We start from the raw sequence: 121896 nt of genomic DNA on the forward strand, positions 1-121896 counted from the left end.
TTGGTATCAAGCAAATAACATCCTTATTTTAAGGTATCGAGTAGTTTTGGAGGTTGCCTATACCAGTCAGTGATACTTACGGACTATCTGGGGGAAAAAAGTGGTATAAAGCATGCCTATAATATTTTATACATGTGTTGTCAGAGGGTATTTTTAAACAAAACATAACACTTTGTTTGTTGAACTTGGCTATTTAAAAATGTCATCAAGAGTGAATTTGAAATATGGCCCTACTGATGCTGGATGCTGATGCTAAAGGGGTTCGCAATTGATTGTCTGATGGTGTCAAAGCACTACTTATGTCTTAATAAGATATATTGCTGTGTGAAAAAAAAAGAAGAAGTGTGTTTGGTACCGTCAGGATTAATGAAGCAATTCTCAAAAAAGGAAAAAAATACAGTAAAACTTGTTTTGATTATTGTAATTGACATTTGAGTTCAAAATCTAATTTTGGTGTTAAAAGTCTGATAATGGCCAAATCCCAACCTGACGTTTGTGTCGCAGGTCGGGCGTGGTGCTCAGACGACGAGACGCGTCTGGTCAATCGCCTGTTCAACGGCTACAACAAGGTGGTGCGTCCAGTCAACCATTTCAGCGAAGCGGTGGTGGTCACTGTCGGACTGCAGCTCATCCAGCTCATCGAAGTGGTAAGCAAGACGCCCCAAAACTTCCGAAAATTATACTTTTTAAGATGTCGGCTTTGAAATTAGCAAATCAGATCTTTTTCTTTTTTGTCCTTCAGGATGAAGTCAACCAGATTGTGACCAGTAACGTTCGTCTCAGACAAGTAAGCAAGCACATTCTTCGAAAAATGGTTGACTTTTGACCCTAATCCAGGGGTGTCAAAGATACGGCACATTTACATTTGTATTATTTTTTGGAACCATATATTTACAGTTGAACCCTGCAGGCTATTTAGGGCTGACCTGCAAGTAGCAAATATCTATGTATAACTGACGGCAATTATTTTTAAGTTATATACCATGATTTTACCGGTCCAGCCCACCTGGTAACATATTTTCCTCCATGTGGCCCCTGAGCTAATATGAGTTTAACACCCCTGCCCTAATCACTTTATGGTATCAATTGTTTAATTTGTATTTTTATTTTATGATGACAGTCATCATTTAACTTGCAAAAATATTTGACCGAAACTATAAATTAAGAATTCATCCATATAGCCATGAACAAAGAATCCTGTCCTGTCCGACTTGTTACTCATAAAGCTTTTGTGTCACTTTATGACCAAAATTTTTTCACTTTGACGCGCAGCAATGGACGGATGTCAACCTGAAATGGAACCCTGATGACTACGGTGGAATCAGGAAGATCCGAATCCCTTCCATGGACATTTGGAAGCCTGACTTGGTGCTTTACAACAAGTAAATGCATTTTAAATAGTCAATCCTCACCCAGTCACTGATCACTATTTACATTTTTATTGTGAAACCTATTTCCTAGTGCCGATGGCGATTTTGCCATCATCCACGAGACCAAAGTGCTGCTGGAGCACAACGGCGACATCACGTGGAACCCGCCCGCCATCTTCAAGAGCTACTGCGAGATCATCGTCCTCCATTTCCCCTTCGACCTGCAGAATTGCAGCATGAAGCTTGGCACGTGGACGTACGACGGTCTGCTGGTCGTCATCAACCCGGTGAGTTGGAAACTTTCCATGAGAATTAATTAACCAGTGTTTCTCATAACAAAGCAAACCTTTCAAAAAACAAACGTTGGCTTGATAGAGAATTTAAGTATAGTTGGGTGAAATATACAGTACATTAGCATAATCCTGACTATAGCAAAGACATCACAACTCCTTAGTTAGCCATTCTTCGCTGAGGATAAGGAATATATGCCCAGTAGTTTTGTTATTTACATAAGTTAAAAATTCCATTGTTAGAGGGTCATAAGACTGCTACATAGAATAGATGCTATTATTAGCATGTCTAAGGCGTTTACAATTATTTGTTAGCATTAGCATTACACAAGCGGACTTAATGGCTAAATTATGTAGTGGTTTTAAGTGTGTGTAATTGTCTTTGCTTTGTTTAGTTTAACAGTAAACGTCAAGTGGGAGTGACAATAAGCTTAAATTTAAGCCTCACTAATTCTATCTACCAAACTTAACTCACTGACTCTATGATCTCAAGGAACCATTGAACCTAGTTTTGGCCTAACTTTAAACGTGAAAGTATTCTTATACTATTCAAGCATAGGCTATTTGATTTGGTTCGTACAGTGAATACATTAAAAAGTAAACAAGAGCTGATCTACAGTTGAAAATGTGCCTAAAACTTGAATAAAGTGTATTTTTGCGCATTTGTAGGACAATGATCGTCCAGACCTGAGTAACTTCATGGAGTCCGGAGAGTGGGTCCTGAAGGACTACCGGAGCTGGAAACATTGGGTCTACTACACATGCTGTCCTGACACGCCCTACCTGGACATCACCTACCACTTCCTAATGCTGCGACTACCGCTCTACTATATCGTCAATGTCATCATCCCATGCATGCTCTTCTCATTCCTCACCGGCCTCGTCTTCTATCTGCCCACCGACTCTGGTACGTGCAAATGTGACAATATTTTGGGAAAATCTGGGTTTTAATCAAGGAAGTCTTGCTTTGTACGATTTTATTTAATTTACTAGTCTTTCAGCACTTATGTTGCCATTTTTGGTTACATCAAGATTTTGTTGTTGTTTTGACTACCATTTTGTCAATAAATAATCCATTCAATGTACTTTTTCACCCTTGAAATTCCAGTCAGTTTGGACAATGTGCAAGTTGGAAAACCACCACCATATTTTCAGTACCACTTTTTTCTTGTATGCTAATAGTACAGTACAGTCTTTCTCCGGGAAATGCAGTTATGAAAACCTATACATATTTTTTAACCATCAGTAACAAAATAAAAACAATTAACACAATGTAAACGTAGCATAGCAAGCTAACGCCTCAGCTTTTTTTTTTTTTTACTCAACAAAACAGCAGCAGCTAATAAGGAATTTTAACAGTCTCTGTGGTCACTCCGCAATGTGGTGCATGTCCATGGTTGAATTCTGAACACTTACTAAGTAACTTATTAATTTGGCCATTTTGTCAATTTAGTTACGTACTCCAATTTAAATTTACATAAAATTGTAATTGTAAAGCACCCTCTATCTCATTATTTGTGATTTTTTTTCCTCCTCCAATTTGTCATTCATTCCGTTTAGTTTGGGTATATTTCCACTGTTGGCCGCTAGATGGCAGCACACTATTTTGTTTGACATTGTAAATTTAAAAAGAGAAGAGTGAAAACAGCAAGTGCAGTATTTCACCCCACCCTAGTTTTTGCTGAAGATAATTGAATGAATTAAATCCTGTTTAATTCTGCTTTTTACACCTACAGAAAGTTAATAATGTACATCATTGGACATGATTATTGATACATACCGTGATATAAGTTTGTTATTTTGGACAAAAAGTGATCAGTACTGTGTTACACTGCACAATATTTGTCTTATTCATTGCTCTTGCTCTCTCTATATTTAAATGTGTTTTTATTATTTTAAATGTGCATAAAATAAGTGCTGTAAATGCTAGAAAAATATGCCAAGGGAGTATTTCAACAGGCTATTTCTAGATCGTGGATTTCACTAATTGCGGGGAAAGTTAGCAATGTAACCCCTGCAAAAGATGAGTGATTATGTAAAATTGTGGTATATTATTTCAAAATGTTTCGGAAAGGCTCACCCCATCTGCTGTGAAGTAAAGGAACGTGGGCGTTTTTCTCTCCAGGAGAGAAGATGACGCTGTCCATCTCTGTCCTGCTGTCTCTCACCGTCTTCTTGCTGGTCATCGTGGAGCTGATCCCGTCCACGTCCAGCGCGGTGCCGCTCATCGGGAAGTACATGCTGTTCACCATGGTGTTCGTCATCGCCTCCATCATCATCACCGTCATTGTCATCAACACGCACCACCGCTCGCCCAGCACGCACACAATGCCCGCCTGGATACGCAAGGTGCGGGCGATGATCGTGGTCATGTGATGTGACCGGATTTCCTCAAATGCTGAGGCCACTATTCGTGTGACTAGGATTGGAAAGTAGGGTTATGAAACAGTGTTAGTTTTAAATTACTAATTGTGTTACTAGGGTTTCAAAGTGGGTTTCCACTCAAGAGTTATGGTTTAAAATTGAGGTTTCAAGTCAAATATCAGATTTCAGACTAAATTTTATGGGTTCGAAATAGGGTTTCATGCCTTAATTAGGGTTCCAAAATACACTTAGAAAATAGGGCAAGGGTTTGAAGCCAGAGTAAGGGTCCCAAATTACAGTTCCAGACTACTGTAGGGTTAAGGTTTCAAATCAGGTTCCCAATTAAGGGTTAGTGTTTCAAGGAAGATTTTATAGCTAGGATTCCGCTTCCAAAGTAGGGTTTCAAATCAGTTAGGGCTTCAAAATCAGCGTTCATGCCAAACTTTAGGTTTTCCAACCATAGACAGGGGTCCAGACTGGGTTTTAAGCCCAAGTTAGGGTGTCAAATGTGAGTTTCAAGGCTTGGTTGGGGTTTGAAGTCAGGGTCAGGATTGTAAAGTAGGGTTTGAAGTTGGGGTTAGGGCTTCAAATTTGGCGTTGGGAGCCAAGGACAATGTTTCAACGTAGGTTTTTAAAGCAAACGTTGGGGTTTCAAATTAGGGTTTGAAGCCAGAGTTATGATTTTAAGCAAGTCTCAAGAATTTCAAACCCGGGTTTGATGTCAGGGTTAGGATTTTAAAGTAGGGTTTCAAACAAGGGTTATGGTCTCAAAATAGAAGGTAGGTGAACAAAAGAGGGTTTTACGTTAGGGTTCAAAATTAGGGATAGGTCAGGGTTAGGGTTCGAAGTTAAGGGTGCAATCTGGCAAAGTTGAACAAGTCCTGATTGACTGCTGTGCTGCTTTTCTTACAGGTATTCATCGAAACAATCCCTAATATGATGTTTTTCTCCACAATGAAACGTCCAAGCCAAGAGATTCGGCAGAAGCGACTGTTTTCCACCGACATTGACATCTCCGACATCTCGGGTAAGAACACGGTTGTGTAATGGACTCTCTTCAAACGCTTGTGGTGGAAAAAGCGCTTTGACGCGAAACTTGTGTGGCTCAGGTAACCCCATGCCCACCAGTGTGCCCTACCAGTCGCCCATCATCAATAACCCCGACGTCCGCAGCGCCATCGAAGGCGTCAAATACATCGCCGAGACCATGAAGTCGGACGAGGAATCCAACAATGTAAGAACGGAAGATCTCCATCAAGGTCTGACAGTTTGTGGTACAGTATTGTAGGTGCAGCGCCATCTGATGTTTATGGAGGATCACACCCCCCATGTGGCTCCTAATGCAAATGGATGGTAACGTAATGGATTTTTGCACAACCTTTCAAAGTTTTCCTGGAAAAGTTTTGTACTTGGTGGAGGTCATGAAAAGACACCAACAATGTAATAAACAAAAAAAAAATCTTAATTTGTGTTTTTCATGAAATGTGACTATCTTTGTAATCGCTGCAGGCAGCCGAGGAATGGAAGTTTGTGGCCATGGTCCTGGATCACATCCTGCTGTGCATCTTCATGGCCGTGTGCATCATCGGCACGCTCGCCGTATTCGCCGGCCGACTCATAGAGCTCAACACGTTGTGAACGAGCACATGCTTAGGGCACGTCTTCTTCCATGTCTCACATCAAAGTGAACATTTTGAGTTGATTTGGAGGTTGTATGTTTGCGGTGCCAATGTAGGGGTGTCTACACATTTTACACCGCACACAAAAAAACAAAGATAACACTTGGATTGTTTTTCATCTTTTTATCAAACATGTTAAAATTGGTGCTGTGTGGGCCAATTTTTGTATTTTTTTTAATTTGAATTTTTTTTACCACAGTCAGCAAACTGGCTGCCGGTTTAAAGTTTGGACACCCCAGCACTAAAGGCTAACGGCTAATGTCGCGTCTTGCGATATATGCTGGTCATACTTGAAACTGTTCTTGGGAAAAAAAATTCCGATTGTTGTAGTTTTTATTCCTGTCATGTCAAACATAAAATAGCAATCATGTTTTTTTTTTTTTTTGAGGGGTTGAGTTATTTTGTTTGTTTTTCCAAACTGTGACTTTGTAATTCACATCAGGAAGTCACATTTACATTTGGAGCGAGGGCATGACAGATTTTTCCTGTCTTGAAGTTTTATTGATTTGTTTTGATCATTGACATTCATGAAGGACGTAAACTTATGAATATTTTATTCATGTGCTACAGAGGTTTAGAAATATTCAAAATGATAATTCATTTTCGTATGTTCTGAGTAACAACAACATAACAATCAGTGTCATACTGTAACAACAAAGAATAAATATATATGGAGTGTCAATAAGTCAATTGTGGCTGTGTTGTTGCTGAATGTTTTTTTAGCAACGTGATTGATTGTGCTGCCACAATTGATTTAACTCAGTTTGTCCGTGAAGTTCATATTGAGCTCACACATTATTGTTTTTTATATACAAAATTCCAGTTGTGTGTACATGACCAAGTTGAAAATAAATTTGTAATTACAGTACGGTTTTGTTTTTTTTATTTCCAATGTTTCAAATAATTACATAAGCACTCATGTTATAGCTGAAAAACTTTTATTTTAGCAGCCACAGTGTCTTGAAAACCAGCCTGGGAGTGACATAAATGTACCTTTTAAGTCTAGAAGAGCAACAAACAAGTTTTAAATTTATAACCACTGCAGTAATTACACATAAAGTTGTTCAAGTGAACTTGGCCAAAACACTCCTAAAATTACATACAGTGCTGCTCAAAAGTTTGTGAACCTCTTGAGCAATTTGGACTTTCCAATTGTTTCAACCTGATTTTGTTGTTCAATCTGAACCATTACATTTTATATGAAATAACAGGTGTAGGTTTATCAATTCAATGCATTGTTCTTTTTTCTTTTTTTTATTAATTGTGTAGTCAAAACTTAATTAAAAAGAGTTTTAGTCAATTCATGTAGGTGCAAAAGTAAGTGAACCCTGAGCTGCATTTCTTAAAACAAGCAGTCATGTAGGATCTCAGGTAGGACAAAATAGCAGCTGAACTAACCACTGAAATGGACCAATGTAATGAGAGGTTTAGCAAATAAATTGTGCATCACTGACTAAAAAAGAGACAAAACCACATCACTTTAGTCTTAGCCAGGTGAACCCATACAGGTCAGTCATGCTGAGAGGAAGAGAAATCTCAGGGGACCTCAGGAAGCGGATAGTGACAGCACATCTGTCTGGGGAAAGCTATAAAGTCATCTAAAAAAAAGTTTAGCTTCATCATTCCACTGTGAAGCAGATCATCTGCAACTAGAGAACACTGACAGTTACTACAATTCTACAAGTGGATGACCTTCTAAAATATCAGCAAGAACCACAAGAAAAATGATAATTCAGGTAAAAAGCCAACTCGAATCAAGGGATTTGCAGACCTCTTTTGCTGCATCTGGGAAACATGTGCATGCTTCAACAATCAGAAGAAAAGTTAATCGACAAGGCTTTCATGGAAGGCTTGCTAAGTAGAAGCCTCTGCTCACAAAAAAGAACAAAGCTACCCATCTCAACTTTGCCAGCGAGTACCTGGACAACACTGAAGCTTTTTGGAAGTCCATTCTGTGGACAGATGAGTCCAAAATTGAACTGTTTGGTCACAACTAAAACAGTCATGTTTGGTGAAAAGTCAACACACTGCATACCAGCAAAAGAAACTTCACCCTTGGGTGAAGCATGGGAGTGAGAATGTTAAATTCTGGGCTGGCTTTTCATCCTCAGGACCTGGACAACTCCACATAATCCAGGGAATCAAGAATTCAGAGGAATATTGTGAAATCCTGGAACATGACCTGGACCCGTCCTTTGTGAAGTTACAGCCTGGTAGAGGATGGATCATGCAACATGACACAAATCCAAAGCATTCCAGCAATACAACCAAGGAATGGCTGAAGAACAACAAGATTCATGTTCTGGATATACTGTGGCGGGACCTGAAGGAGGCAGTTTATGTCAGACGCCCATCCAACCTCTCTAACTGGCTGCATTTTGCAAGAAAGAGTGGCAAAAATTCCCCCAAAGTAGATGTGAAAGACTGATAAATCACTAAAGAAAGTGTTTGGACGAAGTTCTCATTGCAAAAGGAGGTGCAATGTCCGATTAAGTGAGAGGTTCATATACTTTTGCACCAATGAAATCTGAGTTTTTCTTAAATCAACAACTTTTGTTAAAAAATGAATGACAATTGTCATTCTTTTTGTTCAAGTCCATTATTTTCAATGTCAGCATTGTAGATTTGGGTATGATTAAACATTTATTAAGGTTATTTTAATATTTTATACAAAAATATGACCATGCCTGCAGGGTTCACAAACTTTTGAGCAGCACTGTAGTTGATTTAAAGCGGTGATTCCCAACTACTGAGCCACAGTACATTCATGTGCACTGGAGATAATCATTTTCACTTAATTGTATTACAAAAAATACATTTCTATTCATCTATTAAAGCCAGAGATGTATATTGTAGGGGCTGCATGATTTCCTATTACACTGATGTGATAAAAGTCAGGTCCACATCATTAATAGTTTTCTGTACTGTAATTAAAGACTAAATAAATTGCAAAAATGCCAATGGATAGTTCATACACACTGGAACACAAGTGCATTGTAGAGTTATAAAATTGACTAGTCTGTACAGCTTCTTGTGTAAACTTGTGAAATTTTTGTTTGGTGATGTGCCGTGACATTTTTCAAAATATTTGGTTCGGCTCAAGAAAAGTGGGGAAACACTAATTTAAAGAAAAGTTTAAAAAATAAAATAAAATAAAATAAAACAAGTATTTATTTATCACAATTGAATACATCCAAAACAGTGGGACAATCTTTCTCAGGTATGATTATGGATGCAAACATGGCAATAGAATCACTTTAAAGTTCAAATAAAAGTGGTTGTGAAAAATAGCAATAGTGTAAACAAAAAACAAAAATGAAGTACTAAAATAAAATAAATAAAATACTGTACAAGTTAAAGGACATGTCAGTTCATTACACTGCTACATGGACGCCAGACAACCTAAAACTAAGAGTACCTCATCTTCTGCCATTATCAAATAAAGTCCAGCCAACGTTTAAAGGGCAACTAAATACTAGGAAAGTCAGTGCCAATGCAGTCAAGAAGACATTTGGCAAATACGTTTAAATGGGGGCAAGTGGCAGGTAACGTGGCAGTGAACTCTTGTGAAGTCCAGGTTAGAGTAATTTATTATAAAATGCTACTTTGTATGTTTTAACTGGATAATTGAAAATTCTCCCTGCGATTGGCTGGCAACCAGTTTAGTTTTACCCCGCCTACTGCCCGAAGCCAGCTGTGATAGGCTCCACCGCCCACCGCGTCCCTTGTGAGGACAAGCAGTTAAGAAAATGGATGGATGGATTGGAAATTCTGCCTAGTAACAATCAACCCGAAAACGTAGAAATTGAATTCTTCCTATAGCAACGAAAGGGCCATGCAAACATGACCAGGACCAAAGCAACAGAGAAAAAATTTAAACTATTTGTTGCCTGTGTGGTTTATCACATTTGTGTTTGTGTTTAAGAGGAAACAAATAGAAGCAAGACATTTTCCCACTAGTTTAATGAAGTGGTTGCTGCCCCTCCACTTGGTATTTCAGGTAAAACTTCCACTAGTTGGCTGTCAAATGCTAAAAGTCTTAAGTGTTTAAAGGAAGTTTACGTTTAAAATAAGAGCTGTACAAACTTTTGTGTTCAAGCGCCACATTTGATTTTTATCAGTCAGATCATCCAGCACATTTATAGAATAGTAAAATGTGTATGTAAACAGGCAAAATTATATTTTTTAACAATGAATTAATTCACTCTCATTTTTACCCATGTTATTTCATATCATGATTTCATAAATTAACTTATTATTTAATTTGATAAAATTTAAATGGCAAATTGTTTATTTGACTATGCTTTATTATTTGTATTACATAAAATAGTCATCCAATTATTTAATGAGATAAAGGACTAAATCTTATAAATGCAAAAATAATGCAACAAATATAATCACTGATATATTAACATAGCCATACTTTTGCGTATTCCTGGTTTTTGTTTGCCATCAAACAGCAGCTCACTCATGAAAGACTTAATATAATAAATACGGGCACATAAATAATCGTCCATGTGCCGATTAGCATTTAACTTCTACAGTCTGTGGCGGCGAGTGCAAACACCTTTTTTTCCTGCAGCAGCTACGACAGATGAGATGCATGAGTAGGGGTGTCTTCAACTTTCTCTTCCCTGTCCTCTTCCTCCTTTTCCTCTTCCTGTTCCTGGATCAGCTCTTCACACTCCTCCTTTTCCTCATTTTCCTCCCTCTCCTCGGCACGACTCTCACCCGCCGCGATTTCTGCCTGACTTTGGCCGCCTTCGCCTTGCTCTCGCTCGTCTGAGGAAAACGCCACAGAGAGGTTAGTGAACTGACAGGAAGTGTGAGGGGAAGATAGTGCAGCATGCCAAATTTAAAAAGGGTTATCGTTGACAGGAATAAAACAGAGAATGATTTGCTGAAAAGTAAAGTGCTGGATTAAAGGCAGATTAATACATAATTAGACACATTAGGAATATTGTATTTCTATAAATAGTGGCCTACGATCACTACACTTAAAAAAAAAAAATCTAAAAAGAGAGGTAGGGGTTTAATATTTAAGGTGGTTAATTGGGGCAGTGCATCTTTCTATTAAATGGATGGGCCACTATTTGAGGAAAAACAGTATTTCAATCAAAGAGAATCGTAAAACACTGACTTTCTATACCTAGATTTGACACCATTTCAGAAAATTCTCATTCCAGGAGGAGGCATCAAATGTTTTTCCAACTGCTAATTTTGACTAATTGGGTACAATCACTGGTGAGTCATTGTTTTAATAGAAAAAAAGTCTAAAACAGTAAAGATAATGCTTATTGTTGAAGTTGAGTAGCTACATAAACCCAAAAATGTCATGTGTAATCAAATGTAATCTTGTAATGGATATTGTTAGATGGTAGGGGTGTAACTAATAAAGTGGATTTTTGTATAGTTGTCAAAAGAAAGCTCTTCCTGAGAATAAAATATTTTCTGAATGGGAAACAAACAAGTACAAGAATTTATCATATGAACTGATCCAGTTGTGTAATTAGAATGTGTTTTATGATTCAACATAATTGATGCACTCAGTGAGCTGTGTTATTAGCGCCACCATCTTGTTCCATCACAGATCAAATCAGTTGAAGTGATGTCAGAAAAGGGAGGGGTGGGGAGGACGGAAGGAAGAAAGGAAGGAAGGAAGGAACAAGTGGGGACTGGGAAGGTGGGACCTGGACTCTGCCGAGCTCGATTCTGAGGGTTCTGCCGGACGGGGAAACTGTGGACCAAACTCCATGGCACCGGCGCCTTGGCTAGAGGCAAGATCACAGCGTTAAAACGCAGAGCTCGGAGACGAAGGTCATACGCTTTTGTTATTAAAGCATGCACGATAAGAAGCAAATGGAGGTTAAAGGAGGGAGGGGAACACAATGCAGCAGAAGAGTGTGGCAACTTACAAAAATCCTACTTTTTTTCTAAAGGTTTGAGTGACTAAAGATGCACTTCCATACATTCAACAGGAGCAAACTGCTCCATTAAAGTGTAAGTAGTAGTCTTAACTGGATCCACACCGATCCATTTTCTGATTGTTTTTTTTCTGTGTGTGTAAAATAGTATTTACCTCCAGAAGGGGGTGCGCTCTCCTCTGTGTCAGTGCCGGAACGCGGCGTTGTTCTCGGGGACAGCGACTCAGTGCGCAGCTTCCTCTCGTAGCTGAACTCCGGCAGCCTGGGAGCCTGCGGACGCGTCTTCCGGGCGGGATTCAGGAAGTAGCAATACGCGCAGCGGAAAGCTGACGAGACCAACAAGAAAAACAGCAAAAGGCTGAGGTGTCAAGTTATATACTATCGTTTTCCATTATTTCAAATTGATTATTAAAAGCTACATTTTCCATTTTGATATTGTTGTTCATACCGAGGTACTGAAACTCTTCTTTTAGGGCCATGCCATTGTGAGAGAAGCACTGTTGACAGATTAAGGCATATCTGAGGGAGCGGGAAAGAAGAGTTGAAGTGAGCTGACAACGACTAAACGGCACCACCATGTGGTGTAGATCTCTGTAGAGAAACTTCATTCATGCATACCTGTTCTGCGGCCCGTCTCCTACCAGGTACTCAACCACTCGATCCAAAGCCCCCCTGTCTCTGGGCAGAACGGGTCTCGCCAGTGGAGGACCAGGAGGATGCAGGCCTGGGCATCAATATTGACATCAAAGACTTGATATCTTATTTCTTGGTGTTAGCAGTTATTTCATCTTACCTACACCTGGTATAGGGGAGATTGGGGTCCTGACTACTCCCCCCTGGTGGATAGCAGCAGACAGGACGGCTCTCTCGGGTGGTCCGCCTGGACCTGAGAGAAGGACACGTTCTGGAGGGAGAGCAACACCGGATAAAGGCACTACCATGCCTAAGTTAAGTGTCTGTGGACTCCCAGTTGCCTGTGACATCACCATTAACAATCTTTCTTTTGACTAGTCAGAATTGAGAGGAAGCTCTTTTAAATTAATTTAGTCAATGTTAAAATAAGGCTGTATCCTGTAACATAGCAAAATATGAAAAAGTGTTCTCAACACTTTGCGCATGTTTTACGCCACTCGACACAACAATTATCTTAATATAAAAACGCTATAGCTGCTTGCTGTTCACTCACCCACAGGTGTGGCCCCGGGGCCCGGCGAGGGTCGACCTCCAGGTGGGGGAGTCATCATCACGGCAGCAGGGGTACCAGGGGGTCTAATGGCCATGCCACGCTGTCGAATGTCTGGCAATTATATGGGGTGATGCATTTGTATGAAAAACTTATCTTTTTTCTTACAAGCTTAATTCGTCAACAACATTTTTGTTGAAGTTTTTATTTTTTTTATTTTATTCTATAAAAACATACAGTAGTCAGGTTCTTGAAACATCTGCATGTACAATCAACAAAGCTAATGTTTTTTCAAATTTTCTTTGAGGGAGTTACGAGATTTCCACTGTGATAAACGTGCTATTATAGGACTAGCTTATTGCTATAAAACCCTATAATTACCCTAACATGTCAAATGTGATGCTTCATATGTGTGCAACACACGAGGCGTACCTTGTCCAGGCCTGGGAGTCATTTGTGGTCGGACTGGGGTTGGCTCCAGCTCCTACAGAATAAAAATCAGAAGACAAATAAGAACACAATCAAAGGTAAAGAAAGATAAAGGAGAAGAAAAACACCCACGGCTTTCTTCTTGGCTTCTGGGTCAAAGCGTTCCAGGATGAGTTTGGCATTTTTGTACGTCTCTGTTTCCATCACTTCTTCTAACTGCAACCACAAAGCAAGAAACCATTCCGAACAGGGAAACAATTGAGCAAAACTTTTGGAAGCAGGGTAGGCATAGGAAAACTAGGCGGTCGCCTATGGCGCCATCTAGTGGAGGGTGCGCCAAATTGCAGGGCAAAAAGACAAAAAAAGATAAAAAATATTTTTCCCCCTCAGGTTTTCTAAAATAAAATATGTAAATGACCCTGCTATTATTTTTGTTTTTGCATTTTGTATAGCAGAATTGTGTTATTTTATTGTGCTATTATAATATAGTTGAGTTTTATTTTGAAGGATACAGAAAAAGGTCTCATAAACCGTTAGGAACTGACGTAAGTAACCGACAAACTGCCATTAGTAGCGCCGTCTTCCAAGTGCAGAGAAGACGTGTGCGCGCCACAGGAAATCAGAGAAAACTGAAGTTTACAACTAATTCAGTGAACGATTCTTTAGCACCTAGCTGAGAAGAAAACGAGGTTTGTATTGGAGCAATGTTTCATTGTTTAACTAATGTTGCTATATTTCATGTTCAATGTGTAATTTACTGCATAGTAAAACGTTACCGTTTTCGTCCACTGGAGTGTGCTAACGCTCCTTGGTAAATATTTAGCAATGCTATTGCTCAAGATTCTGTTTTATTGACTAAGAATCTGTATTTCTGTATGGTTTCTTTGTTTTAAGGTATTTATAAAAAGCAACAGGCAAAGTTGAAATGTGTATTTACAATATAAATTGTACTCAAGGTTTAAAAGGAAATAATTTAAGGCAATTAATTTATAGTATATGGTAGAGTGACCAAATGTGTCTTCTTTTGGGAGGACAGACCATTTTCTTCCGTCCTGTTGGGGCATCCAGGGGTTTTATAAATTCATGAAAATGTCCAGTTGGCATCGCGTGACTAATGGGAGATGAAGTACACTGTGTAACTGCAAATGGTACCACAATTTCAAGGGGCAAGTGTCATTATTTTTAGAAATAGGAATATGGTCACCCTAGTATATGGCTTAAATACGGTAAAAGGATACACAAAACATACCGTTTGAGTTATTAATGGCAATTTTTGTTTATTTGTATTGTAGCACTTACAGCGTGTTCACACAAAGGAAGGTTTAATAAAAGTTGTGAACCTTCAGTTGGAGAGACCACCTTTATTTCAACCGAGGATGCTACAAAATGTTATAGAGCATATATATTTTATTTATTTTACATTATTACATTACATTATTTATACATGTTACATTATACCACATATATATTTTATATAATATTTTTTTATGACTTCTAGTCCAAATAAATATGAGATCATGACCTGGCACCCTGAATCTGACCTGCTGCTGCTGTTTACATCTCAGCATAATCTCAAGAGTGTTAGTGCTATTGATAGATGGACGGCTCGCTTATGTTGTTGTCTATACATCAAAAACCTTTACAATGAAAAGGTCCAAGCCCTCAAGCACTGCATTAAGAAAGCGGCGAAAGGAGGAGGAAAAACGGGCCCAGGGTAGAAGCATGAATGTCAAACAGAATTGTCTATAAAAATAAACATCAAAATAACGTTAAGTTTCCCGTCAATTGTTAACAGAATGGGCGTCCGTCATTGACCTCATTATTTTTATTACTTTTTATATGTATCATATTGTACATAGTTTGAAAACATTTTGTAGTTAATAATGTCAACACAAATTGCACTTAACAGTTGTATTGCACTGTACTTATGCTATTTATTTGCATTACTTGTAGTTGTCTGGGGGGCTACAATCTACACTTTCGCCTAGGGCACAAAATCACCTAGATGTTTGGAAGGAAATATTTATGGAAGATACTTCAAAAAGTCATCTAGATAAACACAGAAAGGACAAACAAACTGCAAATCTGAATTGCTGACAAAAACTTACTATCTTTTTCTTGGTAACTTTTAATTCTTCCAGGATGTCACCTAAAAAACAATAAAAGGACGAAATGTCTTAGAGTTATGCCATGGAAAATTGACTTTTTAATGGTTTCCTTACTGTTCCTCTCAGTACGTTTTGAAAAAAGTAAAATCAGCAACTTCCGGATGAACCATACCCTAGAGGAGAGACAGATGCTCATTACAGAGGACAAAACGGGTGACATGACGTTTGTCTTCGCGTTTACTTACAGCACTGGGTACACAAAAAAAGGCAGGGCCATGGCTAATCTATGAAGCCATTGGTCAGGCATGTAGAGGCAGTAGACCACAAAGCAGGTCAGTAGGTAGAAGACTGACGAGTAGATTAGAAGCCGGCCGACCCACAACTGCACATGCAAACACACCGATTTGGTTAAAAAAATGAACACATCCCTAGTTAAGACTGTAAGAGTGTAGTGAACCTTTTGGAGTCGCTGGTTTTTGGCTCGAAACTCCTCCAGGTCCTTAATCTCCTACAAGGAGGAACAGATTAATGTTCATTTTATGAAACCTACAGCATAGTGTAGTGGTTCTCGAAGTTCCGTACACGGAATCTCTTTTTCATCTATGAAAAATCGGGGCGCCTTCTGGTGATCCGTCAGGCTTCCCATTCATCTCCCTGTGTTGGTGATTGCTTTTTATGTCTCTTGGACTGATTTTAACCATCAAGTGAGTTTTGTTACTCGATACTTGTGACATGTGCAAAGACAATAAATTAAATTCCATTCCATTCAAGGTACAACCATTATGTGCAACACATTTAAACTGAATCATTAGGTATGAAATGTATTTTAATGTACAAACCCAATTCCCCAAAAGTTGGGACACCATACAAATTGTGAAAAAAACTGAATGCAATTATGTGGAAGTGCCACATTTTAATATTTTATTCAGAATAGAACATTGTAAACAAGTCAAAAGTTTAAACTGAGAAAATGTATCATTTTAAGGGAAAACTATGTTGATTTTAAATTCCATGGTGTCACCAAATCTCAAAAAGTTGGGACAAGGCCATTTACCACTGTGAGGCATCCCCTCTTTTTCTTACAACAGTCTGCAAACGTCTGGGGATCGAGGAGACAAGTTTCTCAAGTTTAGAAATAGGAATGCTGTCCCATTCTTGTCTAACACACATCTCGCTAGCTGTTCAAATGTCTTGGGCTTTCTTTGTTGCACCTTCCCCTTTATGATGCGCTTTTTTTTCTTCTCTACTTTAATCATGTTGCCAATGGACCTCATTAGCGGTAACTGATCTTTCGGCTATTTTTATTATAAGTGCAATTGACTTTTCCAGCCTCTTATTGCTACCTGTCCCAACTTTTTTGAGATTTGTTGCCACCAGGAAAGTTAAAATCAACATATTTTTCCCTTAAAATGATACATTTTCTCAGTTTAAACTTTTGACCTGTGATCTATGTTCTATTCTGAACAAAATATTGAAATTTGGCACTTCCACATAATTGCATTCAGTTTTTATTCACAATTTGTATAGTGTCCCAACTTTTTTGTAATTGGGTTTGTACGTCATTATGGGGGCACTTTGAGAGCCAAGTATATTTTAGGTGATATTTGGAGTAAAGAACCAAGCCCATAGTGTGTCTGCATCAACACGAGGGGCTTTAATACTAAACTTAATATTTAATTGTTTGTCTTGACAAGTCTCAGGTGTTCATAGTAAGAATGTGAGATGAAAAGCAATATTGAGCAATCACCTTGTCCAGGTTCTCCAGCTGCTCCACTGTGGTTAGTTTGGCCTGCAGGAAATAAAGAAACATATCATGCAGATAATAAACCATCAAAAAAGCTCACAATTTTTTCGATGTTTTACTTCTTACAGCAGCTCCTTGGCCACTCTCCCACTTTTTGACACTTCTACTATGTCTAAACATAAAAGTCCTTCCAGAGAATTGTAACTTAAAATAGTGTTGCTGCATGACAACATGGAACAGAAATAGCTTTTTTTTAATCACTATTTAAGGCTTATAAGGGGGAACACAGAAGACCGCCCACACAGAAGTTGTGCGATTATGATCTCGGACACAATTTTCTGGAAAATATGACCCTCAAGTCTTTCTGTCAAAAAAGTATGTCTGTGCCATTAATCAGAGCAACATAAAAGTCAATTAATTAGCCCATCCCTCACCGATCATGTTAACCAAGTCTGAAATTCCACCACGTCTATATTTTTAATTAACACTCCAGTAGAAATGTAAATTACGGCCATCTTCCTTCCAATTACTTTACCTAACTAGCACTTCATGCATTCAAACTACAGTGGTAGAGAAAAAGGCTAAGCTTCACTAAAAAACGTACCTTCCATCGTGAGATCACGGCCCCCATGGTGCCTCTTCGCTGATTCTTTTGGCTCACTGTGGAACAGAAGAAGCAGTGTTTAAGCAACTCGTTTAGATTAATTTCAGCATATAATCCTCCTAAAACGAGGCGATGTGTACTGCTTAGGTATTTAACCACCACCAAATGCCTACGACATCATTGAAGAAAAGGGCTGAGCACAATGGGCTCTTTTGTTAAGGGTTTAAGGACAGTAAATTCTGAAATACTAGTACAAAACTATGCACATATGTAATATGCAACACCTAACTACGTGTTAATTACATCAAAGCACATGCATCTTGATCAGTGATCAACGTAATATGCAGATAAAGAGGTTTTCTTAACCACTCACTCAGCACCTCATTGTATGCCAACAGCCAGGCTAGTTAAATCACAGACTCGTGCCCACTTAGCACTATCCTATTGTCTGGTTACACGCCAGGATTATGTTATGCATTAAAAACAACCACGAAAACATACACTAGTTGGCTTTAAAAACGTATATAGGTAGAAAGATATATATTTATATGCGTCAAACTGTCGCGAGCGAACCAAACTGTAAAGCAGACCTTGGATCAAAACTCTGTTTTGATCATTTAGCTGCTTAGCTTGTTTCACAACAATTGTCGAGTAGGCGCAACAAAGGCGGAATTTAAAATATATCTTGCTTTTAATCAAATTACTTACATTCGGTGATGTTTCGAGTCTTCAATTATCCAGTCATTCCACCAAAGACAGTTCGAAAGCAAATAGGATACTTTCTACGTTTCGTTTTTTTGTGACAGAGCGAATTGACAGAAGCGGGGTTGGCTGCGCGGAGTGATGACGAAACCGGAAGTGGCAGGGAGATACTACAAAGACTCCTCTGATTTGTAGTTTTTCTTCCCAAACACGCTTTCAATGGCCAATCACCCGCATTTTTCGTCGAGATTATTTCCTTAGTTGTTTATTTGAATGATCAACTCTGATTCTAAACATGACATAGATATCAGATTTCGATTTTAAGTGACAGAACGAAGCAATACGAAGTGATGACGACATCAACAAGTGGGAGTGTGTTGAGTCTCTACCCAAGATCCTTTGCGCTGTAGTTTTTCTTCTCAAACACAATTTTCAACTCCCTGCAATAGTCGTTTTCGTCAAATGAGAAGCATTCGATGCTTATTTTGCTAATACATTATACGTAACGTGATGAGTCAAGTGTTTTACATTGAAGTTGTCCATGTTTGGACAACGCCAAGTTGTATTTATTTATTTATTTATTTATTTATTAACTCATCTGTGTTTTCAAAATCAATGAATTGATGGGGAGTGCGACTGCACAAACCTAATTTACTGTATTTCCGAAGATAAAAACGTCCACCGCTAGCTGGTGCTATTTGACTGTTTCATTGGACCTGCACCAGCACATGGGCCACATTAAAAGGAATACGCTGCATTCGAGATTCGTCGTAATTTAACCGACTGCGCGCCATTTCATACTGTATGTCCATAAGCGTATTTCACACAGTAATGGAGACGTTATAACACACGTTTCATTGTCTTTGGGTATTAAAATTCATGGCAGATCCACCTTCTTCCATAAAACCCTATAATGGCACGTCCTCTCGGTTGTTTTTTTGTGTTAAAGTGACGCCGGTTTGCCAGTAAATCGTCCACAAAAGACATTAATTGATGCTACGCAGACGCGCTATGGCCCATACGAGCACTGCATGTCGTGCATAGAGTACGGAATAGGATTATGAATGAATGTATCAAGTTGCATATCAGCTTTTTTAATGGCGGCGTGCATGCTTCCTCTGCACAGTGAAGCGTTATGGACGCCATAAAACAAAAAGCCTCAAACACTCACGCGCGTTTGTGTTGCATCAAATTCACCTAAGATAACCCAAACTTTTTTTTTTCTTTCTTTTGCCCACCACTTCTAATACCCAAACATAGACACACTTGCTTCACTGAGCTGTAATAAAGCAGCAGACCTCAGCCAAGGCTATTTAGTTCTGATGCAAATCAGCATATATTTCCAGCTAACTATTACGCATGTTAAAATATGCGCATGGATCCTCATTATTTCAGACATTAAGGTGCACGCCTCTGTAGCTCCCTTTTATAGCCCTTGTAGTGAATTAAGAGCAGCCCACCGTGAAGACATATTTTACATATTTTACACCCGGCAACATGCACGGCCACTTTCAACCTCATTTGCATAAACAAGACTGCCTGATGAAAGGCAAAATATGCAGAAATATGTTTGGAATATTAAATGCACAGAGCCATCCAGATCTGAACATAAATCAATACTTATTAAAAAAAGAAAAAAAAGAAAGAAAAGGGTTTTATGTTTCATATAATATGTCACCTTCAAGGGCATTTTTGTTTAAAAAAAAACAAAACAATAACATTGTATGATTAACTATGTTGCAATTTAACAATAAAAACATATGAAATTAAATAGGCTTAATCACAAAAACAAGGTTTCATACAACCACTCTACCGTAATATATTTTTCAATTAGAATCTAATTATTTTAGAGTATAAAATAAAGCACAAAAAAGTCACAAACAGCCTATATGTTCTGGTAGAATATTTTTCCCGAAATTTTAAAATAATATTATTACCAATATCCATGTTTGTACAGAAAAATCATAATTTCATTGTGTCTGGTTGATAATTAAAATATATATATTATGTGGCCATGTTTCATATTCCTCTAACACCTCCAGAATATTTTTTTCCAATTTTAAAATTTCATATACCGTCTTATACAAGTAATTTATTATTATTATTATTATTATTATTATTATTATTATTATTATTATTATTATTATTATTATTATTATTATTATTATTATTTTATTTATTTATTTATTTATTTTTAAAACACGGTTTGGGGAAATAACACAAACACAAAACATTTCTGCAGCTGAATAAAAATGTATTCATCCAAACAAATTTGCCTTTTCAATACGGAATAATAGACATCTTAATAGTAGTGCTATTTATTACAATGATTTTATCGCAACAACAAAAATATAAGAAAAAGAGGTTATCAGAAATGGTTTAACAATCATATTATAACAATTTTAAAGACTATGGTAAATTTGAATTAATGCATGTTGAATGGCAGCGTTTTTATTGGAAGATTGTAAACGTTCAGTCGTTGTTTTAAATGTAGCATAATTTCAATTGGAATTCTTATATAATACTTAAACGTGGTAACTCACATAATTTCCCTCTCTTTGTTAAAAAAAAATCTAATGATAACACAATTGGCTTGACCAACCGATTTTTGAAATCCAAAGGATTTGCATTTTTCAATGTGTGATACGCTCGCACATGCTGCGTCGAAAAATAGTTACGCTCGTTTTTATAGAAAGACATAATTCGTGTGCATGTTTATGCGTTCGTGTCCGTGTGTCCAACTGTCCATTGAGGAGACGTTTTACAGTCCACCATTTGTTTGCATGCATGCGTGCATCCCTTGTAAAGTATCGGCTGCACAGTTTGTGGCACTTTGGTTCAAAGTCACTTTAGTGAGGGCGACGGGAGGGATGGGGGGAGGCGACGCCGTTTATTGGACTTGGCGGTCTGACTGTGTCAAAAAAAAAGAAAAAAGAAAGACGACAACAGACGCCGCTGTAAGGAGGACAGATGTCCATGCACACACATACACAAACAAACACACAAACGCAGGCAGGCTTCTGCTGATGGAACACCAAAGTGCACGGTGAGCGCAAAAAAATACACAAAATACTGTAAATGGAAAAAGAAAGCCAAATGTGCACAGCATATGAAAAAAATGCATTTATTTCCTCGTGAGGTGTAGCTAACTTTGGGGTAAAAAAATTAAGGATAAAAAAAACATTGGACTGTTATATTGACAATTTTTACGGGTACAAATGCTGTAAATGACAGCATCTGAATTTCATGTCAACATTTTAAAGAAGAAAACATTTTTTTTTCATTCAGACGAGATTTTTGCAATCTAGTCTTTTAATATTTTACAAAATTGTTGTGCAACAGTGCCCGTTATTATAGATAAGAAAGAATATCACATAATGAATAATAATAATAATAATAATAATAATAATAATAATAATAATAATAATAATAATAATAATAATAATAATAATAATAATAATAATAAGTGCGATTTAACAAGCAATTTTGATGTTCAAAATAATCAAAAAATTGTTTGCAGAGAATCAACAATAAAACAATAAAATTTAGACAACATGCACATTACATTATTTAAACTTTATCTTGAACATGGAAATTGTGCTGAACGACGATGTAGTTCTTTTTTTTTTTTTTTTTTTTACTTTTTATAATATTCTTCTGTAACGTTTATTTCTCACACTCAATCAATCCAATAAATCAATAACATGCTATAAAAAAAGATGCATAACACACCCGCTACTGGAAAAAAATAGGCTTTTACGAAATGTTGCATTGTCAGTTACTTAATGTGCAGTATAACGGAAGAATTTTTAGGCGGCCATATCTTAAATTAAGCTGATATTTTTCGTTTCGTTTGGTCGTCACAGTTGCAGCGAAAACATTTTTTTTATATTACTTGTTTTTTCCTCGCTTCCTTTTAATTTTTTCGACATTAAACAAAATGTCAAGTCTTTTCTGTCCTGCGTTGCAAAAAATTCGGACCAAGGCCTTACAAATGTTGATTTTTCATATTTGCCGTGCAGGTCACGTGGACAATAAGCATTTTAACAGTAAAGCCCAGATAAGCTTTTGCATCGATTTGGGCCACGTTGCGCTGCAGGGAAGCTAGCAAGAATGCACGCAAAACTATCAACATTAAAACTATTCTCAGATTTTCTCCATGAAAAAAGACGAGAGAAATTGTTGGTGTTGTTATTCTTGTGCACTTTTCCCAGGCATAGGACATTTCATTAGGAACACCATCCAATACGAGAAAATCTAAAAAGGCAAACATAGGACAACGCTCACTTTTGATTGACGCTGTCAGATAAATGTAATTTTGTGTCTGTAGCTGCACTGCATCACAGTGAGACATCGACCACTGTTGGCTTAGCCTAAAGTCTCGTTTTTTTTTGTAGTTAAACACATTTTAACAGTGGCACAAAGCAAACAGCTTAGTGAGGCTTCCATAAGCGTGTGTGTGCACGCGCGCGCCAGAATGTTGTTAAAGTTTAACAACAATGTTACATGCCTAGGTAATGGGCCGTTTTAGTACTGTTGCATGTGTAATGACATCAAAAACAGGTGAAGTTGTTAAACTAGTTGACCCTAGCCAGGATGTTATACACTTGTGGCATTACCTCTCTCTGCACACAAATATGACGTAATTTGATTGATATAGCAAGCTTGATCTTTCGGAAGGAAGTCATAAATGTGCAAAATAAACCAATATGGAATTTTTTTTTGCTAATTGTTTGATATTGTTGTGCTGTTATTTAACATTTTAACATTCATAACACAAAAGAAAACAAACTTTATGACCATGGTCACAGCCACGTGTCATGTATCTTACACGTGTAAAAGGAAGCTTACCACTGTTTAATAATGTCAACACAATAAAACAGTCAGTCGTCACTTAAAGTCCTTGTAAAGTGAAAATTAAAAAACCTTGTAAATTTGGCACACCACAGAGAAGAGGGTTGTTTACAGCCCTGAAAAATGTGAATGATAAAAAAAATGTAAGTATATAAAAGGAGGACTTAGAATCTTTAAAAATAGAGCAGCTGTCCCCACTCCCAAATGCTGTGGGCGTGTCCACTGAATCTGTTAAACCATGCCCTGCTTAAAAAAAAAAGAATGCCACTTCATGTAGCATCTTTCTTTTGTCTACACATGCCTACATGCTTTAGCCACAAAAAAATATATCCGTCCATGCCACGAAGAAAAGCGTTAGCCATCAGAACGTGATTTGCGGGATTGAATTTTATATTATTGTGGTTGTATCACACTATACAAAAAAAAAAAAAACTATGGGAACAACAGTCATAATTTTGATAACAAGTGAAGACATATATGGTAAATGCTGTGCTCACGTGTTTATTTGTCTTCTCTAAAGAGCCCTTCATTCTATTTACTGAAAAAGCCAAATTAAAAGCAAAACACAGCTGATCCTTTGAACTGAGCTCTTAATAGGCAACCATCCAAAACTAACTCAGAACACACATTGGACGGTCAGTTAAAAAAATAAATAACCAAACATCTTTTTTTATCCAGGTTTCCTGAAAGTCTCAAGGTCCCATGTCTGAATTGAACAGTAAATCGGCCATTTTGGCTTGAAGCAGCCATTTTGGGCAAATTCTCAAGGACCCATGACTGAAATTTGAACGGGAAGTTGACTGTCACTTTTCCCTAATACGGATCCATAACTGGAAAATTGTGCACATTACGCATTGTGGGTGCCATAAAACCTGTAAAAGAGAAAAAAAAGAAGAAAAAATGGGTATTTAGTAGCAGCTGGCGAGTTTTCCAACAGGGCGACATGCTTTCAAGCCAGGACGGCGTGTGATGTGAAAAATCCTCCTCAGGCTCATGCAACTAATACGTGCCATAAACCATCGAGAAAAGACAAAGACGTACCTTTTCCCGCTGTCAAATGACCAGGTCAACTAAACCCGAGATTTATTGCTGGATTTGCATCTCAGCTGCTTTATTAAAGGACTGACCCCTTGTATGTAAGGCAGCACTACTGTTAGCAATTTAACAAGAGACCACATGCCGCTAGCTGCTGTTAACCACATGCTAATCAGTCAACACTACAGCAGTGTAAATGTAATCAATGCTAAGATAACAGTTTTTGGCTTTTACCTTTCGTGTTGCACGTTTATGTCTATGTTTTATGCCGTGTGGTCTTTTTATGTACTTAGGACCACAATGGAATAGACCCTCGGGCTTCATTGTGTTTTTATCCTCTGTGATACTTGACAGTAAGTCGGGAAGTGCTAAAGTGCTCTTTTAGGTCTTATCACCTAATAAAATCAATCAATTATTTGTTATTATTCAACCACCCCATGAGGTAAAAAAAATATTGGGAACATCTCTCATAAGATGCAGTACAATAAAATCAGCCGCCATTAGCAATAGCTAAAACTTTATCATTTGCTGGAAAACAGACAGGCGGCAGATGAGATGGTAAACATGTCAAGATGATACAAAGAAAAGCCTGCATCGCTATTGGCAAAGGTGGAAGTTTACAGCTGATCAGCTGCTAAGGGCTAGCTGCTCAAAGTGAACCCCTGCTACATTACATTTTTTTTTACATTTCAAGTCTTTTTGTTGTATGCTACCGTCATCTCTCCCGATATCGGTGTTCACTTTGTGTTTTTTTTTAAATTGCACTTGTTTTGCAAATGATTATGCTATATAACCACAATATTGCAAAGTACTACTGGCTTAAGATACACAACTGCACGGCTATTGTACACTAAACACAGCTAGCAAATTTAGCATAGCCCACCACCGCTAGTTAGAACAAATCGTAATCTCTCCACAGGTGGTTCTGAAAACTGAGGATAAATCCAATCGCTTTATTAAACAAACAGTGACAAAATACACAAACATCACTCAACAAAAGTTTGGCTCACAATTTAGCCATTTAACGGCCAGCTAATCTATATTCTCATTTGCTGACTCCCATGTCACTCATGACGCCAGACCCACCTTTTAAAGGCTCACACGCATTCGACATCATAGATTAGACCACAGTGCAGCCGCCCCAGTTTAAATCCGGGTCATGGCACCAATGGAAAATTTGAAAGCAAACTTTTACCAGCCCTTTTATCTTTAATGTTCACAATATTATAGGAACAGTAATTAACAGAAGACTGTATATTCTCAGTTGAACTATTTAATGAATGCTAGAAAGATTGAGACACAGCCGGTGCCTTTTTCTGCCTGATGTCAAAGAACAGAAGGTCTTTACTCAAAAACGATCATGTCAAAAAAGGGTTAGGGTTAGGGTTAGGGTCATCACTTTCACAAGACTGACTCTTACATTGTTTTACATCCAAACATGAACAGTGGTTAACTTATGTTTGGGGTAGCAATTTTGAATTTGTTTCACAATGGCAACAGTCCAACTGGAAGACTAGAAATTATTTACATTTTCTTTATTTCCTGAAGGGAGAATTATATATATATATATATATATATATATATATATATATAACCAAAACATTATAAACATGATTAAATCAACATTGAAAATTGAGCTTTATTATCATGTGCAAAGGATGAATTTTGAAATCCTAACATCGTATCCATGTAATTGCATATAAATCAACCCAGAGCCAACCGCCGCAGACGTTTGGCTGCAGCCGCGATAAGGAAATCTTCCCTTTCGCCCATAAAAAGCATGAGCAGAAGCAGAACCGGGACGTCTCTCAGATTTACTGGACTTGAGTGAGGCGATTGCCAAGCGAGCTCAGATTGGACGCTTTCTTTCAGGGCCCAAGCTGCTGTTAGACTCATTGGGTGAAATTCAAAAGTAGATCTGCTTTGGATATTAGCAATACTGTCCGTCAAAGATTTAGGAAGTTGTGTTCATTCCTACAACCCAAAGGACGCAAAAGGCTCAAGGGTGGGTCACACCAGATGTCATCAGCCTCATTAATTCTAAGTCGATGTAGTTATCAAGTACATCATCATAAAGGTGTGATTTTAGCAAGCAGAACGCATTGGGGGATGTTTGTTTTCCTATGTCAGGATGAAATGATTGGTCCAGATTCAGTGAGACGCACTGTGACTTATGGAGCAACAGGATCCTGAGGAATGTTTTTCCTTCTTTTTGCACCAAATCTAAATAAAGTTCACATGCTTGGAGGGAGACAGTCCACGCAAGCCAGTCATGATCCTAACAGTAAAAACACTCGGTGCCTTTGTTTAATTGTACCCTGCAGACCAAAAAATGTGGGCAGGCTCAAGGTCAAAGTCTTATTATGATTTTTCCAAACGTTTCCCCAATCTCCTGCAGTTTGCCATGTGCAGCTGCACTTTTATATCCTTTTTATATCCTATACTTTTATGTACGAGAACCTTTTCAACTGGAAATAAAAAATGTATTTACCAAGCTATAATCATCCGCCGTCCGATTCGGGCTCGGTCGGTGCGGGTCTGTGGGAACACAGCGCGGCGGCTGCGGCGGCTCGGTCCGCGGGGTACCGGGGCCTCTGCTTCCCGGACCCACGCACGCAAGAGCATCCTCCCCCGGAAAGGTGGGCTCTGTATCAAGCGGGGTGTCCTCCCTTAACACCGCCACATTTTTACCACACCGTTCCGGAGACCTGCACAGCGGTGGACCCGAGTCAGGGTTGTTTTCTGGTAGGAGGAACCCAGGAACAGAATCTCCTGCCTCGGCAAGGAGGAATCGAGGAAAGCCGGTCGACGGTGTTGGATGTCGGGGGAGGCGGAGCTGCGGAGTCGAGCGGGGACGGGAACGAGGTCAGACCAGGGTGCGAATCGCCCGACACTGGGAGAAAGGTGGAGCTGGATCCACTTGACTGCGACGCTGGGTTTGGTCAAGGCCCGAGTGAGTGGACGTTAACGCACTTATTATTGACTTAAAAAAAAATAATAATCAAAGTGCATTTTAGCTCTCAGTGATAAATCCACCACTTTTGCCTTTCATTAAAAATAATGACATAACTCGTAAATAAGGCACAAGGGCCACCAGCGCAATTAATAAAGCCTTTAATTAATGTCTAGGTTTATAGTTTGTAAGGTTTAAGCTTTATGGGTTACTTTGTTGGGTGAAGTGTAAAAAGAAAAAAACGAGTTCATAACAGGATTTTAGTATTTCGAAGAAAGACCATCTTTTAAATAATGAACATTAAAGAAGTGTAAATACGATTCGAGTAAATTATAAGGTCAACATTAAAGTTTAAATAATACAAATTATTCTAAAATGTATTAAAGACCAAATGTGTGAATAAATGATTGTATATTTTAATATTATTTATGAATGATGTAAAATTTTAGTAAGCTACAAGGTCATTAATGAGTAATAGGATGTAGGCCTACTTTGTTTCATAAAATGCGTTAATGAAGAAGTTTCGTATTGTAAAAAAAATAATACAAATTATATTGATAATTTATTATGTATAGCTACGAAAACAATTGATGAAAACGTAATTACCTTGGAACGGTCAAATATTCCAGTTTATGACACAAAGAATATTAAATGCCAAAAGAGAGTTTCTTTATATATATATATATATATATAATTATAAACTTTTTTTAAAATAAGGTCCTAATTTCATTTATAGTAATAACAATTCAAGAACAGAAATTCATATTCAATAAAAATATTGAAGTGAATTGTTACCGGATAGGAGCTAAATTGTATTTTCTGAATTATAGAATAGAAATATTTAAGACCAAAATCCTATTTTATATAGCCTATACCCGCCCCCACACACACACACACATCCATGCACAGTATTGCAGTTTGGTTTCAAGTTAAGGGTGTATTCTTATCATAAATGCAAAAGAAAAAAAGCCCATTTTGCGTTTCCTTTCTAAATTAAATTCACCATTTGACCAAGAAGACTTCTATTCTCTTGTCTATGTGTCATAAATGTGTGATTGTGTCACGTCAGCTGCAGCGAGGAGGAGTAAGAAGCGCTGTCCTTACTCCAAGCAGCAGATCAGAGAGCTGGAGAAGGAATTCCTCTTCAACGTCTACGTCAACAAGCAGCGACGTGCTCAGCTCTCTCGTCTCCTGCACCTTACTGACCAGTACGTGTATGTCACCTTGTGCAATGCGTGCTTAAAAAACACGTGAGTGCGTGACGTACGTGCTCACGTGTCTCATCTCCTGCAGCGTTGAAGCTTCTTCGATGACATAGCAAGTTTCCATGCAGGCTGCTTCTTGCAAGGGGGTGAACGTTTTACGTTTATTTATATGCAAAGCAGTTACATAGCAACAGTGGCTTCAACTATTTGGCCTGCACTCTTAAAAAAAAAAAATGGAATTACGTTTTTGATAAGCATATAACTTTTTGTTATGTCTAGACTGAAATTGAGCCATTAAGGTCAACCCCAAACAAAAAAGAATCAAAAAGTGTTGTAAGAACATTCTTGTACTTGTAGTAATGGTATAATAATAATATTACATGATTGTAATGGTTTTTGTTTTGAATCGAACACGTTTGGATCATTAAACATGCCCTGAGTCAATTTGACCCATGGCAGGAGCATTATTGTTGTTCATGAAAGGAACGGAAAAGGAGTGCTAGGTGTGTCAAAAGATGCATTCTGTTTTTTGAATATGATAACCCTTTAATCAAAAGCCAAAACTACATACAAACAACAGCAACAAAAATTTAATTAATTCCATATTTACCACATCTGTTAATATTACGTAAGTTTTATGTTAAGATCTCAATTTGGACCGCTGCTTTTGTGTAAATTTGTTGTCATATTTGTCCACCAGATGGCACTACGTTTTCCCATTCAAAGCATGCGGCACAATTTATTTTCCTGTTTGTGCATAAGTGCCTTGCTACTGAAATGAAAAGCCTCATATTTCACCTGTGATGATGGATAATAGCATAAAATTTTCACGCCATTTTGGCTTAGTTGAATAAATATTGATTTTTTTTTTTTAAAAGTCCTGTTTTGTTGCTGTACTGTTTTGTTAAAATATCTGGTGCTTAATAGATTATAACACTGCTACTATTAATGCTATCTGTTAGTCCGTCTATGGCATTTTACATTGTGTGTTAGCATTAAATTGCAGACATTCCAAAGGCAAAGTTGGGTGTTTAGTTTTCGTTATACATGACATTAAGTGTAATTTGAGTTGAGTTGGGTCTGCTGCCACAAATTAGCATTCATCTCTGAAAGTTGTGCTAGCATGTTTAAACAACAAAGTAAAAAGAAAAACACTAGCTTATACTTTATAAAACTTGTAACATAGGTCACTCGTAAGTCAAGGCACCACTGTACTGTATTTCAATATGGAATACAGTCGATTTTAAAGTTAAAAAATTCCATAATGGTCCACCAGATGGCGCTACTTTTTCCATTCAAAGCATGCAGCAAAATGGAAAAGCAATATAATTATGGATAATAGCTTGAGACATCCTACTTCCTACATTTTGTGCTAATAGGTTGCTTTGGTAGTTACCATTTGTTTTGTTTTGTTTTTAAATGTTGGGATTGTCATCTGTTAAATTAGTCACAAAAAAAGAGCAAAGCTATACAAAAATAATAAAAACTGACCCATTGAAAATGCCCTTTTTGTTCAACCACAATTTATATTAATAACATAATGCAATCTTTCACTTTAGGATTTTTTTCCCCCTCTAATTCAAGTTAATGTGTTTAGTAATAGTCCACCAGATGTCGCTAGTATTCCTCATTCAAAGCATGCAGGATGTCGTGTTGGGTAAGGTTGTGTGTGACGTCTAATTTCATAATAGAGGGTTTAAAAAAAGATCCAAAAACGTGGGGGAAAAGTGACAGTTTTTGAAGACTCTCATAAGGGTTCAAATATTGGCACATGAATACTTTACATACTAACGTTAATAATATATCCCTATTATTCCCACTGCGATGTTTACGATGATACCAAATGACATCATGGCTCTAAATCCGACCACATGCTGTCAGTTGTTTGGCCAGCGAAAAGGCTGACACCCGATATCCTCATTAAATCAGATGCCTTGTTCTCAGCCTTCATATTTATTTTTATTTATGATCTTTTTATAAATCATCTGAGTGTGTCTTGATGTTGTTTTTGTGCAGGCAGGTGAAGATCTGGTTCCAGAATAGAAGGATGAAGGAGAAGAAACTGGGCAGAATGCAGTTCTACTGTAATGGACTTCAACCTCTCATGAATGTGTGAATTAGAGACCTTTAGACGGAGATTCTTGGATTGAATTCTTATGGGGATTATTCATAATATTAAAGCCTTCCATTAAAACAGCAATTCCTAAAGTGTGGCATGCAAAAGAATCACTCAATTCAATAAATAAACATACTGCATATTTAAAAAAAAAAACCAGCATGAAATGTAATTAGAATGAATTAAAGTGTCTTATCAATGGATGTCCTGGGGAAATCCTAATAAGGACCCTAATTGTTACATGATTAAAAAAAATCTAAAAAAGGAGGCTTCAAAATCATAAAAAAAAAAAAAAGTAGCTCTCTCTACTCTCAAACGCATCAAATGTGCTTAAGCCACTCCACTCAGCTGTCAATCAAATACCACTTCTAAAAACATAAAAACGGATGCTACTTTGTCTAGCATCTTTCTTCTGCCTACACATAACTCGATTTTTGAAAATCTTTATGGAATATATCCCACCGGGTCGTGGTAGGACTTTTCCCACACTGCAACAACGAGGCACTCTAAAGCAGCCACGTCTGCACGAAGCCCATACACTGACATTCATGTCAGACTCTTTTTTTTTTTAATCCCCACCCTTCACTGTTCCGCCTTTCCATGGCGTATGCACTCACAGCCAACAACAAGGCACTCTAAAGAGGCCAAGTCAATGGACTATTCTAATGGAAGACATATTTTCAGGGTGTAGGCATAGCTACCTAACAAAGGCACTCTTCTATACCGACTCAGAAGTGTGTGATGTGAGACGAGCAATATATGCCCAAAAAAATCAGAAGTGAAACGTTGAAAAACAGTTTACCTCTATTTAGTTTCTCCACAAATCAGAATTTCATAGTTCTCAGTCTTTGCATGTTTCACACAATTAGATTCAAACTCTGAATTCTCTTTGCAGGATATTTACTGTAGGACTTGGATAACAAGGAATATTTTAGGTGGTATTTAGTGAAAAAAATACAGAGACACATTTATAAAGCACAAAACTCCTCCATTTACCAAAACAATTGGGAGAAATATGCCTCTGTACCAGCTTGACAGAATATACCTCACCAGACATCAAGACAGCAACCATCAAACAATCAACATTCTTTTCCTTTGACCTTTTTTTTCATAGAGAAGTTGATGGATATATACAAGAATTTTCTTTTTTTTTAAATAGTTTTTACGTCATATTAACACTTCCTTTTACACTTCTACGAGGAGTGGTAAAATGTTACTTTAAACAACATGAGCAAGTTAATTAAAAAAAATATGACCAGAAAAGTTAAACACTTGGCTTTCTGTTCTTTTATCCCTATTTTGTCACTTTGAAGTACTTTATGGAAATTTTATTCATATAAAAGTGACTTGTGATGTGAGATTGAGTTGTCATTACTTTACAAGGTGGATGAAGCACCTCTGGGATAAAATCTAAGTATACAAATGATGCCAATTATAAACCTTTTTTCCCTCTCTTATTTTTTTAACATTCTGAATAAAGACAGGCAACACTGCTGCAGTGTATGTAAACGTTGGGCCCGATTAGCTTCACCACTACAGTACATATGCGCACATGAGGTAAATTAAGGACACATTACCTTTATATAATAGACAACATAAATTTAAGTTAAAAGACTTCCTCATGCTTCAAACAGTCAAATATGTGAACTTGCTGACAGGGTGGACAATTTTGGCTAATGATAGCATTTTATGAGCACATGGTGGACCTTCACTGAGCAAAATGATTCAGTGAACAAACCGAAGGTGTCCCGTTTCGCAAATATGTTTTGAATTTCTGAAAGGTCAATTGATATTTTACTATGACAGAGAGGACATTTTAAGCTTGACAACACCCAACTGTGCACATAATATAATGTACATCACAAAATAAGGGTAAACATATATTTATTATGCAGAGTTTTGTTTTAAGTCATTCACTGCCAGCCCAGTTAAAATAATCGACTAATGACATCTACAGCCACAATTGTGAGTGAATAAGTTTTATGACAGGGTGGAAAATTTTGGCTAATGATAGCATTTTATGAGCACATGGTGGACCATCATCTAACGATGTGATTTAGTGAGCAAGCTGAAGGTGGACTTTTTCACAAATATGTTTTGAATTTCTGAAAGGTCAATCAGTATTTGAATATGACACTGTGGACATGATAAACTTGAGAACATCCAGCTGTACACATAATACAATGAAAACGACAAAATAAGTGTACATAATTATGCAGAGGTTTTTTATTATTAGTATTTGTTTTTAATAATTCACTGCCAACCCTGGTAAAATAATGGACCAATGACTTCTACAGCCACCAATGGCAGTCAATAAGTTGATGACAGGGTGGATTCAGTGAACGGTTGAATGATTGTGAATGATTCAGTGAACAAGACGATGGTTGACTTTATCACAAATATGTTTTGAAATTCTGAAAGGTCAATCGATATTTGTCTATGACAGAGTGGACGTGTTAAGCCCGGCAACATCAAGCTGTGTACATAATATGATGAAAATTGCACAATAAGAGTAAATATTTATTCTGCAGAAGGTTTTGTTTACGCATTTACTGTCAGCCCAGGTAAAAATAATGAACCTTTGACTTCTATAGCTGCCAATGGCAGTGCGTTATGGTTGTGCTTTCATTGCGTTGTGTTTTTTTTAGTGTCTGAGTAGAGGGGCGTGTTCTCCTGCGCCGCACCTGTTTCTCCTTCACAAATCAACACTTTAGAAGGACCGGAACTGCCGACACTCCTCGTCGGAGTATTGATCTTGCTACGTCCTCGCCCAAGAGCTTTATTCTGACTTTGTGTTCCAAATTCCTATCTCTAGTTTCGTTTCTTGACTCCAGTTTCTCACGTGAGTCTTTTGACACATACTTTTATGTTGTTGTTAACCACGCGTTGAGCCTTTTTTTGCTCCTTAGTTTTGTGTTTCCTTAGCTTTACATTTGAGTCATTGGTATCCACGTGTCATTTTTCCCACGTTGCTTTTAGTTTATCCACTTTGTATAGCTCGTTTTGTATTTTGTTTTTTTCTTATTTGCGTTGTGCGATTCTACAGCCCTCGGGTGTATTTTTGTTTTTGTTTTTTCCCTTGCATACTTTGCAAGCGACTTTTGTTAACTGTTTTTTTCCTGGCTTCGTACAGCGCTGTAGAATTCCGTTGTGTACAATTAAATTTGTCCATCCACACCCTTTGGGTCTCTTGCGTTTGTGGGATCCATTATCCGGTTATTCCAGAAATATAACTACAGAATACTCTGACCATGGATCCCGCAGAACACAAAGAGGTCCGACACGCCCTGGCTCGTCAGTAACGCCTGGTGAGCCAACAGGAGACAACCATCACCGGATTTCAGGGGTTTGTCACCATGTTGGGTCGTCGACTAAAGAAGTTGGTTGCTTGGATGAAGCGAATGCCGGTAGGCAGCAGTTCCGAGCCGGGTGTGTCCGCAGCGCACGTACTTCCGGTCCCGTCCGCTCCATTCAGAGAACCGGTCCTCTCACTCCCTTCATGCTATGGTGGTGAGCCCGGTAATTGTGGCCCCTTTTTACACCACTGCTCTATTATTTTTGACCAACAACCTCAGACATACCCTACCGATAATGCTAAGGTTGCTTTTATTATGAGTCTCCTGACTGGCCGGGCAGCTACTTGGGCGATTGCGATTGGCAAGTCCTAGCCGGATCTCCGGTCATCTGGCAGGGTTTTGTTTTTGAGTTACGCCGCGTTTTCGACCACCCTATTAAGGGATGGGAGGCAGGGAGTCGGCTGGTGGACTGTGTGCAAGGGAATGGCACCGTGGCCGATTATTCCATTTCTTTCCGTACGCTGGTAACGGAAATTTGCTTTAACGAGCCATCTCTCTGTTGCTTTTTTCGCCGAGGACTCAGGTCTAAAGTTAAGGATGAACTTTCTCTTTACGATGACACGAAGGTGGAACTCATTACACTTGCTATTAGCCTGGACATCCGTCTTTGAGAGACATTGTCTCTACTGTGGCCGCCTGTCCTTTGCTGACACCCCAACACGTCAACCGTAGGACCAGAATGGGCCATCGCCTAATCCAAGAGACTCTGCCCACCCCTGCTTCCAGCCCTAATGAACCACGTGAGTACTGTGATAGTTTTACCGGAAGTCTCGGATGATGATTCCGGCATTAGAAGGCTTGAGTTGGCTGGGGAGGTTTCTTGGGGAACTGCGTGGAACAGGGTGGTGGCTTTGGTCGACTCAGGGGCTGACGAAAATTTTGTTGACCCTGGTGTGCTCAAAGCTTTAGGATATGAGCCTATTCCGTTACCCAAGGAACAAAGTGTGTATAGTTTGGACGGACGCCTTCTGGGGGTTGTTACTCATTCTACTGTTCCGCTTACTCTTCGCCTTTTGGATAATCACGTAGAGTCTCTGAGTCTTTTGGTTATGCCATTGAGTTCGGCACCGCTTGTTTTGGGGTTGCCCTGGCTTAAAATGCACAACCCAGACATTAATTGGACTGTGCCGATTTTGGAGAATTGGAGTGTTTTCTGTCACGGACAAGGGGGGCCTCCTCCCGCATCCTGCTACTCAGGTGGAGGAGATTTGTCTGGATAATGTTCCACAAGAGTATCATGACCTCCGTAAGGATAGAGCCCAATCCTTGCCCTCATACGATTGCGCTATGATTTAATTCCTAACGCACCCCTTCCTAGTTCCCAACTTTTTCCTCTGACTCAGGCTGAGCAGGCTGCTCTCCGGGAGTATATCTCGGACGCACTTGCCGCTGGGCAGATTCGAACTTCTTCTTCCCACATGAGTGCGGGCTTCCTCTTTGTAGATAGAAAAGATAAGACTCTTCGTCCCTGTGCGGATTATCGGGGGCTTAACGATATTACTGTAAAGAATAAATACCCGTTGCCTCTGCTTGATTCTGCTTTCGCACCTCTGCAAAAGGCTAAGATTTTTTCTAAACTCTATCTTCGCAGCGCCTACCACCTGGTGCGTATCCGTGACGGGGATGAGTGGAAGACAGCCTTTAAGACTCCATTGGGGCACTTTGAATATTTAGTTATGCCGTTTGGGTTAACTAACGCACCTGCCGTCTTCCAAAACCTGGTTAACGATGTCCTTCGAATCATGCTGAATGTGTTTTGTTTTGTCTACTTGGATGATATCCTAATCTTCTTCCGTGATGTCAAAGAATACTGTATGCACGTGAGGAAGGTACTACAGCGGTTACTTGCTAACCGACTTTATGTGAAAGTGGAAAAATGCGAGTGTCACTCTTCCTCTTTTAGGTTTTTGGGGTACGTGGTGGAGGATGGACAAATTAGGGCGGATGACGATAAGATCCGCACTATCTTCGAATGGCCTCGTCCCTCCACTCGCAAACAGATTTTTAGGGTTTGCTAACTTTTACCGCCGCTTTATTAGGAATTATAGCCAGCTTGTAAGACTGCTTAACAGGCTAACCTCCGCTAAGCTTAGTTTCCTTTGATCTGACGAGGCCGAATTCACGTTTTTGGCTCTTAAGCGGGCATTTACGTGTCCTCCTGTTTTACGTTACCCTGACCCTCTTCTTCCTTTTGTGGTTGAGGTGGACGCATCTGATTCAGGAGTGGGAGCCGTGCTGTCTCAGCGCTCGCCGGTCGACCGGATACTCCACCCCTGTGCCTTCTACTCCTGTCGTCTCTCCCCAGCTGAGGCCAACTATGACGTCGAGAACAGAACTCCTGGCTATCGTCACTGCTCTACAGGAATGGAGGCACTGGCTGGAGGGCACTCCGGAACCGGAACCGGAATTTCCCGTTCTACAGACTTTATTGCGCAGCAGTTTTGGTGGCCAGAGCTGCGTAAAGATGTGGCGGACTTCGTCCGCGTTTGCGCTGCCTGTGCCTGTGGGAAGGCCTCCCGCCGGCCTACTTCACCCCCTGCCGTTGTCTGCTCGTCCCTCGTTCCACATTACACTAGACTTTGTTACTGGTCTTCCTGTTTCTCGTGGCTCCTCGGTTATCCTGACTGTTGGGGACCACTTTTCCAAGTCGGCCCATTTCGTTGCCCTGCCCAAGCTCCCCTCTGCCCTGGAGACTGCTCAGTTGCTGGTTCGACATGTTGTTCGATATAACGGCATCCTGCAAGATATCGTGTCTGACCGTGGCCCCCAATTAATCTCGCAAGTCTGTAAAAGGTTCTGCAAGGCATTGGGATCAACCTCCAGTCTTTCCTCGGGTTATCACCCGCAATCTAATGGCCTGACTGAAAGAACAAACCAAGACCTCAAGGCTGCTTTACGTTGTGTGTGCCAATTCCAGCCCAACACGTAGCTACTTGCCTCGGATCGAATATGCACACAAGACCCTGGCCTCCTCGGCCACCGGTCAGTCACTGTTCTTTGTGGCCAATGGGTTCCAGTCGCCTTTATTCAAGTCCCAGGAGGGCCAAGTGGACGTTCCCTTGGTCCAGCATCACCTGAAGAGTGCCCATTGTGTGTGGTGTGAGGCCAGGGCCGCTCTATCACGGACTGCGGAACAAAATCGCCAGGTGGCGGATCGCCGCCGTTGTCCCGCTCCCATCTACTAACCGGGGGACAAAGTCTGGCTGTCCTCCAGGGACCTCCGTCTGGCGGGTGGATCCAGAAAGCTGGGGCCTCGTTTCTTGGGGCCCGGTCGAGGTGGGGGCAATAATCACTCCTGTCACCGTGCGGCTGCGCCTGCCTCCACCACTCAAGGTACATCCCGTGTTCTACGTCCCCCTCTTTAAGCCAGTGTCTTCCAGCTCTGTAGGGCTCCACGCATCGTCGACGAAGATCCTGTCTACACCGCCCAAAGCATCTTGGATTCGAGAAAGCGGGACAGGGGTGTGCAGTATCCCGTCGACTGGGAGGGTTATGGGCCTGAGGAGCGGCAATGACAGCAATTTCAACCATGTCATCATGTGCTAAATATTAAATAGGATTACAAAAGACATGAGCAAAATGACTCATTTGATTAAATAACTTTTTGTGAACAATAAAAACAATTTTTTAAATATAATTTAACCACTTTATCACACACATATATGAGACATACCAGCATCAAAGACATGGTGCTGATTAATAACAATGGAAAAATGTTAACTTTTTCTGATTCTACTGTTTTCTCAGTGGGTTTTCGGTGCTTATATTGTGAGAAAAATATTCTGTGGATCTATAAGGAACGGTCAAAATGATGGAGAACAGTTGGCAATATGGGGAACTCTGCTTTGAAAACGGCTGTTAGTGAATGAGGTCATAAATAAATGACATGAGATTGTTTACTGTTAGGTGCAGATCATGGTCCAAAAAGTCACTATGCCCACTAGAATACTAAAGTCCAAATACACTTCAGTTTTTTTTTTTTCATGTTTTAAACAGCTTAATGCTTAAACATGAAATAAAGTTTTCGAAATAACAAATACTCCAGCTCAGTTGTTTCAAATACAACTACAAGTGCTATTAAAACTATTTAGTTGCTAGGTTGTTTGTGTGTGTGTGTGTGTGTGTGTGTGTGTGTGTGTGTGTGTGTGTGTGTGTGTGTGTGTGTGTGTGTGTGTGTGTGTGTGTGTGTGTGTGTGTGTGTGTCTCAGACGAGTCCAAGTCTGAAACTTGAACCGCACACATCAACACCTCCCAGCCCCGCAATTTCCTCCAGCTCGGCCGGCCACTTTTATTGGGGGCAATACACTCTATTCACATTCACTCCACAGCCTGTCTGCCTATGTGCGTGTGTGTATTTTGTGTTCATTTGTGTGTGTGTTTGTGACGTGAACACACACACGGACAGACACAGACAGGCACATGAAAGGGGAGATTGTGTTTTAAATGAGCGGCTATAAAGTGCAGCGGCAGCAGCCTGTTCAGCTGTGTGGGCCAACACTGATGCACTTCCACTTTATTGTGCATTAAAACCTCATTGTCATTTCATCAACCTTTAAAGTCAAATGGAAAAAAATGGAGCGTGCTTTGCCACCTGAAGTGTATGAAAATACCTTTTTTTAAGCATTTATTCGGTCTCCTTGAAATCCATCTTGAGGTCTATGTAGTATGTCCTCACTTGCAAGACAATGTAGCAAACACTGTTTAACTTTTTGTTTTGTTTTTCATGACTAGTACCTCTGGAAAGCCATTTTTTTATGTCTTTCATATCCTGCTTCAGGTCCATGTACTAGTTCGCGCTTTGTCCTCAGTAGTAAAGACAATACTAGAAATTATTTTGAGCGTTTATTCAATCGTATAGATGAGACAGCTACAGAAAGAAAAAGCAACGCTGAGATCCTACGAATGTGCTGACAAATGTGCTGAATTGTCTTACTAGTGAGGTCAAAGAGTTTACTAGTACATGGATTTGAGCAATATGGAATACATTCTCAAAGGGCTCGCCACAGAAATGGAACCCATACACTTTCCATGTGAGATAACGCTGCCATTTACATATGCGATAGCAGCATATGTGATAAAAAACACAACATAATGGATTCAGATTGATTTCTCTGTGTCATTTTGACGACCAGAGTCAATGCATACTGGAGATACAATTAACATCTCGCTGGAAATGCAATTATGCAAATCAGGTTGGTGGCATGTATGAGCTATTTTATGTGTGAAATGTGCACTATGGTGATATGACCAATATCATGATATGTGAGCTTTTATGTAAAAATGTCAACGATAGCAACGGAATGAAAGAATTACTGGAAGGAGATGAATACAATAGTCTTAAATGAACAGCCAGCATGCTACTACGATCGTACTACTGGTAATACAGAAAATTTGTTGACAGTTAAAATTTTCCCCCCCATGGGAAATACCTACAACTGTGTCAATTATAAAACCTTATTCCTTAAGTCTCATTATAAGAATATTAGGTAGTGTTGTTCCGATACCGCTTTTTGGCCCCCGATACCGATTCCAATACCCAGTTTTGCAGTATTGGCCGATGCCGATACCGTTACGATACCCTGCCATTGGTTCAGTGCATTCAAGGGCCAATAGGATATCCTAGCTTGGCATGCAGTAAACACGTCACACATCAGTGAATGTTGTGCACAAGTAAAACACAAGATGCTGCATCCAAAGTCCTATGTTAGCGTCGGAAATAATAGTATTATTAAGTACTAACAAGTAACATGCCGATGCCAATACCACTGTTTTTATGCAGTATCGGGGCCTCTGCCGATACCGGTATCGGAACAACACTAATATTAAGTAGCCTATTGAACTAAATTAAGTTTAACACAGCTAATATTAACACAACTTCACAATTGAACAATGTTGAATGACAAATTGAGTGAGTGGCGAGTCTCTCACATTAGCAACCACTTTCTTTCTTTACTGCTTTTCATTATTACCGGTTAGGGGACTTTATTCTTGAGAACAGCCTTGGGAAAATTTAAGTGCTCACGTTTTATTTTTGTAAATGGAAAAAGGGAACAATATGTAAAAAAAAAAAAAAAAAAAGTTTAAATAATGGACATTAATATCCATCCATCCATTTTCTTAACCGCTTGTCCTCACAAGGGTCGCGGGGGGTGCTGGAGCCTATTCCAGATGGCTTCCGGCAGTAGGCAGGGTACACCCTGAACTGGTCGCAGGACACACAGAGACGAACAACCATCCGCATTCACAATCACACCTATGGACAACTTGGAGTGTTCAATTAACTTGACATGCATGTCTTTGGAATGTGGGAGGGAAACGGAGTACCCGAGAAAACCCACGCAAGCACGGGGAGAACATGCAAACTCCACCCAGGAAGGCCGAAACCCGGACTCGATCTCACGTCCTCTGCACTGCTAACCAGTCAGCCACCTTGCCACCTGGACATTAATATGAAAATATATATTTTTCAAAAGCTTTATATAATAACTTTAATTAAATGTAATTACTTATTATTGATCGAATAAGTTTTTAATATTGTGCCTTGGCTTACACGTCGTTCACGTTCTGTTTTTCTGTATTGGCGCAATCCATCATGGTAAAATGTATTTGTAATTGTAATTTAAATGAATAATTCTTTCACATACTACTAGAAGGAGCCCACCAAACTTTAGGGCATGCTTACCAAACATATGGCCCGTGGGCCAGAACCGGCCCATCAGGCAGTCCAATCTGACCCAAGGGTAAAGAAGACAAACTGCAGCTTTTCACTAAAATGAACTGTTGTTGCAAATATTGTCCACAAGAGGGCACACTGACAACCATACTGTAACCATACTGTAATTTGGCTGATGCTCAGTGTTTGATGCAACAATTTTGCGTTCATTTTTGTTAGGAAATGTCAATAATAAATGGGAATATTTTAAGAATGTATACAGTGATCCCTCATTTTTCGCTGGGGTTAGGTTCCAAAAAATACCCACAATAAATGAAATCCGCGAAGTAGTTAGCTTTATGTTTTACATTTATTATAAACGTTTTTCACCTCACAGTTTGTTCACTTTTCTCATAGAGACATTTACATTTTCTCACATTTCTCTGTTGTTTAAACATTCTCAATGTTCAAACCTTCATAAATTTGATCAAATAGATACATTACTGCAGAAAAATGCATGCAAAATTGCACAAAAAAAAAAATCTGCAAAACAGCGAGGCCTCAAAAAGTGAATCGCGTTATAGCAAGAGAACACTGTAATTACTTGCACCAAAAAATACAGGAAATATTATGCCTGTCGTTATTCATAGCTTAGGCTATTAGGCCCACCTGAGATCGAATTTGGGTGTAAGTGGTCCCTGAATTCAAATCAGTTTGACACCCCTGCTCTAGTGGTACGAGTACCACAATTTGGGAATCACTGCAAACAGATCCGAAGGGATATCCAGCACAACTTTTAACACTTCGTCTGCGATTATGTGGGAGTGAGCTTCAGGCTCTATAAGAGACAGCGACCCCTGGAGGCCTGCACCATGCAGCCACTATCTGAGCTAAAACCTAATGACATTTTAGGAGCTGATTCATGCCTTTCTCTCTTTAATCCCAGACCTGCTGCCGGGGGTTTATTCTAGGCCGATAAAGCAGCGAAGACATTTTAGGAGGTGAAATATGGCCACTCTCAAGTGTTGGCTGCATGCAAGCTGCTCACTGTTTTTATTTTCCTCCTCCCAAGTCTGCAGATGAAAACTTCATGTGGTAGCCTGATTGGTGAAAAGTAGCTGCAGTAGTGCTCAATTCCAGGGGGATGGCTCACATTGAAATGTTTGTTTAAAGTGCTAATACACAATAAATACGCTTATTGAATGAATTCATGGAGGGAAATGTTACCTGAGGGCAAATGAAAGTCTCATTCAACAAGTTGAGGAGTGTTTTTAATTTTTAATTCATCCAGCCAATAGATGGCGCTATTACAGAAATCAAAATTATATATACATATTGTTTTAGAATATTTACTTTTTAAGCTATCTAATAGCAATAATTCCTTTATTTTGAGTTGAGTGTGCAAAAATGTGGTAGTTAGGAGCAAGTTATAGTCAATTATTATAATTGATACGTTTGTAAAACTTTTGTAGAAATTCAAAGTGCATGACTATTTTTACATGCAACAATATGGAATCTATTTTATATAACTATGGAACATGAATATTTATTGTAAATTAAAACAATGGATACAATCTTACATTTACTCTTCAAGCTGTTGGGCCAAAAATACATTTTGGTCCAAAATTGGACCAAAATGCTTCTTGGGTCAATCTGGCCCAAGTTTTTTTACCCAATTTTTTTACACAAAAGAACCCCAAAATTTGGGTCAAAAGGCGCGTCAGTCCAGTTTATTTATTTTAACCAAAATGTGTCTTTTTTTTAGCCTAGCATTTTTAAGGGTGGATAGTTTGTGTGTTTATTTAAATGTAATTTATGGAAATGTTTTTTCAATTCCATACAAATGCGAATGTATTTGTAAATTATGAAAATTTATCACTGAAGGCATCCAAACTATGACGACAGCTATGACAAATATCGAACACATTTGGAGTTATGTACTTTACAAAAAAAGGTGGAAATAATAAAATAAATACATGAATAAAAAGCCACCCTTTTTTCTGATTACTTTTTGCACATTCTTGGCATTCTCTCGATGAGCTTCAAAAGGTACTCACCTGAAAAGGTTTTTCAACAATCTTTAAGGAGTTCCCAGACGCAAGAATGCCAAGAGTATGCAACAAAAAAAAGTAACCTGAGCAAAAGATGGCTATTTTGAAGAATCTATAATGTAAAACGTGTTTTCAATTATTTCCCTGTTTGTTAGGTTTTTTTTTGCTAAGCACATAACTCCACATCAGTTCATACATAGTTCTGATGCCTTCAGTGAGAATCTACAAAGTAACCAGCCATGAAAATAAAGCAAATGCATTGAATAAGTAAGTGTGTCCAAAATGTTGGCCTGTACTGTATTTTTTATTTTTTTTATTTTTAAGGTATAACTCTTTCAAATGTTATGGTCTGTATCCTTGGTGAATATGTTGAATTTATTGCATTTTTATATTCTATTTTTAGAAGAGAAAAATTTGCTTTGCAAAGACAAGACAAAAATTATTTTTGTTTTGTTTTTTTCCTTCACGTTGCATTTGCAAATCTCAATAATGTAAAAGTGGTCACTCATAATAGTGGTGTTCGCTCATTCATATTTAACTTCATAAATAGAGAAAATGAAAACAGAAGCAACATACACACACACACACACACACACACACACACGCACGCAGATCCTCGTTACCGTGCTTGTAAAGGTCTCTGCTATTTCATTCAGCCTGTAAAAGTAGTTTTTGTGTGCGTCTGCGTGCGAGTGTGCGTGTAGCACACATGCACGTCCATCTGGCATAGCACAGGCCTCCTATCACATTTGCGAGCACAAAAGAATGATTTGATTTATTTGCTCTGCTGGGTAAATACAGTGCGACCATGTGATCTGCGCCATAACCAATAAGCGGCTGAGGAGAAGGTAAGGGCAGGAAAAAAATTACTACCATTTTAGGGGAGGATGGAAGCCACTATACTGACCCATCTAAGGTTTTACAGTCGCCTTTAAGTGTCTTTTTTATTGAAATAATAAAATAAACATGTCGCTAACAAATTATTATTCCATGATGGGGCTGCAGACTGAGGAGCCGTACGGTGCACATTTCCTCCCGGCAGGCTTGCAGGCGTCGACTGCCGGCTGCGCAAAGCCAACCCGCGGCGCGGAGGAGGAGGAGGGGACCCCCGGCTCCCACATTTCGGATTTTGCCCACTTCCCCAACAAGCAAAGCGGCTTGAATGGCTTCTCCCCGTGGACGAACCCCCCTTCTGCCTCGTCACCCTCGTCCCCGCCGATGCAGGCCGCCCCGGGCGCGTCCATCACGGGGCTTTTCCACCCGCACCACCTCCTCGGCCACCACCACCAACAGCCGCCGCCGCCGCCGCCGCACCTCCAGCCCCAGCAGTCCCCTTACTACGCCGAGCACCTCGCCCCAGCCACAGAGGGCCGCTTCGTCCGCTGCTGGGAGGGCCCCGGCCCCAATGCCGAGGGCAGCTTCGCCGCCTGCTTGCCCCAGGCACAGGGCTGCCCCTCCAACCCGAGCCCGAGGTTCGAGGCGGTGAAGTCCGACAGCTCGCCGCCTCGGTCGCGTGGCAGCCCCGGGGACTCCAGCTTTGCCAGCCCGGGAGAGGTGGTGCTCGAGCGGCTGGGGACGGCGGAGGAGCTCTGCCGAAAGCAGGAGCCCAAGAAGGAGAACGACGACGAGGACGAGGATGACACGAGGAAATGCCAACCGGTGCAGCCTGACCCAGGTAAAGGCACACGTCCAGAACCATATGCTCGAGTGAGTGGGCCCCAATAGTCTGTATGTGTGTGTGCAGGAATGTGGCCATATGTAAGGAAGTGTGTGTGAGAGGCTTTTATTGGCCTATAAACGTCCTCCGGGCCTCAACGACAATGTATAAAACTTTATTGTCCATTAAAATAATTAAAGCGACTTTTGCTGTTATTTAGCACGTTTGGCGCCATGCACGCCGCACAGGTGTGTTTATACGCTGCAGCTGCTGCTGCACTCGACGGACAATACATTAGGGACACCTGCACTATACCACAGCTGCATGCAGAATTGGACAAGTTGGAGTTTTTAATTGAGTTAAACTGCTGTGAGAGCTGTTACTTATCTTGTGATTACCTTATTTAACCACATGAGAGTGACAGAAAATTAGAAACAGCCCCTATACTGCACAATATACGAATAATAAAAGGCGTGATTTGTGTGTACCTATAATGAAGTGTCTCGTGAGGATATACATTACGTTTATAGGTACAGGAAATGTGTGGTAAATCAAATAATTAAATACAACATCCGCCGTGAACGATGGTACATTAACAATAAATTACATACTAAAAATAGTTTTGAGGGAGAAAAAAAAGAATGTCTGCTAAAACATCCCTATCCCCGAAAAAAAGTCTTACAAAAAAACGAGTAAAACGAGTGAAAATTTAAGTTGCATGATCAGTGAATAATACTACCAAAAATACACACACACAAAAAAAATCTGAATAAAAGAAAATGAGTGAGAATTTTCTATAATCTAGGTCATACGAGTATAAGGGGAAACTACAAGAGTCTGTTTGATGTCCTTTTTTTTAAGTATGGACATTGGTTAAACACATTGAAATCATGTTTTACCAACATGACTATTTAATTTTGTGCATTATTCAGGTTTTGATTATTTGATTTCAATGCTGGCAACCAATGTGCTCACTTAAACTATTTTTTTCCCAATATAAACAATAAAGTTACGATGAAAAATTCATTTGAGGCATTTACATCTAGTGTGTGAGTGTGTGTGAGTGCGTGTGTGTGTGTGTGTGTGTGTCAGTTATTCTGCTCAGTGAGGATTTTCCATCCTATTAAGACAATTTTAAACAATGAATTAATGCAATTTAGTTGTCATTTAGCTATTAACAATGTATATCTCAGTACTTCAACACCATCACTATCCTATATTCCAATGCATATAATGCTACTTTAAGTATGTGCATGCGAAAATAGTTTAGTTATTCAGTAATAAATAAATGAATAAATAAATACATGCATGAACTAGATGTTATATTGTTTATCATAGAGTATTGCAGTGCATGAAAAAATGTTTGAAACGAGTAAAAAGTAAGTCCGAATTTCCGGGTCATCTAAGTGCTTTATTTCAAAAGATGATTTTAAAAAAATGTGAATTTAAAATATGTATACATTATGATGGTGTTAAGTAAGCTGTGCAAAAAGTGTGAAAATTCAAGTTGGTCAGTGCGAGTTTTCTGTTATCATCCTGTAGTGCTCAATAAGTGTATAAATGAAAACTATGCTTAAGTAGATTCCATAAGCCATGATGCTTTAGTATTAAGTATGCCTGTGCATACAAGGTTGTAAAAAAGAGTGAAAGGTCAAGTCATTGAGTATTTTCTAGATCATCCCAATGTTGCATAAATGAATGGGTAAGAGTGACGACCAAAACAAACTGAATGAAAGCTGTTACAGAATCTATTATGACAATGCTATTCAAACAGATTGAAAAGCCAGACAGGCCAGGGTGAATTTTCCAGGTCATCTTGATGCTAAATTAGGAAAAAAAATCAAGAGGCTTTAAAAATAGCTGCAAGCGAGTGTGAAACACGAGCCTCATATATACTTGTTGCTCTGATGTGATCCTGGAGGTCCAACACCAGCCGTAATTTTTAACCCCAGCTTCTCAGAGAAGGGAGGCACATAAAACACACAGCTCGGGATATCTCGATTTTTTTTTTCTTAACAACCAAGGCCTGAGTGCTGCCAGAATCCGACTAGTTGGGATTTATAAGTGCATTTCTTACAAAACCTGACAAGATGTTTTGGATTGTGGAAGCAGGGAGGGTGAACGGGAACATAAAAAGAAATAGATAAAAACATAATTGTGGCCTGATCTCCAATGAGCCAGCGGGTCATAAAACCTCCTTCCGGGTATTGTTTTGGGAAGAACGTCATTTTAGGATTGTCAATGAATAGGATGGGATGGGATGGGATTGGGGAGGGGAGGGTGGAACACAAGTTCTCAAAATTCTTTGGGCGCCTGTCATCAAACCTCCATTTGCAAGCTGGAAAGATTTGTATTAACAATATTACACCCCAAACACATTGAATTTTTCGCCCTGTGCTTGTTGTAGCACTTATGTCTATTTACTAACAAACATTTTTACACTGTTACTCTTCATCAGTTTGCGCTATGAGACTCCTTCTGATGTACACACATTGCCACAAGAGGACAGTCTCATATTTACATGCATATTTAAATGAAGATAGTCACAACTGCTCAGTAAGTTGCAGTAATACTATATTAGTTGATTTTAACTATTGTTATGTTGTCGGAGGTATAAGATGACATTGATGCTAGATTCGGTAGCCTGTCCATCACATTTCACATTGCTTGTTAGCATTGAGAAAGTGTACTTCTGTAAATCAGTTGGTTTGGTTAAACAAGCAACAAGATTCTTCAAGATACATTAACATACATAAACATTACATAAATCTTTAATATATGGTCAGTTTTAAAGTAACTTCAATAAATATTGTGAAGCTCGTAAATTGGGTCATTCATAAATAAAGGTGTTTTTCCAATTAGTCTTGCTAAATATGCTCAAGTTGCTCTGAAAATGTGGCCGTCATTTTGTTCTGAATGTATCGCAGTAGGCCATACACTATTTAAAAATGGGTAGAACATTCTATGTAAAATATAGGTAAATATAAAAAAGGTGTAATTTCAGGTTTTTGTGGCATCATTTGCCTGTGTAGCTTGTCGGCCATTTTTGTGGAATGCATCATGGCAGACCTTTCCATTTTCATTATTGTTATGCTCATTACAATTATACTCAGGTCCATTTGCTAAAACACTTTTTGTAAGATTTCAACCCAGATTTTTATATTAATAAACCCAAAGTGCTTGGAGAACATGCTAATTTCTCAAATTTTTGTGTAAAAATTGGTGCACGCCAACCATTTATTCTGGACTGCGTGGTGGCAGGCCATGATCTATTTGTAAACTGATAGCATATTTTATGCCTAAAGTACTTCAAAATACTATAAAATTAGATTTTTAAGTATAAACATTACAAACTAAGTTAATCTATGTAGTAAACCTCTTTAACGCAAACTATATTTTTTACTTCGTCATCCTGTTGCAGGATACGCTTTGGCTTGGTCTTTTTGTGAATTCAGTAGTTTTTTGGTTTTGGTTTTGTTTTTTACACAAAAAAATACACTAAATGACATTTTTGAAGAGTTACCTTGAGACGAATGTTATGCAAATACCATTCCCTAACCGTTTAAAAATCATGGTTAAGTATTGCCGCACAGTATGTCAAAATTTTAGTGATACAGACACTCCCCAACTTACGAACGAGTTACGTTCCGAGCGATCGTTCGTAAGGTGAATTTGTTCGTAAGTTGCTACAGTGCTATATTTTGTATTATAATTTATGTTTAAAGAGAATACGTACAGTACTGTACTCTACGTATGTTAGAGAGAGAGAGCGAGAGACACACACAGTATGTACATGTACGTAATAAGATAAATAAAATTAAGTTTAACTTACTTTTGGAAGATGTACTCGATGCTTAAGGATTAGATGGAGGAGGAGGAGGAGGAAGAGGAGGATTTTATATCATGAGAGGTTCTTCGTCGTCGCTGGAATGGGCTTCAAAAGTTACTTCCTCCTCCGTAACTTCAATGTAGGAAGAAGTTGAGGGTCGCGGAGAAGAAGATGAGGGTTGATGAGTATCTTCCTTGGAGGATTTACTAGAAACTGGCCGAAAGAAGCGATCTAACTACGATTGCACAGTTTTCTTCTTTTTTCATCATAAATGATGCGGTAGCACTGTATGGCATCATTCAATTGATTTGCAACCTTTGTGCAACGTTCAATATTTGGGTCTTGCTGCTCGAAGAGTGCGATGGCTTTATCTATGAGCGACAGGCGTTTCTTCTTCTTCCTCCTCCTCGACACGTTACTGAGCCTCCAATGCTGGGTGAGCTCTCACAGCGCGAAGCGTCGGTATTAGCGGCGGAAAGAAGCACTATAGTACTCGGAAAAAGGTGCGCAATAAAAAATCTAACTTACAGCATCTCTTTCCGAACATTTTTTGACATGCGCGCATTCGCACAGACATGTTCGTATGTACCGTTGTTCGTAACTCGAATGTTCGTAAGTAGGGGAGCGTCTGTATATATATGTCAGGCATCACTTTTGTTTTGAGGTGAAGTTCATACTTTGACTATTTTATCTTCTTTTTCTCCACCCCGCCGCAGAGAACCCGTCGGCCAGCTGGATCCACGCCAAGTCCACCCGCAAGAAGCGTTGCCCCTACACCAAACACCAGACCCTGGAGCTGGAGAAGGAGTTCCTGTACAACATGTACCTGACCCGGGACCGGCGCTTGGAGGTGGCCAGACTCTTGAATCTGACCGAGCGTCAGGTGAAAATCTGGTTCCAGAACCGACGCATGAAGATGAAGAAGCTGATGATCAGGGAAAGGAGGAGTATCAATGAATAGGATGAGGGGATAAGGGTGTAACATAAGCTTGTGGACATCTTCTCGACAAACACAAACAAAAACAGACATTTTTGGAAGCTTCCCCTCGAACAACCAAGTGCAACCTGAATGGACGTCACGGGATTTTGAAGTAACAAAAACATTGCAAAGACGTCCACACTGTGACACACTTAATCACCATGTGAATGCATACGATATGTTTTGCTTCCCTCCCACTTGTCGGCATGTTCTTGTGAGAATTTAGTAGGATTTTGTACAAAAAAATTATTAAAGTAGTAGCAATGTGTAAATTTTTGGAGGGGTAATTTGAAAATGTGTATTAACGGATGTCTTGAAATTAATATACCCTAATTACTTTGAAATTGTGGTCAAATATTTCTGCGCATAATGTCACTTTTATGGAATGTTAGCGCTTAGCTTAACTTACACTTTTTGTACTAGATTCTTGCAACAATGTGCCCAAAGTTCTATGAAAAAAATAGCAAATAAAATTTCACATTTTTGTGTGAGAACCAATTTGAAAAGTATTGTTGTAAATGTAAGCTACCAAATTATGGCAGAGTGAGGATAAGCGGTTCAGATGAAAGTTATTTCAGCATTCTTTATGCAGAATTTCAGCGATATTTGTGGAAAGTGACGAAAACATCACAGACTAAAATGGCCCTGTTGGCATGTTGCAAGAATTTAGTAGCATTTTGTACCCCCAAAAAATGTGCTAACCACAGAATGTGGTGTACTCAGAAACTGTGCTGAGATTTGTAGACAATTTGTAGAAAATACCAGTGAAATTGTAGGGAATTACCTGCCATAAGTACTGAAACCATGGCAAAATATTGTCAAATATATGAGTCTGACTTTTAAGCAAATCCATAACAAAGTGAGACAATGACGCACTAAAATGTGCATTCTGTAACCAAAGGTCCAAGTCTTTATTTTTTTTATTTATTTTTTTATTCTCTGTCAGCATGTTCTTGTGAGAATTTAGTTGGATTTTGTACCCCAAAAAAATGCTATTTTATTGAGTGGAGTAGCGATGTACATAATTTCCGTGGTTAACTTTGTGTATTATTTATTACTAAATTATCTTCAGAATGGTAGTGAATTATCTTTGTAAAATGTAATGTAAAATGCTTTACAATTTGTAGAAGACCCGTAAATGTTCTGGAAAAGTACCGGTAATAATTTAGTATCAAACTTAAATTTTTTGGTGGGGTAACCGAAAAATGAAAATAACTGAACTACTTAGAAATAGTGGTAAAATATTGTCATAAAATATTCCCAGTCAACACATTGGCCATTTATGCAGATTTTGGATGATTTTGCCATTTTTGTTGAGCGAAATTGCAATGGTTAGCTGCTTTCCATTTACTAACAAACTTTTTGTAAGATTTCCAATGAAATTCTTGTGCAAATACAAAAAACAATTTATAAATTGCAAATTTGGAAATTAGCAAAAATAAGTCAGATCGAGTCCGGGCTTCGGCCTTCCTGGGTGGAGTTTGCATGTTCTCCCCGTGCTTGTGTGGGTTTTCTCCGGGTACTCCGGTTTCCTCCCACATTCCAAAAACATGCATGGCAGGCTAATTGAACACTCCAAATTGTCCATAGGTGTGATTGTGAGTATGGTTGTTCGTCTCTGTGTGCCCTGCGATTGGCTGGAAACCAGTTCAGGGTGTACCCCGCCTACTGCCCGAAGCCAGCTGGGATAGGCTCCAGCGCCCCCCGTGACCCTTGTGAGGAAAAAGCGGTTAAGAAAATGGATGGATGGATGGAAGTCCAAAGTTCTCAGAAAATTGCGGAAAATTTCTGTATTCTGGTGAGATTTGTAATTTACCACCTAGCATGTCGGCTATTTTTGTGGAAAACCATTTTCATTAGTTAGCTCATTACAGTAGCACAAACTTTTTGTACACGTTCCAACTAAATTATTTTGATGTGTTGCCAAAGTTTTGTGATGCGTTATAACAACTTTACAAAACGTCTTATGGCGACAATATGCACAAAGTGTTCTGAAAATCTGGCAAAATTTGAACGTTTTGTGGCAAAATGTCAGACATTTTTTGTGGAATGTATCTGGTTTTATGCGCATTAAGTAATTCTCATGTCCATTTATAAATGGTGTTCAATTTTTTTGTACGATTTACAAATAAACGTGTAGTTATATATAATAGGAAATGCACCCAAAGTGCATAAAAATTCGGAGGGGTGGGGGGATGATTTGCACATATTGCTGGAAAAAAATATTCCTTACATAATTTAGTGGTTACCTTTTTGTCAGATTTATGAATACATTCTGAAATTAAATCTTGTACGTAAGTGATACATTGTAATTAGGAGATGTGAGGAAATATGATTTCAAGTTATGATAAAACATTAGAATTCTGGTGCAGCATGTCAGCCAAATTTATGGAATGTATTTTGCTATTTTTTTGCAGGAAGGAGAGGTTCGGGGGGGAAAAAAATCTCATGTCCTACTAAATTTTCATCATGACATGCAAACACCCATGTTTTTTTTATGTCAAGTATTGTAATCAGTAGAAAACTGAATGTAAAATGTTAGGAAATGATAGAGCACCATGTTGGACATCATTGCTTCTTGCACAAAATACTCGTCTAGGGTTTCAATTTTCATACAATTTCCTACTAAAATTCCCATTATGACATGTCACCCCCCAGTGATTTTGTAGAATTGTATTTAGTAGAAAACTTTGATGTGTTATATAAAATGTTAGCAAATAACAATTCAATCGTGTTTACACAGGCATAGTGACGCTCGTGTAACTCATCTCTGACATTTTCGTATAATTTTCTACTAAATTGCCCTCCGACGCGCCCTACGAATGATCTCATGACTTGTCATGACCTGACATGTACAGTAAAGATGATTTATGTAAACATATAAAACCTCGCAGAAGGAGCAACCAAAACACACTTAGACCTCACAAAAACAAGCCTGAAAAGATGCAAAATTGTGTCAAATTGAAATGGTGGCTTATTAAATTGTGAAATCTGTAAATATTGACCATTTTAAGTTAAATTAGATGACATTTGCATCGGTGGTAACTTTTTGGTTTAGAGATCAGAAAGCACATTGTTTCCATTTGCGTATCATTTATTCCTAAAAATGTTGCTTCAGCAGCCATCTTTGTTTTCATTGTCTGTTAAACTCTGCATTTAATATGACAAATAGTTATTACGAGGGACAGTAGCATCACTTTTAATATGCCGCTTTTCGACAACATGAGTTTTACCATAAGTGACTGGCAGTCAAGCGACATGCGTACATAATGAGTCAGCAGTTAGCATGTGACTCTAGCATATATAACGAGGCAACGTTTTTGTGTTTGTCATGCTAGCTAACCGCTGCTGTGTTGTTTTTGTAAACACGAAAGGTACAATTTTTTAAACGTGCCCAAAAAGACACAATTCAATCAGACGTCGACACAAATGCAAATAGGCAACCGAGATGGAAACCACTTCACTGCGTTTGATTAGCATTAGCATGCAGCGTCAGTTGCCGTGTTGTTTTTGTAAACACAAACGGTGCGATTTTATAAATGAGGCCAAACAGATGTAATTTAATAGGACATCGACACAAATGTGAAGAGGCAACCGAGACGGAAAAGCACCTCACTGCGTTAAGTTGGCATTAGCTTTGTGGCAGAGAGCTGGTGTTTTCCCAGCTAACTGCACATTAGCAAGTAGACTAAATGTTTAAAATAAATTACATGAAACTTTAATCCTTAGTTGTTTACAGGTTAGAGGTCTAAAGATAGGATACAACCTTGACTGGTCGTCAGCCAATCGCAGGGTGTATATATATACGTAAATAGACAAACGACCATTCACATGCACATTTCATTTTTCCTAGCTGGTTTTACCTCTCACAAACACAATGAATACATGTTAAAGTCAACCGAAGATACACTTGTTGACTTTAACATGTATTCATTGTGTTTGTGAGAGAAGCTACACACAGGAGATGCAGAACACACCCTGGACTGTTCGCCAGCCTATCACAGGTCACAATTTGACATTTGAGTCTGCAGTGATCCAGAGGCAGGAACTGTGAGGTAGATGTGCTAACCACTAGCTAACCATGCTAGCCTAAACAAAATGATATCAAATGTTATTGCTTAGTTGTTGTGTTGACATTGTTACTATTATTTATTATAAAATCTACAAAAGAACAAATTTTTTGCACCACTGACTGTGTCTTTGCTTAAGGCCAAACCACAAGCAAACCAAAGCGTTATTGACAAGCAAACTGTTTGTTTTGAAGCAAGCGCTTGCGGTTGCACAGTTTCCAATGAGCGAAGGTTTTCCGCCCTCTGACAGTGAAAAAGTTGTGACTATTCAATCAAAAGTGTTTTTTTTTAATGAACTGCATGTCTAATCCAACAGGCTTACACGTTGTTGTCGTCATTGCATATTTGTTGTTATTCGCACATGAGCGTGCGCACACACTGTGGTTGCTAAGTGTCAGCTCACGCAACAACACAAATTTTGAATGTTGCTCCTTCTTTTTTTTTCTACTTTTGGACACACAACTCAATACCACCGACAGTGTATGAGTGTTCGGGGGAATGTCCGCCACACAACTGGAGCCCAGATGTCATGTATGCCCCCCTACCCACACACACACACACACACACACTTTCTTTTACTAAATAAAAGGTGCATTACAACCTCAATAGTGCATACGCATTATTAGTCTTTTTTTTCTACGATTCAAGGAATTCTGTTTGCTATTACACTATAATTTCATGGGTGCCCTTCGAAAGTCTTACCAATCCCCTCTCGGATACACGCCCCTGAATAACTTTTTCCCCAATATCTGCAAAATCAAAGAATACAGTACAGGACTCCAATCATCACTTTATATCAGTTGTTATGTTGGTTTTCTTCTTTTTATTATTAACAGTGCATAACTTCTTTTACACTTGCATGACAATTAGGATGAAGATAAGAGATGACGGTCAATAAATTTAAGACTGACTTATGTAATGTTATTGTATTTTACTATTAACGTGGTTGACTTATTTTCAAACTTGGATGAAATATGTAAAAAAAGACAATAAAAATGACAATTGTGTTAAAAATGAAAAATGCAAAAAAAAAAAGCCAAGTTATGTAAAATAAATTAGAATTGTTGGACAAAATAATAATAATAATAATAATAATAAATAAATAAATAACGTTTTTTTATTACAATGTTGAAAATGACAAAAAAGCAACGTTAAAATGAAAAATAATATAATAAAGATATTTTTAAAGTGTTAAAAATAATTACTAACATTCAAAACATGTTTAGTGTTTTTGTTTTGACTTTCTTCGTTTTGTAATGTCAAGTTACTATTTTTTATGCATTTAGTGACCTTTTCATTGCACCTTAAATTATTTATTTATTTATTTATTCTCTACTTTTAGTCAAAGACCGTTCTGTAGTAACTTAAAATGAATGCATTGTTTTTTTTTTTATGCTGGGGGGTAGACTAATGCAAAATGATCAGTTTCTGTGTCCTATGTGTATGGGGGAGGGGGGATCTGACAAAATATTCCCAAATTTCAAATATTGTCATTTAGAATAAATATTTTCAGAAATGGAGAAAAAGAAAAAAATCTAATTATAGGTCCAGCGTGTGGTTGTTTTGTCTCTTCATTTGCTTTTCCAGAGCTGTACTACAGTATATATGCAGTGAGTGTGTTCTAGTGAATATTTATATTTATCTATGCATGCAATTTTTTCCCTTTGCTTGTTTTGTCAAAATATGTGCAGTATCCTCCAAGCTCTTCACTGCACGCCTCCCGTTTATGGCCGCCATATAAAGTGCATCCTCCTGCAGGGTCATAAAGCAACAGCATGCATTTGGAGAATAAACGTGACTTACCCAACCCCCCCCCCCCCCCCCCCCCACCAGCCATCCTAAACACACACACATAGAAAAGACATGTATTTTTCTTTTTTTAAAAAGAGGGAGAGCGACACACAGAGAGAAGAAGAAGCCATAAAGCAATTAAGGCCAGACAGTCTCGGTGACTATATGGTTTTATTGGACATCCTTTTCCTGCCTCGACTGCGTCTTGAAATGTTAAAGTCATTGTCTGAGGTGGGGGGGAGCCGACGGCCTCGAACCTTGGTTCAAAAGCGCCGCACCACAAAAGCGAAAAGAAAAAGAAACAAAGAACTAAAGCATTTGGTGTTTGTTTGCTCGTCAATTAAATGAAACAAGAGAATACGAATTTTAGACACCAAAAAAATACTATAGTGACTCGCCGACATATCACTTCGACATTTTGAAATTGCACTGCTATTTGAAGACGTTCTTAATTGGACGTCCAATTTGCGTAACCTTGATTGTTTGATTTTGTTTGACGATTTTTTTGTTTAGGTATTTTCCTGCATTACATTTTTTACTTGCATGTGGAGACAATCTTGCTTTTTTTCATGTGACCTCTTAAATGCACATTTAGTTGTTTGTTTGTTTTTTCTACATTGTTTTGTTGTTGCAAGTGTAATTTGTCATTTTAAATATGTATATGATTTCAATATATGAGCATTTATTTGCACAATTAAGTTTTCTCTTTACCTCTACTGTATATTTTATGTAGCATATGCATATACTTATTTTTTTTATTTACCTATATGCGACTTTGTATTTTATGCACATTTAATTTGTTTGTTTGTTTGCTTGTTTTTTGTTTTGTGTTTTGTTTTTTGCATTTTTTTTAAATCGCAACTCTTGACATTTACATTTTTTAACGTAATATTTGATTGTGTATTTTTTTGTGTCATTATTTTCGAATGTATTATTTCTTATTTTACTAGAATGAATATAAGAAAACTTTAATAACCACGTTAGCAAAAGCAATATATAGCTAAAATGACATGTTTCTTTATTTATTTTTGTTGCGACAGAAAACCAGCCATAATGTTACTGTTTTAAAGGAATAATAATAAAAACAACAACAATAATAATAATAATAATAATGATGATGATGATGATGATGATGATTCAAAATACGGGATACATGCAGTCGCCTCTGCAAGTAAGATTGTGCTCCTTTCTTAACTGCTAAAAATGGGTGCATTTAAAACCTGAAATGAAAATCAAAGGTGCAAAAGTAGTCTCTTTCACCTTTTACTTAAATCAGAAGGATGAATTACATTTTAGAGGATCTCGTAAAAGGGAACACACACACACACACACACACGCACACAATCGGAGTGTGCATTAATAGCAAGGCAGCACGGGAGCAGTTAAAGTGGTGCAGAAATGAAATAGAAAGTATGTAACGTTCAAGTTATTGCTGGTATAATAAAAAGTTGCCCCTGGTTCTACTTTGTGCTATCAGTCACGCACTAAACGAGTTATTATGTAACGATACGCCCTAATATATTACGGTTATTTCGTCTTCTTTTTTCAATGTGAAGGGGAAAAGGGATACTTTTAAAAATTGAATTCCCATGTTAGGTTCCCACATAACCACAAAGACAAATAAGATGTTAAATTGCGTTTAACACTCAGTAGAAATTAGGCTTTTGTAGTTGCATACTATTTTCGCTAGGTGGTGTTATTGTCTTTCATGAGCGATACAAGGTTGCGTGAGGTCACAAATGAAAGTGCAAAATAACACGTCATATATCGTCATTATTCTTTTTTTTTTTTTTTTTACTGTTATAAACCTGAACTTATTTCCAGACTTGTTGTTTATCATTTGTTTTATTTTGCTGTTTTTATTCATTATTATTTTGGTAAATCAATATCTAATAATAATAATAATAATAATAATATACCATTCACTGTTTAAGATGGATACCTCATATTTGATAACTAGCTACATGGGTAAGACAGCTCGATAATAGCTAGTTGATGGATGGATGAAGGATGGATAGTGATGTTGAACATAACCTTCGAGTGTTGTTTCATTATTTGTAAAATACAGAAATAAATTTGTCATAATTGGAATTTTCCATAACTTGACACTGATTTTTATTTATTTATTTTTGTTTATACTTCAAGTGTTTGAAATCTTAATGAGATTGCATAATATGTAGAAAATATTCGGCCATCGTATCATCTAATGTTGGAATGCTTATTTCAGCTAAGTGGGACCTAAATTGAATGTTTTTGCAGATGAAAGAAAATCTCACAAGACTGCAGCTCAGTAAGCATCAAATATCAACAACAGTTATTTGTGATTTGCCCAATAGCGATCTTTAAAAAATTATTAATTAATTAATTAATTAATGTATTTTTTGTTATTTGTATTTTTTTTTTTGTGTGTGTGTGTGTGTGTGTGTTGGGGGGGGGGAGGTATATTATTTTGTTTAAAATCTCACCTATTGACTGATTTTCTACCCTGACCGCAGCAATGCCTACTGTAAAAAAATATATAGTTTTTAACATTGCTTTGGGGCCATCTTGGAGGAACATAAGCCCTGCAGACCCGCATTTTTTTCTGCTGGGCTTTTTTTTTTTTTTACTGATTTAGACTCTTTTTCCCACATAAGAACAACATTAAAAAATATTTTGGGGTTATCTTGTGTTTTCAATTGTTATAGTGGACACCAGAACAGTATGGCTGTAACGTGTTGTAAATTTACCAAGCTTATATGTAACATTTTTTAACATGAGCATCATGCAAATCAACTTTCCATTGTGATTGGCTAGCTAGGATCCAATGATGAACTAGAAGTGTTGACATCATCCAAATTATGGGGTTTTATTGGTTTAGACATGCAAATGTGTCATGTCCGCTGCAATCGTCTAGGTCCAATGATTTAGCCAGGTCATAGCTTTATCTAATAGAAAAAAGTGCTTTGCCACCACCTTGTGACATCTCACGGCAATTACAAACATCAGTGGGTGATGGTCTGCTACAAGTAGAAGCTTTCCTTATTTGCTCTAAAGCACTGATTAAGCATTTATTATTGTAAGATAAACAAAATCAATTTTAAAAATATTGACAGTTTTACAATGTTATATATCGTCAATTATGATAAGGATAATCTTGACCCTTGTGTGCAACAGGAGGTCAGTGTTAAAATAATCTGTAAACACACACACATATGTATTTGTTGTGTTTATTTAAAGATATGTCTGTGAGTGGGGAGGTGGCCTGTATGTGAAATGTTTTTAGGTTGTTGATGCTCTGCCGTCTTACTGCGTGTTGTATTTCTGCGGCGGCTGGAAGCAGGCCCACCAAACACCGAGCACTTAACAATACAGCATGAACTGTTAACGAAATAAATTAATAATAAACCTTTCTTCATTCACACATATAATCCAGTTGGAGAAGAGATTTAAATAACATGCAACGGGGAATTTTATACTTTTATTTGAAATAAATAATATAAATAACGCCCAATTTCCCATAAACGTAAGGTGAAAGTGAGACTAATCCTCCTGAAAATGTCGACGTGGCCTATTGAAAGCGAAAGTTTGTATGTCAAAATAACATTTTAATTAATGTATTTCGTTTCAGGCTACATTTAAAAGTTATCAAAAAATATTTGATATTTAGTAGCACACACTTTGCAACTACGACGGAATCAATATTCAAGGCATAATAGTTTATAGAGCGATATAAAAACTTCATGTTTTTTGGTGCTTTTTTTGTATTTGTTTTTGCCATGCACTTATTGAACTCCTTGAGGCTCAAATAACTATGTTTTGGGTAGTACAAAGAAGAAAAAAGCAATAAACAGAGACACACGTGGGCGCGCGCGCACACACACACACACACACACACACACACACAGACACAAGATGAGTGTACTATGTCATAAAAACGCAAGCAGTAACCATAGCAACGTGCTAAATAACTAAAGCGAAGGTGCAGAGTAAAAAACATTAAATAAATAAATTGCACGTCGACTGTCAATTCTAGCCACAATGTTATTATTGTTGTTGATGTTGTTGTGGTTGTTGTTGTTTGTAAATATTGCATGAATTAAGTCGGTACATCGATTTTGAAGTATATATATATATATATATATATATATATATATATATATATATACATATAGTCAACAACACAAATTATGGTATAATAAAATCACGCCACAACACGTGTTTACCACATTATTCTCCATGTTCTTATTATTTATTAAAATACCACCTGACACTGCACTGCGTATTTCCCTTTGCAGTGGACCTCTGCATGAACACCACCGCTGAATACTAATAGATACATACTCAGAAATACTAGAAGCTATGTGGAAGACAGGAAATAAATAGCACAAAATAAACACTACACGCACACACAAAGTGAGGCCAAATGAAGTGCAACATTGTCATTAATTGTTTGGCACCTTTTTCTTAACAGGTCACAGTGATGTGTTTATAAATACATGACAAATAAAATTTAAGTTTGTTGCTAAAAAACGTCGTTTTCTTTTAATTAGATGGCAAATGCGCTATATTGTAATGATCGCTAAACGATCATGGGCTTCTCAACATATTTTAAGTTTTAATCATAGTTTAGGATAAATTTATATATTTTTTTGTCTGTTTTTAGTAACAAAATCATATAAAACCATATAATGATTCATTACTGTCGTCAAGTTTGTCTCATAATTTTTTAAGGCTGCCTTTTGTTGTCTTTCAGTGGTTGCATGAATCACTTTTCTAGAACAGTAAAAACATAAATAAATATGTGCTAACCAACGATTAAAGAATACATTTTAAAAAAATTACTATTTAAAAAATCCATAAGCAAAACATAACAAAGAATACAAGAAATAGGCGTATTGAAATCGCATTAAAAATAAATACAATTTAAAAAAAATGTTTTTTAAATCGACGTATATAGCGAAATCAAACAAATATCCATGTGGTAAATAATAATAATAATAATAATAATAATAATAATAATAATAATAATAATAATAATAATAATAATAATAATAATAGTATACTTTGAATTTATTTTAAAGGTTGTCTTATTTTTGATCACCTAAATAATAATAATAAAAACTACTACAACAAAACTGCTGTTTTATAGAGAAACATTGAAATTAGAGAAACTCATGCTAATCCACATATTTAGCGAATAATAAGGCACATTATGACGTTCCGAATGACATACCCCCCACCCTCCGACTTTCTAAGATGGATCCTCGTCGCTTCCTCGCAAGTGCAGTTGCCACAAATCACAGCCCAAAAATTCCCCTCACGCCTTTTGCCGCCGCTGTCTTTTATTTATTTATTTATTTTTTTACGATCGCGCGCCGGCCGCCATTGGCCACTTCTGCTCACGTGACCGCTCACGTCCCCCACTCTTGCTTGAGTTCCTTCCCGCCGCCGCGTGTGTAGACGCGCCGCCGCCTCGTCGCACGCACTGTAAAGACTGCTCTCTTGTCACACCCACACACACCCTCACTTACTTTCCGCGTTTTTTTCCCCCGTGTATTTCTGCACATTTCATTTGATTCTTAACTTATATTTTGACACTCAATTACGTCATACGTCGTGCAAATTGCTGCAAGCTGAAATCGTCTGTTTTTTGTTTTAGGATGCTGACGTGCAACATGCGGGATGATCACATCAGTAGGTAGGCTACTCTTGCAATATTTTCATGATAAATATCATGTTACTATTTGAAAGCTCTGTATGATAAACGTTAAATCTTTACTAAATCATTTCTCAGAGCTCGAAGCGACTTGGACGTGCATTTATTTATTTTAATTTACTTTGTGTGCATATTTGACGACCATAAACGGACATGTAAGAATGAATTGTAAAATATGGTGACGTCAAGATGAGGAGGGGCAAAGAGTTGCAACGAAGTTTCAGTGCTGACTTTTGTCTTGACATTTTCTGACACATGCCGATGATTGCAATGTGGAAGTGGGATGACATCATCCCATAAGGTGACGTCATCAGTGCATGGTGAAAAGCACGAGGGAGAATCATGGGGTGGCAATAATGACAGCAAATGTAAAAATAATAATTGTAATGCGAATTTATATTTAATTTATAAACTACATGCAATTGTTCTCACTCATAGCCAAATGGATCACCCCAACCCCCCTTTATTTCCTCTATGTGTGTTTTGTTGTGTTTTACGAGGGCCATTTGGGAGTCTCACACACAACCACAGGGACACAAAGAATAGCTGTATTTTATGCCCCCCCCCCCCCTTTCCAATTGTACACTTCCTATAGTTGGGGGGTGGGGGGGTAGTGTGTGGGGGGGGGGGGCTGATAGAGGAGAAACAAAGACAGTATTTCACTGGAGATGCTCACTGGAGCTCAGCTGGCACTGGCAGTATTTACAACCTACTGCAATGCGGCAGAGGATCCTTGTGCGTGAGTGTGAGAGGGTATGTTTGTGTGAGTGCAACAAAAGGGACAAAAGGGTGACAGTGACGCCACACAAACCTTGAAAATTTACACCATGGAGACAGAAAGATGGACAGTTGTGTGGTGCTGCTGATTGTGGCTTTGTTCTTTGTGCGTGTATGTGTGTGTATAGAATGACAAAAACGATGACGTCAACCGAGAAGAAGGTGAAGAAGAAGAGCAGCTGCGAATTTGTCACGTAAGATCCAAAGTCTCACTGCTTTCTTATGTGTCTCCTACATATGCACATGTGCGGGGGGAAAAAGATCACAACTTTTACATGAGAAGCAACATGACTTTCAGCTCAAGTGGGTCACGTAGAAACATTTCGAAACACCTCGGAAGTAATTTATGAGCCACAAGATGGTCCAAAAATGACACACACAAAAGTGCATTAAAAAGTAATCATGGTCAATTTTGATGGGGATAGAGATTATTCATGTAAAAAATAAGAATGCAAAGGAATGGTGCACCACTGCAGTTTTGAAAATGGGCGTTGCCTCTGCAGTGATGCCAATATATAATTATATAATATTCATTTTGTGCATTGTTGGATATTAATATGATTTGGTATGTTGGTATTAAGTAACGTTTTGTGTAATATTGTTTTTTGTAACATTTTGGTGCATATGTGTGACACAGTGTAGTCCTGCACCAAAACAAATGATTGCACAACCACAATAATAAACATTTTGTTAAATTAATGCTTATTCTCTTTGTGAAGGATTAATTTGAGATTTTGTATTGATCATTAACACTGCAATGTTCCCAGTTAATTATAAATATGTTACTCCTCGATATTTAAAAAATAAAATCATTTTGTAAGAAAAATTGTTGAATGTTTAAAAAAGTATATCATCGCAGCACTGCAGAGATGTAGGCAACGCCCATTTTCTCCAACAGCAGTATGCTGCTGCTGCTTTTGTCCACTAGAGGGCGATACAAGACAAAGAATAAAATAGTGCTCACTGAGCACTGCAGACAGGACGACATTTTTAATATAGTCAATGTCTTAAATTCTACTTGAATTATTTTTAATGATACGCAACTATGCGTCATGTTTGCAGCATTTATGTCATGTTATACTACACGAGGATTCAAGATTCAAGTAAAGACCACAAAATGACAATATTTAAACTCAACATTCAGATCTTGTTGGATTTTAATAAGTGAAAATAATGACATTGTCCCATGGCGAACTACTACAATGGCCTTCACATATCTAATTTTATTATATCGCAGGATGAAATCACTTTGCTGCGAGTATATGTAATCTCCTGCGACCTTGAATGTACTACCAGAACGCAGGGTGAGTCTAAATTCGTAAACTTTAATATTACAGATGTCCTAAATCAGGAAGTTTGTTTTTTAAATTTCACAATATCGATTTAGAATGTTAGCTTCGCATTCATGAGATCTTTAATGACGATAAATTATGCGTTATTTAAATAATTTTGCGCAATTTAAAGAAGGAAGCAATACACACAGCACAATTATGCGAGCAACCTTGAACACACCTCCACCAGGGTGCGTCGTACGCAAGGGAAATTGCGTTAACTTTTGACATTACCTGACGTCATAAATCAGGAAATCGGGTGAAACATTCAACATCAAAATTGGATTTTAATTAGAGGCGGACGAAAAAGGATAATCATAAATTTAGCGGCAAGTGTTTTGAGGGCATTCTTGACAGACAGACGCATGGTACGTTCATATCAATGGGAAAATTGAGCTTTAACATGACATATATCATAAATCAGAAGCGCGGTTCGGTACTGGACAAACTATAATATTTAAATATTGTGTGCAGGATTAAGGAGGTATAATAAATTAGACATTTGTAGTAGGCCTAAAATCAAAGTAACTTTGGTCTGAGGTGATTCTTGTGTTGTTTCGTTTGGCAACACACACACGCGCACGCACACACGCACCCACGTCCACTCACCCACCCACACAAACACACACAAAAACACACGCACACACACACAGTCTATTTTCATCGTGCCAATTTATCCTATAGCTAGCGTGAACACAACTTTACCAAGGTGCGTTCCAAACAGTGGGAAAATAGCTTATTGCTTTCATATTTCAGATGTTATAAATCACGAAATGTGGTTTAAAAAAATAGACACACATTTTAAGCATTGCATTTAAATCAGATGTGCATGAATGAGGACGCAAGTTATAACTACATAAGATAGTGAAATTTATAAGTTTTGACGAAGACCGTTCTTTGATGGTATTTCAGCATTTGCGTTGACACACACACACGCGCTAGCGCGCGCACGCACGCACTCATTTGTGTGTTTTCTCAACGCCTACTTTATGGCTTTGTTGCTCTCCTTATACGGAAATCAAAGCAGGAAACAAATGTTCCAGCATTCCAGGGGCATCCGGAAAAGTGCAAAATGAGTCGTTTGGGTTTGTTTGGACAGGGATCAGTAGACGTCTGAGGGCGCGCGCGCACACACACACACGGCCAACATTTACGCGCACGTTTACTGACGTACAGAGCTTAGTTATTAATTTTAAATTTACTTTAAAATGCACAATTATTAACAAATAAAGAGATACAAAAGTTTTTTCCCCCGTTATTTTTCGAAACGTCCCCTCCCAGGACAATTTATAGACCCGCGTGGGAGACGTAAAAAAAAAAAAAAGAAAGAGCGGGGGGTGGGGGGGAGCACGTGATAGCAATAAAGTGTGTTTTATTGCCGTCGGCGTGACATGCCCCAAAATATAACTCAGACGGCAGCCGACAGGCGACCACATCGCATCTGCGGCCACACACACCTAAAAAAAAAAAAAGGTCCCAGACTCCACGCTTAAGAGAGGACGACGGTATTTAGCTTCCTGCACGCGAGACCGGGAAGGCTGCGAGTTTTCATATTTGCCAGCCATTATGTTATGTTATGAGATATGGAAAGGGGAGGAGCAGGGGGGTCCAATCGATGGTCCGGGGACCTTGCGTTGACCCTAATGGGATGAGCGAGAGGGTCCAGAGACCCACCTGTGCTCAAAATTTGGGATCCAATTAAGTCATTCGGGCTTGTGTTGCAAAGGGGGACACGCGTGGATGGATACGCACTGTCACGGACGAAAAGCTGACAGGCTGCATGATCGCCGGTAAGAAAACTTTAATTATTAATTTGGTGCACTTGTAAATGCTCTTATTCATTTATAATATTGCATCGTTAAAATGAAAGATGTTGAATTAAAAATAATGCATTTTTGGTGATTATTAAAACAATTCTGCAAATGTTCCCGAAACAAATAAATCTGTATTTTTTTTAACATTTTAATTTTTTAAAATACTCCAAATAATAATTAGAATTTTGCTGTAAATGTAAATTAATATATATTGCAGTGGTTATTATTATTATTTCAGAGCTGCATTTAAAAATAAGAAATTTTTTTTTTTTTCTATAGCCATGCATTCACGTATGGGCATTTAAATGAGAAAGATTCTCAAAAAAGGCTGGAAAAAACTAAAGGTCTTATTTAATCTGATTTGATTTCATAATAGGCTATTGTCATTAGTCTATTAATACATTCTCGTTTAAAATTCTAAATCTCACTATATAGCCACTGATGCGCATTTTAGAGGTACAAAAAATAAAAAATAACTCAAAATAATAAATAAATTTTTTTTAAAAAAAACATCGCTGCGGCACGTGTCTTTTTTTCATGTAATTTAATTTGAATAATTTAAAAAATAATATTTCGATATCATGTGATTGCAAAAAACATAAAACAAACCTTAAAAATGTAACAGTGAAATATTTTGCAAAGATTTATAACTTATTGCAAAAATAATTAAATAATAATACTACAAAAAAATTGTTGTAAGTAATTGATCCATTTATATGAGCCCAAAAGATGGCGTTGTGTTCGTCCGGTGGATGTTTTTGTGGAAGTGTGACACGTTGCGAGTCATCAGATTACTTGCATGTTTTTTTCACATGTGCTTGTGTTGGCTGCTGAGCATGACTGTAGTGAAGCTAAAGAACAAGGCGGGTGCACGAGGTCCCTGCACGCAGTCGTGATGGGGATTAGACGCCATAAAACTTGTGCATTAAGCACATGAAGTGTTTTGGGCTGTTTTATTGCAGCTTTGTGTCCTAACATGCACTGCTGCTATTGCAGGGTATTAATCTGAGCTAATTTGCACAGGGACTATTTTATATCATTATTTAATTTTTATTTTACGTTACGAGCATCCTAAATGTGACTGTTTTTACAGCGGATGAGCTTCCCACAATATGAATTTGGGGGCGAGTGGTCAGGCCGAGACGGGGCCGCAGCAGGAGGTGTCGTGCAAGTTAATGTCTAAACCGGCTCAGAGAGCCGTTCTCAGCCCGGCTTTGACCCGGCTGCAGGCCCGGGGGTGGAGAGGTGAGCCAGCGGTCATCCTGTCTAAGATGAAAAAGTGAAACGACCCCCAAGAGAAAGAAAAGCCACCATCTGAATGGCTTTTTTTTTTTTTAAGAGTGGACTGCACATGTGCTAACTACTGGTTGCCTGGCGTGAGACCTGCATTAGGCCTAATAATAATCATAATAATGCAACGAAGGAATTGTGAGAAAATTAAAATATGTAAACTTGAATTTAAAGCATTTACAAACAAAACAAAAAAAATCAATAAGTGAACATAGTGCGTTACATTACGCTTCTTTCATGTATTGCACAATGCAATACAATGCACAACCCGGTAACAATGGCCGATAGCGACTCCTGAACTCTGCGTGGTCGCCCCCGGCCCCCTGTCCTGTCCAGCTCGCATAGGACTAATGGTTGGTCCGGTGAAGCCGCGGTCAACGCTTGTGTGTGACCCTGCGGCGACCCGCTCGGCACCTCCGCAGCTAGGCTACATTCTCCCACAAGAATGCTCCCTTTTCAACTCCCGTTGTTGTTGTTGGTGTTGTTGTCTCCGGGTAAAAAGGGAGGGAGGGGGGTGCTGCAAAGTTCACAGCTATTGAGTCAAAAGGTGTGGAGTTGATGACTGCCCTTAAAAAAAGCCATTTAAGGAAAGAGGGGCTGAAGAATTGTTTTTAAAAAATGAAAATGAAGGCGTATATTAATAGTCTTGTGCTGAATGCATTTGTGCTTGCTATAAGCATCATTATTCAAGCACAGCCATCAGAACACTTTCATCAATTTGCCTTTGTTTTGGGTGGCATTTCACTTTTAAAATGTTTTTTGTTAATCTTATACAAATTAAGAATGGAACAAAATATGTTGCAGGTTTCATATATGAAGCACGAGGCAGTAGCAGAGTAAGAATAAAAATATTTGCATATTCACAAGAAAAGGAAATCAGATCGTAGAATATGAAAAACGGCAAGAATAATTAGCAGTGATGTGACGAGAAAACAATAAATATCAATACATGGCTAAAACGATATGGATATCTTGAGGTCGATGGCAAGTCTGATATTTGGCAGAATACATTCCAATATTTGACTCTTTTTTTTAACCCTTTTATTCTTACAACAATAAAGACATGAATTTCTGGCTGATTATTTAACTATTTTTGCGTTATTTTGTCCTTTTGTATTTGATTAACAGAAGAAAAAAAATCTGCCGATTTTTTGCAGACTTTTTTGGAGGCGAATGATTGAATGTCATTATCTTTGTTAGCCTTATGTTGTAATGCATTAGCCTATGTATAGAAGAAAAAACAATCAGCAAAAAATGGCAAAAAATAAACAGATAAACAAACAGCTAATATTCGATGATAAAATTGGGCAATTAAAAATATCTGTATATAAGAGAGTAAACTGCAAATAAACAATCTATATTATTAAAAATATCTGTATATAAGAGAGTAAACTGCAAATAAACAATCTATATTATTATATACATGTATATACTACTGTACATGTATATACTTCTGCAGAAGTAAACCTGAAGTCAGCTGTATAGGATTAATATGCGAACAGCAGCATAAATGGTAAGCAGCAAAACTGTACTTGTGTCAACAAATCATTCATATGAGAAATTTATCGCATCCACAATCACGATACAGTATCAACATGAAATGATTTCGGAGTGTTCGCATTTCACAAAAAGGCAGAAGAATGGTTGTCAGTAAACTGAGGGTTCAGTTATCCTAAACTGCACCACTTGTAGCTTAACATGATTCACGAGTCTCTTACTTGGGTGCAATGACTATTTTTTAAATGAAAATGAATAATAGCAAAGTTGGTTTAGGCTGTTTTTGGAAAATATTTGAAAATGTCCAAAAAATTAAAAATGGTTTCCGAGCAAATGCTGAAAACAATCGTCAATGAAAGTGGTCAAAGAGTAGTTTTGACCAACATGGTAATGAAAAAGCAGTTGGTGCACAGAATTTATAAAGTGACATCGCCAACTAGTGGCCTGGAATGCATATTACATTTTGCTTAGAGCCCCAAACAAGATGTAAAAGCCACAAAACGGGAATATAATCATCGCATTGTAATGAAAACCATTAATCTCCATTTTTTTCTTGTAACGTTTTTTTTTTGGTGGGGAGGGGGGGTGATCTAAAACATGAACGACAAAGTATTTTTGTTCGGTGGATGCAAAAAAAGAATCTAAAAAGATGTGTTTATTAGCCCCTTAATGGCGTTTGCACTGCAGTTGGACGCTTGTTTGCGTGTCCTCAAACCCTGACAGATGACTTCCTCTGTTTAAAGCAACAAAATGTGATTACAACAGCAAATAGCTCACAAACACTCACGTTATTTATTATTTTATTGACTTGTTCTTTGACTCCTGTGAACTGTTATAGAAAACACCAAAGCTGGCGCTATTCAACTTAGTCTAAAGTGGTGAATGTGAGATTTTCAAATGACTTTTAAAAAGTGAGGGAAAAAAACACTACATTTTGTTCTTATTTTAATGTTTCAAGGCAAGTAAGCCAAACTCGTCAGTTTTTTTTTGTATGGAATCCTACTAAATCTTCACAAGCACATGACAATCAGTTTCCCAACACTGACACATGTAACAAGCGTGTTCCCGAAAGAAAGAATGATATTGGGATGGTTCCTTTACACCCGCCACGAAAGAGGACACTGGAGTGTGGAGTCGTCACCTGGTAGGACACAGCAGGAGCGTGCATGCTTCGCCTATAAATACCCTGTAGAACCGAATGTGTGTGGACTCTGCTCGGTCACAGATTGGGTTCTAGGGGAGTCTATGGGCGGCGACTAACCATCCATCACACGCACGGGAAACCCGAAGAGCTTCAGAAGTGCTTCTTTGTGTTTTCAATTTGGGTTGCTTCACTTTCTGCTTGGCGAGAAGATCCAATGACACAACGGACTGTCCAGTCACTGTGAAACCTTTGACAAGTTGCCCAAGTCATTAGTAGAGAAGTTCAAGAAAGAAAATAAGCAATTTTCCATAAGCTTCCTTTATGCTCTTGTCAGGGGTGGGCAACTTGGCGCCACAATTTTTATTCAGTGCTAGTCGGGGGGCCACATATAGGACCATACACTTCCTAACCAGATGTAGAACAACAATTCCATTCTAAATATGTGCATATGTGCAAAATACATGCTCTTAATATATCATTTTTAATATTACGTTTCTCATTGCATGTTTAAAGGGTCCAGTCTTCAACAACCAACGATTTGAACAATTTAAAAAATAACCACATACAGTTTTAATGGCTCCCATGTGTAAAAATTACCATTCAAAGACGCCACAAAACTATGACGGCGTATAGGGCCACGAATATTATTTTTTTCAGAAGCGGGGTAATATTCTGAGAAAAAAAACTCATAATGTCAATGTAAGTGGCAAAGAGCAAATTTGACAGAAAAAAAACCTCAGAAACCTACCACAAAGTCTAATGTGAGGATTCGTTGGAGGTTAAATTAATGGTACACTGTTTATAAAACAAAAAGGCAGGATGGAGACGGATTCATTCTTAATTTAAACTTTACTCGTCATACACGGTAGCTAGAGCGACAACACTTCCTGATCCCCTATTAACTGACTAAGACTAACCAATCAGAAGCCAGCATACAAGTGAAATGACAGAGAGCAGCAGATTTGACACACAAACTTAGCTACTTGTACAAAAAAAATACCAAAATGTATGAATGTGTAAATAATAATTCTGGAAACATAAATGTACAAGTAAATATACATTTTAACAAATGAACTTAAATGCTTGATCCTCAAGGTGTCGACCTGCGCAAAGCAATATGTCTTTTTCGCTGGCTGTACCTCACGCTTCAAAGAGCGAATGGTTAACATCATATGGTTGATCTCTGCTAAAGCAATTACTATCTCATTTGAAAACTCGACTGAAAAGTATTGGCACCAACATCTGAGTAGTATGCTACGAATATTTCTTTTAAGTTTCTGAGTTTTTTTCTTGGAATATTGCCTCAACCCTCGAAAAAAAATATTTTTCAAATGAAGTCCTAATACGCCATCGTAAAAAACTGCTGAATAGAAAACTGACATTTTCTTCGCACAAAAATCAACTCACTCAAAATGTTATCAGTGAGGTACCACTGTAAGCAATGGCTGCCATCTAGTGTTGAATTGTGGTATTACAACTTAAAACTTTACAGTGGAACACCACACCGTGTTGGCCTGCGAATAGCAAAAAATCCACATATAACTGATGGCCATTGATATGCATTGGGGAGGGTTTTTTTTTTTCTAAACCCCCAAAATTCTACATAAAAGGCTGAGGGGATGGCTCCATGACAAAACTAAACTAAACTAAATAATATTTATTTTTTATAATTATTGAGAAAAGGAAAATGTTGAAAATACACTTATTCAGTTTTTTTGCGGCCTATTTGTCACACAGTTATTCACTGATAACATCTCCTATTCACTGTTTTTGTGCACAAACATCATCTGGTGGCATATTGGCATCAAGGAAGTATATTAATGTGAATAGAGGAGTTTTATTTACACTGTACACTTAAGTAGTACTTTCCATCTTGCGGTATTCATAGGTAATTACAAACCTTACAATTACTCACAGAATTTTGCGTTCCAAGGGAGCACTCTCTATGTTGTAATTGGTATCAAGGAAGTACATTGAAATGAAACGCCTAGACTGAGGGATTAACAATACAGTAAATTGGGGATAATTATTTAAATATGTTTACACAGTTTAAATATAAAAAGGTCATAACAATTATTGGAGGGGCGGAATTACTCACTTTTTGACTATTGGAAGCAGTGCTTTTTCTCTAAACTGCACTCTCAGAAATTATGGATAGCACTGACAAAATCAGGAAGTGTCGTGATGTTATTAACCACGTCACAGACAACCGTCTGCTATACCGTTCCAATTTTGTTTTCGTTGGAAAATTATTGGTACCTACTGTACTGTTTTTGTTTCTTGTTCACGTTTGGAGAAAATGTTAAAGTTGCAACCTCTGGCTGATTAATGACATTCCAATGCATGAAAGTATAAGAGTCCTTATTCTGCAAGCACAAACAAGCCTTTTAGGCTATGCTGACCATGAACAGCTACTAAACATTTTTTTGTGAAATTGCACATAAGGATAAAAAACTTGTCGTTACGACCACTTGCATGAATGACTTAAATGCTGTAATTTGCATTCCAGGCCTGTAGTTGTAGTTGTAGTTCTTTTTTAAAGAACACCACAGGCATTCACACCAACTAATGACCCAAACCATCTTTTTTACTTTATTCTTGAACGAATGAAAATTGTGTTGCTTTTACTGTTCACTTGCAAGAGTAAAAAAGTGTCTCGAAATTTACTTTGACATTCCCGCTTGAACACTGACAACCTCTTCTAAAATTGGTGAGTTGTGTATGTCAACTTTATTTATGAACGGTGGCTCAAAGAGATATTGTGTGCAGACCACCAACATATTCATAGAAACAACATTCATTGCGTGAATGCGATCCCAGAAATATATTTTGATTATTCCGCCATTTCTCATTTCTCCTCTGATTGGAACCATTCCAACTGCAACAAATTTACCTTATTCAGGGCATCCATGGAAATATGATCCACATTCCTCAAAGTCCCACTTGTTCTGGAATTTCAGATTTTCACATAATTCAACAAAAAAGTGGGGATGAAAAAGGTCATCACATCTTTCCAATTCCATATTTAAACGGTCCAGCTCATTCAGAAAATATTGGAAACTATTTTCAACATTCTAGTAGCCAAATGTTATGCTCTTAACAAATTCAGAGAAACATTTCTCATTTAAGTCATCCTTCCACATTTTTTCAACCATTCCAACTATTCAACTCATTCAGGCCATTTCGGGAACTTGAGATCACATTCCTCAAATTCTCAAATTTTCACAATAAAATTCTAAAATCTAGACAGGTTTTACACATTTACCTCCTCCTTCCACATTTCTTGACCAAATTCAATTCCCAAATCCCCAAATTCAGAGAAACGTATATGCTGTGTAAATTATAGAGTAAATGATCATTTACATCGTCCTTCCACATTTCTTGACCGATTCTAACCATTCTAAATTAAAATGATTCAGATCATTCAGGGCATTCCTGGGAACTTCCCCAAATTTCCAAAATAAAATTACCAAATTAAGACTTGTTATACTCATTTACTTCCTCCTTCCACATTTCTTGACCAAATTTAAACCATTCCAACCTCAAAGTAGTTTATTTATCTTTCACATAATCTTGAGAACCATTTTCCACATTCCCTAAATTCCACACTTTTCATGGCAAAATTAAAAAAATTAAGAGACATTTTACACATTTAACACATTCTACCACATTTCTTAACAGATTCAAACATTTCAACTTCAAAATATAACTAACTTTAAAGCCATGTTTGTGGAATTTTTACTATACCTAATCTAACCTTTATATATCCTAAAACAATTAAGAATAGATTCTCATTTACAAAGTTGACCTGGCTGTAGATTGCAGAGTAAAACAAAACTTGGGCGGAGAGACATCATTGGATTTCAAATCTTTATAACATTACCAAAATTTCCACAACAAAATTCCAAAATTCAGAAATATTTCACATATTTTACTCCCTCCATCCAAATTTCTTCACCCATCCAAATAATTCTAAGTCCCACTTTTTCAATTCAGCTTCACTTTTCTGCATTCAAACCCAATTTCTACAAAACGTGCATTCTTTGTAGACCCCCCCCCCCCCCCACACACACACACACACAGACAAATTCACTAAGGCAACATTTGCTTAACAGCTTTGATGAAATGATGATTTCATTTGATTTGCTCAAATTAAATGCACCAATTTAGATAAGTGAGTGACACTTTAACCCCAATAAAACCATCAAGAGCGATTAAAACAAGCTACTAGAGCAAATGCTTGCCTGTTTGAGCTTATCAGTGACATTCATTAGTATCTGGAAGCCAGAACAAACAGATTGTAGGTTCACTTGCATTGGGTCAGATTCAATAAAGCCTCGATGCCAAAACAATAAGGTGGTTTAGGGAGAGCCATATGCACGAGTGAATGATTATTTTGGGAGAGTGGGTGTTTAAAATGGACTATCATTTATTTTTCTTCATGCGAGGGCTCAATTTAGTCACTTTTGGGGTTTCTATGCCAGCAACATCATTTTTTAAACGCCTTTGCACCATTTTTCTCCCCCTCAGCTGCATCATTTTTCCAATGTGGCTTTTATTCAGAGACGGTGATGATGACGGTGAGATGGTGAACGGGACACCTCGGGCTGACCCCGGCTGGCAACAAAGCCAACTACTAGTCACTGTCTGGGGCCCTTTTTGTCCCATTCTTGTGTGCGTGCCCTCTGCGGAGCGGTCACGTTTTGTTGTGCGCCCTTTGACTGCGTCCACAAGGCCAAATATGGCCCCCGCGTCCCCTCAATATGGGCCCGATTAATTTTTCAGCTCGGGGGCCCATCTGTGGGGGTAGATCCCAAGTCATAAATCTACTGTGCGTGTTCAATAGGAAAGGGCTAGGGGGTGGATAGATGGATGGATGGGTTTATAGAGATAAAATAAATAATGACGTAACAGTTTCAATCCACAAGCATCCAATTTTCTAATTTAGCCAAGCCAGCAAATCTCCATTAGGCCAATTAAGGCTCAATTTTTGTTTTTTGTTTTTTGCATTAAGCGGGAGACCCAAAAAAGCGACGCCTCCCATTGGCTGAGCTGCCGGGTCACGTGGTCCTCGCGGCCGTCCGTCTATTTGACAGCCGCGGGGTGGCTTGATGCCAGAGGGGGGGAAAGGGGGACACAGGGCGAAAAGGGGTAGAGGGAGAGAGAGAGAGGAAAAAGAAAAATTAGTATTCTCCTACCAACCTCGCTATAAATCAATCATGGAGTCCTACGCGGTGAGCTGCAAATACGCCGAGCCGCACTTCCCTCCTTGCGATGAAGACTACAATAATTTCACTAACCAGGGGGGGTACTACAACAGCCCCCAGGACTGTGGCACGTACGGCTCCGGACGATACCAACCTGCATCCGTGGCCCCTCCGTCCGAGCCCGGCTACGCTCCGCAGCCACCCGCCTATGAACATTCCTTGCAGACGCAGCAGCAGCATCACCCGCGGGAGGATGCCGAACGGCTGCCCCAGCCAGGTGCGCCTTTTCCCGGCTACACCGAGCACGACGACGCTGGTGGCAAGGAGGGCGGCTACCCGGAGATGTGGATGACATGCGCCAGTAAGCCCGGTCAGGTGCCGAGGAGAATCGCTGGCGGAGGAGGTGGAGGTGTGGGAGGGGGGCATCTGACCAAAGACAAGCCGCCCATCGTGGTTTACCCCTGGATGAAGAAGGTGCACATCGCCCACGGTGAGGAAGACAATTCTATTCTCTGTCACATTTTTTTTTTTACACCCTAGATGTCATTTTATTATTTTTATTTTTTCCTCTTGCCCCCCAGCACCTCATCTAACACTCCCCACACACACATCTCACACACCCCCTTGTTGTATAGTGTTTTGTCCATTTGGGAGCACCATTTCTTGTGGTGAGTTATTTATGATCGCAGTGAGAGTCAAGCAGAATTACAGCTGCTATAAACTTTTATGGCTCTGCCGCAGCTTGTACGCGCGTGTGTGTGTGTGCGTGTGTGCATGCGCGCGCAAGTGCGTGTTTGTGCAAAAATGCCAGTGAACAAAGAGATGCGCGTTAATAGTCCAAAATGGTTTCTTAACCAGTTTGCTGGCAAACCGCAAAAGGACACATACAAACATATACGCACACACACAAACACATGCACATGTACAGAAAATACAAAACAGCCCCCCCCCCACCCCCAAAAAACAAAACAAAAAAACTAACAAAAAAACTTATAGCTTCTGCAATGCTGGAAGTTTAGGCTATATCGTTATTTCAATTATTTTTTAATTTCCTAAAATGCACTGAGACTTATAAGCCTAATAAAAGTTAAATTAAATTTTAAACGTTTACATACGTAAATATGACTGCATGGGAATTTTAGATATAGACGTAAAAAGAGATGACAGTAAATATACCTATATTGTTGAGATTATATCAGTTAATACAGGCTTACATCTTGACTAAGTGCCATCTTGCCATAGAAGAACAGTAACTGGGGGCAGTGCTAACATTAAATAATAATAATAATAATAGGCCTATATAAAAAATTGAAGTGAAGAAAAATATTTCTTTCATTAGATAATATAAATGTTATTTTGTATAGGGCATGTTAAATGTTGCAATATGTATATATAAACCCTAACCCTATTCAACACCCAAATCGCATGCTTTTCCAAAACCGCATATAGGCTAAGCATTTTAGCCAAAAACACAATTCATTGACATCAATATAGCGTCAACATGCTATTTTTTTTTCGTATATTGCATCGTTGCATCAATCATTATCAATACAAAAAGTAAACAAATGACATAACGCTGTCCATTCGTGTCCCCCAGTGAACCCGAACCACCCGGGCCCGGAGCCCAAGAGGCTGCGCACGGCCTACACGCGTCAGCAGGTGCTGGAGCTGGAGAAAGAGTTCCACTTCAGCCGCTACCTGACGCGCCGCCGCCGCGTGGAAGTGGCACACGTGCTCTGCCTGTCTGAGCGCCAGGTCAAGGTGTGGTTCCAGAACCGGCGCATGCGCTGGAAAAAGGACAACAAGCTGCCCAACACTAAGGGGCGCAGCAAGGCCAAGAAAGGCACGGAGAAGGCGGACATCTCGGTGTGAGAGCCGGGAGGGGGCAGTTCGGACCCCATAATGACCAAGTGACGATCCAGACTCACATTCCTCAAGCATCCTTGTATTTAGCCTTATATATAGCGTATCCTCATTATTTTTTGTTCGAGTTCTGGATCTCCTGGAAGAATTGATGGTTTGTTTATAGGAGAGAACAGGGTTATTTTTGTAATTATTATTAATATTATCATTATCATTATTATTATTTCTACAGGGTAAAAAAACACAATACAGGGTTATAAGAGTGAGGCAGAGTAGGCTAATACTTGTATATGCACATGACCAAAATGTTTTAAGGACTAAGGCAGAGATGACACAGGCGGCAAATGGGCACGCACTGTTGATTTTATGTGCCAAAAGCAATAGCGCGCAGAACACACACTCACGCACGCACGCATGCACGCACGCACGCACGCGCACACACACACACACGCACACACACACACACACACACACACACACACACACACACACACACACACACACACACACACACACACACACACACACACACACACACACACACACAGCTGAGCTCCAAAAGGTGTTTGCATTTTGTCTCAGGGTTTCCTTACAGGGTCCATCCAGCAACAACATACAAAGAATAATAACGTTTTTTTTATTTTTATTTCCAGTATAATATGCTAATTTGCCTTTGTCAGTACTTTTCTTTCTTTTTTTAGTATTATGTGTATGTTTCATAGTATATTTTATTCTTGGTAGCAGCAAATATGTTGTTTTGTATGTGAGAAAGTTAACAAACAAAAAACATCCATGTACGACTTTTATATGTGGGGAAAAAACGTTTTGATAAAAAAAAAATCTTGATTAAATAAATAAAAGCTTTACACTATACCTATATAATGTTATTGTCTCCTGTAGCTCTCTTGCACACATCCACACAAGGATTTAGAATGCATTAGAAGATATTAAAGTCTCAATGATGAAGTAGACCTATTATTTAAACTAAATATGGATTAGGCAAAGGAAATACAGAAATATATACAACGTTTTACATGATATTAAAATCTGTATTGCATTTAATATATATATATATATATATAAATAAATATACAGAAAGTATTACATGAACTTAAAGTCTATATTACATTTAATATATAGATATAAATATATAGAAAGTATTACATTAACTTAAAGTCTGTAATACATTTTAAAAAAGTGGACAAGGGAAGGGAAATAGTCAAATACTATGGAATACATGTCTTAAACGCATGTAACGCATAGCGTAGCCTATATTTGGTGAGAAAACGCTGCTCATAAAGTTGTCCCCCCCCCCCCCAAAAAAAAATATGGACTAAAGAAGGGAAATAATGAAATAGGTAAAAGTCTGTATTTGGTGTGAAAACGCTATAAAAAAAAGTTATATTTTCAAGAAATGTGGACTAGGGAAGGAAATGAATCTATAAAAATATATTTAATAACAGTAGATCAGTCACGTTAAACATCGATGAATTCGTTGCCAATCACGTTCATGTTGAAGTTCCAAATATAGCATGTCGAGTGCAGATGTTGCTTCTGGTGGTGGTTGGCGGTGGGAAATGAGCTGCTTTAATTGGAGGCTTCCGTTGGAGACAAATGGGCAGGAAAAGTCACGAGAGATTTGTCCCAAAAAAACAAAAACTGCACACTGACTGACATTTGGGACAGATGGATCAAAAATGGGACACTTTTAAATAAACCGTGTGGAAACTATCACACGGATCCAATTACCTCAACAGAGTTCAACCAGCAGCAAGGCGACATCATATATATATATATATATATATATATATATATATATATATATATATATATATATATATATATATATATATTTATTTATTTATTTATTTATAAATGCATTATCAGTATTTACAAGTTAAACTTGAGCATATATAGTAAAACTACCTTCCTTTCTTTCCATCTTGAAACATTACGTGCTTTCAGTACATCTTGTGTTAGAACAAGGACGTCCCCTTGTGATACAAACGTGAACTGTATCTTAAAATAAAAACTGAAGTCAGCAGGTAACTTTTTTTTAACCCTTAATACTAACTAACCACTCCCATTCAGAATCTCTCAACCATTAATCTCCTTGGCCAGCCTAGTTCTAGATTGAAAGAACCACTTGCATGTCGAGCCTAAAAAGTAAACAGAGATGCAGCGTTAGCTATGTCTCCTTTCCTTGTTTTACCATAATCAGACCGTTCTTCTCGGTGATCGTGGATATTACTAAAGATGGTAGCAATCCCTTTCGAATTTTGATTGACGAAAAAGGATAGGGGAAAATAATGCATTTGACATTTCCAGGTTCTAAGCGGACCCAATATTCTCGCTAAATGTTCCTCGTCGGACTGAGTATTGTTGACGGACCAGTCGGTGACTGCAAACCTTTGCCCTCAAACTCCCATGAAGCATAGCTGACCTAAGCTTTGTTTTAAGTTCATACGTTATCATAATAAGAATATTTAAAAGGGAGCAATTCAGAGCAAACATGTCTCTTGCAGCGGACGCCTTCGTATCACAAATGGCTGGTAAAGTGTTGCATTTTTGGAATCACTGCATGGTGGCTTTTGCTAGTCAGCTTGCTCGATAACGCAATTTTCTACAGCGGTGGCAAAGCAAATTAAAAGTTAATAGTAAAATAAGTGTTTCGTTGTAATACTTGTAGTATCTGTCAGATTTTTAGCCTCAGTATGATTGAGGATGGACGCTCTCAGTGTCCTGCAATGCTAATGAAACATATACGGTCTACGCCATTAGCAAGGTTTGGACGTAAAGTACGCATTTTACGTGACCAAACGTAAAGGGTTTGACGATAATGCTGTTTAGTGAATCTAAAACCTGCGAAACCTGGTTTCCGGTGGATAATCAACTTACACTTGTCTTTTTGTTTATTTGGTACACTTGTTCTAAAGATTAAAGTTGGTAGTTCCAATAATTTCCAAAAGTTAAAAAAAATTAAACTATATCATGGAGTTATTACTTACATTTTGTTGTAGTTACCTGTTTTTACATTTCTTGGCAGTCCTAGTCCTTAAGATTATTAGTCCTGCTCCCTCTGTGACCTGGAAGCACATTTGAGCCACTCATTTTGTTGTGACACTTGTAACTTCCGACCCGAGTGAACTCTGACCTCTTCAAAATTAGCCTTTTTGTTTTAACAGTTAATAAATATACTCTAGTGTTGTGGTAATCGTCTTAAAACATTACCCTGGAAAAGTATTCCGGTTTGAATTATTTAATATTTTTTTAAAAGGTTGTCATCAATAATTCATTTCACTTAAAAGTGCTTTTCAAGACCCTTAAGGACGCTGTACAACAGTTAAAAACTAAATTTAAAACAAAAATTCTACAGATTAGACAGAATAATAATAAAAAAGCTAAAAATAAAGAAGCAGTGTAGTTTAGTGTGTAGGCAATCTTGAAGAGGTGGGTTTTTAGTTTGGATTTAAAAAATGGTCAAAAAGGGTGAATTGCGGAGATCAGGGGGCAGAGAGTTACAAAGCTGAGGAGCTGAGCGGTTGAAGGCCCTGCTCTCCATAGTACTGAGGCGGATAGGTGGAACAGCCATATGAATCGAAGAGGAGGATCGAACTGGAGTGGTAATGTGGAGGAGGTCAGACAGGTATGGAGAAGCGAAGTCGTGAATGGCTTTGAAGGTAATGAGAAGCAACTTAAATTGTATGCGGAATTTAACCGGTAACCAGTGGAGTTGCTGGAGAACAGGGGTGATGTGATGGAAGGAAGGGGTTCTTGTAATGAGACGTGCAGCTGAGTTCTGGACTAGTTGGAGTTAATGTAGGGATTTGTGATGTAGTTCAAATATGAGGGACTTACAATAGTCAAGACGGGTGGTGACAAGACTGTGAACAAGAATAGAAGCAGGTGGTGTGGGGGGGATTGATGCTGCGGAGGTGAAAGTAAGCTGACCGAGTTATGTTATTGATATGTTTATGGAATGATAAAGTGCTGTCGAGGATGAATGGCAACTGACCACTTCATTATTAGGTACATCAGCAAATAAGATTCGACAAGCACTAGATGTTGTCATCATTTATGTTTTATCAATGCAGTATTTGGTTATGTAGTCAGTAAAATATTAATTTCTTGAATTTATGACTTGTACAGCTGCTGAGCCTTGGCCTGAGAGTGCAACCTTGTACCAGCCGCTGAAGGGTGAGTGTTTTTTCTCTCTCCATATCATATGGAGGGATTAATACATGAACAAAATGATAACAATTATATCAATTTTGACTTGTGCAGAGGATCAGATTCTGCTGTCTGACTGCGCCTCATCCCTCGCCGTGCAGGTAATATCATCTTTGTGGAGCTGTGTGTATTGGATCTCACTTATGTGTCTAGTGAAGTGTCCGCTTGATCCTGTTTTGTCTGCTCTGCAGGCCTACCTGCGGATGTGTGGGCTGCCAGTGCAGGTGGTCTGCAAGGTTAATGCAGAGTACATGTCACCCTCTGGTAAGTTTACATACAAATGCATTAAATATTCTTGTCAATGGAAAATATAGTCAAAAGTGCTTTTATCTGGTTCCCTCTTTAGGCAAGATTCCCTTCATCCACGTGGGAAACCAGGTGGTGTCGGAACTGGGCCCAATAGTGCAGTTCACCAAAGCCAAGGTGGATGAGAATTACTTACTGTACAAATAATAAGCTTCAAGTCATATTTTGACTAAAAATGTCAAGTTTAGAAATGTTAACCACTATAATCAACGTTATTAAGAAAACCTAAAAGCAATACAGTGTAGCACTCAGTCTTAGCAAGCTATGCGTGTGTCTTATTTTATTTTCATATTTACTATATTTGAGGACCTTTTATGTTGTCATTTCAGGGTCACTCTCTGAGCGATAGCTTGGATGACATTCAGAGAGCTGAAATGAAAGCATACATGGAGCTGGTCAACAACATGCTACTGACGGCTGAGGTACTTTATGCACACATTGGTAGCGCCCCCCTCAGCCCTTTCTGTGAATTATTTACATATTGTCTCCAACAGCTGTACATCCAGTGGTGTGACGACGGCACGGCTGCTGAGGTGAGTCCTTTCTCTGCTCATTGAGCTTCTCCAAAGTTGCGTCTACTCCTCCCTGACACATGTCTATGTGGGTTAGATCACTCGTCCCAGGTACAGCAGCCCCTACTCGTGGCCCCTCAGCACTGTCCTGGCCTACCAGAAACAGTGGGAGGTGCGCCGGAAGATGGACGCCATCGGCTGGGGAGGGAAAAACCTGGAGCAAGTTAGCGATCGCCTTATCTGACATTATTACTGTGGCAGTACACGTAAAACTTTTAGCAGAGCGGCCACTCTGTTGTTGCGTTTCAGGTGTACGAGGACGTGAGTCAGTGCTGTCAGGCTTTGTCGCAGCGCCTCGGAACACAACCATTCTTCTTCAATAAACAGTAAGTACTGTAGCCTGTGAAATGCCATTTTGAGTAGAGTGAATTCCTGTCTGTTGTCAAGTCGCAGTTCATTATTCACAAATTCACCTGTTGTTTTTTTTTCCCTGCTGTGGAACCTAACCTCACCTATTGTTTGTTTAAATAAAACATACCATGTGAATAGAAAATACTCTGTAGCATGACAACATTTGTCCATTTTACAAGAAATAAATATGCAAAAATAGGAAATTGTGTCATTAGCACCACCCCATGGCAGAAGGATGTAATTACTCTGATTCCCCTTTGGCCTGAATTTCTAATATTTGAATGTATATTATCCCAAAACACTTTAATACAATTTTAAGTAATCTGACATCATTACCCTTAAAATTGTATGGTTTAGCCATGACTTAATTAAAATAAAATACAAATCCACCAGACATGTTTGTAAATGAGAGTGACTCTCCATCACTTCCAGTAAGTGATACACATTCTGTAGTTCAAGAACAAATAGTGTATTTTTTTAGGCCGACCGAGCTGGACGCTTTGGTGTTCGGTCACATCTTCACCATCCTGACCACCCGGCTGACAAGCACTGAGCTGGCCGAGCGCGTGCGAAGCTACGGAAACCTACTGTCCTTCTGCAGGCGCATCGAGCAGACCTACTTTGAGGACAGGACCTCTTGAAAGGGGGCCTTCCGTCCCAGACCACCACCACACCAAACCACCAGACATCTGTTTGTAAATAACACGAGAAGCTGGTAAACTGACCATTCACACCCCTTTATAGCTGCTTATGATTCTTTTTGGACATCCAGAAAAAAAACAACTGCTGGTCCCTAAAGAATTACTAAAGACTTATTTATTATTAAGATTATGATGATGATGATGATGATGATGATTATTATTATTAGCACGAGTATTTTTCCAATATTCCAAAGTGTCTCTTCTTTACTCTGGACAGCAAAAACATTAAATGAAATATAATTATGCAGAGTATTATTATGTTTTCTTTGTGTGAATGTAAGGTGCCTGTATGAAATAAAATTTATCACATTAAAGGAGAACAATGCTTATTTATTTCCCCCAATTAGCAATATTTGTCTAAAGAGAATCCTTGGTTTGAAAAAATCTACAGAGCATTTTACAGCTCTACCCTATTTTTTTATTTATTAGTTTAATTTGATTAACTCCCTATTTTTTAATTTATTTAACTAAATAAAATAAAAAGTTCTTATGTTGGCCTGTTTTGAAGGGGTGATCCAGTCTCATACAAGTCGGCAACTCAACCCTGCCCCATATACTGCTGGACCAATGGCGAGTATTGATGTTGTCACCATAACCTGTTGAAAAAGCTAGGGTCTTGCTACTAGACAAATAGCTTCTATTTAGGGAAGTTCAGGACAATATAATTCAGGACAATATAATTCAAAATAATTCTACAAAATGAATAAGCGACAAGACTTTTGTCAGGGACTGTGTATGTTCTATTGTGAACAAACTATTGAAATTTGGCACTTCCACATAATTGCATTCAGTTTTTATTCACAATTTGTATAGTGTTCCCTTGTTTTTTGGAATTGGGTTTGTATTTAGACGCACCTTTTTTTGGAAGCGTCCCTCCTGTGTGCCGTTAAATTGACACTATCAGAGATGTGTTACCTCTATATGCCTTTGTCTGGCCTTCTGCCTGTGTTTCTGTCTTGCTAGGTTCCTCTCAGGTCAGCTCGTGACCCTTTAACTTCCCGATGCCGAAGCAGCCTGAGCGATGGCTCTGCCAGGTTCAGAGGTCATCGGTTAGGTAGCAGATGCACAGAGCAGGAAGAAAAATAAACACAGCGGCAGAAAAGAAATGAACTTGTCATTGATGACTTTGGATTGTGGAAGCTTCCGCTCCGTTGAAATGTTGACCTATTGTTGCTTTAGAGGGGAAACGCATGCTAAATATACTTGTGGCCTTATGTGTGACCAAGAACTCTGCTAATTCCAGCGTGTCTTTGTGGATAGAGGAGAACCTTCTAGAAGGACAACCACCTCTGCAATCAGGCCTGTATTATGGCAGAGGGGCAACACAGAAACCATTTCTTCGTAAAAGGCTTATTTATTTTTAATAAATTATTTAAAAAGACAAAAAACGTTTCTCACGTTGTCATTTTGGGGTGTTGTGAGCATTTCATTCATTCATTTATCCATCCAATTTGGTATGAAACTGTAACAACGAAACGCTGTGTATAGTTTCCGGATGCACTGTATGCAGTGCATGTATGTGACTTAGTTGTAATGGCAGTCTTTTTCCACATGAGAGCAGCACAAGTACAGAACATGTTATCGTTGCAGCAGTAAAGTATTTAACAAGCCGTCAATTAATTAGAGACCGGTGAAAAAAGTAACTTTTGCAGTAGGCATTCGAACCAGTAACTTTGTATGGTACTTAAGTAAACATATTTTTAGATGTAATAAATGAATAAATATGGTTTAAAAACAAAAATAATGATTAAACTCTATCACTCAAGTAAAGGTAAAAGGTATAGATTCTGATATGTAGTTAAAACCACAGAACATGAAGAATTCTGTAGTTGTATCAGTATTTGTAGGCTATTTTATTATTCCAACCACCAATTTAAGAACAATTAAGCGCAGTTAATTATTTTTTTTGATTCAATCTGCTTTTTCACACACGGGCTTTTTCACACACTGGCTTTTACCTGTTCACAACATAAAAGTGAAAATTGCCATCCCTTCAGATTTATATTAATAGCTTGGTTATCATTGTAACACGACACGTGAGCAGCTGCTGATTATCACTTTCCTGGTGCGTGCAGCTTCATGATGCAACACAAGGCAAACACACACACACACACACACACACACACACACACGCACACACACACACACACACACACACATGTACACCGAGGAATTATATGTAAGTCGTGGAGGTGTAATACTAAAGCAACACAGAGTGTCTATTTTCACATTCCTGCCGCGCTTGATCCGAGTTGACGTGTAACACATGTAGACAAGTCTTCGCCTTCCTGGGTTCAGTCTTCAGGGATAGGCAAATGAATTCAAGAAGCCAGTGCAACTCAGCGTAAATCCAAATACTTGGAAAAAAGTATGTGAGAATGAAGGCCGTGACATTAAGTTAGTGGACGAAAGATCTCCACGAGGACTCGAATGAGGAAAATGACTTCACATAAGATGAGATGGCTGCAGGCATGACGAGTCTTCATTAACACACCAGACCCGATATTGACTCAAATGGAGAATATGCAGCTAGTTAAAAAACAACTACACCAAAGAATTTGACATGATGATTATTGAGTTACATTTTCAATTGTAATTTCTAAAGCAGACCGTTTATGCATCAATATTTTGGTTGCTGTAGAAACTGAAACTCAAAACATGATAAACCGAACACTTACCAACAAACGTTTTAATAAAAGAAAAAACAGCCCGTTCAGGAAGAAAACAATTCAGGTCTGAATATACTGTGCCGATTGTCCAGACATTAAAAAATATGAGCCAACCAAGATGGCAAGTAAGTAGGCGTGTCCTTGTAGTATCGAGCTAATACCACAAAAATCTCTTTGGTATGCTGCCTAAATAGGTTGCTGTAGCAACTGAAACAGCATACAAAATATAAATTTATGATAATGGCAGCATGGCCAGCAACATTCCCACGCAGGTTGTCTGGAATCCGCGCATGTGTTTTTTCATTCAAGCCAACCCCGAGTTTTTCATTGTTTCAGTCTAGTCACCCTTGTCTTCATTTAGTTGTCTTAGTTCCCGTCCAGTCCTCAACGTCACCATTAAGTTTCCCTTTGTCTCCCCTTGTCGTCTTGTCATCCTTGTCACTGTCCTGTAGCTCACGTCACCTTGTAGTTCTCCACGTTCCTGCAAAGTTTTCCACGTTCCTGCAAGGTTCTCCACGTTCCTGCATGGTTCTCCACGTTCCTGCACGGTTCTCCATGTTCCTCCAAGGTTCTCCACGTTCTGCCAGCTACAGTCAAGCCAGCCCCCTCTTGCTCAGTCCAGTCATGGCAGCCAGCCTCCACTGGACCAGTCCAGTAACGTCATGGCCAGTCTCCACTCGCCCAGTCCAGTCACGCCAGGCCAGTCTTCGTCCTCTTGCCCAGTCCAGTTACGCCATGGCCAGTCTTCGTCCTCTCGCCCAGTCCAGTCACGCCATGGCCAGTCTTCGTCCTCTCAACAGTCCCTACAAGTTTTAATAAAGGTTCTCACTTTGTTCACAATTCTTGTCTCCTCCAGTCTATGTCTCCTTGCATTTGAGTCCACCTTCTCCTACGTGCTTTTGTTTGTCTGCATCCAGCACAAAATGATTGTCAACATCGGTGTGTATTTGCATCAACGTGTGTGTTAATGTGCATGGAATTTTTTTTTTTCAGTCTGGAGGGGAGATGTACTGTAGATTTGAGTGGAATAAAGAGATTAGCTGGGTGTGGATAATTCTTCACCCCCTCTCTTTCTCAAACACACACACACGTTTATACCCATCTAGTCAATCACATACTTCTTCACAGTTAAAGGTGATAAAACTAAAAATTTTGTAACGCAGCAAACGTCACGTTGAAGGCGCCTCAATGGGAAAACTGTGCGTCAGTCTTAAATTTTTCAAGGTTATTCTGCCAATTTGTTCAGTGCAACTTGTTTTGTATCCATCTGCTGGCTTTGTGTGTGTGTGTAATTGTGCGCGTATGTGTGGGTGCTAGGTGACATCCATTCAAAAAGCCTCCAAGAAGGACCTCGAGTAGCTCCAAAATGCTCTCCAGCACAGGAGAATGACACACTTAGCGCTGGCTAATAGCAACATAGCATTGCTTTTGAATACGGCACTGCAACACACGGGCAGAAAGACTATTGAGTAGTATCTTTTTCTACTAGTACTACGTGGCGATCCAGCAAATCATCCATTTTGGGTATGTTACAATAGCAGTGTAGGTACTTATCCCATCACTGTTTTTGAACGTGAGGCTTAGCTTTCTATTCACTAAAATTGAATTGACTCCTTTGCTGGGTTGCTGTAATGCTGTGAAAATCTAAATCTGAAAAAGCACAGATAATATTAATGAAATACGAACCAATCATCCAATCGGTTATTTTGAATGTGAGGCTTAGTTTGCTATTCTCTAAATTTGAAATTTAACTACTTTGCTGCCTAGATGGGTTGCTGTTGTCACACCGCGGTGAAGTTGTCTTGTCATTTCCTGTTTTATTTTGAAAATTCTGACTCCTTTCGTTTCAGGCCACTTGCCTTTCCTCATGTGGTGTCAGTGTCAACTCTGATTCCTGTGTCCACCTGTTTCCCATTACCCTCATGTGTTAAATGGTCTGCGTCTCCCCTGTCTTGTGCCATAGTGTTTTCGTCAGAGCCAGTCACAGTCCGCAGCCTTGTTGTCCTGTCTCTTGTGTGAATTTGGGCTTGTAATTTTGTATAGCCACAGTATAGTTTTAGTCAAGTAGTGACATTGTTTTGTTTGTAGTTTAGTCATCCTCCCTTTTGGAGCGCCTTTAGTTTAACAGTTAATAGCCTTTGTTTTTTCTAAACGAGGAGTTTTTTTGTTTAATAAATATCTGCCTTGGCCTCAAACCCCTATCTCTGCGTCTGAGTCCTACATCTGCCATGTCAGCTGTATAAAATCCAAACAAACACCAAAAACAATATAAATAAAAGGAGAATTACTTGTTCCATTGCTTTCATAAAACCCAAGTCTTTATCTACTTTGCTGCCTAAACGGTTTGCAACTGCTCAAGCAGATTGCTATATAGTTCGTCTAAATAAAAGATAAAATACATAAACTATTATACATACTGTAAACAAGATTTTGTCATTAATGGTCTTGAACAAAATACTTTCTGGTCCTTAAATCCAAGCCAAACCTTTAACTACTTTCCTTCATAAAAGGGTTGCTTGCAGAATGAAAATATCAAAGAAACATGAATAACAGAATTAAGAAATATCCACTTGACCCATCACTGGCTATGAACCTGACACTTTTTGGTCCTTAATTGCAAACCCTTGAATGACTTAAGTGCCTAAACTGGTTGCTGTAAAAATAAAAATATAAACAATATAAATAAAAGTAGACCTTACTTGACCAATCTCTGGCTCGCTTTGAACCTGAGATTTTCAGGTCATTAAATCCAAACAGTGTTTTCTTTACTGCCTAACTGGGTTGCTGTAAAAATAGAAACAGAAATAATATGAATAAAAATATAACCACTTGACCCATCAATGGTCTTGAACCAGAGACATTCAGGTCCTTACAACCCAGTCAAACTCTTATATACTTATGCTGCCTCAACGGGTTGTTGGAAAAATAAAGACATACACAACAAATATAAAGAGAACCACTTGACCCATCGCTGTACTTGAACCTGAGACTCTCTGCTCCTTAAAACCAAGCACTTAACTACATTCCCTCTTAAGCAGGTTGTAAAAATCTAAATATAAAAGCAGCATAAATAATCAAAATAAAAAGAGGCACACTCGAATCCGGCGCAATGCATAGTAATTAATCTCTTAATGGTTTCCTAATGTAACTGTAGCTTCCTGATGACAGGCTTCATGTTAGCGTGGCCTCTGCGACCAGCCGGCGGTCTTGCGCGTGTAAAGAGAGCTAAAGCAGCAAATTGGATTAAGGCACATTAGAGGTTTTTCACTCTGACTTCACTGTGAAAACATGGCCGAGCTGACATGATCTCAGTATCGTCGTTCTGTACAAGAAACTTTATTGATCTTGAAGGACATACAAGACCAGAACGCCCAGATAGCACACGTGACCGCATCTATTGATCTTTATCGAGCCAGAAAGGGGATCTGGTAACTTCAAGGTGGTCCCCACATGTGCAGACTTCACTTATTCATTTCAATAAAATCAATACAAATCTTTTGCAATGGTTAGAGGCATAAATTTGTTGCAGATTTTTGTTATTGGTGGTCAGGTTTGGTCCTAATCGACGTGAATAGCACTCATGAAAACATTGATCTCAATTCTAGAGTGCCAGTGATTTTAAAGCATTTTGACTGTTTTTTCGAGACCAACTGAATATTTTGTGACAAAAGAAAAACAAAAAACATACCCTTCCAACCTGGTAAGTTAATTGACATTAATCTAGTCAAGTCAAAATGTCAATGCTCTTTTAGTTAGCATGAGCCTGTTTAGCCATCTATCTTACATGACAGCCAGGCTAATTTATGCTAGTTAGCTTTGCTTATTAGCCAACAGGTTAAATTTAACAATTTTCCAGGAAGTCCGTCACTCTAACTCCCCCCTCGTGAACACACTCAACGAACATCAGTTCAGTGGGGGAATTATGTCAACGAGCACCAAAACATGTTGCTTTGATATCTTAAAAAACAAAACCAACGTGAGCTTAGCCCATTTTTGTTGTGCCAAGTTGTCAAAAAGGGTATAGTATGTATATACAGTTAATCGACAGTTAAAAATATATTTTTTTATTTTTGCTGACCGTCAACCACAAATCTAGCATGGCTAGTGCTACAGTTGCATTTGTGATTTGGTTGAGCAGACAATTAGCTTAATGTTTTATTTGTCTTTTTTTGGCCTAATTACAACAGCAGACCCAGATAGCAAAATGTGGTTGAATCAATGTTGAAACATCCATCCATCATCTACCGCTTATCCATGGTCGGGTCGCGGGTACAGCAGCTTTAGCAGGAAAGCCCAGACTTCCCTCTCCCCAGACACTTCAGCCAGCTCCTCCGACGGGATCCCAAGGCGTTCCCAGGCTAGCCAAGAGACATAGTCACTTCAGTGTCCTGGGTTGTCCCCGGGGCCTCTCGCCGGTGAGACATGCCCGGAACACCTCTCCAGGGAGGCGCCCAGCATGCATCCGAACCAGATGCCCGAGCCACCTCAACTGGTTCCTCTTAACGCGGAGGAGTAGCGGCTTGACACTGAGTCCTCCTGGATGACTGAGCTTCTCACCCTATCTCTAAGGGAGAGCCCGGATACCCTGCGAAGGAAACTCATTTCGTCCGCTTGTATCCGGGATCTTGTTCTTTCGGTCACGACCCACAGCCCGTGACCATAGGTGAGGGTAGGAACGTAGACCGACCGGTAAATCAAGAGATTTGCCGTTCAGCTCAGCTCCTTCTTTACCACAACGGACCGATACAGAGTCCGCATCACTGCAGACGCTGCACCGATCCGCCTGTCGATCTCCCTCTCCAACCTACCCTCACTTGCGAACAAGACCCCAAGATACTTAAACTCCTCAACTAGGGGCAGGATCTCATCCCCGACCTGGAGAGGGCACTCCACCCTTTTCTGACTGAGGACCATGGTCTCGGATTTGGAGGTGCTGATTTTCATCTAAACTGCTTCACACTCTGCCGCAAACCGCTCCAGTGAGAGTTGGAGATCACGGCTTGAAGAAGCCAACAGCACCACACCATCTGCAAAAAGCAGAGATGCAATGTTGAGGCCACCAAGCCGGACCCCCTCAACGCCTCGGCTGCGCCTAGAAATTCTGTCCATAAAAGTTATGAACAGGATCGGTGACAAAGGGAAACCTTGGTGGAGTCCAACCCTCACTGGAAACAAATTCGACTTACTGAGGCAATGCAGACCAAACTCTGAGCGAACTCCCATGCACCCTTGAGGACCCTGTCGAGGGTGTGGAGCTGGTCCACTGTTCCATGGCCGGGACGAAAACCACACTGCTCCTCCTGAATCCGAGATTCGACTTCCCGACGGACCCTCCTCTCCAACACCCCTGAATAGACCTTACCAGGGAGGCTGAGGAATGTGATCCCTCTATAGTTGGAACACACCCTCAGGTCCCCCTTCTTAAAAAGGGGGACCACCACATCGGTCTGCCAATCCAGAGGCACTGTCCCCGATGTCCACGCGATGTTGTAGAGGCGTGTCAACCACGAAAGCCCCACAACATCCAGAGCCCTTAGGAACTCCGGGCGGATATCATCCACCCCCGGGGCCCTGCCACCGAGGAGCTTGTGCTATGTTGAAACATAGTTCAGCTTAAGTATTGAATCTACGTTGAGACCTAAAATTTAAATTATACAGAAGCCGCAAGGTTGATAAAATGTTAAGTCAACGTTTGCTTTTCAACCACAAATCACACAATATCAATATTGGTTCAACCACCATCTAAATCCGAATCGACATGCATATTTTGGTTGATTTTATATTGAATTATAAAGTTTAAATTATATAGAAAGCACAAGGTTGATAAAATATTGAGTCAACGTTTGCTTTTCAACCATAAATCACTCAATATCAATGTTGAACCATCATCTAATTTAGAATCTACATCCATCCATCCATTTTCTTAAACGCTTGTCCTCACAAGAGTCACGGGGGGCGCTGAAGCCTATCCCAGCTGGCTTCGGGCAGTAGGCAGGGTAGACCCTGAACTGGTTGTCAGCCAATCGCAGGGCACACAGAGACGAACAACCATCCACACTCACAAACACACCTATGGACAATTTGGAGTGATCAATTAACCTGCCATGCATGTCTTTGGAAATGTGGGAGGAAACCGCAGTACCCAGAGAAAATCCACGCAAGTACGGGGAGAACATGCAAACTCCACCCAGGAAGGCCGAAGCCTGGACTCAATCTCAAGTCTTCTGCACTGGGAGGCAGACGTGCTAACCAGTCAGCGTCAGTCACTTCCTTCACCTTATTAGTGAGCAAATACTTATTTGGAATAGACCAGACCAAGGCTAATTTATGCTTAATGTTGACTACGGATACAGTTACGTACATTATATGAGCCTTTCAAATGACAATGTGAAAGTGGAGGACTTTGTCTAGGAGTGTCGCATAGAAATGATCTATATATTCACATGTTCGTCTTGTCTCAAGCTGTATATAAAGGATGGTCTTTAAGGTGGATATTTTTTTAGTTAGAGCCCTGGAAATGGTTAAGAAGTTAAGTTTCATGCAACAGGATGAACACCAGCATGTTCGGGGCAAAAAATTAGTTCAGAAAAAGTGTCTTAAAAAAAACCTATATAAATATAAAATACATCTCTCTCTCATTCTCTCTCTCTCTTTGGTTGAGCAGACAATCAGTTTGATGTTTTATTTGTCTTTTTTGGCCTAATTACAACAGCAGACCGACTGGTTAGCACGTCCGCCTCCCAGTGCAGAGGACGTGAGATCGAGTCCGGACTTTGGCCTTCCTGGGTGGAGTTTGCATGTTCCCCCCGTGCTTGCGTGGGCTTCCTCCGGGTACTCTGGTTTCCTCCCACATTCCAAAGACATGCATAGCAGGTTAATTGAACACTCCAAGTTGTCCATAGGTGTGATTGTGAGTGTGGATGGTTGTTCATCTCTGTGTGCCCTGCGATTGGCTGACAACCAGTTCAGGGTGTACCCCGCCTACTGCCCAAAAACCAGCTGGGTTAGGCTCCAGCGCCCCCCGCGACCCTTGTGAGGAAAAGCGGTTAAGAAATTGGATGGATGGATGGACAGCAGCAGACCCAGATAGCAAAATGTGGTTGAATCAATGTTGAAACATCCATCCATCATCTACTGCTTATCCAGGGTCGAGAGAGAGAGAGAGAGAGAGAGAAATAGAGAGAGAGAGAGAGAGAGAGAGAGAGAGAGAGAGAGAGAGAGCGATTGAAAACAATATAATAAACAATATTTTGTCAGGAAAATAATTTTTTTGTTGTTGACTTTTTCGCTATGTTACATCGCAAATGGGCAAGTTTTCATTAGGATTGGTTTTGTGAATTTGCATATGCTGAACCATGACATGTGGCGGTCTAATGTACTGCTATTTTTACCAGACTTTCTTAGCACAAGTATTTATACTTTTACATAAGTACAGAGTGTGAGTACTTCTCCCACTTGTTTCAACGGTAGAAGAAAGAAACTCAGAAATCCAGCTGGGTTGAGAAAGTCCAGCTTGTTTTCACACTGGCCTCTTGTGTTTTGAGAGCGGAGGGAAGGTTTCAATCAGCGCAGGCCACAAAACCGGTCGTGATGTGAAAATGTGAAAAAGCGCACGTTGAACACATTAGCCATCCTTGTTTAGCTGTAATCTGAGGTGAGTTTCATTTCCTGAATCTGTCACTCTCTCACATATGACCTCACTCTCCACGTGTATGTGTATGTGTGGCCTCAAAGACCGCAATCACACACATTAATAACATGGGCCGTGAAATTTAATGATCATGCGAAACATAATGAATGTATGTGTTTTGTGTGCGTGTAGACTAAACTCAGTGTGGCTTTACTGATTAGAGAAGGGGTGGGCAAACTTAGTGCGCAAAAGCCACTTGGATTTTTAAAATGGATGAGTGAATTTACTTATTCACTTATTGAATTCATCAGGTATTACAAAACTCAACTTAAATGACTCTTTTAGCCCTTAAAAATACAAGTTGCGCTTTTTACAGCATACTTGTGTACGTTTTTTATGCCGCCTCACTTGAACAAAGCTGAATGGAACGTGGCCAGAAGACTAACAAGCAACCTTTTCTTTGATGTTTTCGGTCTTGTATTTGAATTTTTCATTTGTTTCGCACGTCAACATCACAAGGAACGTCCAACTTGGACTTTCCACACACACACACACACACACACACACACACACACACACACACACACACACACGCACACACACACACACACACACACACACACACACGCACACACACACACACACACACACACACACACACAAACACACACACACACACAAACACGTTACAATTCAACATTAATTAGATGGACACACAAGGAAGAGGATGCTTCCATCCATTGTGTGTCTGTGGAATGTGTTTTTTTTCTTGGAACACAGCTGGAAAAACAATGAGTGTGTGTATGCATGTACTGTGTGCGTGTAATGTGTTTCTCATGTTTACATTTAAACAGCAGAGAAACACAATGTGTTCCATGACTTCGCTTGTCTTCCAAGTTGTTCAAATGTTTCTTTTTGGAAAGCATGAACATTAATAGTCAAATGATTATACAAAGTATATATTTGAAAATTTTACAAATTGATAACTATGTAGTGTGTTTTATGTTGCACCTATCACGGGACCCATAATCCTGATTTTTTTTTTTACCTTTATTATGCTCATTATAACCCCTAAGGTAATAGATCTGAACAGATTTAGGTTAATTAACTATAAATGAACAAATTATTATATTTTTCATTAATCATTATATTTTAGTAATTTGAATTTGAATTAAAAACATAAATTAAAATGATTTAAAATAAATAATAATGCAATAAAATCATTTAACGAATACATTTAAACACATTTTTTTTTAACATTTCAACTTCCACACAAATGTAAAAAAAAGAATCTAGTTAACCATTGTAAAATAAAAAAAAATGTTGTCACATCTGCTTTTCTTCTCCTTCACTTGTATTGGCACATTAAAAAAAAAGCCAAAGGGGGGGAAAAAAGCGATCCTGAAAATGGATACATTTTATTTCACCTCTTGTAGGTGGAGTTTACCTCAATATTTTTGCCTACTGAGGGTATGTTCATTCAAGTCAACTTTTAGAAACTTTTTTCACACACGCGCGCAGCACGAGCGTACACACATGAACGTGGGCAGCTAAATTATGTTAACCACGGAGATCCTCTTAATGATGCTAATGTCATTATTGCAATGAAAGATTAATGAGAGTTATTTACAGGCTATTAATCCATATTGAGTGGGACTGAAGAGTCTCGTGTTACATTTTTTTCTTAAATGCTTAAACACATTTCACAAATGTTACCTCTATTTTCCCCAATGTCTAAACAACAAAATTAAAACTTTCACACCAAAAGAGCAGCTCAAACGTTTCAAAAATGTAAACGCTGTACATATTACACACAACAGCTAAACAACTGAAAACAAAATGTTCAATTTGTGAAAAGTTTCTTTGTTTCATAACTGCCAATGCATATTTTTAGAAACTTTAACGAATTATCTTAGAATGGATCTCTGTCAATTATTGGGCGTTTAAATTTGTGATTTCAATCTATAAAAAAAAATATTTTGCTGTGTGTTACAGGACCCCTTATAGCTCTTGCTAGGAAAGCTGTATATGAATCTCGCCCTTCCTACTCGTACAATCATTGAACATTGAAAAGCATGAAGTCCTGGGACAAACACAACAGAATTTATGGGGGGTCATTTCCAGACAGTGGGTTGCCTGAAACAGCACCCCCTAGCTAACTTTGGCTAGGAAAGCACTATGTACATTCATTTCTGGACTATAAGCCGTTTTTTTCACTTGCATTCGACCCTGCGGTTAATACAAAGGTGGGGCTTATACATTAGATTACAATGGGGCACACTATAAAGGAATCGCAAGAGCGTCAGGCAGAGCAAAACAAACCAAGTGAGCCCAAATACAGTAGGAGAGATAGAACGAGAGCGAGACAATTTGCGCCCCCATTATGGAAAAGAAAGTAGCGGGAACCCGGTGCGGTAACATTAAAACACCTGCGGCTTATATGTGTAACAAACTCGAGTATTCTCCAAATTTAGCTAGCGCGGCTTATACGCAGGTGCGCTTTATAGTCCAGAAATTACTGTACATGAAACTCGCCCTGCCTCGTCAACCATGTATTTCCTTAATGTGGGAAACTGCACCTGGTTTCTAAAAATAAAAAATACATTTAACTCTTTGACTGCCAACCGTTTTCAGAAAACGGATGCTGTGGGTGCCAGCTGATTTAAGCATTTTGACTGGTCTTTCAAGGTCCACAGAAAATTTTGTGTTTGGACTATGGAAACACACATACTACCAAATGAAAGATTGGACTCTCATCTTTCATCAGAAAAAAAAGTTTGTTTCTACCTTATTCCGTTTTTCAGTAATCAACAATAGAAAATGGTTAGTTTCACCCAAATGCTCTGTTTTGGACCAAAATACGGAGAAATCAAGCTTTTTGTGAAACGATATTATTTCATGCACTCTAGTGAATTTGACACCTTTTTTTTTCCATGAATGATGCCACAAACACCTAAACAGTGCTTTACTTCTGTAAAACACTACCACCAACAATGAAAAAGTGTTTTTTGATAGCAAAATGCGTTTATTTACATTCAACAGTGTAACAATTTGACAAAACAATTTGGCAAACTATTTACAAATGTTTACAATTGTGTGGATGTTTCAACTACAGTTTTTCTTTTTGTGTAACACTCTCCTGCGTGCAAGGGGACACAGCAGGATTTGCACAACAGATTAGTTTCACTGCGATTGCCCCTTCACGTGCAGACCCTACACTTTCTTGCCAGACTTTTTTTCCGGGGAGTAACAGGTATATACTGCAGTGTGTGTTTGGCCATGTTGCGATCAAGTCTACTCTCAGGATCATGATACGGTGACCTGGTGTTACGTCTGGCTTCCTCATGTCCTTCAGTTCCTATACCGGGTGGTAAGAGATGTTCTGATCCATCTTATCCACTCCATTCATGGTGGCATCGTAGTCCAGAACCAGTGTCTCGTCCGATGAATATGCATTGGAATCGGGGTACTCTTCATTGTCCGATTGAACGTCCGCCTGTGCAGAAGTGCACGGTTGTGCCCCGCGTTTTCCGGCGTTAGCATCGCTAGCCGGTGAGGCTTTACGACGCGATCATAGCCGCCGCGTCAACGCTACCAACTTCGGCGTCAATGCTTCCAACTTCGGCGTCAACCTCGGAGTCACTATCCTCATCATCGTCGTCATCAATGTGCTCTTTAGCATTGGTCGATGCTTTTCGTTTTTGAAAAAAATGCTCAAGCGTGAGCTGCTTGCAACCGGTCGCCATTTTCACTTCCTCAGCCATTCTCCCCTCAACACTCAAGCTCCGCTTCACGTCTTATACTGACGCCTACACGATCTTGTCCAAAGAGAGTCATCGCTCCCATCTAGTGCCCAAAAATAGCCATTATACTAACTCGATCTGCTTGATACTTTCAGCACAGCTGGCCAAGGCTTTCTTCCACCCGTTTCCCCAAAAAAATCAAAAAAACATAGTTAACGTCTTTTAACGGTTTTGGCAGCCCTCATTTGGATCTTACTAAACGTTATTAAACGTTTTTGGCAGTCAAAGAGTTAATAAATAAAAATGAAAACAATGTGGACAACAACAACAGAATGGGGGTCGGAAAGGGTTTTTGTGTAGTTAAAAAAATAAAATAAAATAAAAAGCTTTTTTTTTTAATGCTACAAAATTTTGTTTTTGTAGTGTGGTTAAAAACTTTTAAAGAATAAAAATGTATTATTTTTTAAGTCCACTAAAACACATTTTTTTGTGTGTGGGTGTGGTTACACTAAAAGGAATATAAAGATTTAGAGAAGTACTACTAAAAGCCTTTAATTATGAACAGGATTTGATTTATTTATGTATTTATTCATTTATTTTTTCTTTCTCTGTAGCACTTTGAGACCATATTGATGAAAAGTTCATTATAAATTGAATTTATTATTATTATTATTAATTATTATTATTATTATTAAGCTTGGACCTAAGGCTGTGGTGGTTGACGGGTGTGGGTTTTAATAGGTTTTAGGTGAATTAATGAGCACGCACTCACACGCACGCACATATGCACACACACACTTGCACATGCACATACTCACGCACGTACTCATGCACATACTCACGCACATAGAAAAAAAAAGAAAAAGAGAAAAAAAGAGAGAGCAATGTTGATGACATGTTGAATCGGTAAGATTACCGAATGAACAATACTGAGTTATTTCAGAAAAAAAAAGCCTTTAATGATCTGGCAGCACTTTGTCGTAATCCTTCTGGATGTTAGTGCTGCCTCTTAACAATCAACTTTATGTGTGTGTTATTGTGTAGCTTTCAGGCTCATGAGGGCCACTGTACACTGCACAGCGTTCCAAAAACTACCGTCGGAACTGCGAGAGACAATCAGTGGCAGAGAGGGAGAGGGATTTCCCATCTCCGAGGATCTAACCCGAGCTTCTAATAACGAGCTTACAGCCCCCAACGCACCGCCCCCGCCATCCCACATCACACACACAAACAAAATTTACATGGTGCATCCCCCATCCATATTGTTGAATTTTAGGGTTAGGATTATGTTTTTTTTCTTATTATATGACTGTCATGATGGCTCAAATAGGGAGAGAAGTAGCTGTGATATCCTGGGCAACTTTTGAACCCTACCAAGACAAGTGACAGTCTAAATTTCTACTGGCCCTGATCTGAGCTGATCACCTTCAACCCACATTTTTTTTATTTATTATTGAGACAATGGCAACATTTGTTCTCATTTTCACATTTGGAATTTAACATCTGCAAAGAACGCACCCTCAGGTCGCAGGAGTTTTTTTTTTTCTTATTTTTTGTGTAGCTTTCAAAGCAATCTTGAATTGTTTTTATTTTATTATATTTCATTTCAACACCAGATGTTGTGAGGGGGAAGAAATTACTGGACTATCTTGTGGGACCTTTAGAAGACCACCCACACAAACTCTAGTTTGTAAATTTTAAACCCTAACCCAGGCTGGAAACCCAAATTTGAAGCACTAACCCATGCTTGAAACCCCTTTTTTTTAAACCCTAACACAGGCTCGAAAATCTAATTTGAAACCGCAATACAATTTTTTAAATCCGTCCGTCCGTCCGTCTGTCTTCTTCCGCTTATCCGGGGTCGGGTCGCGGGGGCAGCAGCTTTAGCAGGGAAGCCCAGACTTCCCTCTCCCCAGCCACTTCAGCCAGCTCATCCGACGGGACCCCAAGGCGTTTCCAGGACAGCCGAGAGACATAGTCTCTCCAGCGTGTCCTGGGTCGTCCCCGGGGCCTCCTGCCGGTAGGACATGCCCGGGACACCTCCCCAGGGAGGCGTCCAGGAGGCATCCGAACCAGATGCCCGAGCCACCTCAACTGGTTCCTCTCAACGTGGAGGAGCAGCGACTCGACGCTGAGTCCCTTTCGGATGACCGAGCTTCTCACCCTATCTCTAAGGGAGAGCCCGGCTACCCTGCGGAGGAAACTCATTTCGGCCGCTTGTATCCGGGATCTTGTTCTTTCGGTCACGACCCACAGCTCGTGACCATAGGTGAGGGTAGGAACGTAGATCGACCGGTAAATCGAGAGCTTTGCCTTTCGGCTCAGCTCCTTCTTCACCACAACGGACCGATACAGCGTCCGCACCACTGCAGACGCTGCACCGATCCGCCTGTCGATCTCCCGCTCTAACCTACCCTCACTCGTGAACAAGACCCCAAGATACTTGAACTCCTCCACTTGGGGCAGGACCTCCTCCCCGACCCGGAGAGGGCACTCCACCCTTTTCCGACTGAGGACCATGGTCTCGGATTTGGAGGTGCTGATCCTCATCCCAACCGCTTCACACTCGGCTGCGAACCGCTCCAGTGAGAGCTGGAGGTCACGGCTTGAAGAAGCCAACAGCACCACATCATCTGCAAAAAGCAGAGATGCAATGCTGAGGCCACCAAACCGGACCCCTCAACACCTCGGCTACGCCTAGAAATTCTGTCCATAAAAGTTATGAACAGAATTGGTGACAAAGGGCAACCTTGGCGGAGTCCAACCCTCACCGGAAACAAATTCGACTTACTGCCGGCAATGCGGACCAGGCTCTGACATCGGTCGTACAGGGACCGAATAGCCCATATCAGGGGGCTCGGTAACCCATACTCCCGAAGCACCCCCCACAGAACTCCCCGAGGGACACGGTCAAACGCCTTCTCCAAGTCCACAAAGCACATGTGGACTGGTTGGGCGAATTCCCACGCACCCTCGAGGACCCTGCTGAGGGTGTAGAGCTGGTCCACTGTTCCACGGCCGGGACGAAAACCACACTGCTCCTCCTGGATCCGAGATTCGACCTCCCGACGGACCCTCCTCTCCAGCACCCCTGAATAGACCTTACCTGGGAGGCTGAGGAGTGTGATCCCTCTAAAGTTGGAACACACCCTCCGGTCCCCCTTCTTAAAAAGGGGAACCACCACCCCGGTCTGCCAATCCAGAGGCACCGTCCCCGATGTCCACACGATGCTGCAGAGACGTGTCAACCACGACAGCCCCACAACATCCAGAGCCTTTAGGAACTCCAGGCGGATCTCATCCACCCCCGAGGCCCTGCCACCGAGAAGCTTTCCAACCACCTCGGCGACTTCGACCCCAGAGATAGGGGAGCCCACCTCAGAGTCCCCAGACCCTGCTTCCTCAAAGGAAGGCGTGTTGGTGGAATTGAGGAGGTCTTCGAAGTACTCTCCCCACCGGTTCACGACGTCCCGAGTCGAGGTCAACAGCACTCCGTCTCCACTATACACAGTGTTAACGGTGCACTGCTTTCCTCTCCTGAGACGCCGGATGGTGGACCAGAATTTACTCGAAGCCGTCCGGAAGTCGTTTTCCATGGCCTCACCGAACTCCTCCCATGTCCGAGTTTTTGCCTCAGCGACCGCCAAAGCCGCATTCCGCTTGGCCAGCCGGTACCCGTCAGCAGCCTCCGGAGTCCCACAGGCCAAAAAGGCCCGATAGGACTCCTTCTTCAGCTTGACGGCATCCCTTACCGCTGGTGTCCACCAGCGGGTTCGAGGATTGCCGCCACGACAGGCACCAACCACCTTACGGCCACAGCTCCGATCGGCCACCTCAACAATTGAAGCGCGGAACATGGTCCACTCGGACTCAATGTCCCCCGCCTCCCCCGGGACAATGGAGAAGCTCTGCCGGAGATGGACGTTGAAACTCTTTCTGACAGGGGATTCTGCCAGACGTTCCCAGCAGACCCTCACAGTACGTTTGGGCCTGCCTGGTCGGACCGGCATCTTACCCCGCCATCGGAGCCAACACACCACCAGGTGGTGATCAGTTGACAGCTCCGCCCCTCTCTTAACCCGAGTGTCCAACACATACGGCCGCAAGTCCGATGACACGACTACAAAGTCGATCATCGAACTACGGCCTAGGGTGTCCTGGTGCCAGGTGCACATATGGACACTCTTGTGCTTGAACATGGTGTTCGTTATGGACAGTCCGTGGCGAGCACAGAAGTCCAATAACAAAACACCACTCGGGTTTCGATCGGGGGGGCCATTCCTCCCAATCACGCCCCTCTAGGTCTCACTGTCATTACCCACGTGAGCGTTGAAGTCCCCCAGTAGAACGAGGGAGTCCCCAGGGGGTGCGCTCTCCAGCACACCCTCCAAGGACTCCAGAAAGGGTGGGTACTCTGAGCTGCTGTTCGGTGCATAAGCACAAACAACAGTCATGACCCGTCCCCCCACCCGAAGGCGGAGGGAGGCTACCCTCTCATTCACCGGGGTAAACCCCAACATACAGGCGGCTAGCTGGGGGGCAATGAGTATGCCCACACCTGCTCTGCGCCTCTCACCGTGGGCAACTCCAGAGTGGAAGAGGGTCCAGCCCCTCTCGAGAGGATTGGTACCAGAACCCAAGCCGTGTGTGGAGGTGAGTCCGACTATATCTAGTCGGAACTTCTCAGCCTCACACACCAGCTCGAGCTCCTTCCCTGTCAGAGAGGTGACATTCCATGTCCCCAGAGCTAGCTTCAGTAGCCGGGGGTCAGACCGCCAAGGCCCCGGCCTTTGGCTGCCACCCAACTCACTGCGCACCCGACCCCTTTGGCCCCTTCCACCGGTGGTGAGCCCATGGGAAGGGGGACCCATGTTGCCTTTTCGGGCCGTGCCCGGCCGGTCCCCATGGGTATAGGCCCGGCCACCAGACGCTCGCCTTCGAGCCCCACCTCCAGGCCTAGCTCCAGAGGGGGGCCCCGGTGACCCGCGTCCGGGCAAGGGAAACGAAGGTCCAAGGTTTGTATTCGTCATTGGGGTCGTTTGAGCCATGCTTTGTCTGGTCCCTCACCTAGGACCTGTTTGCCTTGGGTGGCCCTACCAGGGGCATGAAGCCCCGGACAACATAGCTCCCAGGCTCATTGGGATACGCAAACCCCTCCACCACGATAAGGTGATGACTCACGGAGGGGATTTTTTAAATCTTAATATGAAATCCAAGGTTTTAAACCTTGATTTGAAACCCTAACCCGGGCTTGAAAACCCACATTTGATACCCCAACCAAGCCTTGAAACCCTGATTTGAAACACTTTCCCACTAACACTGGCTTTTAAAACCTCATTTGTAACCCTAACCTGTTTGAAACACTAACCCATACAGGCTTGAAACATGAACGTAAAATCCAAACCTTTATTTGAAACCTTAGATCTGGAAACAAACCCTAATTTGAAAGTCTAAACCACGCTTGAAACTTTAACCCAGTCTTCCAGTCATAATTCAAAATCCTGACCCAGACTTTTTTTCGAGAGAGAGAGCTCAGTATTGTTCATTCGGTAATTTTACCGATTCGACATGTCATCTTCATTGCTCTCTCTTTTTTAATTTATTTTTTATTTTGTATGTGCGTGAGTATGTGCATGTGTATGTGTGTGTGCGCATGTGTGCGTGCGTATGAGTGTGTACTCATTAGTTCACCTAAAACCTATTAAAAATCCCATACCGTTCAGCTAAACCGAATTCTTTAGAATCCAGCTAGAGTCGTGAGGTTGTCAGGAGACCCGAGGAAGGATCAAAGAAAAGAAAGGAAAGTGAAATCCAGCACCGACCAGACATTACCTGCTACCCACTGGGTTACCAACCAGAGTCTTTCACCAACCCCAGAAACATCTAAATTCCAACAAATTAGGGAGACCTCAAGAGACCAAAGGAGAGACTGAGGAAAGGAAGGAAGGATAGATGAAGCAGAGTGAGATCCACAGACATCAGCCTCCACCGATTCAACGACCAGAGGAAGAAGCAGCTTGTGTTTGAATTTCGATAGATGCTGGTGTGGTGGATCTGGCATGCATGAAAACCTCCACCAAAGAGGGGAGCCCCAGGTCAGAGCAAACACAACCCCCCAGGGCCACTTAGGCCAAGGCAGCGCCAAGGCACAACCCCCGGGCCCCGCACACCATATTTCGAACTGCTCATTTTTGTTTGACACCGAAATCTAGGTTTAAAACCCTAGCTCTGGAGTGAAACCCTGTTTTCAAATATTATCCCTAATTTGAAACCCCAACCGTGTCTTGAAACGCTAGGTTGAAAACCTTAATTGTCGACTCGCCTGAAACCCCAATCCAGGCTTGAAACGCTTGTTTGAAGAAAATGAATATTGTGTATGGGCAACCCATCTCCATAGATCCACAGATGCACCACAAGGCTCACTGCTAGGCACCTTCTCTTTTTAATACTGTAAATACTGTACTAGATTTTCATAAGACTTTTAAAGTAATACACACCAGGATTCAACCTTTCCCATTGTACTGTATTGAATTGAACTATAGCAGTACCATCACTTGCTTTTATTCATATTTTACAACATTCAAGAATATTGTACTACTTGATATATACAGTATATATGCTGTAGTTCCCTTGTGTATTGTTAAGGCTGCACTCATGCAAAGCTTTTGTAAAGCATTAACATGAGGACACAGAGAGGATTTGGTGGATGTGGAGGGGGAGAAAGAGGATTTGGGACTTGTTAAAATGTCAAATAGAAGCTCAAAAGCACTTTGAAAAAAAGATCTTGTTCTAATAAGACAAGAGCCTCCTTGAGCCACATCAGCTCACATAAGCTACATGCTGTTAACCTCCTGTCTCGATCATTCCACAATATTTTCTTGCATGCTTCACAGGAGATTTCACTGATTGAGGCAAGAGTTCATTGATTTTCCTAAAGCGATAGCATATCAATAGGCTATCAGTATTGCCTTGAAACCATTATTTGAAACAATAAACACAAGCTTGAAGCCCTCATTTTAAACACCAGTCGCTTATTTAAAACCTTGACCCAGTCTTGAGCCACTAATTAGAAACCCCAATCCCATGTTGAAACCTTATCACAGTCTTAAAAACCAAAATTGAAACGCCACTCATTGTTTAAAACCCTTATTCCAGACCACAACCCAGGCTTGAAACCCCATTTTGAAACACTGACCCTCTAATCCTAATTGAAAACCCTAATTATAGCTTCAACCCCAATTTTGAAACCCTAACCTTAGTTTAAAACCCTACTTTGAAACTCTAATCCTAGTTTCAAACTCTAATTTGAAACCCTGCTTTGAAAAAAACGTTTTGACTGTTCAGTTTTTAACCCCTAATTTTATAGCCACTGTTATAAATTGTGACACTGTTTCAAAGCCCTACGCCTACTTTGAAATCCTACTCTAAACCCCAAACCCTAGTTTAAAACCCTTCTTTGAAACCCCAACCATGTATCTTAAAACAAGACTTCCGTACTGTTAAACCCCGCCTCTAGCGGTCAGTGAGAGACGAAATAGAACCCTCGTTTGAAAACTTAACCAAGTCTTTTAGCACCGTAACTCAAATTTCCTTCCCCTAAAGGAAATCCGAGGTTATGAGTCTGGTCTGTTTAAGCATGTGTGTGTGTTGCTACCGTTTGAATGGCAGGAAGTGTCATCTAACTCAGGTCAGTAGCACAGCTGCAAAACGTTTTACTGCTAGCTAGGCTTTTTTTTTTCTCAATGTTCCCGCATCACAATGTGACTCTCGTGTTTATTTTTTTTTATCCCTGAGGTCAGTGGAGGTCATTCGCTGAGTCATGAGAGCAGACACACCAGGTGACTCATTACAATGGATTACAGGTGAGAAGATGTCCTGTCCTGTCTGTCGCATCCTGTCCTGTCACAGCATGACTGTCACAAACAGGCCGACGATGCTGATGATGCTGACATGTACAACACAACAAGTGGAGCACAACTGGCTGCAAATTCGACATGTAAAGCCTTGAAACTTAAATTAGAAAATTTGAAACACAAATCCAGGCTTCAAACCTTCATTTGAAACCCTAAAACAGTTATGACACCAAAATTTTAAACCTTAATGGTAACATGAAGCTCTAAACCTGGCTTGAAGCCTTAATTATAAACTCCAACCTTGGCCTCAAAAAGTCATTTTAAACTTAAATCCTTGTTCATGAACCCAATTTGACAACCTAATCAAGACTTGAAACCCTATCTTCAAACCCAGGCTTGGAACCCAATTTTGAAATCTGGATCCATGTCTGAAAACCCAAGGCTGAAAACCCAGGCTTGAAAGCTTAATGGTTTGAAACCTTTACTGCATACACTCATCCTTGTTTAAAACCCTAATCTTCGCTTAAAACTTTAATGTTTAACTGTAACTCAGGTTTGAAATCCTAATTTGAAATCCTATCACCGTCTTCAAAATCTAATTTAAAACCCTAACCCAGAATTGAAACCATAACTCTTTTTCTGAAACCCTAACTCTAAATAGACACACAATACTGGTTTATTAAAGCCCTAACCCTGGTTTGAAACTGTTCCTGTTTGAAACCCTAACCCAGCCCTAGAGTCCAACTGATATTAAATTGAAACCCTAATTTAAAACCCTAACACTGCTTGGAAACCTTAATCTAAACTTGATACCCTAATTTGAAATCCTCACACTGTCTTGATAGACAATTTAAGACAACCTTAACCCCATTTTGAAAACCTAATTTAAAATTCTAACCCAGAATAGAAACCCTACTTTGAGAACCTAACCCAGGACCGAAACCCCAATTTAAAACCTTATACCTGTCTTCAAACTCAAATTTGAAATGCTACCTGTAATTCCAAACCCCCTATGTCTTGAACGCCTAACCCTGTTTTCAAACCCAACTTAACATTTCTAAACCCTGCTTGGAATGCCAATTTAAAATCTTAAACCTTGTTTGAAACCTTAACTTGAAGGATGACTTAAAACTTGACAATTTTGTATATGTAGTGCTTTATTGTTTTTACAGTCCAAACAAAGCCAGCTGGCACTTGTATGACGTATTTGAGCTTTTAAATGAGCACGCAAACAAAATGCGGACACTCCCAGGCTGGAGGACACTAGCAGGAAGTCAGAGTTTGTTGCCATGGAGACGGAAGGAAGCTCTGGTGGGACCTGATTTGGGATTGGTCAGATAAGACCAAACGAAGTCTCCGACATTGTTTGTTTGTACTCTACATTATCTTGGTCAGCACATTGACTGGTATAACCCTTGTTAGGGTCTTGTTGTAATAGGAAAAATCCACAAAAACTATGTTAGTAATAAGCAGTGCTTCAGAGTTACCAAGTATAAATACTTTCTTATTGTAACTAAACAGATTTTTCAGGTAGCTGTACTTTGCTTGAGTATTTATTTTTTAGACTTTTTACCTAGCAAAGTGTGGCACTGCCAATTTGGAGTGAACATTTTTGTCTGGCAAATACGTTGAGCAAATCCTTATAAGGGAAAGATTGGAGTCAGTTTCCTTGACTTCATGGTGATTGTGTGACTCAACTCTTCAAGACGTTTGAGACGGTCTGTATCAGCTTCCTTTAGTATACAACAATGAGGTGAGCTCACTTGAAAGAAAACTTCCTTTATGATGTGACGCGAGTTGAATATCTTTGAGTAACCTTCAAGCATTTTTTTATCGATAAGTTCACTGCGCTGTGATTTTCCACACACGCACGCACGCACATATATATATATATATATTAATCGTAATTAATCACATGGCTTTAATAGTTAACATGATTAATCACCAATTTTATGTCTGTTCTAAATGTACAATAGAATGTACAATAAGTTTTAATACTCTTGTTAACATTAGAGTGGAAAAAAATGTTAAATAGAAATATGGCTGCATCTTTTAGTCAATGATACAGTAATTTCATAATAAAGCATAAAATTGAGTTAAAATTAAAAAGATGTACTGTACTGTAAAAGACGAATGTGATATTGATTTATGTTGAGGTCATTTTTCTGCCACTAGACGGCATAATTACATTTGTAAGACATTGGTGATAGCTCAGTACATTTTTCCTTTTCATATTTGGAGCTGTCTAATCTTTAACATCAAGTAACTTGTGAAATTTTGCACATTTTTAAAATTGTAAAATGCAACTTGGCCCCAGTATCCCAAAATATATGCATTATTAACAAATTTTGACTTGGACGCGTCTGCTGCGTTACGACTGGAACTCCCCCAGTACAGGTTTTCCAAGTAAGTGGTCATTAATCGCATGTTAAAAAAAATAGTGGTGTAAAAGAAACACTAATTTTGAAACCCCTAATATATATATACATATATATATATATATATATATATATATGCTAATTAATAAAAAAAATATTTACAAACAAAATGATTTCAACCTCTTCTTACATGTAAAAAAAAAAAAAAAAACTTGTTCGCATTCCTGCATATCTTTCATGTGAAGACCAGAGGGATTTTTCCCCAATGTCCAAGGAACTAATATTTCAAAATCCTTCCATTTTGCTATCGTGCTGCTGCATGTTAGCAAGCGCTAAACAGTAAGTGTTTGCACACGTCTGCATGTTTAGTAGCGAGAGCCGAGATGGGGCTTTCATGATGAAATTCTGCCGCAATTTGACGTCGTAGTGTTGCTGGAAGGAAGAGGGGGAGGAGTGGTGGGGGGTTAGGTGTGAAAGCGGGAGGGATGGAAGGGAAAGCGATAAGGCAAAATGGCGGAAAACAAAACAAGATGGGGCGAGGGGAGCGAGAGAGGACATGAAAGAGATGAGTGTGTTTGCTTTTTTTCCACTGATTGTGTATGTGTGTGTAATTACACTCTCTGCAGCACGTACAGCTGCCGCTGCTGGCATCCTTGAAGCCTGCAAACCCTTCGAGGAGGCCGCTTGGATCACCTTCAGGCCATTAAAACAAGAGATTGGAGTGGGGCTAGTTTGGCAAGCGGTAAGGAAGGCTTGCATCATCAGTGAGATTTTGGGGGGAGTGCACCCCTGCCCCCAACTGATAAACATGAAAAGTCTTTAACCTTGATGCTCCGTGTGGCGCAGCTGCACGGACGAGCCTCAAAGAAAACCTCCTGTGAGCTGACCTTGACTTCTTTTTTTTTAGTTGAGGGTGTGTGTGTATGTGTGTGTGTGTGTGTGTGTGGGGGGGGGGGGGGGGGGGGGTAACATTTATACATGCATGTATTCATGTATGTGGGCAGGAATGGACGCATTTTAATTTAGGTAATCAGGGATCGGCTAAGGGGATTGCATTGCTTTCATATAGAAGGTTCTGGATTGAGTTCAACAGGTTCATTCACTTCAACTATGTCTTCAACAGCAATATAAAAACAAAACAAAACAAAAACACACGCGCACACACACAGGATGGTCTCCAATTGCCCACTGGTTGTTTTTTTTAAATGCTAGAGCATACAGAAGGCTTTGATACAGTTTCTGACATGAAGAAGTCACTTAAAACAACAGTAGTTATTGCTAAAAAAAAATGGCCAGCAAGTGCCAGCAGAGTATAAGAGATCAGCCAGGGCCATGTTGCAACAAGCTCTTTTTGCCATTGTTTTCAACAGGAATGTGAACAATGATGAAACTTATATTCTAAACTATATTCTAATGCTGCAAAACAGAAACCGATACAAATATAGTTTTTTTGGTATGTTCCATGTTTTTATAGTAATAGAACAGAATATTTCGTGGACCTTGCAAAATCAGTCCAAATCCAGTAAAACAGCCGGGAGCGAAGGGGGTTGCTTCAGTGAAAATGGCTGGGAGTGAATGAGTTTTAAAGGAAATGAGGTGAGCCACTTTGATTGGACGGAAATTGTATGCGGCCCCTCCCACAACGGCGGAAATGTCCACTTCTACCTAGCAAAATACCATAGGAAAGAACACTCCACCCATGTGCACAGGTAGAGGAAATTAGGGCCCCATGTACACATTCGTCTGTCCATTTACATACTGCCATCTTTTTGTCCATTCACATGCACATGTTAAGATCTGTCTGTCCATTCACATCCACAAACTGTAAACAACTTAGTTTTTCTGTTCACGTCCACACATGACGCAACGATGAACAGGCTTGATGTATGGAGTAGCTTCAACCCGCCGTGCATGCTTACATGAAGCCTTCACGTCTACGAAGGCCATCGTATGAATAAGTTGAAAGAACGGTCGCCGTGTTCCCCCGAAGATGCCTGGGGAGCAGCAGGCAGCGAAGAGAAAACAAAGTGTGAGGAGCATGTTTATATGGCGCGCTCCGCCTCGGGCTCACTCTCTGCTGCGTGCCTTCATTTCAATTCAGTCATTTGAGAAGATAAAGCCGCCATTTCATTCTTTCTTTTCTAAACGGGGAGCTTGTCTTTCCTCACCTTGTTTGCAGAGCACGGCGACCAATCAGAGGGGAATGCTTTCACGCCGTCGGCATTTTAATACTCCACTTGCTACATCGTGAGCTGCTTTTTTATTGCCTCATTTTAGCTATGCTGGCCTGTGTCAAAATGACACAACATATATTTTCTTACTGCAATCAATTAAAAACCAAATCACGGTCACTATATTGTGGTTCATCATTTGTGCCATTATATATCGCATATTTTTAAGTGGGTTACACTACAATAAAGTCCGAATTTAGAGTCATATGCTTTATTTGTATGAGTTGCTGCTACATGTGTGTCAAGGTAGTAGCTGTTTAAGGGTTTATAATTACAGTATAAACCATGCTAATCCAATGCTTATTTCTGTTAGCCTGTTTTATATGTTAATATTATGCTAGTGGACTTGGTAAAGCCAAATGATTTGGTGCAATTGTAAATGTGTTTAAATATTACAATATTTAATTCTCTTTTGCTTGAAACTTTTGTTTATATGTTCTTAGTCTAATTGCATAGTTGCCTAAGTCATATTAAAATATTTCCAGAAAACAAGAAAATAAAAAAATCAATAAACAAAAAAAGCCTACTTAACCTGTGCAGATTATCATAACCTGGATGACTGAGAATCTACACAGACATAGGAAAAAAGAAAGAAAATACAAAATTGGCAATCAATCAAATTGTGATATTTGTATTAATATTGTGACAGTATTTTAAAAACGACTTAGGCAATTATGGGCTATTGATGTGTTGCCGTTCTGTGTGTGTTTGAAGTTTTAAATTACCATTACATCTATGATAATTTTATTAGGGTTTTTATTATCTATGATGTTTTTCATTTGATGTTAGCATTAAACTAGTGGACTTATTTGATAAAATTATATGGTTTAGTTGATTGTGACATTTTGATGTTTAAATATGCAATGATTCATTAGTTTTCGTTTTATGTCAGTTGAGGGGTGGAAAAATAAAAAGTTTGAAGCAAGCAAGCTTTGCATCTGATTTGGAAAACTGAGCGCTCTTTTTGCTTCCTGAAACTGATCTTACACGATAGTCTCCCAATTCCTGACAGCGAGAGGGAACAGGCACTAAGAAATACTTGAAAAAGTGTGCCAAAATGGGAAAACTAACCATCTCTGCCCACCCAAGCCAGAATGTTGGACCCAATACAAAATGATTTTTTTTCAAATCATCTGATTCAAACATGTTGATAGAATCAGCGGATTCCAAACATAAACAATGCCAATCAGGACAAGCATCTGCGTGAAGGAGTGGAAAACGCTGCCTCCAATCAGCAAGGCTGCCAAAAACAACCCACTTGTACTCTACAAACACACACACACACAAATATACACACTTACATTACATACATTTGCATTCACCAAATCAAGTCTTAAAACAATTGTTTGTTTTCCCGGGAGAGCCGTTGATTGCCGACTGTGATCTTTGCTCTTGTACAAACATACAAACTGCTAGAAAGAGATGTAAAAAAGTGATATATTGGGGGGTGGGGGTGTCTAAAGACCCCCAGACATTTTGACCATGTGTCATGTTTACTTTCAGTCTTGTTTACTCCCTGTCATGTTTTCCCCTTGTCTTGTCATTTCCTGTTTTAGTGTGAAAAGTCTGACTCCTCTCGTTTCTGGTCACTTGCCCTTCCTCGTGTGGTGTCTGTGTCAACCTTGATTGTGTCCACCTTTCCCCATTACCCTCATGTGTCATCCAATCAGTGCCCTCAGCCAGGTGTGTCTTGTCATGTCATTAGTGTTGGTGTATTTAGTCGGTTGTCTCCCCCCTGTCTGTGTCGGTTCATTTTTTTGCTGTTGCCACGTTCATAAGTCTTTTGCCACGTCACGCTGACCTCTTTGCCTTATACGGATCCATGTCATGTTGTTAGTCTCGCCTTAGTTGTTTTTTCATGTTTTGCTTCAGGTTTTGTTAGTTCCATTTGTTTTGTACTTTGAAGTTAGCCTTTTTTTGATTTTATATTAAAACCGCTTTTGGACTGCACCTCTGCCTCCTTGCTCTGCCTTCCCGCATCTGGGTCCTAAAGCCCCACCTTACTGACAGAATGAACCGACCAAGATCAGACCCAGCGGAAAGCTTCCGTAAGCGACCGGCTCGTCGTCGGTCGACACGGAAGCACCATCAGCCTGCCATCCAATCCCATTCCATCCAAGTAAGCTCCTTTTCACGGTATTTGTCTTCTCTTCCCCTTTCACACGATCAGCAAAACGCACTCAAGTCTCTGCCCTACGACACCATTTTGTCGCCTCAATGTTTTTTAGACTCTGACATCTCCGATGATGAAGATGAAGGTCCCTTTCCCATTAATGCGCTTACGGATTACAGTTCCGAATCTGACTCCGAATTGGACTTTTTCACCAGTTTAGTCCCCCACATGTTTTCTTCACAGTTTTCATTTAGGGATTATTTTGACACCGGGTCATGTCACCCCTCCTCACCTGGGTCTCCGCCGTGTTCACCACACCGGTCCCCATCGCGTGCACCTCATAGCCTACCGTTACCGCCACGTCATGACATAGTTTCCCCTTTACCTGGTTCCTTACCCACTCCCGTTAGTTTACGTCACGATCCTTCACTCTCGGTATCCTCGGGTTATAGTCTCCCTATTGCTCCTCACTCCCCATGGTGGCAGGCTGATGAGGCTCCGGCTCCGCAGCCTCAAGTCCCTATCGTGCCACGTCAGCCAATGTCCGAAGTCCAAAGTCCACGAACCACGTCGGCCGTCGGAGCCTCAGGTCCACGAGCCACGTCGGCCGTCGGGGCCTCAGGTCTCCGCGCCACGTCGGCCGTCGGGGCCTCAGGTCTCCGCGCCACGTCGGCCGTCGGGGCCTCAGGTCTCCGAGCCACGTCGGCCGTCGGGGCCTCAGGTCTCCGAGCCACGTCGGCCGTCGGGGCCTCAGGTCTCCGAGCCACGTCGGCCGTCGGGGCCTCAGGTCTCCGAGCCACGTCGGCCGTCGGGGCCTCAGGTCTCCGAGCCACGTCGGCCGTCGGGGCCTCAGGTCTCCGAGCCACGTCGGCCGTCGGGGCCTCAGGTCTCCGAGCCACGTCGGCCGTCGGGGCCTCAGGTCTCCGAGCCACGTCGGCCGTCGGGGCCTCAGGTCTCCGAGCCACGTCGGCCGTCGGGGCCTCAGGTCTCCGAGCCACGTCGGCCGTCGGGGCCTCAGGTCTCCGAGCCACGTCGGCCGTCGGGGCCTCAGGTCTCCGAGCCACGTCGGCCGTCGGGGCCTCAGGTCTCCGAGCCACGTCGGCCGTCGGGGCCTCAGGTCTCCGAGCCACGTCGGCCGCCGTCCCGCCTCCGCGGCAGCTCCCGGTCCCCGTGCCGGCTCCGCGGCAGCTCCCGGCCCCCGTGCCGGCTCCGCGGCAGCCCCCGGCCCCCGTGCCGGCTCCGCGTCAGCTCCAGGTTCCCGTGCCGGTTTCACGTCAGCCCCAAGATCCCGTATAAGCTCCGCGTCAGGCCCAGGTTTCCGTCCCGCTTTCATGTCAGGCCCAAGATTCCGTCCCGTTTTCACGTCAGCCCCAAGATCCCGTATCAGCTCCGCGTCAGGCCCAGGTTTCCGTCCCGTTTTCACGTCAGCCCCAAGATCCCGTATCAGCTCCGCGTCAGGCCCAGTTTTCCGTCCCGTTTTCACGTCGGCCCCAAGATCCCGTATCAGCTCCGCGTTAGGCCCAGGTTTCCGTGCCGTTTTCACGTCGGCCCCAAGATCCCGTATCAGCTCCGCGTCAGGCCCAGGTTTCCGTCCCGTTTTCACGTCAGCCCCAAGATCCCGTACCAGCTCCGCGTCAGGCCCAGGTTTCCGTCCCGGCTTTGCGGCAGCCCCAGGATTCCGGATCAGCTCCACAGCAGCTTCCGGCTCCGCGTCAGCTCCAAGTTCCCATATCAGCTCCACAGCAGGCCCCGGACTCCGCGTCAGCTCCAAGTTCCCATATCAGCTCCACAGCAGGCCCCGGACTCCGCGTCAGCTCCAAGTTCCCATATCAGCTCCACAGCAGGCCCCGGACTCCGTGCCGGCTCCGCGACAGCCCCCGGACTCCGTGCCGCCTCCACGGCAGCCTCAAGTCTTCGCGCCTCGTCGGCAGCCTCAAGTCTTCGCGCCTCGTCGGCAGCCTCAAGTCTTCGCGCCTCGTCGGCAGCCTCAAGTCTTCGCGCCTCGTCGGCAGCCTCAAGTCTTCGCGCCTCGTCGGCAGCCTCAAGTCTTCGCGCCTCGTCGGCAGCCTCAAGTCTTCGCGCCTCGTCGGCAGCCTCAAGTCTTCGCGCCTCGTCGGCAGCCTCAAGTCTTCGCGCCTCGTCGGCAGCCTCAAGTCTTCGCGCCTCGTCGGCAGCCTCAAGTCTTCGCGCCTCGTCGGCAGCCTCCACGGCAGCCTCCACGGCAGCCTCCACGGCAGCCTCCACGGCAGCCTCCACGGCAGCCTCCACGGCAGCCTCCACGGCAGCCTCCACGGCAGCCTCCACGGCAGCCTCCACGGCAGCCTCCACGGCAGCCTCAAGTCTTCGCGCCTCGCCGGCCGCCTCAAGTCTTCGCGCCTCGCCGGCCGCCTCAAGTCCTCGCGCCTCGCCGGCCGCCTCAAGTCCTCTCGCCTCGCCGGCCGCCTCAAGTCCTCTCGCCTCGCCGGCCGCCTCAAGTCCTCTCGCCTCGCCGGCCGCCTCAAGTCCTCTCGCCTCGCCGGCCGCCTCAAGTCCTCTCGCCTCGTCGGCCGCCTCAAGTCCTCGCGCCTCCACGGCAGCTTCAGGACCCCGGGCGTCCTCACCCTCTGCAGCCCCGGGCCTCCTGGCTTCGGCCGCTCTCGAGCGGGGTCTCTTCGCTTCTTCCATGGCAGTGTCAGGCCCATGGGGGTGGACAGGAGATGTTCATCCCACGGCCGTCCTATTCCGGTGTGGCGTCCGGGGCGCCCTCCAGATCGGCGCCGCCGAGCTCCCCTCGTCTGGCGTCCGGGACGTCCCCCGGACTAGACTGGAGGGATGTGCCAGGTTCCCGCCTCCGCGCCCCCTCCGCCCACCCTGTTTTTGAACTTTTTAAGGGACGTCTGGAAGCCGTCCCTCGACGGAGGGGTTCTGTCATGTTTACTTTCAGTCTTGTTTACTCCCTGTCATGTTTTCCCCTTGTCTTGTCATTTCCTGTTTTAGTGTGAAAAATCTGACTCCTCGTTTCTGGTCACTTGCCCTTCCTCGTGTGGTGTCTGTGTCAACCTTGATTGTGTCCACCTTTCCCCATTACCCTCATGTGTCATCCAATCAGTGCCCTCAGCCAGGTGTGTCATGTCATTAGTGTTGGTGTATTTAGTCGGTTGTCTCCCCCCTGTCTGTGTCGGTTCATTTTTTGCTGTTGCCACGTTCGTAAGTCTTTTGCCACGTCACGCTGACCTCTTTGCCTTATACGGATCCATGTCATGTTGTTAGTCTCGCCTTAGTTGTTTTTTCATGTTTTGCTTCAGGTTTTGTTAGTTCCATTTGTTTTGTACTTTGAAGTTAGCCTTTTTTTGATTTTATATTAAAACCGCTTTTGGACTGCACCTCTGCCTTCCCGCATCTGGGTCCTAAGCCCCACCTTACTGACACCATGCAGGAATTTCCATTTCAGTCACTGCAGCTGCATAAATGGAGAAAAATTGACTAAAGCTGGGGGTTTTTGATTCCACTGGTCTAAAATATGATTCAAATATCTAGTTTTGTTATTGAATATGGGCCAAAAAGTAAGGATTTGTTGATAGGACCAAAGCAACAATAAGACATTTTGTTTTTTGACTGGAGTTCCCCAGAGAAATGGTTGAAGCCCATTCATTTTCTGTCAGTATTTTGCCACTTGCTGTAGGTGGACTATTTCCTCATATGTTTGTCCATATATTTACCATTTATGGTCTCATATACATTTACAAAACAGGGTCCATCAAGTAACTAGTAGCAAGACACAGTTTGGAGCTCCTCAAGGGAGTGTTTGAGTTCCATTCATTTTATAAACAACTGGAATGATGAATCCAATTCTACTTAAAGTCCAAATGAAATACTTAAATATCCAAATTAGGGTTGTCAAAATGAGTGCATTAATTTGAAGTTAATTTAAAGTTCCTCTAACGGCACAATTTTTTTTTAAGCACGATTAATGACCGCCCCTTACTTGGAAAGCCTGTACTGGGGGAAGTCGCAACGCAGCAGACACATCCAGTTAAAATTTAGCAGTAATACATTTAATAGTAATGCATATATTTGTGGAGACTGGGGCCAAGTTGTATTTTACAATTTTCAAAATGGGCAAAATTTCACAAGTTACTTCATGTTAAAGATTAGATGGCTCTTAATATGAAAAGAAAAATGCACTGAGCTGTCACAATTTCACAATTTCAGAAAAATGATTTCAACACAAATCAATATCACACTCGTTTTTTTACATAACATCTTTTTAATTTTAACTCAATTTTATGATTATTATAGATTCAGCCATATTTCTATTAGTTTAACATTTTTTCCCACTTTTGTGTTGACAAGAGTATGAAAACTTTGAAAAAAATATTTTATTGTACATTTTATGATACATTTAGAAAATATATAAAATATGCAATTAATTGTGAGTTAACTGTTGAAGTCATGCGATTAAATACAATTCAAAAGTAAAATCACCTGATACCCCTGATCCAAATGTAAATATTTTATAAGCGTATGGTGTCATGTAAAGTCCTCTCAATCAGTGGCATGACACATTTCTGAGTGGAGTCCCTCAGGGAAACATTTAAAGTCCGTTCATTTTCTGTTCAATTATACAAAGCTCCCATTTTTCTCCACTTCCTGCTGGTGGAAAGGGTCTGAAGACATTTAATATTTTCAATTTGATGTTTTACTGTTTTTGAATTTACTTATAGGCATATCAATGTGATATAATCATGAGTGTTTAAAAAGAATACAGTGGGATGGTGATTTTGTGAACTTTATTTGATCTTTGTACCCTCAAATGCTGTTGGAGGGGCAATGTGCATGATGTTGTCAGAGTCTCTTGTCACTTAGGGACTGAAGGTCTGGGGTCAGATTTTGATTACTTCTGTTCCCCCAATCAAGAAGGGGAACTGTATAAAGATGTCTGTTTACCATCAACCTTACACCTTTGTTCAATCTAGGAGATGACATGTCTGCCCTTTGTTCAATCAAGAGACGGGAGGAGGAACCTTTTATCTTTTTTGTATAAATGAGTCGATGTTCTGTAAATTGTCACACTCTTGGGGTCATCATGTTGCATTCAGATGTGGTGTCCTAACGGTGTCTTTGGAAGCTTTTAAATAAATCCTTGCAAGGAACCTTGTTCATCAGATCTCGGATACAATGATTTTGAACACGCAAAGATTACACTTAATATAGTAATCAAACAATTCCTTCAGGTCCCAATACTTTTGTCCATGCAGCACACACAGAAATTAATTTTCGAAATCCTTCTGTTAGCTTCATTAGTGGCATGAAAGCAACCAATCCCACTGTAAATGTCACGAAAGAGACATGAGTGGAGATGACAGACTAATAAATGATAAACAAGTGTTCAGCTGACCTAGTGTGTGTGTGTGTGTGTGTGTGTGTGTGTGCCGTCGAAATGTCTACCGCTTGCTGACGAGAACGAGAAGCGACACAAGTGTTTAAAGCGCAAATATTTTCAAAGCCTGCGTCGCTCGTCAAGGATTTTGTCAGGGAAGAGAGGCGCTTGCATTATTTAGCGGCCATCGCAGACAAACACATTTGGTTCAACCCTTTTTGGACTCCATTACATACTGTTCATTTTCCATGCACACATGGTCAACTTTGACCTGGGCCAGGAATATCTTCGGAACAACTGTCTGTATCACATTATAATACCATCTGACCGTCTGTTTAGTACATATGATCATTCATTTTCAAGAAAATATAACACTGTAGTATTGTACTACATACTGTGATAACATATTTAAAATAGAATATAAAGAACTAAGTATGAAAAATTATTTCATGCAATCACTGTACTGGTCTTTCTGATGTGGACGCCTGGCAACTAGTGGGCAGTAGAATATAGAGGTACCGAGGAGACGGTCACAACAGCTCAGTAAACTGCAGTACAATTAGTCATTTTTCATACCAAAAATAAAAAAATAAAATGGGTCACTTTAGGAACAGTGAAAGAAAGAAGAAAGAGAAATCTAATTTCAACTTGAAAGAATGACATTTACGGTATTTTTATTGCTGTCAAATGTAAAAACAAGTCAAATTTGAACCGAACTTAACCGACCCCAAAAATGCACACGATCACCTTCAGATTCCGCCCGGTGAGCCAAATGAGTGATGAAAGACAAATGTAACACCAGGTTGATAGGTGGGAAATGAGACAAACATTTGCAGGACGTAAGCGGCTGATTTTTTTTTAAACATTGTGTGGGCGCTAAAAGCACTCTTTGTGAACATCTTAAAACAACCCCTCCTACTCCCCCTCCTCTTCACTTCTTCACTCTCACAGAAGTACCTTCTAACATCATTTGTAATGTCATGTTTATTTGCCTCCATTTACAGATGCACCAATACAAAAGGAAGTGCAGCTTTTAAAAGAGATTAAATGATTTACAAATAAGCCAAAATGGGATAAGAATGAAATTATTTCTACCAGGTCTGCTAAAGGTAATATCAATAAAAGCATAAAGTCACATTTTTGTCCTTGCTATAGGTTGTATATTAAAAAAACAACATATTTTTCAAGAGAAAGGAAAATTCTAAATTATTTTTAGTCTTGTACTTCCACTTGCTGTCGACTGAAAATGACATCACAGTGCCGAAGGGCTCAGCTTGTGAACGTCACACAACCAAACCTAGATAACAGGTGAGCCGTGATGGAGCCTGTTTTTTCAAGATAAAATTTTATAAAAAATATTTCATGTTTTTTCGATTTAAAAAAAGAGGGGGAGGGGGAATCTGACTTCCCAGGGGAAAAAAGTCCCAATATTACAAGAATAATTATCTTTTGTGAACATCTTCAACAACCCCTCCTCTTCCTCCTTGCATTGCTCACCGTCACCCAGCAGCAACTTTAAACGGCATCAGTAACGCTGCATTTATTGGCCTCCGTTTAGTCTTTAGAGATAAACCCGCTTTCAAATGTGGAGCATCACAGCTGAGCGCAGGCTTGCAAATACCAGGAAGTGTAGCTTTTTAAAACAGATAAAACTGAATTACAAACTACTAGCCAACAACTGATAAATTAATTCTCAAAATTATTTCCAACACTTTTTGCTCTTCTGAGAGCGATTGCATCAATACAAGAAAACCCCCAAAACCCTGATTTATTTGCTACATTTTGAAACTGATTAAGACAAGAAGACTTACTATTAATGGACCAAAATCCATCTCTATAGTGGTTGAACCAAATATGCACACGCTTTCATTCACACTTCCCTTGGAATTCCAACCACCCTTCCACCGCCTTGTAACCCTAACTCCATTTATCCCTCATACTCAACAACTCCATCATCCCTTCAGCAGTATTTCACATTAACGTTGATGTCAGTTTTTGGAGTTGTGCGCACACACGCAGACGCACATATGCACGCATTATGTAGCACTTAGTCATGCGGGCTGACACATCCTAATAATTGTTACTTTGTGCCATACTTAAGTTAGACAAGCACAGTCGACAAGCATGTGCACGCACGCACACACACACACACACACACACACACACACACACACACACACACACACACATCTAAAGGCAAACAATGTGGACAGCGAGCCTGCTATTTTTAAAGGGCACACTTCACAAGATATCATCTCCTCATCATTGGTCCTCAGGGATTTTGGGCTATTTACACAATATGCAAATGTACACACACATACATACACACACAAGCTTGCACACATATTTACGCACAAACAAAGAGTCACTATCATACCAATAGAATCAAATGCAACTTGCCAATGTGTTGAGATGTATTTTCCGACATGATAAAGATGTTGTCGTTGTTTTTTGATGAATAAAAGAATGAAAAGTCTATTATATTTTGGGGTTGAAAAGTCTCCGATATAAAGAAAAAAGTAATGTTTTTTTTTTAACTGAATAAAGGAAATAAGTATTATTACTAATATTTTTCATGTTTTTTTCAAGAAAATAATAATAATATTAAGACAATAAAGTCATATATTTAAAAAAAAACATCATAAAAGTATGAGATGTTTACGTTATAAAAGAAATAGAAAGACATTTTGCATTTATATTTACATTGGAGTTTATATAGGACAAAACATGAGATCGTTTTTTTAGTTAATTTTTTTTAGTCTTAATATTATAATGCTAAAGTATATTTTGTAGTAAACTGTCCTATATTTTGAGGAATACAAATAACAATATTAGGATAATAAAGTCACATTTCTTAGAATGTGAAGAAACAAATATTAGATGAAAAGTTTTGTTTATTGCTGTTGTAAAAGTTGCATTTATTTTGAGATAAAGAGTTGTCTCTTCTCAAGATAAAAGTCGTATTATTATTTAAAAAAACATATTGCAGGGAAAATAGCCACAATACTAGGGGAATAAAGTAATTAAAAAGACAATTTTAGATGAAAAGTTAAATCTTTTTAGGGAAAAAAATATATCGGAATGGAACAATATATTTTAGGCATGAAAAGTAATTTTACAATATTAAAATCCAAATTTTCAAAGAAAAGTAGTCGTACATTTCAAGAAAAAAAGGTCATAGTATTAGGAGAATAAAGGCATATTTTTTCCACACACACACACACACGCACGCTCACGCACACACATGAGCACACACACGCACGCAGACACACACACTGAGCCTTGACTGCTGCGTCAACATTGATATTCTCTAACATAACAGACATGTTGTAACACTTGCTAAAACATGTTAGCTGCGTGGACGCCAAAGGGAAACTTATATGTCATCCTCCCCCTCATCTTATTCTTTTTCCTCTTCTTCGGTATTCCCTGTTTCTCGTCTGCCGGCTGGCCAGCCAGCCAGCCAGCACGTGATGATGCAAGCGACGGCCAAGCGGTAGCAAGAATCAGCTCGGAATCATCTCAGCCTTCAGTTGTGAGCTTAATCCTGCTTACCAGATCACACTGGGAGCAACATGAATATTCAATATACCGCTGCTGGAAGGGTTTTGGTTGGCTGTGGCATTAATTCATGACACAACACTGCAATCTGTTGCTTTATATTGTGCAAAGTGGCAGTTGGCATGAAAAACTTGCACAGACCAATCATTGCCTAAGGAGCGGAAGTGTCCCAACCAATCATAACTATAGACTAGAGAGAACTACTGGATCGTCTTGAGCAGTAGGTTCGCATCATGAGTGTGGCTAAATTGGTCTCACTCATACCTCCACCAAGATCTTTTTCAGTATCCGTAGACCAGTCCTCGTCATGTCTTTTGGTGTCCCCCAGTGATCCATTCTGGGTCCAATGCTTTTCTTGCCTTTCCATGCTCCCTCCCCCTAGGGAATACCAACAGAAAATTCAATATTTCATCCCATTTCTTTGCAAAAGACTCCACTTGTAACTCCATCCAGTTGCTCTATAAATAAACTTTACTCACTAGAGGAAATGTTCCAACCAATCACAGTGGGCTATAGTCCTGCGCAAAGAGAAGACGTGTGCAGACCAATTATGTTGGGCCATAGCCCACTACATTTAAGTTTGAATTTCACAGCTGTTGGGCTAATCAGGGAATACGGATGTTTATCCGAGTAGAAACCACTGAGGGACTGTTGGTCCTGTTCTATCGTGCTTGAGGTACAACATTGTGTTTTGATTTAAAGGAGTGAGGCGCTGTCAGGTCTGGCAATGAAAGCAGTTCCTTTAGGCTGGGTGGGGGTGGGGTGTCGCATTCGACATTATCCTCGTTCGCCTCGTTCCTGTCGCGTCTGGCTGGCGGGCCTTGATGTCGGCCTCCCGGTGGTCCTCCTACCGTCCCGCCGCCATCCAGGAGAACATCAACCGCTTTTTTACATGTCAGCCAGCCAGGACACCGTTTGGAGGCTTTTTTTTCTCCTTCTTTCTTAGGAAAGTAGGCCAAGTGCGCAACGAGCTGCAGAACGAACGTAGAGGAGGCAAAGCAGCGGGTAAACAAGAGATTTTCTGTCATGTTTGCCATGTCGCGTTTGATCGACGCGGGGACAGACGTCATTCTTTGCAGAGACAGCTGACACGCTCGGCTCGGCTCGTCACTGCCTTGGTTTTCCTCCAGGAATTGTTCAAATACGTCTCTATTATTTAAATCTATCTGCTATTAATGTCCATTTCACGAGGTTTCGATGCTCAAAAGTGACACACGTCTATCAGATAGTCACTTTTCCCTAGATTGTCTGTCTGAAATGACACTTAAAGGCACACAAATACTCTGGTAGGATTTAAGAAAATCCCAAAGACTGATGAAAGTAAACAAAGAGATGACAAAAAGTGAACCATGCCATAGAGATCTGAATTTGAATTATCAGAATTTAAATGATCAATTGTTAACTGATACCATATTTTGGATATCTATATCGAGTTGAAGAAAAAATAGCTGCAGCTCACCACTTTTAAGCTTGCCAGATTCATACTGTGCGCCCCTTTGAAGAGAGTGTTTGAGCCTTGTTGTTTTTCCCCCTCCCCCTCCCCTTCCTTATGTTTTCTTTTTTTCATCAAAGAAACAAGTGGCGCAGAAAGTTGACAAGACAGGCTTGCCATTCTGTCTCCCTCTGTTGTTTTCATTTTTCTTGAATGGGTTGTGACTGAGGGAATAGCACTTTTAGGGATCAATAAGTAATCTGAATCAGAGGAGGGGAAGGGTTCCAACCGATAACGCTGGAACATAGGCTACTGGTTGTGCGACAAATGAACTTTTCTGAAAAAGGTCTCTTGATTTTTAATGCCACCAATTATTTTCCAGACAACTAACCAGATAGGAACGATGTTATAGAGATCAGAATTTGAACCATCAATTATTAACTGATAACATATACTCAACAAAAATATAAACTCAACACTTTTGTTTTTGCTCTCATTTTTTTAGATGAACTCAAAGACATCTAAAACTTCTTCCACATACACAATATCACAATTTCTCTCAAATATTGTTCACAAACCATAAAACTGTGAGAGTGAGCACTTCTCCTTTGCCGAAATAATCAATCCCACCTCACAGGTGTGCCATATCAAGATGAGATGACCTTTCAGAGTGCCCTTTTATTGCGGCCAGTCTAAGGCACACCTGTGCACTAATCATGATGTCTAATCAGCATCTTGATATGGCCCACCTGTGAGGTGGGATGGATTATTTCGGCAAAGAAAAAGTGCTCACTATCAGAGATTTAAGCCCCGTCCACACGAAAGCCAGTTTTAATGTATCCTCTTACCGTTTAAGCCGTTTATCGACGTTTCGGAGCTTGAAGCCAATCACTTTTGAAACCAGAGTGGAAAGGTTTCAACACGAGCACCGTACGCGTCCGTCTGGACATCATATGCAGGATACTCCTCCAGTGATGACGTATTGGCCGCAGCTCTATGACGACGCATTGTCGCAGATTGATGACGTATGCGCCAATTCTCGCGTGACTGCGCGCGAACCGTCAGTGTACTTCAATCACCCGCCATTGTCACTTCTCCTGTGTTCGTCTTTTTCATGTTGTTTTGATACGTGCAAAGCCATGTTTGTTCTGTAGATTGCAATAAAGTTTTTTTTTTTTGTTTAAGTGTCCGTCTTCTTCGC

General features: G+C 40.1%; 5 protein-coding genes and 1 long non-coding RNA gene across 9 annotated transcripts in view; 4 read left to right on the top strand and 2 right to left on the bottom strand.

Moving 5' to 3' along the window:
* The window catches only part of LOC144061337 (acetylcholine receptor subunit alpha-like), an 11981-nt gene extending 5410 nt beyond the window's left edge, over window positions 1-6571 (top strand). The window contains exons 2-10 of the mRNA XM_077581696.1: window positions 505-647; window positions 743-787; window positions 1273-1382; window positions 1462-1657; window positions 2330-2567; window positions 3786-4009; window positions 4937-5051; window positions 5134-5258; window positions 5534-6571. Coding sequence (XP_077437822.1) covers window positions 505-647; window positions 743-787; window positions 1273-1382; window positions 1462-1657; window positions 2330-2567; window positions 3786-4009; window positions 4937-5051; window positions 5134-5258; window positions 5534-5662 — 1325 coding nt within the window. The 3' untranslated portion in view covers window positions 5663-6571. The remainder of the gene's footprint in view (window positions 1-504; window positions 648-742; window positions 788-1272; window positions 1383-1461; window positions 1658-2329; window positions 2568-3785; window positions 4010-4936; window positions 5052-5133; window positions 5259-5533) is intronic.
* Window positions 6572-6624: 53 nt separating this feature from the next.
* Window positions 6625-18541, bottom strand: lnpk (lunapark, ER junction formation factor). Of its 4 annotated transcripts, none has more exons than XM_077581693.1 (16): window positions 18404-18541; window positions 17696-17751; window positions 17095-17136; window positions 15805-15855; window positions 15593-15729; window positions 15477-15520; window positions 15348-15388; window positions 13372-13455; window positions 13243-13294; window positions 12814-12924; window positions 12421-12531; window positions 12246-12351; window positions 12076-12146; window positions 11783-11953; window positions 11394-11474; window positions 6625-10485 (listed from the first exon to the last, which is right to left on the bottom strand). In XM_077581693.1, the coding sequence occupies exons 2-16, from the start codon at window positions 17720-17722 to the stop codon at window positions 10289-10291; spliced, it is 1326 nt and encodes a 441-aa protein (XP_077437819.1). In that variant the 5' UTR covers window positions 17723-17751; window positions 18404-18541; the 3' UTR covers window positions 6625-10288. The 4 variants fall into 4 exon arrangements, with proteins under 4 accessions (XP_077437819.1, XP_077437820.1, XP_077437818.1 ...); XM_077581694.1 differs by having other exon boundaries at window positions 12421-12513; window positions 15462-15520; XM_077581692.1 differs by having other exon boundaries at window positions 15462-15520.
* A 25044-nt stretch (window positions 18542-43585) lies between these two features.
* On the top strand, window positions 43586-49066 carry LOC144061717 (homeobox protein Hox-D9b-like). Its single transcript, XM_077582439.1, has 2 exons — window positions 43586-44294; window positions 48822-49066. Exons 1-2 carry the CDS (start codon window positions 43586-43588, stop codon window positions 49064-49066), a joined length of 954 nt encoding a protein of 317 aa, XP_077438565.1.
* A 23496-nt stretch (window positions 49067-72562) lies between these two features.
* Window positions 72563-120508, bottom strand: LOC144061546 (uncharacterized). Its single transcript, XR_013296204.1, has 5 exons — window positions 119743-120508; window positions 119528-119641; window positions 78591-82753; window positions 73858-74164; window positions 72563-73603 (listed from the first exon to the last, which is right to left on the bottom strand). It is a non-coding gene; the product is annotated as an uncharacterized LOC144061546 (long non-coding RNA).
* On the top strand, window positions 73533-76391 carry LOC144061544 (homeobox protein Hox-D4b-like). The gene is made up of 2 exons (XM_077582099.1): window positions 73533-74193; window positions 75301-76391. Exons 1-2 carry the CDS (start codon window positions 73608-73610, stop codon window positions 75573-75575), a joined length of 861 nt encoding a protein of 286 aa, XP_077438225.1. The 5' UTR covers window positions 73533-73607; the 3' UTR covers window positions 75576-76391.
* mtx2 (metaxin 2) lies at window positions 77920-82040 on the top strand. Its single transcript, XM_077582100.1, has 10 exons — window positions 77920-78118; window positions 79716-79763; window positions 79851-79897; window positions 79988-80060; window positions 80143-80219; window positions 80432-80524; window positions 80597-80635; window positions 80712-80837; window positions 80924-81000; window positions 81507-82040. Exons 1-10 carry the CDS (start codon window positions 78079-78081, stop codon window positions 81664-81666), a joined length of 780 nt encoding a protein of 259 aa, XP_077438226.1. The 5' UTR covers window positions 77920-78078; the 3' UTR covers window positions 81667-82040.
* Window positions 120509-121896: the final 1388 nt, after the last annotated feature.

This window comes from Vanacampus margaritifer, chromosome 12 (genome assembly GCF_051991255.1).
Source record: "Vanacampus margaritifer isolate UIUO_Vmar chromosome 12, RoL_Vmar_1.0, whole genome shotgun sequence".
NCBI classification, from domain to species: Eukaryota; Metazoa; Chordata; class Actinopteri; order Syngnathiformes; family Syngnathidae; genus Vanacampus; species Vanacampus margaritifer.

Coding starts and splice junctions, on each gene's coding strand:
- mtx2 (XM_077582100.1), top strand. CDS start 78,079: ATGTCTCTTGCAGCGGACGCCTTCGTATCACAAATGGCTG. Junction 80,636..80,711: donor ACGACGGCACGGCTGCTGAG/GTGAGTCCTTTC, acceptor TATGTGGGTTAG/ATCACTCGTCCCAGGTACAG. Junction 80,838..80,923: donor GAGGGAAAAACCTGGAGCAA/GTTAGCGATCGC, acceptor GTTGCGTTTCAG/GTGTACGAGGACGTGAGTCA.
- LOC144061717 (XM_077582439.1), top strand. CDS start 43,586: ATGTCGCTAACAAATTATTATTCCATGATGGGGCTGCAGACTGAGGAG. Junction 44,295..48,821: donor ACCGGTGCAGCCTGACCCAG/GTAAAGGCACAC, acceptor ACCCCGCCGCAG/AGAACCCGTCGGCCAGCTGG.
- lnpk (XM_077581692.1), bottom strand. CDS start 17,722: ATGGGGGCCGTGATCTCACGATGGAAG. Junction 13,456..15,347: donor AAGTTACCAAGAAAAAGATA/GTAAGTTTTTGT, acceptor TTGTGGTTGCAG/TTAGAAGAAGTGATGGAAAC. Junction 10,486..11,393: donor TCGAGCTCGGCAGAGTCCAG/GTCCCACCTTCC, acceptor CGTTTTCCTCAG/ACGAGCGAGAGCAAGGCGAA.
- LOC144061544 (XM_077582099.1), top strand. CDS start 73,608: ATGCCAGAGGGGGGGAAAGGGGGACACAGGGCGAAAAGGGGTAGAGGG. Junction 74,194..75,300: donor GAAGGTGCACATCGCCCACG/GTGAGGAAGACA, acceptor CGTGTCCCCCAG/TGAACCCGAACCACCCGGGC.